The 144,179-nt window shown below is 40.2% G+C and overlaps 1 protein-coding gene across 1 annotated transcript; it reads right to left on the bottom strand.

The window, feature by feature from the left end:
• Positions 1 to 41,050: 41,050 nt before the first annotated feature.
• tmod2 (tropomodulin 2) lies at positions 41,051 to 101,519 on the bottom strand. The gene is made up of 10 exons (XM_059952783.1): positions 101,363 to 101,519; positions 70,688 to 70,842; positions 67,004 to 67,160; positions 55,273 to 55,395; positions 53,645 to 53,716; positions 51,754 to 51,884; positions 48,305 to 48,412; positions 46,777 to 46,920; positions 46,127 to 46,271; positions 41,051 to 42,770 (listed from the first exon to the last, which is right to left on the bottom strand). The coding sequence occupies exons 2-10, from the start codon at positions 70,811 to 70,813 to the stop codon at positions 42,736 to 42,738; spliced, it is 1,041 nt and encodes a 346-aa protein (XP_059808766.1). The 5' UTR covers positions 70,814 to 70,842; positions 101,363 to 101,519; the 3' UTR covers positions 41,051 to 42,735.
• Positions 101,520 to 144,179: the final 42,660 nt, after the last annotated feature.

Below are 144,179 nucleotides of genomic sequence, written 5' to 3'. Positions count from 1 at the left end.
CCATCCTCACCTGGCGATATACTGGTGTTCCTTCACTCACTACCCAACAACAATGTGAGGGTATCTTCATCGAAAGGACTGCAGCACTTCAGGAATGTGCCCATCACCTTCTGAAGGGCAGTGTTGAACAAACAGCAGACGCTGCCCTTGCTAACAGAACCCACTTCAAAAATAATGAATCACAAAAGCTGACATATATTGAGTAATGCACACAAAATGCTGGAGAAACTCAGGAGGTGAACAAACAGTTAACATTTCAAGCCAAGGCCCTTCATCAAGACAAATTCTTAAATGTTTGATAAAATCTACTGTCATTTAAGAATTTGGACAGAAGGGTAAAATAATGTTGAATGTGTATATCCATTTGTTCATCTATTATGTGTTACTGAGATTATCACTTCTTCCAGTAGTTTTGGACAGAATATTTATATACAATAAAAGTGTTAGCTTAATCACCCACAGGGCTTTGATGGCAGACTAAAAAATTTTATGGATTTTGTTTTCTATTAATATTCCATATACTTTTATTTGACTATTGTTATACAGTAGGATATTAAAGAAGGCACTGTAGAGAATGCCCTGGTAACATTTCAGGGAGTTTAGGCAAAAATTACTCAATTGTTTCTCCTGCAGCAACTGAAATCCAGATGTTAAGTGTAATCAGTCTGCAAGTTGCAGGTAACATAAATATTTGCTGAACAATTGCTTTTGGAATAGTTGTCACACACAGCTGGATGAACAGTCAAACTCCTAAGAGAAAAATAATAATAGCATGTTGCAGGCAATCTATTGGACTTACTGGCATAAAGAGGGTACAGCATGCTATTAACCATAAATAATGCACCTCCTCCTCCATTCAGTACTTATGAGAAGCACAGTCCAGTAGTGGTAAAGTCAGATATTATTTAACATAAATTTAATTCGAGAAGCTAAGTTTCAAGCAGTTTGCCATTACTAATCACAGTGACTAGGTAATACTTGCCATCTTCTATCAGGATTCCTAATGAAGATGATGAACCTCTTTATTGTAGACCCACAGGAATCTGGTACAATTGCGTACCATTCCTTGTACACTGATAGCACCAGTGACCATGATCAAACGTGTTAAATAGTGACATATGGGTGTTTTTTTAAACCTCTTATTTGAAATGTGACATTTTATTCCATTTAAGTATCCCACGTATTACCCACTGTTGTGCAAATTGCACTGAAGAAGGAAAATGTGATCAGACATGGAAGTGCTTAAAGGGAAAGTGATTATTAGCAAAACTAGAGTGGATAATTTTCTGGTACATAACACATGCACATTTATTACATCGTTTTATCTGAGTTGTAACCTTAAGAACTGTACGTGGCTCTAAATATATGCACTACTGTGCAAAAGTCTTCCGCACGAATAGGCACCTAAAACTTTTGCACTGTACTGTATTTGTCAACGTGGCGTGGAGAGTGAATTGCTAATCCTGGCTAGAGCAAAGGATGTTGGGAATGGCAAGGGTAGCGTGCTGCAGGAGGGGTGGAGAACAGATGGCAGAGAAGGAGTGCCCGGGTCAGGGGGTGGCACAGGTGCAGACACACCCAGCACTGAGATACCAGGCAAGGTCATTTGATTCCAAACCATTGGTTTATTGATCATTACAGAATGCCTCTCTGGTGCTTCCTATTCCCTTCCTCTTCCCCTTTTCCCAACCATGATTCCTCTCTCTGCCCCCTTCCCAGTCTCAGTCCACAATAGAGACCCATATCAGAATCAAGTTTATCATCACTCACATACATCATGTAATCTGTTTTTTTTTGCACCAGTACAGTACAATATGTAAAATTACTACAGTACTATGCAAAAGTCTTACGCACCCTAGCTACATACATATATGTGCCTAAAACTTTTGCACAACGCTATAAATGGGACAGAAAGTCAGAATTTTTTTCCCTAGCGCAGGGGAGGAGTCTGGAACTAGGCACAGGTTGAAGATGAATAGAGAGAAATTTAAATATCTGAGGGGTTGGTTTTCCGCAAAGAGGATGGTTCTCATCAGGAAAAGACTGCCAGAGGTGGTTGTGGAGGGTGATACAGTTACAATGTTTAAAAGGCATATAGACAGGAAAGGCATCGAGGGAATGGACATACAGCAGGCAAACAGAATTAGCATAGATAGTCAGCAAAGTCAGCATGGACAAGATCGGCCAAAATGATTCATTTCTGGCTGTACTATTCAATGGTAAATTGATAAATATTGCAATCACTCATTGTTACTCAATATTCCATGGCACTATACTTCATACTAATCTGTAAGAGAAGTAAAATAACCATTTAAAGGATCACTTGCTTATAGTATAAAGGTTTGGAGGATTAAAGATCAACAGTCCATGAGCTATGTTTTAAATTTAATCCTCTGTCTTCATTTAGAACATTATCAGAAACTCATGGGCTGCTGAAGGAGTTCACTGTCACCTGTTTGGTACTGTAAAAAACAAGAGACTCTGTAGATGCTGGAAATCCACAGTAACACACACAAAAATGCTAGAGGAACCCAGCAGGTCTGGCTGCATTTGCGGAAATGAATGAACAGTCGACGTTTCAGGCCGAGGCCCTTCATCAGGACTGGAAAGGAGGGTGAAGAAGTCAGAATAAGAAGGTGAGGGAAAGGGAAGGAGTACAAACTGAAAGGTGATGTGAAGTCAGGTGGGTGGGGAGGTGGGGGAGGAAGTAAGAAGCCGGGAGGTGATAGGTGGAAAAGGTAAAGGGCTGGAAAACAATGAATCTGATAGGAGAGGAGAGTGGACCATGGGAGAAAGGGAAGGAGGAGGGGCACCAGGGGATGTGATAGGCAGGTGTGGAGAAGAAAAGAGGTAAGGGGGAGCCAGAGTGGGGAATGGAAGAAGAGGGGAAAGGGGACAAGGAAAAATTACTGAAATTACCGAACATTAGATCAATCGATGTTTATGCCATGAGGTTGGAGATTACCCAGGCGGAATATGAGGTGTTCCTCGTTCAGCCTGAGACTAGCTTTATTGTGGCAGAAGAGGAGACCATGGACTGATGTGTCGGGATGGGAATGGGGATTGGAACTAAATTGGTTGGCAACCTGGAAATTCTGATGTTTGCAGATGGAGCAAAGGTGCTGGACAAAGTGGTCACCCAATCTATGTCAGGTCTCAGGAACGCAGAGGAGGCTGCATCAGAAACGCCAGGTACAACGGATTCAGAGGTGGAGCGTTGCCTCTCAAGGAAGGACTGTTTGTGGCCCTAAATGGTGAGAGGGAGGTGGTAAATGGGAAGGCGTAGCACCTCTAACACTTGCAGGGAAAAGTGCCAGGAGTAGATTAGTGGGGAGGAACGAACGGACAATGGAATTATGGAGACAGCGATCTCTGTGGAAGGTGGAGAGTGGTTAGAAGTAAGGATTTGTTTGGTGGTAGGACCCTGTTGAAGATGGTGGAGGTTGCGGAGGATGATGAGCTGGACGTGAAGGCTCATAGGGTGGTAGATAAGGACAAAAGGAACACTATCCCTGTTAAGGTGATGAGAGGTTTGGGTTGGGGGGTTGTCCAGGAAATGGAGCAAGCTCCCTAGCTTCACTTATCATCTTTTAGCTTGCACCTTTTCCCCTCCTCCCACCTTCTTATTCTGCACTCTTCCTTTCCAGTCCTGATGAAATGTTGACTGTTTGTTCATTTCCACGGAAGCTGTCTAACCTGCTGAGTTGTACGTGTTGTTAAAAAAAATTCTATTTTCTGAAAAACAATCCTTTATCAGAGTTGGGAGTTAACATCCAAGGATACATATTATAGTTAAAAGACAGGCAGGTAGGCCAAGGGGGTAGGATGGCTCTGTTGCCAAAAAAATGAAAACAAATCCTTAGAAAGATCAGAAGCGTAGAATCCATACGTGTAGTGTTAAGAAACTGCAACAGTATAAAGACCCTGTCGGGTATTCTACACAGGCCTCTGAAAACTAGTCAGAATGTGGGCTTTGAATTACAATGGGAGACAGAAAATACATGTCAAAACTGCAATCCTACGATAGTCATGGGGGATATCAATACGTAGGTTGATTGGGAAAATGAGGTTTGTGGGGTATCCCAATAGAGGGAATTTGTAGAATGCCTATGAGATAGGTCTTTAGAGCAGTTTGTGGTTGAGCCCACTAGGGGGAAACCAATTCTAGATTAGGTGTTGTGTGATGAACCAGATTTGATTAGGAGCTTAAGGTAAAGGAACCCTTAGGAAGCAGTGATAAGAATATGATAGAATTCACTTCGCAGTTTGAGACGGAGTGGCTAAAGTCAGACATATCAATATTGCAGTGGAGTACAGGGAATTACAGAGGATTGAGAGAGGAGCTGGCTGAAGTTGTTTGGAAGGGATCTCTAGAAGGGATGATGGCAGAACATCAATGGGTGGAGTTTGTGGGCAATTTGCAAGGCACAGGATAGATACGTCCCAAAGAAGAAGAATTATTCTAAAGAGAGAATTAGGCAACTGTGGCTGACAGGGGAAGTCAAACTAACAAAAAAGGAACAGAGAGGGTATATAATAAAGCACAAAAAAAAAACAGTGGGAAGTTAGAGGATTGGGAATCTTTTAAAAAGGCAAATGAAAAAGCAATGAGGGAAAAGATTAAATATGAAGGAAAGCTAGCCAATAAAATAAAAGAGGATACCAAGGCTTATTTCAGATAAATAAAGCATATAAGAGAAGTGAGAGGGGATATCAGTCCACTGGAAGATGATGCTGGAGATATAGTAATTGGGGTCAAAGCAATGGTAAACAAATTTAATATCTATTTTGTGGAAGACACTACATATAGCAGAAATTCAAGAGTGTCAGGGAGCAGAAGTGAGTGTGTTTGTTAGTACTATGAAGATTCTTGGGAAGCTGAAAAGTCAGAAGGTAGATAAGTCAACTGGACCAGATGGCGTACACCCCAGGATTCTGAAAGAGTTAGCTGAAGAGATTGTAGAAGCATTAGTAATGATCTTTCAAGAATCACTAGATTTTGGAATGGTTCCAGAGACATGGAAAATTGCAAATGTTACTCCACTTTAAGAAGGGATGAAGACAGACAGACAGACATACTTTATTGATCCCGAGGGAAATTGGGTTTTATTACAGCCACACCAACCAAGATTAGTGAAGAAATATAGCAATATAAACCCATAAATAATTAAATAATAATAAGTTAATCATGCCAAGTGGAAATAAGTCCAGGACCAGCCTATTGGCTCAGGGTGTCTAACACTCCGAGGGAGGAGTTGTAAAGTTTGATGGCCACAGGTAGGAATGACTTCCTATGATGCTCAGTGTTACATCTCGGTGGAATGAGTCTCTGGCTGAATGTACTCCTGTGCCTAACCAGTACATTATGGAATGGATGGGAGTCATTGTCCAAGATGGCATGCAACTTGGACAGCATCCTCTTTTCAGACACCACCGTCAGAGAGTCCAGTTCCACCCCCACAATATCACTGGCCTTACGAATGAGTTTGTTGATTCTGTTGGTGTCTGCTACCCTCAGCCTGCTGCCCCGGCACACAACATAGCACACAGCACACAAAGGTGTTGTGTATTTAATATTTCACAAACATTTGAGTAATATTGTAAATATATTATTTGAATAAGCATTCTTTGTATTTTACATAATTGATTATGGGCCATATGTAAACGTATGTGAATGGCATACGACATCATGCCACCACATGATAAGTGCATGTCCCACTAAAGTAAAACTGAAGCCTGAGGAAGAAAGCAGTGTCCATTGTCAGGGACCTCCACCACCCAGGCCATGCATTCTTCTTCCAGCTGTCATCAGAAAGAAGGTACAGGAGCCTCAGGACCCACACCACTTGGCTAGGAACAGTTATTACCCCTCAACTGTCAGGCTGCTGAACTAGAAGGGATAACTTCACTCAACTTCCCTTGCCACATCATTTAAATGTTCCCACAACCTATTCACTTTCAAGGACTCTACATCTCACAGTCTTGATATTTATTTCTTATTTATTTGTTATTATTATTTCTTTCTTTTTGTACTTCCACAGTTTGTTGTGTTTTGTACACCCAAGTTGGTGCGGTCTTTCATTGATTCTGTTATGCCCAGTAGAAAATGAATCTCAAGGTTGGACATGGTAACAAATATGTACATTGTTAATAAATTCACCTTGAGCTTTGAACTTTCAATGTAGAAAAATGTCAATGTGTCAAATTTTGTGGTTCCTTATAGAACATCCTCTGAGATAAAGGGCAAGAGGCAATTCCAGCATAAATACATCAGGATTTTGAAACTGAAAAGCTGATAGATTTCAATGCCATCTGCTTTCAGAGACTATTTCTCATTTTTCCTGTGAAGATTGAACCATCGACAGGAATGGAACAATATAATCTATGAAGACTGGAAAGTGATATTATGAATCAATTATTTCCATTGTAGATTTGTAGAGCTGGTGGTTGAATGCATGCTTAACAATTTTCATCTCGTTATTACTATTTTCTGAGTATTCCACAACCCCCCACCCCCCGCACCCTTTTATAACAGTTTGCATTTAAGTGTTCAGTAGATAAGTAGAAAGTTTTTTTATGGTTAAGGACGTCAAAGAATTTGTGGCAGTCTAATTGATAAACAGTTTGGTGAATGAAGGAGGTACATAGCTGGAAGGTATTTGAAGAGCATACAGAATATAAGGGAACACTTAACAAGGAAATCAGGAGGGTGTAAAGAAAGCATGAGGTTGCTCTAAGCAGACTACGTGAAGGAGAATCCCAAGGGTTTCTATAGAAATATTAAGAACAAACAGATAGCAAGGACAAAATTGGTCTTGAAGATCAGAGTGCCATCTATGCATGGACCTAAAAAGATGGGGGAGATCTTAACAGGTTTTTTTTGCATCTGTATTTACTCAAGAGATGGACACAGAGTCTGTAGAAGTGAGGCAAAGCAGCAGTGAGTTCATGGATTGTATAGACTTCAGATGAGGTGTTGTTCGCCATCTTAATGAAAATTAGGGTGGATATATCTCCAGGGTCTCACAAGGTGTTCCCTTGGACCTTGTGTGAAACTAGTGCAGAAACTGAGGGTCCTGGTAAAGATATTTAAAACATTTTGAGCCACAGGTGAGATGCCAGTGGATTGGATAGCTAATATTCAGTTGTTTAAGAAAGGCTTTAAGAATAAGCCAGTTTATATAGGCTGTTGAGACTGACTGGTCAAGTTATTGTAAGATATTCTAAGGGATTAGGTATACAAGTATTTGGAAGACAGCGACTGATTAGGGATAGTCAACTAGCTTTGTGCATGGTAGGTTGGTCTAACCAATCGTATAGTGACTTTTGAGGAAGTTACTGGGAAAGTTGATGAAGGCAAGGCAGTGGATGGATTGTCTTCATGGACTTTATCAAGGCTTGGAAAGTTGCTCAAGAAAGTTCAGTCACTTGGCATTCAAGGTGAGATAGTAAATTGGATCAGACATTGGCTTTGCAGGAGAGGCCAGAGAATGGAAGTAGGTGGTTGCCTCTCTGTCTAGAGGCCTGTGACTAGTGATGTGTCTCAGGGATTGGTGGTGGGTCAGCTGTTGTTTGTCATCTATATCAACGATCTGGATGATAATGTGGTAAACTGCATTAGCAAATTTGCGGATGGCAATAAGATTGCGGGCATAGTGGATGGGATAGGGACCAGCTGGAAAAAATGGGCTAAAAGTTGGTTGATGGCATTTAATCCAGACAAGTGTGTGGTGTGGCGCTTTGGGATGACAAACCAGGATAAGACTTCCACGGTGAGCAACATAGCCCTGAGAAACACAGATGAACTAGGAATTCCTTGAAATTAGGGTTATTTTTGGCACATTATAAATCACAAATCAATGTACTGAGTACAGTAGTTGGGATGTTATGATGAAGTTGTATCAGACATTAGTGAGGCCAAATTGTGTGTAGTTCTGATCACTTACTGTACCTATAGGAAAGATATCAATAAGATTGAAAGAATACAGAGAAAATTTACAAGGATGTTGCCAGCACCTGAAGACCTGAGATACAGGGAAAGGTTGAATGTATTCCCTAAAGGAGGGGTTCCTTAGAGCAGGCCTCTGGAAGTGACTGTTGGGAACACCTGCCCTAGAGCATAGGAGAATGAGAGAAGATTTTTTTTTAGAGATATACAGAATTATGAGGCGTATAATGTAGATAGGGTATTTCCAAGCAGGCTTTTTCCTCTAATGTTAGGTAAGACTAGAAGTAGAGGCTAAGAGTTAAAGGTAAAATGTTTAAGGGGAACATGAGGGGAAAATTCTTCACTCAGACGGTGGTGAAGGTGTGAATGAGCTGCCAGCAAAAGTAGTTGATGCAAGTTCGATTTCAACATTTAAGAGAAATTTGGATATGTACATGGAATGGAGGTGATAGTCCAGGAGTAGGTCAATGGGTCTCGGTTGATTAATAGCTCAGCATGTACTAGATGGACTGAAGGGTCTGTTTCTGTGTGGTTGTGTTTTATGACTGTATGACTTCGAAGATTGGTCATTTTTGTGACCTCCTAAACCCATGACCTTTACCACCAGAAGAACAAGATTATTGGTATTGGAATTGGTTTACTATTGTCATGTACCACGATACAGTATAAAGCTTACCTTGCATCCCATTTACACGGATCAAATCGCTACACAGTGTATTGAACTAAAACTAATGTAAAGAATAACAATAAAAATGTAAAAGCTACTGAAAACGTGCAGGGCAGGTAAACGATAAAGTGTAAGATGGTAATAACTATTCTGCTCAACATTTTCAGCTTCTACAAGTGATCCCACTTACTTCTTTGACGAAGAGCACATGAACCAGGTTGGGCCTGTTGAACTGAATGCAGCGGAGTGCTGTCCTACACCCGGGGACAACCTGAAAGACTGGCCCAGAACAGAGGTCTCTGGCGAGCTTCTGTTGGCGGCCTGTGGCCCAGGAGGGAAGATGGGCTTAAGTCAGTAAGTTTCAGGCTGGGAAGGTTAAGTTTCAGTCAACAACATTAACTGTGTATTTCCCTCCACGGATACTGCCTGGCTTGCTGAGCTCCTCCAGCTTTTTGTGCGACATGATGGTATACTGATGTTTACTCCTTTCCCTGACACTCGACTTGCCCCTCAGACTGACAACTGACAATATGAAACAATGCAATTTCATTCCTGAATTGTTACTACATTTTCACTCTGCATTTTGAGGAGATTAATTGCTTTGCCAGAGATGGAGCCGCATTAAATTTTATATTGCTTTTCTAAATGGTTCTTTAATAAATTTAGCTGCTCTAAAACTCTGTATTGCTTCTCGCCTTTAACCTGCTTTCGCTTTACTGCATTTACACTGAGAAAGATTGCTTTTGCTCCAGGACAGTGCAATATGCACGCTCCAAGTAACCCTTTAACTTTTCTGCCCGCAAATTGGCTGCACACCAACGCAAGTTAGTGAGATGCGATTGCAGCTAATGGCTAAACCTGCTGAACGGGCACTCTATATTTAGAATGCTGGTGAAAAAGAAATCACTTTGATCAAATGGAACTCTTATAGATCACAGTGTGTGCATCTTTAGAGTTATTGTTTACTTATTGATTTGCTTAGTTACATTCAAAGGTGCAACAAATGCAACCATATTTCTCAAATATTAAAGAGCCTTGTAGATAACTAGCTTCATGGTTACCATTACCGAGGATAGCTTTTTATTCCAATTTTATTTAATCATTTGAATTTCCATTCTCTGGCAATTATGAGAGATTCAAGATTGTGTACCTTGATCAATAATCCAGGTCTCTTGGTCGAGGGTCAGTAACTTAACGCTCGCAACACTTTGAACCTTCCTCAAAGTATCCAGGCACTATATCCATTACACAGATACACCTAGAGCAGGACTTCCCAACCATTCTTATGCCATGGACCTCGACCATTAACCGAGGGGTTCGTGGACCACAGGTTGCGAGCCTCTGAGCTAGAGGAAACCTGTTGAAGTGGGAGCTGCGTTACATGAGAACGATCTCCGCTGTGCCACAGAGACCAAGCGGCAGCTGTGAAAGGAGAGAGTGAACAACCAAAAAGGCCCAACCACTGACCACAGCCACATTGCACCAGGATAATTGGATCCTGGATCAGCCTCCACGGCCCTTGTGGCTAAAGAGATCAGGGGGTATGGAGAGAAAGCAGGTACAGGGTTCTGAGTTGGATGATCAGCCATGATCATACTGAATGGCGGTGCAGGTTCGAAGGGCCAAATGGCCTACACCTGCACCTATTTTCTATGTTTCTATGTGTGTGGGGGGAGGGGGCACGTTGGGGTTCTGACGTTTCTACCATTCATTCTTGTCTTGTGGGTGTCTGCAAAGAGTAAGAATTTCAGGCTGTATACTGTATACATTCTCCGATATTATATTGAACCTTTGAGTTATTGAACTTTATACTTGACTCGAGTGATCCCATTACTATCAATCACAGCACAAATGAGCCAATTGATTATCATTTGGAAATGAATCATTATATTGGTATTAGAAGAATAATCTTTGCTGAACTCCATAATTTATAGGCAACATTAGCATTAAGACCAAGATGGAATTGCATTATATTCTTTATCAGTGTTGTGAAACAAGAAAGATAATTCCGCATTTATGGCTGGACACACAGGCATAGTTATATCTGAAGGGCACATAGTCCATTATGCATTTGATGGATATGAAAAACGTATTCATTTTTAAAGACTGAAGCTAATCCCCTTTTGCAAAGGGTGAAATAAATCACAGGGAACCATGCAAACTACTGTTTGTAATGCAAGAAGAAAAACTTAAGGACAAATCCCCAGAGCTGATAATGACAGTAAATTCAATTGATATCAACCAGACACCTAATCAATGTGAAACAGAAGAAAATGTTTTGAAATTGAACTCTTGTATGGTGTACACAAACTATTGGACTAACTTGAGACTGACAAAACCCAAGTCACCATGGACCTTATGGTCAGATAATTGGAAAAAAAAGTTATGATGAGGAGGAATTTCTTTAGCCAAAAGGTGGTAAATCTGTGGAATTCTTTGCCACAGGCAGCTGTGGAGGCCAAGTCTGTATGTATATTAAAGGCAGAGGTTGATAGTGATTCATGATTTGTTAGGGCATGAAGGAATATGGGAAGAAAGCAGGAGAGGGAAAATGGTTCAGTCTTGATAAAAAGGCCAAGCAAACTCAATGGGCTAAATGGCCTAAGTCTGCTCCTATGCCTTATGGTCTTATAATACAATTTGCTTTCCATGTGCGGTATCCATGTTTGGTGATTTTATTTTAGATGACAATATCATATTGAAGTAGCTTTAATCATTAAAGGAGATATAAACTATATCATGCTTGTCATTGTCTGTTCATCTGGGCTCTGCCTTATTTAATGCTCCTGCTTCAGTTGATTTCATTGCAAATATTGTTTAAGCTGCTGTAACTTTGAACGAACAACATGGATAACAACACAAGCACACAGGCCGAGGGGGTGGGGGGAGGGGTCCAAGTGGGAGAATCTCAAGAGAATTTCCCTAAACACAAAGTACATTGAACTCTTATATCCCTATGTTAATTTTGGGCGCCATATCGAAGAAATGATGTGCTGGCATTTGAGGGGATCCGGAAGAGTTTTATGAGAATGATCCTGGGAATGAAAGGGTTAATGTATGAGGACCATTTGATGGCTTCAGACCTGTACTCACTGGAGTTTAGAGTTTAAGTGGGGATCTCATTGAAAGCCACTGAAAATTGAAAGGCCTAGAAGGAGAAAGTGTTACGTATAGTGGGAGAGTGTAGGACCAGGGGGCACGGACTGAGAACAGAAGGATGTCCCTTTAGAACGGAGAAAAGCGAAGAATTCTTTAGCCAGACGATGAGGAAACTGGGATTCATTATCACAGATGGTGGTGAAAGTATATTTATAGTGGAGGTTAACAGTTTCTTGATTAGTAAGGACGTCAAAAGTTAAGGGGAGAATGGGGTTGAGAGGGAAAAGAAATCATCTACAGTCAAATTGTGGAGGAAATTTGATGGCGCTGAATGGCCTAATTTGGCTCCTATGTCTTATGGTCTCATAGTCTTAAGTACTAAGATAACATTAGGTAATTACATACCTACAAGTGGTGACAGGACCAACACCAATTATCAATGTTTGATTTGGTAAGTGGGAAAATAACCAGTCTAGATCCTTTCTTGATCTCTTTTACAGTAGAGCAAAATATTTTAGCTCAATATGCCTGATGTTTAATTTGACATAGGCCAATTAACACAGCTCCATTATCTGCATGTTTGGCCAATGCTTATTGCCAAACTCTCAAACTCATGCTTCCAAACTACATTTGTTAAGTTGTTTTCAGTAATCAGCCTGCTCCTATCACAGAGAGTGCTGTTTATTCACATTCATTTTTGCCATTTCAAAATCAGCTAAAATTCACACATTACATCTGAAAACAGTTTGAAAGCCAATACTTATTTGTATTCATGGCTACTACCCGATAACCCTGATTACATCTGCTCCTCTCTAATAAGTCTATCACTCAGTTTGAATAAATTTGGACTTTGAATTTTCAAAGAACCATGAATTACCACATAAGGTGAAAAAAAAATCAAAAGTGACATCACCTACCAGGTAGTCTGATTTACTGCCAGTTTAAGACTGTAATTTAACAAGATCTAAGGAAAAATATTGAATAAACACAACTTCCACCAGGTACCTCAGATGCCATGTAGGCTAAACATTGGCAGAGATCCCTGAGAAACAACGTAAACAGCTATGATAGAGAGAGTCCCCCTATGGGCCTGCTGTCCAAATGTTTTAAGAATGTGCATTATACTTTAGAGAACTGCTTAGGTTTTTTAAAATGCTTATTTTATTATAGTTTTCCAGATAATACATTTTGGTTTTTGCAGTTCCACTTCAGACCTAATTAGTCACGTTTATCCATGGTGCTGAAATCACCTTAAAATTCCAAATAAAGAAGAAATATTATGGTTGGACTCTATTATGCTTACACTTCGGAAAGACCTAAATGGAAACAATTTCATGTCCAATGAACATTCCATTTTTGAACTCTAACTCTTCACTATAACAAACAGGAATTCCTTGGTGTCTCAACAATTTCTCACAACACAGCTCTGATTAGATGATCTCAACCACACTTGGCTTCAGTATTCAGTAATCCACATGATATTAAAGTGTGGCTGATTGCAGTGAGGTGAGGATTTACCCTCTGGTCTGAAGAAGCTGCAAATCCAAATTTACAGACTCATTATTTTTGTGAGAATAAACAGAAACTATTTTGAGCAAAGCACCAAATGTTTACTGATTACTGAAGTATTAAGTGGAACTATAGAGTTGGAGCTTTTGTTGTCATGGTAACACAACCCACTCTCCTGAGTCATCCTCTATTCCCGTTTTCTATGATGAAATCCAGTTTTCTAATGACATCTTGGCAGCCAAGCACGATGATTAATCTGTTGGCTTTGCATCTGGTTGCTTTGTGTATTAGAAATGGAACATATGAGCACAGGATAGTATTCTTGGCAAATTGTGGAATCTTCCATAATCTTGGCAGAGATATTAAAGATTTATTTATCACACGTACATTGAAACATATTGTGCCAGTTGCATCAAATCCAATCAGAGAGGATTGTACCGGGCAGCCTGCAAGCGGCACCATACACACCCAGAGCTCACTGAACCTAACCCATATGTCTTTGGAATGTGAGAGGAACCTGGAGCACGTGTAGGAACCCCAAGGGGTCATGGGGAGAATGTACAAACTTCTCACAGCAGTGGTGAAATGAACTCCGATCTTACATCTGATGTTATAAAGCAGGGATTCCCAACTTGGGGCCCATGGCATAAGAAAGGTTGGGAACTCCGGCTGTAAAGCTTTGCACTAACTGCGAATCTACCATACCGCCAGTACAGCTTTACTCTCCTGTCACCTGATCACAAAGAATATTGTTTATCAACTGATTTATTTAATCTAATTTAGCATTATTTTTAAGACATTAAGGAAAGAGACTGTATTTCCCTTACAGCTACTGAGCACTTCAACCACTAACTCTGAAAGCACCCAAGTGCTTTGTATTCGAGGCAAACAGAAGGACACAATTAAGGTTCCAGTGCAGATCTAGTGACACACATGACCATGCAGTGTACAGCTTGGGCTCAAACCATCTGTCGGAGTCATAAACACTTTGTTCCACTTGGAGACAGTCACAGGTGCTTCACTAGGCTCCTGGAGTCCAGGGCTCTCTACAAAGGTCACTATGCTGTCTCAGGCGGTGTTGGTGCTGCCTTCGTTCCTTGATCAAAACCCTCAGAGTAGGCATTTGCTTGCAGTTGTTGAGCTTCTTCACTCCCTACCACCAAGCAGGTAAGCAGAAATTCTGCAGATGCTGAAAATCCAGTGGAACACACACAAAATGTTGGAGGAACTCAGCATGTCAGGCATCATGTATGAAAATGAATAAACAGGCACTGTTTTGGGCTCAGACCTTTCTTCGGGACTGGGAAGGAAGGAGGAAGAAAGTAGAATTAAAAGGTGGAGTGACGGGAAGGATAGCTGGAAGGTAATAGGTGAAGCCAGGTGGGTGGAAAAGGTGAAGACCTGGAAGGGAAGGAATCTGATAGGAGAAAAAGGAGGAGGACGGGTATCAGGGGTAAGTGATAGGCAGGTGAGAAGAGGTAAGTGTCTAGAGTGGGGAATAGAAGGTGGTGGGGGGAGGGAAGGTGGAAACATTTTTTTTTACCAGAAGGAGAAATCGATGTTCACGCCATCAGGTTGGAGGCTACCCAGACGGAATATAAGGTGTTGCTCCTCCAACCCTGAGAGTGCCCTCATCATGGCACAAGAGGAGGCCATGGACCAACATGTCTGAACTGGAATGGGAATCAGAATTAAAGTGTTGATCCACTGGGAAGTTCTGCTTTTGGTAGATGGAGTGGAGGTACCTGACGAAGCGACCCTCCCCACGCCCCCATTTATGACAGGTCTCACTGCTATAGAGGAGACTGCTTTGGGAGCACCGGATACCACAGATGGCCAAAGCAGGCTTGAGGATAAAGTGTTGCCTCACCTGGAAGGACTGTTTCGGGCCCTAAGTGGAGGTGATCGAGGAGGTAAATGGGCAGGTGTAACACATTAGGGGATAAGTGCAAGGGAGGGGCAAATGGACAAGGGAATCACAGAGGGAGCGATCCCTGTAGAAAGCGGAGAATGGTGGGGATGAGTTTAGTGGTAGGATTCCTCTGGAGATGGTGGAAGTTACAGAGAATGGCAAGTTGGATCCAGAGGTTCATGGGATGGTGGGTAAGGACACGAGGAACTCTATCACTGTTATGGTGGCCGGAAGATGGGGTGAGCGCAGATGTCTGGGAAATGGAGGAGACAAGGGTGAGGGTAGCATCAATGGTGTAGGAAGGGAAACTCTGTTCTTTGAAGATAGAGGATATCTCTGATGTCCTGGAAGGAGAAGTCTCATCCTGAAAACAGATGCGGTGGAAACAAAGGACAGGAAAAAACAGAATAGCATTTTAGAGAAGACAGGGCAGGACGAGCTTTAGTCAAAATAGCCATAGGAATTGGTAGGCTTATAAAAGATGTCAGTCGAAACTTTATCTCCAAAGATGGAGACCAGAAAAATCAAGAAAGGGGGAGGTGGTGTCAGAACTGGACGGTGAATGGACAAACCCAACATGAAGCAGCGCCAATGCACAGTCGGCATAGTGGAGGAAGAGTTGGGGATCATTACCAGGGAAGGCTTGGAATATGGACAAAAAGGCAAGCTACATAGAATAGCCAGGACTTCCCTGGCTTTCTGATTGAGGTTAGCCTTATCCCTTCTCTGACCTTCCAGAACCATTCCTTGGTTTAACCCATTTGGTGGCAGGGCCACTGCTGGTGTCTTCAAAGGATAATGGGAATGGGGGAGGGGCAGTGGTGGTGAAGCTTTGAATGCAACCCTCTAAATAAGGCAGGCGTAGGGAACCAAGATTCCATTCAGCCTGCCATTCTTCCTTCTCTTTCCCAGGACCAACACTTCCGTTAAATATTCAGTCGTTAATCAGTGGACCAGCATGTGTTCAGTAGCACCTACTCTTGCTTTGTTATCAGTAATCTGTGAACTCAGACTGAGTCTGGTCCATCCTCTTGTGTATCTAGATCTTCCACTAGTCAAAGGACAGCTTGGCCAACCTTCCCATGATTCCCAACTCTTTGCTGCTCAGCCACAGTTACAATTTCCTTCCATAGCATGTACTAAATTGGCAGCAACATCAGATGTTGCACTTCATATAAAATTGCCAAACTGTCGTCAGATAGACACTTACAAAAGCTTCTCTTCATTGCCCCACATCATTATCTCATAAGCCCTGATCCACGGTCCTCACTTACAACCTAGATATTGTTTTAGTATACCATTCGCAAAAGTAGCATCTCTTTGCACAAGTGCACCACCTGTATCTCACCATCTCTTTCTCTTACCACCAGAAACATTAGAAATAGAAGCACAAGCAGGCCATTTGGCCCCTCAAACCCTGCTCCATCATTGATCAAGTTCATCAGGAAGTGGATGGCACTTTAGTGTGGCTGTTAGTGTACTATTATTACATTGTCAGTGACCCCGGTTCAATTCTGCTGCTGTCAGTGACCGTGTTGGGTTCATTTCCCTCCCACGTTCCAAAGACAAATGAGTTATTAGGTTAATTGATCACATGGGTGTAATTGAACAGTGCATGTTCATGGAATGGAAAACTGTGTTACCGTGCTGGATCGCCAAATAAATTATAAAAATAACCGAAAGATCAAGGCCGATCTCCTAGCTGAAACCCATCTTCCTGCCCCATCTCCACGTCCCACAATTTATCCAATATTCATGAATCCAGCAATCTCATTTCGAATGAAATCAATGGCTGAGCCTCTACATGGACTCTCTTCTCCAGAGAAAATTCAGCCTTTGAAGTAATTGCTCCTCATTTCAGACCTGTATGGCTTACATTTAATTTGACAGTGTGATCGCAGTTCATTCATCCCTGTTCTTTGACTTCTTGTAACAAACTTTCACTCCAGTCTGGCATATTATCCCCAATACCAGCAGCAACCATATATGAGATATTATTAATAGTTTCATAATATATAAATGCGTCATGTACTCAGTGGTTGACTTCCATGTTTTAGTCTGCTCAGTCATATTATTCAGTGCCTGGATGACATATCCTTTATTACAGATGCCAATATTTACATAATCTGCTGTTAGGATAGCAGATCAGATAATTCTGTTCCACAAATCTCTCTAGCGCCATTCTATCCATCCTTCATTCTGTAGGAACCAGTCCAGAACACAGAGCTTTGAAAGATGAAACCAGGGCTTCTAATATAGCCATAACTTCCTTTTTTTCAAAACTCCCCGATCATCATGTTCTTGGAAATCACTTTTCATCATCATTAACTTCCCTAAAGGTTAATGCTAACTTCATTCACTTCTTGTATGGACTAAATCCATAAATGTTCACCAATCCTCCATTTCCCATGAAGGAGTATTTGTTTAATTCCTCAGCTGACTCCTTATTCTCCATCATTAAACTGTCAGACTTCTCGACATTGGGAAGACCAAAGCCATTGTCTTTGTTCCCTAATAATAAGAACAGACACTGACCACCAACATTATTCCTCTCTGGTTCAATGTCAGACTGGTGCCAATGTCCACAGCCTTGCTGTTCACTGGGCCCCACTTAAGAGTTTCTGATAATATATTTGCATCTTCATGACTATCTATTTCCTTATTGTTAACTTCCCTAACTCTGACCATGGGCAGATTGTTACTCATCACTTTGTCTCCCCCCACCCCCCCATCTTAACTATTCCATCACCAATCTATCCTGACACCTCCCTAAAACTCGGATCTTGACACCAGCAGTGTAATATCCCTCCTCCAATTCTAACTCAAAATCACCTACAAATGTAAGTACTTCACTGCTAGATGTCAAATATTGGAATTCCCTTCTCAAACCTCTTTGCATTGTAACCTTTCCACTTCTTAGAAGCTCTTTGCCCAAGGTTTTCTATAATCTCCAGTCTCTCCTGATGTGGCTCCATGTGAAGTTTGATTGTGAAACATCCTGTGCAGCATTCTGCCATGTTAAAAGCTTCTGAGTTTTTTACAATTTTTTTTTAAACTTTTGCTTCACATTAAAATTGTTTTAAAAAAGCTGAATTATACTGTTGTGCTATTAAAATACTGAAATGGTGTCCATTATGCTAATTATCCACTTTGCTTGGTTCTTTCTAAGTTACTGGTAATTAAAATATGCTGCAGAAGGTATCTTTCTTCATTTGGCATGTCAGGATGTCAGTGAGTGGACTGACAGACTCACATGTCTCAGTGTGAGGCTTTTCAGATCATAGACACCAACTATGGGTAAGAGCAGATCTGCATAGCAAGATGAAAAAGTATGGAGAGGTATAACCACGCTGATTGTAGAATACGAGTCCTCAGCTATTTGGCCACTAAAAAGTGCAATCAAATCAGTAAGCCGTAATCCAGGGGCAGTCTGCGGAGATGTGTTACCTTTTAGTAGACTAAATTAGCTTAATTAAGCCTATACAGTACGTATGAAAGCCAGAACTTGATAAAATCTGATTTCTTTGATAATTTATGAGAATAATTAATTTGATAATATGCATTTTAACCACACTATGACTGAATTATATTTAGAACAAAATGAATTAATTTGCACTGTATAATACTGTCATCTTCTGCACCAGGTTGCCCCCTAGTGCAAAATACTGAAAGTAATACTATTTTTTCACATGCTGAATATTATGCCAATAATATAATTCTTCACTTTCACTACATTTGGCTGCACTCAATAACTTATGCATTGCCTAATGCAGAAGTTTTTTTACTTCAAAGAAAGGACTAAGTATTTGTAGCAAACTGTAGAAACAGATCACGCCAGCCACGACGTTAGGGTGTCTAAGGTTACTGGGAGAAGACAGGAGAACTGGGTTGAAGGGATATCAAATAAGCCACGATGGAATGGCAGAGCAGACTCGATGGGCCAAATGACCTAATTCTGCTCCTTTGTTTTACGGTCTTACTCTCCTGCCTTCTCCCTGCAATCTTTGACATCTTTACTAATTAAGAACCTAACAACCTCTCTTTCAAATACCCCCTGTGCCAATTCCACAGGTTCATCACCCTGTGTCTAAAGAAACTTTTCTGCATCTGTTCCAAACGGATGTCCCCCTTTTCAGAGGAACCGTCCTCTGGTCCTAGACTCCCCCTCTGAAGAAAACATCCTTTTCCACATCCCCTCTAACTAGGCCATACCATATTCAATATTTTAAATGAGATTCACCCTCATTTTTCTAAACTCCATTAAGGATATACCCAGAGCTATCAAGCGCTCCATATGCATTAACCCTTTCACTCCCAGAGTCATTCTAGTGAACCTTCTCTGGACCTATCACAGTCAGCATGGAGAAGTTAGGCTGAAGGAATTGTTTCTGTGCCGTAGACCTGACTCTGTTTGGCTTGCTGATTAAATTTCACCAATATATAATGATTAACTGTGCATTATGATTTTTTTTTACCACGGGCTTTCTCCATCATGACCTCCATGACTAAATTTGTCTCCTGTCGAAAGCTGTTAGGCTGTTCTGGGAGAAGGATCAGCCATGATGAAATGGCAGAGCAGACCTGATGAGGCTAAACCTTCTAATCCTTCTTCTATATCTTATGGACTTATGACCCAGAGAGCTATGGTGGCTGTAGTCAGGGCTTTATGCTTCGGCTCTTGGTAGAGTCACCCAGGCCAAACAGGTCAAAGGGTAGATGCCACCAGTCCTCCAGGTTTAGGGAGATCAGCTCAGGGCTAACAACTCTGATTGGTAAAACAGAATTGTTGCAGAAGTACTCTTCTACATCTGAGTGCGATGATATTCCTGCATCTACACCTAGGACTTGCATGACTGACTGTAGCGAAAACCAAGAAGCATGCTGAAGGATGTCCTGAACACAACTAGAGATGTAGGACCTTCATTGCCGCCCAATACACCGATGGCATAATGGGCGGTAACTGATAAAAAGTCAGGTGTCCTTGTAGGCGCTTTGAAATGCAATAATGCTGGTGTTAACAATCCAGCAGGGGTCCCCAGCCTGGGGTCATGGACCCCTTGCTTAGTGGAAAGGTATTGGTCCATGGTGTAAAAAAAGGTTAGGAATCCCTGATAATTCAGTATTGATAAAAAAGCATAGAAACATAGAAAACTTACAGCACAATACAGGCCCTTCAGTACGCAATGCTCTGCCAAACATGTCCTTACCTTAGAACTAACTAGGCCCATAGCCCTTATTTTTCTAAGCTCCATGTGCCTATCCAGGAGTTTCTTAAAAGACCCTATCATTTCCACCTCCACCACCACCACCACTGGCAACCCATTCCACGCACTCACCACTCTCTGCGTAAAAAACTTACCCCTGACATCTCCTCTGTACCTATTTCCAAGCACCTTAAAACTATGCCCTCTGGTGCTGGCCATTTCAGGCCTGGGAAAAAGCCTCTGACTATCCACATGTCAATGCCTCTCATTATCTTATACACCTCTATCAGGTCACCTCTCTTGCTCCATCGCTCCAAGGAGAAAAGGCCAAGTTCACTCAACCTATTCTCATAAGGCATGCTCCCCCATCCAGGCAACATCCTTGTAAATCTCCTCTTCACCCTTTCTATGGTTTCCACATCCTTCCTGTAGTGAGGCAACCAGAACTGAGCACAGTTCTCCAAGTGGGGTCTGACCAGGGTCCTATATAGTGTAACATTACCTCTTGGTTCTTAAACTCAATCGTACGGTTGATGAAGTCAAATGCACTGTATGCCCTCTTAACCACAGAGTCAACCTGTGTAGCAGCTTTGAGTGTCCTATGGACTCAGACTCCAAGATCCCTCTGATCCTCCACACTGCCAAGAGTCTTACCATTAATGCTATATTCTGCCATCATATTTGACCTAAAGTGTCAATATATAAAAAATAGCTTCCACCTTCATGTCTACCCAAAGTGTTTTTGAGGCAAAATACATATGCGAAGTATATTCACTTTTGTAGGTTAACCATTTCAACAGTGAGCTATGATGTTTGAGTTATATTGTTTATCTTTTGTTAACTGGAAAACAAGTACAATAGCATTCTTTTATCACATGTTGTCATTGTTCTCTGATGACGACTTTGGAAATTGCTTTTTCAAATTTGATTTCCTTTCTTTGTGATATGTCAAAGGATTTATAGCATGTTGTTCTCTCCCCCCTCCCCCAGTGTGTATTTGTTATGGCATCCAGTTATTTCTGGCCACCCAGGCATCTGGAATTCATGCAAAATCATTTTCTAAGAGATTTTTAAAGTCAGCAGAGCAAGCTCCTTTACAGGTGGAACTTCTATTTCCCTTTACAAAATTAGACATTCTTTCCTAGATAATTTTGGTGAATGCTGATCACCAAGTTTGTCCCAATGCTAATGGCTAATCTGCTCCAAAAATTGCTGGCCAACTTTTATCGAAGTGCAATAGAGAGTATACTGACATATGGAGTGACAGTGTGGTACACTAGCAGCAGTAAGTCAGGTCACAAATCACTCCGACGAGTGATTAGGATTGCTCAGCACTTCACTGAGACTCAGCTACCAGACCTGGAGGCAATCTAAAACTCTCGATGCCTATGGCATGCTTGTAGCATCATTAAAGACCCATTCCATCCCAGACACTGTCTGTTCAATGTCCTCGCATCTGGTAGGAGATACAGAAACCTCTTTTTCAAGACAGGAAGACTGAAAAACAGATTCTTTCAAAGGGCTGTTGTGCACCCGAATGAGGCTACACCCTGGCTTGCCAATGGTCTTCGGAGTGTTACAGGCTACCGAAGTCTCTTATTGCATATAAATATGGGATTCTTTTAAATTAAGCCATATAGCATGGTCTGTAAATATCTGTTTTGCATGGACTGGAGTAGCACTGCAATCTTGTTGTCTTGAACAATGAAAATAAAGTTCTATTCTATTCTATCATAGTCAAAACTTCAGAATTTATGAGTACGTGCAGATGATTTGCCTACCTTTAACCAAGAAAAACCTGCTGGCTATCAGGGAAATGGTGAACTGCAAGCAGTTTAATAATTAAGGCACTGACTTACACCAAATGGGAAATGAAACAAAAATATTTCAGCTGCCAGACCATATCTGGTCTTTCAGATCCTATCAGAAAATCAACATTCGCAAATTAGATTAGCAATTTGTACGACGGACCTACCTGACCTAGACACTGATACCATTACCTGTTATAGAAAATCAACACAATTCAAATATCTTGTCATCTTCAAGCCCACATGATCTTAAAATTATGAATTTAGATGATTGGTTTAGTACTTTTTACCAATTTAGGTTTGTGAAGAATATTGTTGAGATTTTCTTCCAATTATTTTAGTTACATTTACTTTAAGTGAAGATGCTCAGAATTACACATCCCATGGGATCCCATATTTGTATTGTGACTCTCTAAGCTACACACTTGAGAAACAGATCCACCATCTCACCTTTGAATTGGATGGCATCCACTTGTTTAGGAACTGCAGGAGTCAGTCACAGTGGACTAATGCCCAAGTCAGCAAAATTCAGAAGCCAGCTTGAATTCTTAAAAGCATTTTGAAGGACGTGCAGAGAAGGACAACAATGGATTTCCGAGCTGATTTCTGTCGAGGTCAGAATTAGCACTAAGAATTCCTGGCATGGCTGCCCAGCAGCGAAGGAAGCTGGTTGCAGTTTGAATGCCACCTACTGTGGTCGAGCAGACAAAAAAGAACCTGTTTTCAGGTGTGTAGCCCAGGGGCTTATGAAGGAGCCATTGTCAAAATGTTTGGCAATGTATTTGTAACATGGAATGAGGACAGATGAGTTACGTTTTTCTGCTGCTCCTTAAGTGTCTGTAAAATAGGCATGGCACAGTTAATTTTCTCTATAGTTACCAGCATTAATTGCATTCATAAATTAGAGACTGTATGTTGTGACACAGACAAGGTGCTAAAGGATCTCTAGATCAGTGGAGAGGAACAAACAGATCTGATGAAGGGTCTCTGCTTGAAAGGTTGACTGTTTATTCCTCTCCATACATGTTGCCTGACCCGTTGAGTTCCTCCAGCATTCTGAGCATGTTACTCTGGATTTCCAGCATCTGCAAGTCTCTTGTGTTTATGACTGTATGTTGTTTTCTGCTACCAAAGTTTGATTGCATTGAAGTTAATTTGAAGGTTTTCAAGAAGAAATCTCCTTCTCTTTCTTCATTCCTCATCTGTTAGCGCACAGTGAAAGTGGCTCCAAGGTGGTGTTTTGTTCTGTGAGAGAGATATGGGAGTTCTGGGAGACCTCCTGCCTTCTGGATAATCACACTTGCATCGGGGCACTGAGCTGCAGCTCCTCAGATAATGTGTTAAGGAACTGGAGCTGTAGCTCAATTACCTCTGTCTCGTACCAGAGACTGCGGAAGTAATGAGTGGGATCTACAGGGAGGTAGTCACCCCTAGGCTGCAGGAGGCAGGTAAATGGGTGACTGTCAGGAGAAGGAAGGGAAATGGGCAGTGGGTGCAGGGTACCTCGTGGCCATTGCTCTCAATAATAAATATATGGCTTTGGATACCGTTGAGGGGGATGACCCACTGGGTTGGTGGCAAATTGACCAGGTCTCTGCCACTGAGTCTGGTGCTGTGGCTCAGAAGAGAAGAGAGGTGAAGAGGGCTGCTGTAGTGATAGCAGATTCCATAGCCAGAGGAAAGCTGCCTCTCAGGTGCCAGGGTCAGGGATGTCCCGGACCTGATCCATGGCACTCCAAAGGAGAAGGGTAAGCAGCCAGATGTCTTGGTACATATTGGCACAAACAACATAGGTAGGAGAGGTGAGGAGGTCCTGTAGAGAGATTGCAGGGAGCTAGGTAGAACACTGAAGAGCAGTAGCAATCTCGTTTGCTGCCTGTGCCACACACCACTGAGGGCAGAAGTAGGATGAATTGGCAGATGAATGGGTGGCTGAGGAACTGGCGCAGTGTAACGGGCTCAGGTTTCTGGATTAATAGCATCTCTGCTGGGGAAGGTACAACCTGTACAATAGAGACAGCTTACATCTGAGCCAGAAGAGGGCCAATAATCGTGTGGGCAGGTTTGCTGGAGCTGTTTGGGAGGGTTTAAACTAGTCTGGCAGCAGGGTGGGAAGCCAGTGGTAGGGCTGACGATGGGGTAGCTGGTTTACAAACAGAGACTGCTAGCAGGGAGAGGCTGATGATTGGGCAAAATTGCAGTGAATGGGATGAGTTGCAACATAAAAAGGGGACAAAATTGAAAAGGAGGATGAATACAGCGTTGAAGGTGTTATATTTGAATGCACTCAGCGTAGGGAATAAGGTAGATAAACTTGTAGCAGAGTTACTGATTGCCATGTATGACGTTGTGGTATCACTGAATCGTATCTGAAAGAAGATTATAGCCGGGAGCTTAACATCCAAGGATACACATTGTATCAAAAAGACATGCAGATAGGCAGAGGGGTAGGGTATCTCTGTTGGTAAAAAGACAAAAATTAAATCATTAGAAAGAAGTGACATTGGGTCGTGATGCACCATCAATAACTCTAGGAGACTGGAAGTGAATGATAGGCTTTTATTAACAGCAAAAAAGGGAACTCGACCATTTTGAAGACTGAGGGAGGAGCAGTGCCCCCAATCGCCTTTATACAGGGATCTGTGGAAGGAGCCACAGGAGCAGTCAGCGGGGGGGGGGGGGGGGGGGGGGTGTCCAGACAGGTATATGTAGTTGACCACAGGTCAGAAGTGTAGCATCGTTGTGGGTAGAGCTAAGAAACTGTGAGGGTAAAGAGACCCTGATGGGAGTTATATACCAACCACTAAACAGCAGCAAAGGTATGGTCTACAAATTACAACAGGAAATAAATAGGAGACATACAATACAGCAAAAATTAGTGGAAGTTAGAGGATTGAGAAGCTTTTAAAAACCAACAGAAGGCAACTAAATAAGAGGGAAAAGACGGTAAGCAAGCTAATAATATTAAAGACAATACCAAAAGTTTCTTTGGATATTAAAGTGTAAAGGAAAGGCAAGAGTAGATATTGGACACTAGAAAATGATGCTGGAGAGGTAGTAATGAGGGACAAGGAAATGGAGGACAAACAATATGTATTTTTGCATCAGTATTTACTGTCCAAGACATTAGCAGTATGCTGGAAGTTCAAGAGCATCAGAGGACAGAAGTGAGTGAAGCTGTCATCACTAGCAAGAAGGTGTTTGGGAAACTGAAAGGTCTGAAGATACCTGGACCAGATGGTGTAAACCCCAGTGTTCTAAAAGAGATGGATGAAGAGACTGGGGAGGCATTATTAATGATCTTTCACGAATCAAAGGGTTGTGGCATTGTTCTGGAGGACTAGAAGATTGCAAATGTCCTCTACTCTTCAAAAAGTGAGAGAGAAGGAAGGAAATTATAGGCTAGTTATTCTGATCTCAGTTGTTGGGAAGATGTTGGATTCGATTATTAAGGATGTGGTTTGGGGTACTTAGGCTGGCATTAGCATTTTTCCTTAAGGGAAAATCTTGCCTGACAAATTTGTTGGAGTTCTTTGAAGAAATAACAAGCAGGATAGACAAAGGAGAATCAGTGAATGTTGTGGACGGATTTTCAGAAGGCCTTTGACAAAGTGCCACACATGAGGCTGCTTAACAAATTAGGAGCCCATGGTATTCCAGAAAAGATACTAGCATGGGCAGAGCATTGGCTGATTGGTAGGAGGAAAAAAGTGAGAATAAAGGGAGCCTTTTCTGGTTGGCTGCCAGTGTCTAGTGGTGTTCCACAGGGGTCTGGATTAGGACTGTTCTTTTTGTTATACGTCAACGACTTGGAATACATATTGATGGCTATGTTGCAAAGTTTGTGGACTATGCAAAGATAGGTAGAACAGCAGGTAGGGTTGAGGAAGCAGGGTGGCTGCAGAAGGACTTGGGTTAGGAGAATGAGCAAAGAAGGGGCAGAAGTGTATGGTCACACACTTTGGTAGAAAGAAATAACAGTGTGGAGTATATTCTAAATGGAGAGAAAATTTAATAAATCTGAGATGCAAAGGGTCTTGGAAGTCCTCATGCAGGATTCCATAATTTGTAGTTTGAGCCCACTGTGAAGGTGGCACATGCAATGTTAACATTCATTTTGAGAGGACTAGAATATAAATGTAAGGATATAATATTATGGCTTTATAAGATATTGGTGAGCCTCATTTGGAATATAGTGAGCGTGTTGGGCCCCTTACCTAAGGAATGATGTGCTGATATTGAAGGGTTCAATGGAAGTACACAAATTGATTCCAGGATTGAAACACTTATCATATGCAGAGAATTTGATGGCTCTGGCCCTGCACTCACTAGAATTCAGAAGAATAGGGGGCGGGGTGCAGAGGTGAATCTCACTGAAACCTATCAAATGCTGGAAGACCTCAATAGAGTGGATGTGGAGAGCATCTTTCCTATGGAAGGGAAGTCTAAGACCAGAGGGCACAGCGTCGGAATAGAGGGACGTCCTTTTAAAATGTAGATGAGGAGGAATTTCTTTAGCTAAGGAGTAGTGAACCTGGAAATCATTGCCAAAGGTAGCTGTGGAGGCCAAGTGTATCTGCATATATTTAAGGCATAAGTTGATAGACTCTTGATTAGTCAGGGCATGAAGGCATACGGAGAGAAGGCAGGAGATTAGGGCTGAGGGGGAAAATGGATCAGCCATGATGTAATGTTGGAGCAGACTCGATGGGCTGAATGGCCTGCTTCAGCTGTGCTATCTTATGAACAGATGGGCAAGTTGCAGTACATATTTTTGCAAGACTTTATGTTTGCTTGTTCTCTTGTGCAATGCATGTTTTGCATCTTGGCCCCAGAGGAACATTTCTTTGTTCAGCTGTATTCATGCATGGGTGAATGATAACAATTTGACAAGGTCAGGTGGATATAATAAGCACCTGAAGGTGGTGCTGTGGTACTCCAAGGAAGACACCTAAACTGAAGCAGATTTTCCATCCGTTATTGTGAATAATTTCACTTTCAAGGACTAAACTCATGTTTAGAATTATTTATATTTTATTTGTACCACTTGTCTTCTTTTGCGCATTGGTTGTTTGCCTATAGTTTCTATTGTTCTTTATTTTCCTGTAAATGCAAGGACGTGAATCTCAGGTAGTATATGCTGACAGATAAATAGTTTTCAAAATAAATTGACTTTGACTTGGCTGTTCCAGCCAAACCTGTTTCGTGTTTAGACATTAACTCCCTCGCTGGACACGTCATTACTCTCTAGCTCTAGCTCAGTCATCAGTGCATACATCACCAATGCTAAAACCACACATGGCCAGTAAGGACTCTGACTCTGAAAAATCCTAGTCCTCATCCCAGAGGGAGAGACACTGATCTTAAGCAACATCAATGCCGGCATAAGAGGAAACCCTCAGGCAAGGAAGTTTTGGCAGAGGGGGTGAAGGGAAAGCTAACTCTTTACAGGGCCCTTTTCCTGATAATGCTCAGAAACAAGAAAAAAATCTGCAGATGCTGGAAACCCAAGTAACACACACAAAATACTGGAGAAACTCAGCAGGCCAGACACTGTCACCATCTCTGGCCAAGAGCCTTCATCAAGTCTCTAGCACAAGATCTCATGGCAATAGCAATAACGCTGACCCAGACACCAGAACAGCTTAAATTGAATTGCCCTTGCAAGAGACTGCAGTGGGAAAGCAGCCACCCATCAATACGAAATCAGTCTTGAATGCCCTGAACTCCACCACAACTAGTGACTGAGAAGCGACTTCTGATTCTTTACCAGAAAGCAAGTGGGCTAGATTGACCTGGAGACTAAGAAGCTGATGAACTGCAAGCACAATATGCTTCTGGATGAATGCTTTACTATGCTCACAGGACATCTGAAGTCTGAGATCCAACATAAAGCTTTAGGTCTAAGAGATGAATGGTGGAAAGGGTGCAGGAGATAAAGGCACTCACTGATGACCACTGCTTTCTGTACATTAAGGAATTAGGAGTTATCTTAATTATGCATTCTCCAGTTATGCTGGGGAATGGCTCTGGTCAGCTATGATCTAGATTATCATTGGCTTATTATTGTCACATTACCAAGAAAAGCTTGCCTTAATAACAATCCAGATCAGGGGTTCCCAACCTGGGGTCCACAGACCCTTTACTTAATGGTATTGGTCTATGGCATTTAAAAAAAAGTTGGAAACCCTTGATCTAGATGAATGCTAAATCTGGTTTGTAGGGCTGGAAGACACACATCAAAACTGTTTTTATTATTCATTTGTTCTAAAAGATCTTTGATAAAGAGTTTTGACCAGCTGCTAATCCGGACAACAGAAGTTTTGAGAGGAGGGGACTTCAATCAGGTCCACTGCCCAAGTACAAAGACAGCAACGGGTCACTACAGCGAAACAGAGTTTTGACCAGTAACCTATCGGAGTTTGGGATTGATTGGCATGAGCAAATTAAAGGCAGGCAGGGGCATGGGCAGCAGGCAGAGCGGAGAGAGTCAGAGTGGTGATCTTGAAGCTCCACAGGGGTCTGTGTTGGGACCAATTCTTTTTACATTAAAGGTCAATGATTTGAATGATGGAATTGGTGGCTTTGTTGCAAAGTGTGCAGGTGATATGAAGATAGGTAGAGGGACAGGTAGTTTTGAAGGAGTAGAGAGGCTACAGGAGTTAGATCAGGAGAATGGGCAAAGAAATAGCAGATGGAATACAGTGTTGGGAAGTGTACAGTCATGCACTTTGGTAGAAGAAATAAAAGGGTTTACTATTTTCTACATAGAGAGAAAATACAAAAAACTGAGGTGCAAAGCAACTTCAGAGTCCTTGTACAGGATTTTCTAAAGGTTAATTTGCAGATTGAGTCTGGGTTAAGAAAGGCAAATGCAATGTTTGCATTCATTTCAAGAGGATAGAATATAAAAGCAAGGATGTAACTTTGAGACTTTATAAAGCACTGGTGAGGCTTCACTTGGACTATTGTGAGCAGTTTTGGGCCCCTTATCTTAAAAAGGATGTGCTGAAACTGGAGAGGATTCAAAGGAGGCTCACAAAAATGATTCCAGGATTGAATGTCTTGTCATATAAAGAGTGTTTGATGGCTGTGGTCCCACATTTACTATAGGTCAGAAGAATGACAGGAAAACTCATTGAAACCTATTGAATGGTGAAAGGCCTTGATAGAGTGAATGAGTGAATGTGGAGACGATGTTTCCAATGGTGGGATTGTCTAGGATCAGAGGACACAGCCTCAGAATAGAGGGGCATCCCTTTAGAATAGAGACGAGAAAGACTTTTTTTAAACCAAAGAGTGGTGAAACTGTGGAATTCTTTGCTATAGGTGGCTGTGGAGGCCATATTTTTATGTATATTTAAGGCAGATGTTAATAGATTCTTGATTGGACAGGGCAAGAAGGGATACGGGGAGAAGGCAGGACATTGGGCTGAGAGGAAATTGGATCGGCCATGATGGAATGGCAGGGCAGATTTGATGGGCTAAATGACCTAATGTCTTATCTATAACTAAACACCCAAGACCCCATCTTGTTTATAAACCTTTCTAGATTCATGCTCACTGTTATATTGTTAGACATGTGGGCACACTCCATTCCACAGCAAACTATCCAATTAGATTCCTGATTCATTATTTTGCATTCCTCTGTCAAATCCCTCATCAGCCTCTTCTGCTTAAAACAAATCAGCTTCTTATAACTAAGATGCTTCATTCCAAGCAATATCCTAGCAAATGTCTTCTCTACCACTTCCGGGGAAATCATGTCCTTTCCAGATTGTGCTAAGCAGAAATACTCACAGTACCCCAGCTGTTTCCAAACTAAATACTTTGTACAGTTGTACCATGATTTCCTTCATCTCATATTCCCAAGTACCTTGTATTCTTCATTCATCGTATTTGAGTTTCCTCCTTCAGGTATCCTTGGACTTGCATGAAGTCTGTATGATCCTTAATTCTCCCTTTTTGCAATACTATTCATCATGTCCTACCCTTATTGACAAGGATAAAAGGCATCATCTCACATATCAGGAGTACATTCGATTAAAGTTTTCTCTATCTTCTATCAATATCATCCAGGAACCTACCACTATTTTGCTCAATGGGAAGAATACACTGATTTTTGAGTTATGTGCAAATTACTAGTGCATTAAAAGGCATTTTATAAATAATCAGATGAAATCGGGGCTAGTTGAACAAGAAAGTTATTGCAACAACAACTGCTGGAAGAACACAGTCAAGTGGTACACACAAAATGCTGGAGGAGCTCAGAACCTCTGGAGGGGAATTAACAATTGGCTTTTTGGGTCGAGCCTGATGAAGGTCTCAGTCTAAAGAGTCAACTGTTAATTCCCTTCCATAGATGCTGCACGACTTACCATATTCCTTCAGCATTGTGTTGCATTTGCAGAATCTCTTGTGTTATTGCGTGAAGCAGCATCTTTTGGGTTGGATTGGAAGCAGTGAAGATATTGTTGACATATTTGGGTCAAGACCCAATCTTGGCAGAGTCAATTGTCATTGGGTGGTCCATCCAACTAGAGTGAGCTACAATACCCCATGATTAAAAATGGCTTTGCTACAACCTTTAACCTTACTCTCAAACTACTTACCCACTCACAGGAATTACACAAAACATCAGTGAGTTCCACATTCCCAGATGTCCCTCAAATTTCAAGAATTGCTAAACCCTCAAGAAAGCTGCATACCGGTCAGAAGATTATTTTTAAAGTTTTGCAAAGTAAATATCAAACTATCTAGTCAGCTAATGTCTGGTTGTTACACCAGTGAATCCAAGCTTACTTGTTTGTTTACGTGTGGATCAAGGTCAAAGATTAATTAGTCTTGTTTGCATGCTACAAACCCATTAACTGAAAGATCCTGGTGGAGATGAGTCAGGGAAATTTACATCATTAACAAAAATAATCAAAATCTCATGCCAACCACAATTATTTTAGGGTGTGTATTCAAGTGCAATGCTCAAAATAAAAACAAACTGCAGCTTTAAAGGAGCTTTTGCATATCAGCCTGGCAAAGTGTTACGGATGGAATGCTTAATACCAAAATTCTGAGACTCTTGAGAACCCAGTTTGAAGCTATATTTGGTGATTGCTTATAATACTTTCATAACTTTGGCTTTTACCTCAAGTAGAACATTTAATTAAAAACAACATAGTGGATAAATGTTTGAGAGCAACCCTCATACCATGTAACATCAGTCAGATATTTCAAAGTTATTTTTAAAATTGATCGATGTATACTTTAAATTAGTCTTAGCAAGATGGATGCATTTTACTTTGGATATCGCAGCTGAAAACTTAATCAGTTTAAAATTCTGAATTTGACAAAGATAAAGTTTACAGTATGCCTGGAGCAGGGGTTCCCAACCTGAGGTCCATAGACTCCTCGGGTAATCATAGGGGTCCATGACATAAAAAAGGTTGGGAGCCCCGGTTGAGAGTTGTGTCACAGAAAGGACTGCAGTAAATCAACACTAAGTTCACATCATCACTGTAGTCTGATTCACATTCAAGCCCATGTACCATTAGTTAACAGATTGCAATTAATAGTAGAGAAGGGGTAGGTGATATTAATAAACAACTGAGTCCATGCTATCTACATCTATTTAAATAACTGGCAATATTATACAACCATAGTGTTAATTTTAGCTGGATGAGATGAAGGAGTGGAGGAGAAACTGAGTGCAGAGTTCTGATAATTTTCCTGCAAAATACAGAGGCCAGTTTTCCAAGCTGCAATGAAAACATCTTCATTGAAAACTTGATGGAAGAGCCCTGAAAAGGCCTCTCTGCTGGCAAAGTTGAGAAGTTAAAAAAGTCTCTGATGAAACCCAAGGGAAAGATGGGAAACAATTTTTCCTAATGAAACAATGTGATGTTAATTTCTGGGATTTTCCTGGTGTTGAATATAAATTGACGTCCAAATTTTAGCTGCTCACATACAATTCTTAGTCCTTGAAAACAACCCTATATCATCAGCTCAATACATACAATATTTATCATTAACAGAATAAGTTACTGGAGCTTCCAGTCTTTGGTTTCATCATCATGTAATCAAACAGGTACCTTTCAACCCCAGAAATTCCTCTTGCAGAAGTGAGACCGTTCAGTCCATCAAGGATGATAGACTAAATTGGTTCTACCAAAGCTGCAAAATGATATCAGCTCATAAGTTACCAATTCTGATATGTATGATCTTTCATAAAATTAAATTTCCATTGATGACTACTTCTCCATTGATACATTGAAAGAGATTGGAGAAAATGTCATGAACATTATTACAGCTGAAAATTACTTTGTAAAGACAAATAAGGAGAAAATTAGCAAGTTCTGATCCCAATAAGCCAAGGTACATATTGGCACCAAGAACTTTGGTAGCAGAAGTAAAGAGGATGATTTGGCAGATGAATATGTGGCTAAGGAACTGGTGCAGAGGGCAGCTTTTCAGATTTTTGGATCATTGGGATCTCTTCTGGGGAAGGTAGGAACAGTACAAAAGCGACTGATTACTCCTGTACCCAAGAAGGACTAATATCCATGTGGGCAGGTTTGCTAGAAATGTTGGGAAAGGACTGTAAATTAATTTGGCAGGGACTAGGAAACAGTTATAGTACTGATGGAGCAGTTGGTGTACAAGCAGAGGCAGTGTGTAGTAAGACTGCCAGCAAGGACAGGCAGATAAGGCAAAATTCCAGTCAGTGGAATGAGTTGTAATGTAATGGGAACAAAATAGAAGTGTGATGAATACAGGACTGAAGGTGTTTACATTAAAGCATGCAGTATATGAAATAAGGTAGATGATCTTGCATCGCAGTTAGAGATTGCCAGGTATGATGCTGTGGAACTTACTGAGTCATGGCTGAGGGAAGATCATAGTTGGGAGCTCAACATCCAAGGATACACATTGTATTGAAAGGACAGGCAGGTAGGCAGAGGAGGCAGTGTGACTGTTGAAAAAATTGAAATCAAGTCCTTGAAATGACATAGGATCAGAAGATGTAGAATTGTTGTGGGTAGAGTTAAGAAACTGTAAGGGTAAAAATCCCAAGCTGTCCAGGAGCTTTCCAAGCTAAAGGAACCCTTAGGAGGCAGTGATATGATAAAATTCACCCTACAATTTGAGAGGGAGAAGATGAAGTCAGATGCATCAGTATTAGAGTGGACTTACAGAAGCATGAGAAAGGAGATAGCCGAAGTTGATTGGACGGGGACACTAGCAGGGATGGTGGCAGAGCAGCAGCAGCAACAACAACAACAACAACCATCCGGAGTTTCTGGGAGCAATTTGGAAGGTGCAGGATAGATACATCCCAAAGTGATATTGTAAAGACAGGATGACACAACCTTGGCTGACAAGGGAAGACAAATCCAACACAAAATCAAAAGAAAGCATACAATAAAGCAAAAGTTAGTGGGATTGCGAAGCTTCTAAAATCCTACAGAATGCAACTAAAGAAGCCATAAGAAGCGAAAGACAAAATATAAGGTATGCTAACCAATATATCAAAGAGGATGCCGAAAACTTTTCCAGATACATAAAGAGTAAAAGAAGCGAGTGTAGATATTGAACTGTTGGAAACTGATGCTGGGGAGGTAGTAATGGGGGTCAAGAAATGGCATGTTAAGTATTTTGCATCAGTTTTCACTGTGGAAGACACTAGTAGTCTGCCAGATATTTGAGTATGTCAGGACAGAAGTGAGTGCAATTACTATTACAAAGGCAAACATGCATGGGAAGCTTGAAGGTAGATAAGTCACCTGGACTAGCTGGACTATACCCAGGGTTCTGAATGAGGCAGCTGAAGAGATTATGGAGGTATTAGTAAAGATCTCTCAAGAATCACTATATTTTGGCATGGTCCAGGACTGGAAAATTGCAAATGTAACTCCACTCTTCAAGAAGGGAGGAAGGCAGAAGAAATTATAAGCCAATTAGCCTGACCTCAGTTGTTGGGAAGCTGTTGGAGTTGATTAAGGATGAGGTTCCAGGGTATTTGGAGGCACATGATAAAAAGGGCCAAAGTCAGCATGGTTTCCTAATGGGAGAATCTTGCCTGACAAGGAATAGATAAAGGAGAATCAGTGGATGTTGTGTACTTGGAGTTCAAAAGGTCATACACGAGGCTGCATAGCAAGCTCAGAGCCCATGGCATTACAGGAGGATACTAGCATCGAAAGAACATTGGCTGATTGGCAGGAGGTAAAGAGTGGGAATAAAGGAAGCCTCTTCTGATTGGCTGCCGGTGACTAATGATTTAATTCTGCTGGGGTTGGTATTGGGACCGCTTCTTTTTATGTTGCGTGTCAATGATTTAGATGATGGAATTGAAAGCTTTGTGGTCAAGTTTGCAGACGATATGAAGTAGAGAAACAGATAGTGTTGAGGATGCAGATTCGGAGAATGGGCAAAGAAGTGGCAGATTAAATAAAGTGTTGGGAAGTGGACTGTCATGAGCTTGGTAGAAGGAATAATAGTGTAGATCATTTTCTAAATGGGCAAAATTTCAAAAAAAGTGCAAAGGGAGTTGGGAGTCATGCTGAGGCTTTATAAAGGCATTGGTGAGGCATCACTGAGAATTATAAGCAGATTCAAGCCCCTTATCTAAGAAAGGATATGCCAACATTGGAGAGTTCAAAAGAGGTTCACAAAAGTGATTTAAGAATTTAAAAGCTCATCATGAGGAGTGTTTGATGGCTCTGGGCCTGTACTTCTGGAACTTAGAAGAATGAGGTGGGTGGGGGGGGGGGGGGGGTATCTCATTGAAACCTATTGAATGTTAAAAGACCCAGCTAGAGTGGATGTGGAGAGGATGTTTCCTTTAGAGGGGGAGTCTAGGAACAGAGAGGTGCCCTGTGATGGGGGGGGGGGGGGTGCCTTATTTCGTTTGTGGAAAGTCATTAAGTCATTTCTGTTGTGGTTAGTTAGTTTTGAATCTGCAGCTGCTTTTCCCATTGGATAGCAGTCTGGTGTTTGTTTCAAGTATCCTAGTGTATAAAATAGCATGTGGAATGGGCTTGCTTTTTTGTTTAAAAAAAGGCACTGTTGCGCATAAAAATTTGGGAGATATACTCTGTGCACATTTTTAACTAAGTATGTTTTTTGAACATATATAGGCTTGTTGAATATTCAGCTTTGTAGTGTTTGTAATTTGGGGAACATGAATGTTTGCTTCAATCTTTACTGTTTGTAAACTAATGATTAATATACCTACTTGAAGTCAGTGCATTTCCTGTCTCACTTGCCAGACCCACAGATCTGATTCTACATTACAAGGGCACAATAACGGAAATGAGGAGGAATTTAAGCCAGAGGTGGCTGTGGAGGGCAGGTTATTGAGTGTATTTAAGGTGGAGCACAACAGATTCTTGAAAGTCAGGGTGTGAAAGGTTACAGGGAGAAGGTAAGAGAATGGGATTGAGAGGGAAATAGGTCGGCTATGATCAAGTGGCAGAGCAGACTCAATGGGCCTAAAGGCCTAATTTTGCTTCAGTGTCTTATTTTAGGATGCAATATAACAAGTGCAAAATAGGGGAATTTTAGCTTGAGTATCATTTTATGTGGGCTGTGACCCCCAGATCCAATTAGATCAAAAGCACGAAGGCAAAATACACCAAATGATGCTCGTGTCACATAATGTGAAGAATAAATAAAGTCTAAAAAGGTTTGAGCCTCATTGATAGTGTTATTCAGTTGCCATTAACTTGGTGATTCTTGTGGTATATTTCTGATAGTTGGTGTTAGAGAAAACATCTGATAGCAAGTGGAAATATTTCTGTGAAACCATGCTTGCTGTTCCAGTATATCCAGAAATTGCTTTGAAGGATAGAAATTATTGTTCTATTTATCTGGAGAAACAGACAGCCTTACTGATGCTGCCCACCTCCCCATCAGTGTTACCAATGTTACATATGTAAAGATTTACTAAACCAAACTATCTGCATCTTTGGATGGACTGATACCTAGTTGACTGAGATTATGCCTGAATGTTGTTTCAACTAAAGGCTTAATTATTAGTTGCTTATGAATGGGTTTGCAACTTCCACACAAATGTTTTCAGAGTGTGTGGGCTTAAGAAGCAAAATTAATATAAACAATCGAGGATAATCTAAAATAAGCATGCGTTAGTAACCAAAGATAAACTTTAATCATATTGAAATGCACTTTCAGAAGGGTAGGCATTGAGATATCAATAAAAATTGTGTTCATAAAATAAAATGCTTTGCTTGTTTTATCTTGCATATATCCAAGTCCAATTCATATCAAAATGTTGATCCTATACAGTCAGCATTTCTTTTTGTACCTTTACTGAAGATAGTGATCTTGCTATTTAAGCAACAATCTATTAATCCCATTAATTTTAACCCTGGTCCTGCAGTTATGCAATATCAAGGGTAACCATACCACGTTTCAGCAGACTAAGCTCATTTATAGCACGGTAGTGATTACATTACTGAACTAGTAATTCATAATTCTAGACCAACAATCTTGCTGTGAAATTTAAATTCAGTGGATTTAACAAATTGCCTATTTAAAAATAGTTCTGACATAAAACTGACTTGTACTGACATAAAACAGAATAATTGTAAAAAAACCAACCTGGTTCATTGATGTCCTTCAATGGAGGAAATCGGCAGACTTTACCCAGTCTTGTCTATGCAACTCTAGACAACATTAACTGCTCTCTGAAATAGCTCAGCAAGTCATGATATATGTTCTCAAGGGCAATTAAGATGGGCATTAAATGTTGGCCTAACTAGTAATGGCCACTGCTTTAAAATCTTCCCAAACCCATTTCAGATTAAAAGGCACCAAGTACAGATGAAAACTACTTACTATAAAAATTGCATAGGTCATTTTATTCCCATCTAGCAGATTAACAATGATCAAATATTGAGTGAGAGATGATTCAAAGTTTGGCTGGTACACTGCCACAAGATCCTCTTCTTCCCCCACATTCATGTGAAGCATCTGATGGGGCCATGGGTTCACATCTCAATACAATGCTGGCATATCCAACAGTGCAGATGCACAAGAGTAGGCTGCATTATCTTGGTTAAATCCTTTACGTTTGCCCATGACATCTATTAAACTTCTCAGAGGATAATTGCTCTAAAGAATGATAACTTTATCTGACTACACAAGTCTCTAATCTGATTAGAGTTGGAATAGTTCACAATTAACCCTTCAACATTCAAGTTGAGAATATATCCTTCAGGGCACTTGTTCTTTTGCATACTTTACCCTTTTCTGGAAAAACTTAATGACACTGAGGCACTTGTTCTTGGAGTACATTCAGCCTGCATAACTGGGAGTAGGCAGAGTTACCGGAGCTAGGAAATAATGATCAATGAAGCAGAAAAGAAAAATACCATACTTGGAGAAGTACAAACTTGAAATTATGCATGTGAGTACACAAATCATATTAGACACTCCAGTTCATACTGTGCAAGTGTAACATATCAAGTAATGACATGCCCAGTTTTAAGACATTATCCCTGCAGTTACCTCATTCCCAGAGAATCTCAGTTGAAACAGAAACCAGTGAGGTCATCAAATTATTTGACAAACCATACATGGAACTAATAAGTGTGCAGTTTGATCTCTGTATTGGGGCAAAATAAATTTATATAGGCAAAGTGATTATTTTCACTAACACAAGCTGTAAAAATTATGACAAGTTACTTTATGATAACGCAGCATTAAAATGTAAAACTTCAACCCTTGTGTGTTCCTCAACAAGGATGAAAGCATCATTTAGATTCACAGTCAAGACATCTGACTGGTATTTGATTCAGATTGATACAAGTATTTCTTTTATCTGTATGATAAACAGAAATACCTATCATACATCACCCAAAAGATGGATTACTGCAACAGATTAGCACTTAATGCTTACAAATGTATGACCTGATTATTCTTATAAATTAAGAGACATGGGAAACCTCATTTATATTATGTAACTTCCTGCATTCAAAGGTAATAAGCTTACATTTTTATTAGGTTTGCCCATAAAATTTTACGGTTCAAATGAATCATATTAACATGTTGCATTTTATAATTGCCTAATGACAGCAATGGTCGCACTTGATTAAACAGTGGAATGAATTTGCCAAGAATGCAAAATGTAATAACAACCTGCTTATAATAAGTCAGCTGGAGTGGTTCAGTATGAGGCTAGACAATAGGAAATCATGAATAATTGAACCTTGCATGTAACCTTTATTTTGAGCCTGGATAGCTGAAGGCAAGGCTTCTTTAATCTAGTGCAGTAATTAAAGTTTTATAATGGCAAATAGCCAAGTTTGAAAGAATAAAGATCAAGGATTATAAAGCCTGAAATTAGTTGGAAACTGCCAAACCTCCCAGGGGATTTGAGAACCTATATAATTTAAAAGATTGCACTCTCCATACCAGAAGCCAAGATCTGGTGTAACAAGGGTGCAGGATGAAGACTATGGCAATATCAGACATGGTTATATATTACTGAATATATTGTGTATGGTGCATTGTGGGCAGTTTTGGGCCCCACATCTAAGAAAGGATGTGCTGGCATTGGTGAGGGTTCAGAGGAGGCTTACAAGAATTATCCTGGCTGGGAATGAAAGGAATAACATACAACTGTTGGATGGCTCTGGGCCCGTACTTGGAACTTAGAAGAATGAGGGGGATCATATTAAAATCTACCAAATATTGAAAGGTCTAGATGGAGTGGATGTGGAGATGTTTCTAACTGTGGAAAACTCTAGGACCAGAGTGCACAGCCTCAGTAGAAGGATGGCTATTTAGAACAGATGAGGAGGAATTCTTTAACCAGAGGAAGGTGAATCGGTGGAAATCACTGACACACATGGCTGTGGAGGCCAAGCCATTGGGTATATTTAAAGCAGAGGCTTATAGGTCCTTGATTAATGAGTGTCTTAGGTTATGGGAAGGTGGCAGGAAATGGGTTTGAAAGGGATAATAAAGTCAGCCATGATTGAATGGCCTAATTCTGCTACTGTGTCTCATGGTCTTATAGTCTTATTTCCATTTCTTTTGAGTATGTTGCAGTCAAGAGTTCATTAAAGGAATTCTAAGTTGTACACTTTATCACATACACCTGTCACAAGCTTTGAGGCAAAGTCACCTTCCATTTGGAAGACATAGAAAACAATGATTTGAGCCAATACCACACAACATAAATATAACCATTCTCTAAAAGGACTGCAATTTTGGACCATAAACTATTTCCTCCTTACTTGTATCTTTTTTTCCTTAACACATGCAAAGCACATTTTGTTTCTTTACGAGCCTTCCATTGTACCTTAGCCCTTCAGAACTTGCACCTCGTCTTATGATTTAAATTGCCATTTTCTATCAGTTAATTGGTTGCCTCGATTCGTTCATTTCTCACCCCCCACCCCCAAAAGGTACTGCTTGACCTGCTGAGTTCCTACAGCATTGAGTTTTACTTCAATCATGAGGGTTCCCAAAACCAAGGTTTTGCTGGGCTCCAAGTAACTCACCAAGATGGCAGACCTCCAATTACCTAGACTTGCCAAGTTAGAACCTGGAAATTATTACAATATAGGATGCATTCTATTACCACACAGAAATGCAGCTTAAGAGGCTGATGCTAGACCACTTAATATTCAGTTACATACACACTAATGTAAAGATTTATGACTGGAATAATTAGAAACAAATAGCGTACTCACTGCCTAAAACTTAATCTTCAGCAATTAACTTAACATAAACTATAACTATTTCAAAAATATGAAAATCCAGACAAAAATTGAATAGAAGATACAGAATTTAAATAAAGATCTGTGGTGTACAATTTCCAGGGTATGAACAGCAAGTGACTTTCAACAAGATGTAAATTTTTTTCTCTATTTTATCTGTATAACAAGTGGTGAAATCATGTCATAATTACTCAGCATTTTACTGATGACATGAGAACTAGTCCACTTCCATGGCGGACAAATCCAAATTGTCACTAACATCAATTATCCCTTGAAAGGAGGCCCCTTGACGTCAAGTGCAGATGTTAAAAGTAAAATTTCTGCTTAGAAAGAAAGTTCAATGTAAAAGACGTGGAACCAAAAATGCCCACCTTTTACAGTTCAGTCATATTAGCACTGTTGCCAGAAGTATAGTTTAGTTCATTTAATAAATGTCATATTTCCCCAAACCAAGAGCTCTCAAATAAAAGTACATTTAGTTATGACTCTTAATATCAAAATTTATCTTAACTTCTAAAATTAGAATTGATCCATATGTAAACTGAGAATTGAGAAGTTTGAATAAGAGTAACAGGAGCAGTCAGGGCCTTCTGAGGTCTACACATTATTTCACGTAGCCACAAGAAGTGTTACACAGGTTTACTAAGATTTCCCTGGGTTTTTAAATCTTCCTTTCTGTTAAAGCCAATATTCCTTGCTGTTTGCTGAACCTGCCTGCTAGTTTTGCTTCATTTATCGGGGCACTTTGATTTGCTTGGCAAGTTAACATTCTGCAGCCTCCCTCCAATTAAACAACATTGTGCATTTTCTATTCTTCCCAACATGCACCCACAAACTCCATTTTTCATTTCTTTCCATCCACCAAACCTATCAATATTCCTGTATGTATTTTTCACCTTGCTTTCCTATTTCTGTGTTGCGACGTGAAGGAAAAGGAACGTGCTAACAATGTAGATTGTAAACAGTTAAGCACCTAGTATTGATCCACTTGTAATAACTTGCTCATCTGAAGACATGACTCACTTAACACCCAACTCAGTCTGCAAGTAGCTAGCTAATCCTTTTTCCTACTAATTTTGTCATCCAATATATGTAGTGCAGTATTATGGTACTTATCAAATACCTCCATATTTAACATAATTGAATGAAAAGCAAACAATAGAGTTTAAGTATCAACTTTATTACCATTCAGGTTTCATTGTAGAATGCTGTACATTTTAAATACACACAGCACTGTATTTTACATAAGCTTCCCTCCTTTAACAGATTAGCTCTGATATGCATTTTACTTAAGATTGTAACCAATTATTATTCAAGAAAACAGAACAAACCTACACCTTCTGCAAGGGCATTTTGCCAGTTCAGAAATAAGGACATGTGATAAAATTACGTCAAATAGTTCATTTTTAGTTTGTGAACAATTACTACAAGTCAGATTCTCAATCATGATCAATCTGTTTTATATGATTAAGCTTAAATTTCAAACAGTTCAGTTAACAAATTTCTTTATAAAGTCCCATTAAATGAATGTTTGAAAGAACCACCATGTCAATGCAATGCATCAGCTAACAGAAAACATTATGCATAGACTTACAAACATGACATAGCTTTTTAATTGTCATAACATAGCTTAACCACAAACACTTAAGGCCTAGGACGATCAGACAGCATTCACAACTTGGTCCTTTAAGCAACCTACCACAAAATGCAGTCATGTGCATAGATTTTCTAGCATTCAAAATATTTCCTGTAATATTAGTCATGCTGCCACAGGTTTTATTTTAAATATATACACACACACATTAGACAAACCTTAAAATAATCAGCATATAAAAATTTAAGGGGGTATAAGGTAATTTTTTTCTGCACAGAGCTTTCAGTGCAGGTTGGCATGGATCTTGGCGTTTTCTTTAAACAAATCAAACACCTGATATGGGCATTTTGCAGATGTTTTCCCAATACTATTAGCTTTTGTACTCCATAGAATCTCACTTGTCCACTGAAACTGTATGCAGGCTTCAATACTTAATACATTGGTTGAATAAAACTGTCAGTCAGATTTAGTTCTTTGGTTAAAATTATGACTAATGCCAACTAATTTAGTCCGTTCAGATTATCAACAAACATTTCATTACTTTCTTCTAACATTTTCCAAAGCAAATCATATTGGTAATAAAATTAATTTGCAGCAGAGGAATATCAATGATCTTAAGATTTGCAAGCAGCATTTTTGGCAGAAGTCCGAAGAACTGTATGTTAAGACTTGATTTGAACTGTTCTTCCCACATTAATGTGAAAATTCAGATACCTTTAGTGGTCATGGTTTAACTGTGCACAGTATGGCCAAATCAAAGTCCCAAGACATAATTCATTATAGCTTTTAATTAATACAAAATTAAAAAAAAGTATTTTGTCTAAGTTACATTGGAAACAAGTGCAGTACAAAAATTACATTTAACTGCACAAGAAACTACAAATTGAGCACAACTTTAATTTGTTTAAAAAAAGATTAAAAATACTTGATGTTGGGCACAGTGCAAACTTCAAGTTAAACGTATTTCCTGTCCTGGAGATTTCAGTTTAACGTTTTTGCATAACAAGATAGTTTGGTGCAATTCACAAGACCTCAGGGGAAAAAATGTTAAAATGATGTTTGTGGGTAAAAGTTATGTCAAACTACATTTATTACTAACAGTTTAGGAGTTAAATTCCAGTCTTTTCCCTTCTACCCAGACAGTAAATGTATGAATGCCTTGACCTCGGCTTGGCAACTTGCCCAATACACTGTAGTGGATCTTCCATAGGATGAAATACAGCACCAGGCAGACAGGCTCCAGATTACTGTTAATATGCATCTCTTTCAACTCGCTTCTTGCGAACTATATTAAAAGCAGAAACAAAAACATCTGTAGAGGCTTAAAATAGTCAAACCTTTAAACAGACACTACAAGTGTTTGGAAACTTATAATTTCTCTGGTCCACTAAGTTTTAGAACATGCATTCAAACATCATCCAGTCTCAGAAATTTTAAATGATAAGAAATAGGTAAACCAGTGAAGTTAAGACGACGTAAAAAAGACACAACTACTATCAGTTAGCACAATGCCAGAAAACTTGTGATTAGTTCAGCAATTCCAGTTTCTCCATGCTCACACTTAATACCATTTGAAACTTCATGGCCGAACAGCTGGAAAGTTGCCTGAAGTATAATTAACTCATATCCCAGAGAGGAGAATCAAGATGACAGCAACTATCAGGAACAAAAATAATTTAGCATGTAAGCGTGAATTTTAAAAGTGTGATTTCAAGGGGAAATCTCAGTTACATATACACCATTAGTTTATATGAAATGTTTTCAGGAATATTACATTGTAGAAAATAGAAATGTAAAAGGATAATTTCATAGGTACATTATAATAGCAAAGATTCCTCCCAATGAAAGAAACAGAACTAATGCAACTCTAAAGGATCTTTAATTTTATATTTAAGGGCAAATGAACTTAACTCAACTTGGTATGTCAAGAAAGCTTCCACGATGAATTGTGCTAGAAGTTTACATTGTCACTATGCAGGAAGTAACTGCACCATGCTATTTTAGTTGTGTATTTGGCTTCTTTTATTTTGGCTGTTTGGGTTAGCTGTGATTGTATAAAACACAGTCCTAACTGTTACTAACGAGATAAGCTTGAGACCCAAATTTCTGTCATGGGATCTCTGTTCAATTCATTCCCACATATGGATATACCAGGAAATACCAACATGCCCTATGTCAACTGATAGTGACATATTCTTATATTTCACTAAAATTACATATTGGCCTACTATAGTAATGTACTTTAGTCAATGGACTGACCTAGTGATATGACAGAACATGACCAAAATGCAAAAAAAAAATTGACACAAATAATCACAGGGATGGATAAAACAGAAATGCTGGGTGTCTACTTCAAATGAAAGATGCACAATATTTTAAAGAGTGCAGGTAAGTCCAAAATCTGACAGCCCATCCCATTCCTTCATATTCTGAAGCTACTAATTTCGGTTAGAACTACACCAATTCTGAATATCCATGTCAGTAATAGCAAACACAAGTCTGTACACAGCTGTGAAGTCAGTACCCAATCTTATCATCTGACATAACACAGCAAGGATGACTGAATGGAAATTCAACTTTTATTTCCTCTGCTCTATTTGAGATTAGTTGATGCCAGCCAACCTACTGGATGTAGCTGAGTTTTAGGAGAACCTTGTCATCTGAATTCCATTCTGACATTGTTGAAACAATACTTACTGACGACCATCAAGTCTGTCTTATACTTTTATATACTTAGGTCAAAAAGTTAGACAAATCAGTCAAACTTTGAATTGGTCTGATTTCTCCTGCAGTCATACACTTTAAAGAGAAGAATGACTGAACCCAAATCCTATTCTTCTCCTCCTGGTACACAACCTTCAACATACACCAAAGTTTAAAAAAACAAATACTCAGCTGGCATGGGAGGAAAAATAACATTCATATTTCATATTGATGAATTGATAAAAAAAGTCATCTCAGATTTTGTAAGAGCCACAGATTATTTCCAGTATTTTGCTTTCATTTCATATTGCCAGCATTTGCAGCACTTAGCTTTTATCACTTGAGATGAATGATCATTTCGGCCAGAATCCAGAGGATTCCCAGCTCTGGATTTGAAATATTAACTGTTTCTTTCCACATATACAACCTGACCTGCTGAGTTTCCAGCATTCTGCTGGAAATTAGAAGATGACAGCAGACCCTAGAATTGTATTCCAACATGTGCCATAAAGGTCATTGGCTGCAGTCTACCATCCATGCAGGACTTGCACTGTATGAGTACAGGACAAGGAAGTGGAAAGGAAATATTGTTGACACTACAGAACCAGCAAACTACCTTTTCCAGAAGCTCCCTTCTGGAAAGCACTATTGGGTTACTAAAGCAAAAACCTCAAAGTTCAAAGTATGGACACTCTATACAACCTTGAGATTTGTTTCCTTGCAGGCAGCCACAAAGAAACACAGAAAAACAGAAGAGCTGTCAAACATGCAATGCGTGAAAAAAAAACAAACTCTGGGAAACAGAAAACAAATAACACAAAACATTAACCGTAGAGTCCCCAAAAGTGAGCCCACAGCCATCGAGATGAGCGAAGGTGGTGCAGGAACCCAGTGGTTGCAGGCCATAGCCACAGAGCCATTTCAGCACTGAGGTGAATGACAATAGTTGCAGGCCACAGCTACAGTCAGTTCAGCGCTGATGTAAACCTTTGGGAGTAAAGAACTGAACACTGCCCTCAGCCTTGAACAAGTTATGTAAATAATCAAAGTAAACAAAAACACATGGAACATGAATTAGAGTCCACAGCTGCGGAGCCCGTTCAGTGCTGAGGCGAGTGAAGCCCATCCAATAGCTACAGGGCAAAAGCTGCCCCTAAACCTGGGGGCATGGGACCCAAGACCCCTATACCTTCCACCCGATAGCAGTAGCGAGCCGAAAGGAGGACCAATCAAACACAGGCAGACTATACTTAACATCAGTTTACTGCTCTTATTCTTGATAATTTAAATTTTGCTCAATGTTTTAAATGGGACAGAATAATGGAGACAGCTACGGGTTTGTCTTCCACCATGGTATCCGCCCCAGCCGTACCTGCACTCTTGGGAGTTTAGTCTGGCTGAATCTGCCAGGAGACTGCAAAAGCGCTAGATTACTTAGACATTTCAAAAGAACATGCTTAAAAGGGAAATTACAGACTGCAGTGATCACAGTTCAGAAATATATCTACTAGATTATCTAGTAGTTTCATAGGCTGTTTTCAAAACATCACTGTTGGTCGCTGGTTCCATCTTAAAAGTTTCTTCCCTTCAGACTGTTTGTGATCAACATTCTAGTCATCCCATCCCCACCCCTCTACCCAGTCACTGCAATGTAAACACACTAAACTACTTTTTGATAATGCTGTTTACACTGAATACATGCTGGTATGAATGCACATTTTATTCCACATCCTACATAACTTTACATTTATTTTATTGTTTGACTGTTGAAATCTTTTTATTGCATGTAACACCAATGCAATGCAAATTAAATGTATATGTCAAATAAAGTTGATCCAAAATTATTAAACACTGGCAGCTTGGAGTAGAGAAATAGAAAATTCCTTCAGGAATCAGTCTACTATGATATAACCAAAGGTGACTGTCGTGCTTACTTACCGAAATCATTGTTTTTAGTTATGGCTGCCGCTGCTCTTGACCGTGGTCCTTGTTGCATAAACTGATACCCAAATTTCAAGATTGAGGTGTTTGTTTCCAACATTTCTGCTATTTCCATTTCAACCGTTGCACCTAGTTGCTGGCGCTGTGAGTAGAAAGACATCTGATGAAAGGTGTTCACTATGCCACTCCTCTACTACTGTAATCTGATAATTTTAGGGTTCAAGTAGTCTAACAGGAAGATTTAAGAGAGGTAACTGAACACTTGGAAATACATTTAAAGTACTTCAGGCATGGTATTGTACATTAATACAAAAGTTAGCAATAGGTTTTCATATAGCAACCATAGGATATTTTTGATACATAAAACATTCAAACTCAATTTCTATCTTAAAACTACAAAAATATGACAATGTACTGCATATCTTTGCAATTCCTCATACAACAATAAAATCATGAAAGGTCTCAATGAAGAAGAAGGTGATGCAATGTTTATTTCTTGGCAGAAAGCATAATTAAAACCAAGACAAAGTATGAAATGTAACCAACGAAGGGTATATTAGATATTCTGGACTACTTCAGTTACAATCCAAGAGAAATCATGCAACACTGTTTTTACTTCAGTGCTCTAAAGATGTGAAGCAGCTCACCTGATTATCAATCTTGATCTCCACTAAGGTTTCATTTTCTTTCAGTGCATCTATGATTGCCTGTATACCAGCACCAGTGATGAAGTTTGACTCAATATTTAAACTTTGTAGTGTTGTATTTACTCGGAGCATATCTGTTAAGGCCTTTCCAAAACAAAATATTTAATTAAGTGCCATAAAACAAAGACTCAAAAATAAAGATTTCAGTTCTACTGCAAAGGAAATACAGATCCCTTTGATTTAGGGATCAAGCATCAACCCAGGGTTTAGCATGCTCTTACTTGGGTAACGTACTTTATTTTCCAAGTAAAACGAGAAATTTCACTTTCCCAAATAATACTCCATTTGCCAACCATTTGCCAAATTCAATCTGTATCTCTTCATAACATTCTTCATACATGTATCATTAGCAAATTAAGCATCTATACAGTCGATATATTTATGTACATTGGAAAAATATTAGGCCCCAACAGATTCCTTGGGCACCCCTATTGTGTCTCACCGATGAGAAAAGGCCCTCTATTCTGACAGTTTCCCATCAGCCAACCAAACTTATCCAAGTTATGCTAAAATGGTGCTTTCTGTATTGTGAATATTTATGCTGCATTATGACCTTTGACACCGTATTTTCCAGAAAGCCAAGTACTTCCATATTGACCAAGTCAATCTATACACAGCAGGCACTACTTGCTTAAAATGCCAAACTCCAGGCAAGCACATTTCTCATTTTACAAACATCACATTGACTTTGCTTGATTGCCTTGAATGTTTAAGTGTTCTGCTATGTCTCGGATGGCTTCTGACATTTTCCCTGCAACACACGTAAAGCTCTTTCTTAATTCAATGCCCATCACTAGGGCAAACCTTCCCTAAACTGGCTCCTTTAACATGAATTACAAACTGTATGCATTAATTCAGATGCAGCCCAGCAGCAGCCTGCAAAGTTGCATCAAAAACTACCTACTCTTGTAATCCACACACCTTGCAACACAGAAAAAAAAACGGTCTAATAGTTTTCTTAATTCCTTTTTACATCTGTGTACTAATCGTTAGTTTTTTTTGGGACCATGACTGTCAATTCCCTTTTCATTGCTACATTCATAAGGCTGACTCAAATGAGATCATTTGTACTATCCTTCCATTGGGCTCTTATTCCAACACCCAGATTCTTATTTGTATTCAACACTCAGTCTCAATAATTCAGACCAAGAGAATACTGCAGTTTTCTTAAAAGAACCCACTATCTCTGGAGTGTCTAAGAAAAATTGTTAAAAACAGATTAACTGCTGATATTTTAGCGTAAAATATTCAACTAAAATTATTATTTTTTTTAAATGTAGTACAGTTGCCTTAGTTTTGACCAGCTGTGGCTGTTAGCAGGCCAAGTTGATAATACAGTACTGCTGAGTGTAGGCAACAATACCCTGCCAAGATTTCATATTGTCATCTAGATTTTCCAAATTAAAATAAATACTCATTAAAATAAATACTTCTTGTGAATATGCAATTACACAAAAATAAAACTTACAAAAGCAATGGGATCATTACTCCGAGTAGCTGCCAAGCTAAACTTCTTCAGATGAGAATTTTTTTTCAAAGCTTCCGCAAAATCCTTTAATGTTGGAATTGGAATATTCTAGAGGACAAATTCAAATAGAGTATTTACCTTGTTTCTCTGACCCCACTGGTTATTGCCAACAAGTCAGATTGATGGCCAACTTGCCCAGTTTCAAATACCTTAACAATATTTACCAGATGTGACCATGTTGAAAATCTGCTGAAAGCCCTAGCAATTTACTAAGCCATGATGCAATCTGTTAGAATGCTCTTCACTAAGTATCTAAATATCTTTGTCAAAATTTTTGATGAAATGCCAAATCTACACAAACTTCTAAGTGGAGATGCTGTTGTGCTTTCTTTATGATGACATTGATGCGCTGTCCCCAGCGCAGATCCCGATATATAAATGTCAAGGAATTTAAAACTGCTGACTCCCTCCATCTCTGTCACAAGCATTGGCTCATGAACTTACGGTTTCTTCCTCCTGTAGTCAATAATCAGCTTTGCTTTTGCTGACATTGAGTGCTGCGGCACCACAATCACATTTTCAGCATCTTTCCTAAATGCCAATATGTCATCACCTTTGAGTTAGCCAACGGTAATCTTATCAGCAAACTTAAATATGACATTGGAATGATATTTAGCTATGTAATCACAGGTATCGAGTAGAGCAGGGAGCTAAACTTACAGCCCAGTGCTGATGGTGAGTGTGGAGATGTTATCAATTGTATTGACTTGGTTGGACAGCAAGGAAATTGAAGATCCAATTGCACAAGGTGGTACCAAGGCCAAAGTCTAGTGATGAATTGAGGGGATGATTGTGTTAAATACTGCATATGGAATTCTTCATCACTTTTACAGGCCTGACTTAGCTGATGTCATGCTCTGGTTGGTGAAAAAGAATTGCCAGCTCTCTTTCCTTTCACCAGTGAACAACCTAGAAACTTTGACTGGCCAAACCACAAATACAATTGCTGAAAGAACTGGCATTTGAAAAATTTTTTCCTCTTAGATAGCGAAGGTAAAAATTAAGTTTTTTTTGTTCACTGAATGAATTCAATAATATATGTAGTACTGTAGTTTCAAGGCATCATGAGCTGCACCTGACATTGATCTGAACATTGTACCTCTTGCGCAGGCAGGTAGCTGGGATAACTACTTGAAACATTGAGAGCTCCTTCTGCTGTTTGAACATTGCCTTAGTCCAATAGCAGTTTGTGGTGCCAAATGTGTTCTGGTACTTTTTGTTTTAAAATATATTGCCCTGTTGATTGAAGGGATGGGTTTATGGGTTTGACAGGCTAGCCCAACATTTAATGGCCTATCCCTTGTGAAGATGATGTCTTTTTGAGCTGCTGCAGATCTGAGGTCTCAATATACCCATAATGCTGTGGGGGGGCAGGAGTTCCAGGGATCTTCCTGACAGTGGCATTCTTACCTTTTGCTGCTCGTCCTTCCAGCTGGTAGAGGCTGTGGGGTTGGAATGCAACGTCTGAGGAGTCTTGGTGGGTTGTTGCAATGTGCCCTGAAGCTGGTACAAATTGCTGCTGTTCACTGGTGCTGGAGTGAATGATTGTGGATGGGTGCAAATATACCTCAAGCAGGCTGCTACATCCTGCATAGTGTCAAGCTCCTTGAGTTTTGAAAATGTACTCAACCAAAGGGGGAGGGGTATTATGGGGAAGTACTTCATCACACTCCTGGCTTGAGCTTTGCAGATGGTGGAGAGGCTTTGGGGGAGTTAGGAGGCACTGATTCTCTATTCTTGGAGTCACATTGTGTATATGACTACTCCAATTCAGTAACTAATTAATGTTAACCTCCTAGACAGACAGTGGGTGATTCAGTGATGGTAATGCCATGGAATGTCAGGGAGTGACAGATTTTCTCTTGTTCAACATAGTCAGTGGCTAAAGGGCTGCCAGTAATATAGCAGTTAGCATAACACTTCACATCACCAGTAACCCACATTCATTTCCCACTGCTGTCTGTAAGGAGTTTGCATATTCTCCATGTGACTACATGGGTTTCCTCTGGATGCTTCAGCTTCCCCCCACATTCCAAAGGCGTACGAGTTAGGGTTAGTAAGTTGTTGGCGTGCTATGTTGGTGTCAGAATCATGGCGACACTTATGGGCTGCCCTTGATGCAAGCATCACAGTTCAGTACATGTTTCAATCTACGGTACATGACAAATAAAGTTAATTTGGACCTAAATCTATATCTAGTACCTGTGCAGCATGTATATTACCTGCAATCTATCAGGCCAGGCCTGGATATTACCCAGGTCATGCTGCAGCTGTTTAAATAGTTGAGACATTCAGCACCATTCATGACTGTGTAATGAGATATTTCTGATCTTGCAAATAAAGGTCATTAATGACATTCATGAAGATGGTTGGGTCTAGAATACTACCATCAGGAAATCCTACAGAAGTGTCCTTCTACATTGAGTAATCATGAACCAGGTAGGTCAACAAGGATATTACTTCCCACTAAGGAGATAAAGCTGATTTGAAATGCTTTGTTCTTCTGGAAATGACTTTTCATGCTGGAGCTCGGTGCAAGGCTTATTTCTAGAGTCTGGGATCAAACATACAGATGATGTTGCCCACCCAATGGAACTTCTTGAAAGCCATCACAGTCTTGACGTTTGGAATATTGGTTTAGGAAAAAGCAGTGGCATTGACATGGTAGGTATATTATTGCATTTGGAGGATTTTGCAAGAGTGTTGGACAGTTTTTCAAGTGTCTCGGGGTACCTATTGTAGTTTCATTTGTATTCAAGACATGTGGGTAGAGAACAGTGCCACCTTTAGATCATGAGCTTATTGCAGAATTGAAGGTTCTGAAGAGACACTTGGCTTCTCTACCATGAATACAAACTAGTTCATGAGATGCCTGAGAGATACAGCAATAAACAAAATTAAATTTTAAAAAACCTGTAATCACAAAACATAGGTCCAAAAAGTGCAGATAATTTGTGCATGGATTCTTTAGGTGGTCTTAGCAACACTACAAAAGGTACAAAGGACTGACATCCATTAATATTAACACTCAATGAGTGTCACTTAAGAGCTTAAATAGCAAAAGGTTTGCATTAATCCATGGAAGGAACAGTTGGCTGACTTGATGCCAAACTGGTCCATTTGATACAATCCCAGAGCTAACCCCTTGAAGCTGAAAAGATCATCATTTAGCTAGAAAGAACAAGAGTCTTGGCTGGAGACAATAAAAAAAAATGGCAGAGGAGTACTCTGTTAGGTTTCTAAAAGTACAGATGACAATTTAAATTAAATGGAATTATTTTGCCAGCCCATAGCTTAGAATAGCTTTTAAATGTTATTGTAAATAGAGGATTTAAATACAAATGTATTTTTCAAATAAAAATACAATATTCAACACCACCGACCCCTACCTTAATATTATTCAGATTAACCTCCACAAGTCCAGGATCATTTGCTCTTATTCGCTGTAAACTTTCTTCTACATTTGTTGGGTTGGGAGGTTCGTCCATAACAGGTTTGACCTTCTCACCTTTGACAACATCTGGAAGGTACCAATCAAAGGAAGTCAAATGCATTTGCCACCAATTATCCTGAGCTCTTTAAAATATTCAAAGGAATGCTTTATACAAGGAAAATTACTCTTCCATAATGCACTTTAAGCGTAATCTGAATGAAGTATTGCTTCAGATAGCAATATACAGGTATCAAGTCAATGCAAGATTGCAACTGAAGCTTGGTTTATGACTTACTTCAATGAAGTCAGTGCTATTTTCCCTTTGTGTGCAAGGTTCAAAACATCTTAAGTGAACTACTAAGCAAAAGTTATTCTATTAAATCAGACTATTCTCATGTGCAATAATAAAAAGTAAACAAAAATTGCAGATGCTGGAAGTCATTCCAACAAAAAGTCATTGCCAGTCAGATCACACAAAAAAAAAATCTGCAGTTGCTGGAAATCAAAGTAATACACACAAAATGCTGGAGGAACTCAGCCAGACCAAGCAGCATCTTTGGAAAAAAAATCCTGAGGAAGAGTCTTTGCCTGACTGTTTACTCTTTTCCATAGATGCTGCCTGGCCTGCTGAGTTTCTCCAGCATTTTTTATGTATTGCCAGTCAGATAACTATTGGACTCTGTATGGAAACCAGCTGAACTGCTCAATGCCTACAGTATTAAACTAAGTCCACAACAATAAACACCTCCATTTTGGTTCAACTTTAGGTTAAGTGAAGTATGAAAATAACAGAGCAATATGGGACAGTTACCAGAACTTGTTGAAAATCTAGGTGGCACACAGGAAAATTTTCAATGTGCAGAATACCTGGTATAGGTGTTAGTGACCAAACAGGTCATCCTGTAATAACAAGTGCTGCACAAAGTCAGTGAATTACTGATGGTTAAAAGATTAACAGCGATAGAATTTGCTGTGAATTAAGAAATGTCAATCTATATTAACTATATACCAATGACTTCAAAGGAGTCACCAAATATTATATAGCAGAATTTGCTAACAAAAAGATAGATGGGAAAGCAAACTACAAAAATAATGGAAGTTCAAATGTAGACAGATTATTAAACTCTGGCAGACGAGTTAAATCCACTCTGGCAGGAAGAACTTAGACTGGAAGTCTGTAAAATCTGGATCTGACATTTTAGAGGTACAGCAAGTAATTCAGAAGATAAATACAATCTTCACTGTAAGGAAGACTAAGTACAATAATAGAAAGGCTTGAAAGTGATCAGGTCTTTGGCAAGACTACATTTGACATCCTTAATTGTAGATATATATTATCATTCAAAGCAGATCAAAGACTCCTAGCATGCAGGTGAAGAACTGAACTGTCTATGCCTATACATTGGAAGTTTTGAAGAATGAAATTCAGTTTTGGGGCTGACAAAGGTAGATGTGGAGAGAATTTCCCTCGTGGAAAAACGCAGAACCAAGAGGGCATAGCTTCAGAACAAGACTGAAATTAGTAATTTTCCTCCGAGGACTGTATTACTTAATATATATTGAAATCTGAGTTTGGTCTAATAGCAGTCATCAGTTATGAGGGAACTAGGTAAGGAAGTGGAGTAAGGCGAAGATCAGATCTGCCATGGCTGGACTGAATGGTAGAATAGGTTCCAAAGGCTTTATGTCCCAATGCTGAAGAAATGTGTTATATAAGAGAACAAATTTCTTGAATACATGATGAAATCAGCATGCTGCTTCAACATGAAGTTCATAGTTTCTTAAAGAAATATGGGACAAATCAATTGAGAAACAATTTTAGATATTATTGATGTTCTCCAACTTACTGTTCAAACCCTTGTTTCCACCAACTGAATCACAGTAATGTGTGTTGCTCAAATTGTGCATTCCTAGAATAGCTGGAATTGAGAAACACTGCATTAATAAAATTTTTGACAGGTTTGATAATCTTTCAAACATTTGCCTCAAATCAGTTTTAAAATAAGTGATAGAAGCTTAAAAAAGGCACACTGAAACCAAATTAATTACTGTCAGTAACAAGTATAATACCAAGATTGGAACAGATGGTTTACCTCAGTTTTAATATAATTCATCATAATTTTGTATAACCAAGGTGCACAAAATATGGATTTCAAAGTATAATTTGAAACAATTTGCAATTTGAAAGTGTAATTGGCTATCATTACTTTAAAGTGGCAGATTTCTAGAATTCACTCTTTGCTAGGAAGACATTGGTAACGTGAAGTCACTGCCATGCAACAATGAAGTATTACATGATTATAGTTTCAGTAATCAAGTTTCCAAAATGTGCATGGGGGAAAGAAATCAAAGATAATACATGGACACCCTAAAATTTGATACAATTATAAACAGTTTAAAAAGTTTGAATACAGATTATATTCTGAGACTTCAAATTATCTGTGGATGCAATTCCTATTCTACTTCTGAGATATTACACAGTATTATAGATTTTTGATTGAGCTGTTACTGCAGGTCATTGATTTATCCTATTTGCTCTACCACTTGGAACATAACTCATTTCTAAGAGAAGCTTAGATGTTTCCTTGAAATCTCCAGTTAGGATCATTTTGTCTTTTCCTATTCCTGTCTTAATTCACCTCCCCAACTCTTGCCCACTAGAAATGCTTGTAACTGTAGGATGGCTAGTAAAAATCTGGCAGGAATAAACATTCAAGTACTGTGGCACTGGATGGTGAGCACTTAATATGTATAAACAACTTTTCACTGAAGTTCATCGGAAAGACTACATGATGACCACTTGTGACACAATGCACTTAGTAATAGTGCACTGCATGTTGCTCAGTAATTAGTAGACATCCAAGATTTAATGGAATACTGATTACCATTGAATTGAATGGCTTTTTCAGGCATTTCAGAAAGCATGAGTCAACCATATTGATGGGCCATGAAACCGATAGGCCACAGTGAATAAAGTTAGCACATTTCTAGTACTTCTATGGGCATTACTCATGAAGGGCTTTTTAAGTGATTAGCCAAATTTAACAATTTAATTTCTGCAGCAGCCATGGCAGGATTTGAACACAAATCTCTTGATTGCTAGTTTAGGCCTTATTATATTAACTTAGTCAGCAAATGAATGATGCTATTTATAAAATGCATTGTATCTCTGATAATCCTGCACCTGAATGATTGGTTTACCAGATGTGGTTATTCATACATACTCCCTTCAAACTCACTGGATTTTGTTTTCCAATGCATGCTTTAAACTCATCTGGCTCACTGAAAAATCTATAATACTGTAAAATAGCTCAGAACTTGGATAGGAATTACATCCATTGGTAATTTACAATTAGAACCAAGCTTGAGATTGTGGGTAAACAGAATTTTTGTCTTACACAATTCCCCCTCCATTGCTGACCAAGGACAAAAACAAAACTTAGCAATGTACTAAAGTTCACTCAAGATATGTTACCTGCAAGGTCACAGAGTTCAGTATCTGATGCACTGGTCAAAGCTTCTTCCAGTTCTGGATCCAAAATTACTTTCTCTTCTACATGCTGCTCCACAGGTTTCTGCTTGGGCTTCCATAATTTCCCTGTAACAAATTATTTGTAAGTTATATTCCAACATTCCACCCATTTCATATTACCTTTTAGATGCGTACAAGTGTTTTGAAATTCAACCAAACACCAAGGTACAATTGCAATTCCAAATGTAGCAGAAATTCTGCACCAAGCCACTGAAAACATTCTGAAATGGCAACTGTAGAGCTGTATTTAGTTTGGAGATCACTCATGCTTACAATATTCTATTACATTATCTTTAAAGAGATGAAACTGAGCACAATGCATTTCATGATACTCAAAAGTGCAGGTTTAGGAGACACCTTGGCTTGACTAAATACCAGCAATTCCACTTAGTTTAAAAACTCAGAACCAGGCTATTAATTGAAAGCATTCTTCAGTAATGAATCAAAATTGGCTATTTAAACAATTAGCAAACAAAATGAAGAATATTGCTAGGAAATAATAAATCTAACAAGCTGCAAAATATAACAAAAGGGGATTAGCAATATGTCAATTTGAGGACGATCCCCATTGTGGTTCACTGACAGATCATGAGGTTTCATTATTTACAGATGTAAGTCCAACATTATTCATCCTTATTTGCTCTCAAGTTGGTGCTGGTGAACCTCTATCCTGAACTCTTACAGTGCTTGATACAGTACTTCCAATGTTGTTGGATAGAGGAAAAACAAGGACCCAAAAATGACAGTAGTAAAGACCAACTTTCTCTGTCTTATTATTGGAGAACCTGACAGTGGAGTATTCCAGTATTCCTTTGCCCTTCGTGGAACAGGTATTAGAGATGCTTTAAATTATTCTCATACCATAGAATGAAACATTTGCTGCACTACATTCTATAAGAGAAAAATAGAAAATTCAAGGAATTAAACATTTTCATACAGCAGATGGCTTGTCACATGGGCAGACTGGAGAAGGATTGCTTCATGATTTGCACTTTATAAGTTTATTTACTTCTGGTTACAAGTTTCATGGTATGTTACTTATAAGTGCAAAATCATTTACGCGTACTTCAAACAAATTTAACAAGCTCTCTAAGTCTCTGTTTATTCTGACAGCCATGATTGGTATGTTTGCGCTCTCTTCAAAACTACGTTCTTAATAAGCAATGCTCTGGCACTGTAACTACACAGCCAGCTAACTGTATAAACAAATAAGTATCTCTTCATTTTTTTAACTGAACAATTTCTGCAACACATTAAATTACATTTGGTTGCAAGAGTAAAAATGTAAAATCATTCAGTAAAGATTGGCATAATTTACCTTCTGTAGCTTGATATTTAACAACTATCCCTTGATGCAGAAACTATAAAAATTGACATTAAGTTCTAGATTATAGACTTTAATACTAATCAATATACTCATGTTATCAAAAGAATAAATGTCTAATCAATCTAGATTTAAAAATTCTACATCACATTCAAGAATTAGTACAAACAGTAATGTGTCAACTACAGATTTAGAGGTGGCATCATTTACAACTTTCTAATGTAATACATGCACAGAAGCAATAAACTTGCCATTCTTCCCTCAACACCCATTTTAACATTTAAAAGATACATTGAAGAAAACCAAATAGTTTTTCTCCCCGTAGCTAACACTCAATAAAAGTAGCTTTATCAATCTCTAAAGCATTTTAAATAAATGGTTATCTAGGTAAAAGTGACGCATTAGTATTATTGGAAAGGTCAGAGTATACACCAGACCACTTCTCCCACCCCACCCCATGGTGAATGAGTATATTTAAAACCATTTACTACTGTCAAAAAGTTCAAATAACCGATTTTGCAATTGCAAAACATGGTACAAATTGAACAGGTTCAAGGAGCTCAAGTTTAAAAAAGTAAAATCCATTAGCAGTTTTGGAGAACAAAATGCAGAGCAAAATCTGATTAAAATATACTGTAGTTGTCTATTCAGTAACCTGATTAAAAAGAACTACTTTTGAACCTGTGCTACTTCATAATTGGTAAAGTTACACAATATACTAAGGCAGTAGAGTTTGATTACTGTGAAGTTTGCATCATTTGGATACAGAAAACAGAATTGTATTAGTTGCGAGTTTTAGTAAAAAAAAACACAAGCCAAATACTGGAGTCAATAAACAACTTCAGCAGAAGGGTCAACTAGTTACCTGCCTGGCCTGCTTGCAAATGCTTGCGTGGATAATTCCAAACAGTTTTTCAGATGCCCAGCACATTGAGCAAACTTTTAAGATCATGAACAGAATTTTTTACGTTCATTAGCAACTCAAAATAACCTGGATAAGTAACCATTCAATCAATCCAACATTCATAATACAGGCTCAAGCTGCTTCCGCACTGCTAAAAATCTCTTCAAAATCTTAGTTTCCTCCAATTCTGAATGTTGTTTTGGAAAAAATGCTTTGGCAGTTCACACTCTGAAAATTAACTGAATTAACATCCAAATTTTAACCTTATAAAGCCTACACGTCAACCATTAAGAATTTATTCATCTGACAAAAACTATCATAGACCAATTACTGTACAGCACAAAGACTTCAATGGTTGCATTGGAATCCTTAACTCAAGTGTGTAAAAAAATATATCGATGCCTCAATTTGTTCACAATGTGGCAAGAACCATTGACACCAATTTACAAACAATGGCATTGCCATTAATTGAAATCAAATTTAAAGTCAGGTACAAGAAAGAAACTAGTTCTTGAGGGGTGAATTACTGCTTTTGCCAGCAATGCAGAATAGCTATTATAATCAGACCTTATATTTATGTCAAATCCAATGCTAGTTTAGGTTTCATAATTATTGCTAGAAGCATTTATCCTACAACCCAAAGCTAATATACTTGCAACCTAAAATGAAAGGATAGTTTCAATTCAATACTATATTATATTGAAAAGACATTTTATGGCAACCCGTCCACGCTAACAAGACATCTGGAACTTAATTTTGCAATTACAGTTTTGCTTTACACTATGGCATGAAAGGTTATGGGCTAAGAAAATAAAAGCAGAGGAAAATCAACTTAGGAAACTTTACACATACCAACAACAATCGGGGAGGACACAGAACAGGCTCAAAACAAACAGAATATTCTGCATTAACTGAAGATAATTCAGTCTGGTAACTGTAAATACCAATTAATCCAAAGTGCAAAACTATCAGCTACTTCAAATGATAATCACAGGCAAACAAGGTGCTTAATTTTTTTAAAAATCAGTAAACTCTTGCATGACTATTTTGCTTTTATCAAGTCGTTAAAATCTGGAGCACAAATGAGGTGGAAATCAAAATGGAATGCATAACACAAACCAACTTTTTGCTGTTACACACATTGATGTGTGCTAATGTATATGACTTCAAAAGAAAACTGAATGGCAACAAAAAGTTTCTACTGAGGGATCTCTCACCTGAAGTAGTGGCAGCTGCTGCTGCTCCTGTGGTTGGCATTAGGATGAGCAGCAGAGAGCACTGGTTAGCAAATTAGAAAAGCCAGCAAAAAAAAACAGTCAATAGTAAACACTGCGGTTTTTGAAATAGGAACTACTTTTGATGGAAATATTACGTTTAAAATACAAGGGTGACATTGGACAGGCTGTGCAACAATAACTAAAAAATATGCTCTAATATAAAGTATATCTGGCCAAGGTAAACAGCAACAATTCCAACAGATAGCTCATGCATCATGCAGAATGCAACTATTACATAATGTTTCCATATACATATAACGTAAATCTATTTTTCCATTATATTCTAATGGAGAAAACCATACAGTACTAAAAAATGTTTCGAGTAAGCTACAGTAGGTCAAACAATAACTAAAATATGCATTAATATAAAGTATATCTGGTCAAGGTAAACAGCAACAATTCCAACAGATAGTTCATGCATCATGCAGAATGCAACTATTCCATCATTTTCCCATATACACATTCATTAGGTAAATCTATTTTCTCCTTCTATTCCAATGGAGATACCCATACTGTACAAAAAATGTTTTCAATAAGCTACAGTAGGTCAAACTTGGAAGCTCTTAATCTTTCGTTTAATTAACTAAGTAAACTAATATGTGTATTATTTAAACCTAGATTTCAAACATTTATCCATTTGTTAAAAATTGTTTTGCAATTTTTATATTGAATACATGGCCCTAAAAAGTTAGTTAATGGAGAAATTGAGATTATAAAATGACATTAAGAGTATTTCACACTATGAAATGATAGGAAATTTCAGAAAGCAGGAGAAAATTAAGGAATTAATACTGAAGTTGTCCTTTGCAGAGTGCAAATAACAAACATTTAAGACTACAACTAAAAGATTGTATTTGCACTCCTGGATAGTCAGGGCTATTAATAAACTAGGTTTTAATCTAGCCCAGTGGTTTTCAAGGCGCCTTTCATTACACAGCATTTCTTGATGAAAGGAAATCATTCTTCAGCCAGAGTTAGATCCGTAATTAGAAAAATAGTCTAAAAACATTAAAGCAAATGAGTAATGCTATCACTAAAGCTGCAGAGGTAAATATTGAAGCCAATTTATACCCTGCAATATTTCAGTGTAAAAAGAGTTGGTCAACACTTTACTGGTCAAGTCCATACTGGCCAACTTAATAGCAATCACCTTCAAAACTCCTGTTCATTAAATGGAGCCTTTTAGATCCACTTGATCAGGCACATTTAATGGCAAGAGATCTTCAAAGGAGTACTTAAAACAATGCAGCATTCCCTCAGTATGGTATTAGTTTATCTGCTTATGTACTCAAATCCCACAAGTAGATGATTTAAATTACTGCATATTGCAATTAAACCAAACAGCCAACAAAACTTTTGATACAACTAAGTGATTCAGAGAGCACAGGAATAGAGAAAAATCAAGAGGGATAGGAAAGAGTACATCAACACCCTTGTATCCCAAGTAGAAGAAGCCTCAGCAAACGGGAATATGAAACTATACGACACTATCAAGAAACTAGTTGGCAAATTCAACCAGATCAACACCCAAGTGAAGGATAACGATAGAAATGTTATAACTAAAGATGAATAGTTCCAACGTTAGGCACAGTACTTCAATGAGCTTCTGAAAAGACCACCTCCTCCAGAATCTCATTTAATTCCAGAAGCACCAGACTTGGCTGTCAACTGTGCCAAGCTATAAAAGGAGGAAATCATACAGGGAAACAGGAGGCTAAAGTCAGGAAAAGCAACTGGCCCAGATAGTGTACCGTCAGAGGCATTGAAGGCAGATACCCTATATACTTTGTTCTGCAACATCTGGGACAAAGATGCCACAAGAGTGAAAGCAATCTCACATAATCAAGTTTCCAAATAAAGGTGACCTGCAAAGCTAAAACCGAGAGAGGAACATCCTTAATGTCGATGGCTGGAAAGATGCTAACCTTCAATAAGCTTTGACAAAACATTAAGGGAGCTGTAAGCAGGCTTGAGGGAAAATTGCTGCTGCAGAGATCAGACAGCTACCTTAATAATCATAGAACAGTCAATTGAATGGAATAATTCCCTCTATGTCAACTTCAACTGTGAGAAAGCCTTGACAACTTAGACAGAAACACACTATGGAAACATATGAAATATGGAATACCACAAAAATATATCAATACATCAGGAGCTCCTACATGTCATGCAAAGTCATACATGTGGGAAAACTGTCAAAAAGCTTCACTGGGGTGAAGCAGGATGTTTTATTGCTCCTTTCCTGTTGGCAATACATTAGATTATGAAACAGACAATAAGTGAAAAATGAAATGGATTCCAGTGGACTATGTGGCAGCAACTTGATGACCTAGAGTTTGCAGGTGACATGGGACCTACCGACTAGCTCTGACCAACGGATGCAAGAGAAATCAACCCCCTTGACTGGTAACCCCACAACGCTGAATCTAAGACCCAATATAGATAAAACAAAAGTGATGAAGATAAACTGCACCAGCAATAGACCCATAGTGATGAGATACACAACCCTGGAAGTGATCTTCATCTTGTAAGCATTGTGAGTATACACAGTGGAATGGATGAGGATGTCAAGGCCAGAGTAGTCTTCAACATCTTGAAGTATGAACATCCAGTCATATAAAGGAAAACCAAAATCAGAATCTACAACTCAATTGTTCAAACAGTGCTCCAATAAGGCTCTGAAACCTGGAGAACAAAGACACTATAAAGAAATTGCAAGCTTTCATCAACCAGTGCCTGAGAAGGATCCTAAAAATCACATGCACTGACAAAGTAACCAACCAGACACTGTGGGAAAACACCAATCAGAAATCCATAAAGATATAAATACACAAGTGGAGGTGGAGGTGAATTGGTCATATCTGAAGGAAGTCAATCAACATCAACAGAAAGGCATTAAAGCGGAGTTCCCAAGGAAAATGGAAAAAAGGATGTCCAAAGAACATATGGAGGAGAGACATCATGGCCAAAATTAAACAATGGGGACACTCCTGGTCCACCCTTGAAAAACTGGCTCAGAGGACGATGGACATGGGAGGTCATCTATCGCTTACACTCCACTGAGACCCCCCCCAAGAAGAATTAACTCATAAAATGGAAGAATCCAACCACCAGGGAGATTTGAATGGGAGTACACAAACGCTGTAGCTCGTCATTGTGCGAGGCCTCTGAGAAGGTTCCGGGATAAAAGGGAGACACTGCCTAGTGGAACAGTTGTCAGAGTAGCGTGAGATAGTAATAGGGCTTTGGCTCACTGGGGCTTCAGTGAGGTAAGTTGCTTTCATAGCTCTTTTTTCTCTAACTTAAGAATAGTGTGTTTAACTGCAAGGCCAGTTTTCTGCTCTGGGTGTCAGATGTGGGATATCCAAAAGACTTCTAGCCTCCCTGATGGCCACATCTGCGCCAGGTGTATCATGCTGCAGCTCGATGACCTTCGGCTTGTTAAGGAAAGTGAGATGATTGACGGGAGTTACAGGAAACATAAGTGGATGACTGTCAGGAGAGGGAAGGAAGAGCATCAGGTAGTGGAGAGCACCCCTGTAGCCGTCGTCCTTAGCACTAATTACTCTATTTTGAATACTGCTGGGGGTGGGGGGGGGGGGTGGAGATACAACCTACCTGGGGGAAGCAACAGTGGCTGTGCCTCTGGCACTGGACCTAGCCCTGTGGCTCATAAGGATAGGGAATGGAAGAGGATGGCAGCAGTATAAGGGAACTCTATAGTTAGGCAGACAGATAGGCGATTCTGTGGACATGAAAAAGAAACAAAGGTAGTATACCTCCCAGGTGCCAAGGTTAGTGATGTTTCTGAACGCATCCACAATATCCTGAAATGGGAGGGTGAGCAGCCAGAGGTCATGGTACATATTAGTACCAACAACAAAGGAAGAAAGAGGGAGGAGGTTCTGAAAGAAGAATACAAGGAGGTGGGAAGGAAGCTGAGAAGCAGGACCTCAAGGGTAGCAATACTGGGATTGCTGCCTGTGCCACACAACAGTGAGTATAGGAATAGAATGAGGGATTGGATCAGGGGGCAGGGATTCGGATTTCTGGATCATTGGGATCTCTTCTGGGGCAGGTGTGACCTGCACAAAATGTACGGGAGGCACCTGAATCCGAGGGGGACCAATATCCTGGTGGGGAGGTTTGCTAATGCTATTGGGGAGGCTGTAAACTAGATTTGCAGGGGGGTGGGAATCAAAATGAAGAGGCAGAGGATGGGGCAGTTGGCGCACAATTAGAGGTAGCTTGTAGGAGGTTTGTGAGGAAGTATAGGCAGATTGCATAGGTTTGAGAGTATTATAAACAAATATGGATGCGTGCATCAATATGTGGAACAATGACGTTGTGGCCATTACAGAGACTTGGGTGCCTCAGGGGCAGGAATGGCTGCTGAGTATGCCAGACTTCAGATGTTTCATAAAGGACAGGGAGGGAGGCAAAAGAGGTGTGGGTGTGGCATTGCTCATCAGGGATAGTGTCACAGCTGCAGAAAAGGTGGAAATGGAGGGATTATATACTGAGTCAGTGTGGGTGGAAGTCAAAAACAAGAGGGCAATAACTCTACTGAGTGCTTCTTTTATAGGCCCCCAATAGTACAGGGACATCAAAGAACAGATAGGGAGGTGTATTCTGGAACAGTGTTGCTGCAATAATAGGGTTGTTGTGATGGGAGATTTTAAACTTTCCTACTACTGACTGACATCTCCTTAGAGCAAGGCGTTTACATGGGGTGGGGTTTGTTATATGTGTTCAGGAAGGCTTCTTGATGCAATATGTAGATAAGCCAACTAGAGGAGAGGCTGTACTTGATCTGGTATTGGGAAATGAACCCGGTCAGGTGTCAGATCGCTTGGTGGGAGAGCATTTTGGAGGTAGTGATCACAACACTTATCTCCTTTACCGTAACACTGGTGAGGTACGGAAGCAGACAATTTGGGAAACATTTAGTTGGGGGGGGGGGGGGGAATATGAGACTATTAGGAAGGAACTTGGGAGCAGATGTTTTCAGGGAAATGCAGAGCAGAAATGTGGCAAATGTTCACAGAATACTTGCATGGCATTCTGCATAGGCAAGTTCCATGAGGCAGGGAACAGATGGTAGGGTAAAAAAAACATGTACAAAAAGACGTGTAAAATCTAGTTCAGAGAAGAAAAGCTTAAGAAAGGTTCAGGAAACTAGGTACTGATAGAGTTCTAGAAAATTACAAGGTTGCCAGGAATGAGCTCAAGAATGAAATTAGGAGAAATTAGGGGCCATAGAAGGCCTTGGCGAGCAAGATTAAAGAAAATCCCAAGGCATTCTACACGTAAAGAGCAAGAGGATGAGCAGAGAGAGAATATGGACAATCAGATGTAATCGCACAACCTCTACCCATACAAAATATGCTCCATGTTAGAGCTTCAGAATTTTTGGACTTTGATCATGCGAAGTTAAGAATTCTAAAATCATACCATCTCTTTCACTAGTCTCCATTTGTGCAGTTAGGCATCAAGTCTCTGACTTATATAGAGCTAGACTGGTTACCCAAGAATTTTTACAAGCTGCAAAAAAGAATTATATGCCATGCATTGACCTTGTAAGGGCAGGTATGTTTGACATACCACCCAACTATTAATATTCAGTCTAATTCATTTTGGTACAAGAGTACTAATTAAATGGTTAGAAAAATATAGAAGTTCTTTCAGGTTGCAAAAACTCAAGTAAAAATCACAAGGGTACAATACTAAAGTACATGGTTGCTTCTGGTTTGTTTTCGATATTAAAATGTTTAAGGAAATCCTGGAATTTTAATTAGTTTAGCGCAAAAACAGCATAAATTATGATTTTGCGAGCTGCAGGACACTATTCCAGCAGTTCTACCCAGGTAGGTGGCTTTGGATTATTCAGGGAATTTAAAGCTTAGTAAAGAGCTACTTACAGGTAATAAAATCTAAATTGTTTTGGATTTCTTTCAATCCCTGGCTTCAGATTTAAAGATTTATTCTTGTAGTAATTAGAAGTTTAAGTAAGCTCAAAAAAAAAATTCTAACATTAAATACTGCTAATCTGTTGACTGCAAATTACAGGATTTCAAAGTAGTGAAGTTCTTAATAGGTCATCACACTGATTACTATGACTTGGTAATGAATGGTAAAAATAGAGCAGTGCAGGAATCAGCAGTGTGCTTTATATTTTAAAATTTGTGTTCTTGCATGTTAGCCATTGAACTGTTTGTAAAATTAATTTATATTCCACAATTAGGAAAGCACTAGGAACTAAAATAATATTTAAGTGGTCTCAAAGCATTTTAACTAACTTGTACTTTAACATTCATTTACATTAAAAATACAGCTAAAATTAATGTTTAGATGCACTTTTTCACTTCAGGAATATAAAATTATACAGAAGGATTTGCTATTAAAGACATTTTCTTCATTCTCAACATTCTAACCTAATAACAGACAATTTAAAAAGCTTGAAAAAAAACACAACCAAATGCCTGATCCATAAGATACAAGAGCTGAGTTAGGCCATTCAGCCCAGATTCTGCTCTGCCATTCCGTTATGGCTGACCCTGGATCCCACTCAACCCCATACACCTGCCTACTCACCATAACCTTTGATGCCCTGACTGATCAGGAAACCATCAACTTCCAACTTAAATATACCCATGGACTTTGCCTCCATTGCAGTCTGTGGCAGAGCATTCCACAAATTTGCTATACTCTAGCTAAGAAAATTCCTCTTTGCCTCTGTTCTAAAATGTCACCCCTCAATTTTGAGGATGTGCCCTCCAGTTCTAGATACACCCACCAGAGAAAACATCCTCTCCACAGCCAAACTATCTAGTCCTTTCAACATTCTGTAAGTTTCAATGAAATTCTCCTGCATTCTTCTCATTTCCATTGAGTACAGACTCAAAGCTGCCAATGTTAACCCCTTCATTCCTGGAATCATCCCCGTGAACCTCCTCTAGACCCTCTCCAATGAGAGCACATCTTTTGAGATATGGGGCTCAAAACTGTTGGCAATACTCCAAATGCAGCCTGACTAGTGTCTTAAAGCCTGAATCATTCTGGAAAGATTCTATTGAAGAGAATTATGAAAAGTGTTTAGGAAGGTTAGTTATTACTAGCATTAAAATACACATGAGAAAACTTCTTTAACTTATGTAGAAATTAAGTTGGTACTTAAGAACCAAAGCTTAGCATGGCCTGCATTTGTAAATACTCATGGTTTTCATCCTGTTTAGATTTTTTTTTAAAGATAGTACATGATAAATATTTGGTTTTCATTAAGGCATTTATTTCAAAGAGACCCCTGAAATAGACTGCTTGCAGTATACTTGTATACAAGAACAGCCTACTGTCATGGGAAGGTTACTCTTAACAGCAGGCATATCTGGCAACGCTACTGGTTGGAAATGCCAGTGCTATTCTATAGTCAATTACTTGGAAGAGCATGAAATATGCATTTAAATTAAGTATGTAGTTCTCTGGCATTCCCCAATTGCTCAATATTAGATCTACTTCTGCACAAACTCATCCAAAAGCTAAAAAGAACCCAAACTGCTGCCAACAGAAAAAAAAATCCTAAATAAGGATTAACCACCTCAAGTCCCATTATCCTTTTAAAAACATTTTCCTCAATTACAACACATCTATACACTGTAATTAGCATGCCTGATGCATAACAGGAATGTATCAAAACCCACTCATTTGGATATTATGTACCCAAGTATGTTTTTGTTAATCAATAATTATGTTTGATTTGCAGCAGGAACTACGCAGTTTCCATCACAAAATATCATGCTCCTTTTCAGGGGTTCTTTGTCTTAATAAAATACAAATGCCTACAGTTCACCATTTAAAATAAACAGCAAATCTTAAGGATTGAATTCTTTAAGATGTTAATTCTAACAATAATGTAAAGCAAAAATTCACAGAACATGACTTTCAGTTTCTAATTATGCTGAAATTTGACATTCAAATTTTTTAAGTTCACAAGGGAGGATTTGAATATTTTGATAAGATTAAATAAAATTCTTGAGCTTGCTCTAGTATCTATGCTTAATTTACAGACACAAGATTGAAAAAGTTAAAAACTTTCAAATCCTTTCATTAAATCCCTCAAAGATGCAAACATGCAAAAAATGTGAAAATCTGAACTCAAGTTGAGCACTGTACCTTTTTTCTCTCCAGTAAAAGGCACAAAATCTTCTCTATCTTTGTATTCCAAGGCCTCTTTCTCCAAGAATAAGAGAAGCTGTTCTCTATTAAAGGGGCCTGTTGGGGATTTAACAGTCTGGTCCTTCTGACGATAGCCTGCTGGCAGGAGTGCATGCTAAAGTGGCAGAGAAAATAATATTTTACAAGTCTAAACAAAATACATGTATATAGCCAAAAACATTCAGAGAAGATCAGAAACTTCAGCTTTTAAATTTTGGCGAGTGTTAGGTTATGAACCATTCCATCCACTCTTTGCTCAACTCCTTTGGCATCCTCCCAATCCTATCTCTAACTTGCAGAGTAAGAAACATCAGGATATCTGCTCTCCTATAATTTAATGTTCTCACACCAACCTTACTTTAATGCAATGTGATGCTGAGAATAGGAAAAATGCCACCTGTAAAATTAGGAAGGAGTCTGAAAAGCAGGAATAATGGCGGGAATCTCCAGATTACTCTTGGTGTTATGTGCTAATGAGAACAGGAATAGAAAGATACCACAAATCAATACATGGCTACGAAACATGAGGCTGGGGTAACTTCAACAAGGGCAACAAGTGCAACGAATATTCTAGCACTGAGGCACACCAGCACTGCTCAGCAGCATTTAAATTAACTGCTGAGGAGGAGAATGGGAACCAGAACATTAGAAACTGAAAAAATTGAGGGAAAGGTAGATATCATGACCAGCAAGTCTAAAGGCAGGCAATATACATACTAGACATAAAGGTTAAGTGTACTTATTTTAAGTATTATTTATGAGCTAATAACAGCATGGGTCTATGGAAGGAACCAGAGACTTCGTTGAGCAGGGGCAGAAATACCTGCTTAACCGTTTCAAGGTTTGGATGTTTTAGATGTGATAGATGTAAACGGGAGGATTTGCACTACTAATCAGGAACAATATCACAGCTGCGTTAGATAGCAAGGTAAGGGAGCCTTTGATGAGAGAGGGAGAATGTAGTCAAGTAAAAGGAAGCAAAATTAAATTTAAGAAAATATATTCAAACAAATCCCAAGGAATATAATGCCAGGAAAGGATTCGGGGAGAGATCATGAGAGCCAAGTACGGCCATGAAAAATCCTTGGAAAATAGGATTCTAGAATCCCAAGGGGGTTTTGTGTGTCTGTGTGTGTCTCTCTCTCTCTCCCCCTCTATACGCACACACACACCCACCAAGAGCAAGAGAATAACTAACTAAGCAGAGAGTAGGACAAATCAAGGACAAAGGAGGAAGGTGCTTTGAGGCGATGTAGATAAGGTCTTGAGTATTTTTAGGTTGGCATTCACCAAGGACGTGGAGGTCAGTGACAGGAGGTCTCACTAGTGATATCACACAGGTATTCATACTGGGACTTATGCTGTTTCTAATATAACCTGGATAAAACATGGATGTTGGTAGCTGGTTTTGTGAATAGAGTAGAAAACTGCCAAAGGATATGGATCTGTTGCAGATATTGATCTGGTCAAGTGAGACGTATTGCACATTGGTAAAGCTAATGTAAAGTGAAAGTACAGTTAATGTCAGGATCCTAAATAGCATTTACACAGACGTCCTGGGGTCCAAGTCCATAACTCCCTCAGGTGGCCGAACAAGTTAACAGGCTGGTAAAGGAGGGGTACAGCTTGCTTGCCATTATTAGTCAAGCCACTGAGTTCAACTGTCAAGAAATTATACTGCAGTTTTATAAAACTGGTATGCCGCATTTGGATAACTGGATTTTATTCTGGTTACCCCACTATAAGGATGTACAGGCATTGGAAAAGATGCAGAGGGGTTTTACCAGGATACTGCCAAGATTAGAGAGCAGGTGCTACAAGGAGAGGTTGGATAAACTGGAGTTGTTTTCTCTGAGGTGCTAGGGGCCAAGAGGAGAAATGCAGAAATGATATAAAATTAGAGCGTAAATAGAGAGCCAGTACCTCTTCCCCTCCTTGTCAAAGTGTGGCATCATTTAAGACTAGGAAAAAGTTGGAGATATTTGGGACAAGTTTTTTTTTAAACTCGGGGTTGGATGCTTGAAATATGCTTTCCAGACCTTCTTTCTGCTTATTCATGTTCAGGTATGGAGTTCTGGAGTTTTTTGACACTATCATATACTTGTAAGCTATTATTATTGCCCATGTTAGTTTAGTTTAGTGTTTTATTTTTCTTGATATATATTTTTTTCACATATTTTCAAACTTTTTCTTCTTTTAACGGTTATTTTTGTTTTTTTTTCATATATAATCATATGGACTTGATTAAGGTATTTTTTTCTGTTGATGTTTAATAGGATATTGTTATCTTATTATTAACGCGACTTCAAGTCTATTGTATTCATAATTTACTCATTATTATGTTATGTTTTTTTTATATGTATATATGAAACTCAATAAAAAGATTGAAAAAGAAAGAAAAGAAATATGCTACCAGTAGTGATGGATGGAGACAAGTACAACAGCTAGATAAGCCAGTGAATATATAGAGAATGCACGGATACAGAAAATGTGCAGGCAAAGATTAATTTGGAATCATTAGCTTAATTAGTCCAACACATCACAGGCCAAAGAGACTTCCTGTGCTGTTGTAGGTTCTAAAAAAATGTCAGTCTTCATAAATAAGACTTGAAAAGCTAGATTTCCAACTGCAATCAGAACACATGCACACACATACATATTGCACATATATTTTGGATAAAAATGTTTGATTTGAAGTTGATAAGGAGAAAAGCTAACAATTGACTATACTACACAAGTTCATTTGGTCTACCATCAATTTGTAACTTTATCCAATAGAGCTATCCATTGTTTACCCATCACCTTTACACTGACAAAGTGCTTGCGGATTAAGCATCTTAAGGACCATGTGCACTGTACCTTAAGACACTTCTACATAAGCATATCATTGGCAGGTGAAGTTTTCCTCATTGCAGCTCCCCGCAACAATTTCAAAATTAAAATTTCAGACATTATATTGCTATTTGTAGTTCCCTCATGAACAAAGGAAACATTTTACACTGTAGAGAACCTTGAGTTTACTTCCCCAAACTTCTCAACTTATTTATGGCTCATTAAACACTTTACAGTGAGTTACACTATATTCTTCCTCCACCAAACTAATTTAAGTTCATTACAAAACCCTTGACACTGATGAAAAGGACCAAAAGCTACAACTAAGAGTGGACATTTGCTGGAAGGAGCAGATAGTGCATTTTGGAAGGTGATTAAGGTAAATGTATAAACAGACTAAAAAAGCTACTTGGTACTCATCTGTAACCTATATGAAGTTGTGCATATAATGCTCTGAATTTTTTTTTTAAAAAATCACAAATACAATGTGTGGAAACACATTTGGAAAGATGTTGAAACCAGGTGGCTTCCGTAGGTCAGTGACAGAATGGGAACAAATGCAATGCAAAGTAATTTTAAAAAACTCCTCTCCAGTATTAAGTTTGTGCATCACAATGCACAACCTGCAGCCCTTCAGTACCCAATTGTAAAATTTCATTCAACAGTTTAAAACGTGGCTTGAACTGTTGTTCAAAAGATATTTCTGATAACGAAAGATCACAAATTTCTTTCCAAAACCATTTAGCTTTATTTGTGAAGAGCCACATGGCCCAAACATGCAATGGAAAGTGTCAAAAATTCCAAACCCACCTCTGGATCCAGTTCCTCAAGGGTATTTTCCAACTGTTTCAATTCCTCTTCACTCAGTTTGCCAAGAAGTTCATCCTCATCAATATCCTTATACTTCTCCAGATCCTTTTTGAATGGCACAGCCATCTTTTCAGTAGCAATTATATCACTTTATTCTGAAACAATATAACAATTCAATCTTTAACCAACTGCAATTTCTACCAAGTAAACAGATTTTAAACAGAGTAAAGATTTTAAACCAATACAAAGCTTCCCAGAAATGAAAATTTTAAAAATCCAAGTACAAGTGAGAGCAAATGGCACACCTTGAGCTCACTCGTGAATGAACATCCATGGTTTTATCAGATAGAATTCCAAAAATTCACAAGCCATGAGATAAAAATCCCATCCAGATACCTGAACAATCTTAAAGTTACAACCCCCAGTTCCAAATGTCCCTGCCAGAGAAAAGGCAAGCTCATTGGCAATGCTGTTAGGGCCTCTTAAAGATACACAGTGCCTATAAAAAGTATTCACCCTTTGAAAGCTTTCATGTTTTATTGTTTTAAAACATTGAATCAGTGGACTTAATTTGGCTTTTTTGACACTGATCAACAGAAAAGACTCTTAAGTGTCAATGTGAAAACAAATTTCTACAAGTTGGTCTAAATTATAATTGTTAAACAAAGTAATTGATAGCATAATTAATCACCTCCTTTAAGTCAGTATTTAGTAGATGTACCTTTGGCAGTGTGAGTTTGTGGGGATAGGTCTCTATCAGCTTTGTACATCTGGACACGACATTTTTCTCCCATTCTTCTTTGCAAAACTGCTCAAGCTCTGTCAGATTGCAAGTACAGCCCTTTTCAAGTCCAGCCACAAATTCTCAATTGGATTGAGGTCTGACTTGGCTACTCCAGGACATTAACTTTATTGTTTTAAAGCCATTCTTGTATAGCTTTGGCTTGAAGCTTGCGGTCATTGTCTTGCTGGAAGATAGATCCCAAGTCGCAGGTCTCTTGCAGACTGCATCAGGTTTTCCCTCTAGGATTTCCCTGTAACTTGCTGCATTCATCTTACCCTCTACCTTCACAAGCCTTCCAGGGCCTGCTGCAGTGAAACATCCCCACAGCACGATGCAGCCACCACCATTCTTCACAGTAGGGATGGTGTGTTTTTGATGATGTGCAGTGTTAGTTTCATGGCCAAAAAGCTCAATTTTGGTTTCAGAGCATAGAACTTTCCAACTAATTTCAGCCTTCCACATGCCTTCTGGCAAACTCCAGCCAAGAACTCTGTGAGTCCCCTCCCACCCGCCCCCCACACAGTGGCTTTCTCTTTGTCAGTCTCCCATAAAGCTGTAATTGGTGAAGCACCTAGGGAACAGTTATTACATGTACAGTCTCTCCCATCTCAGCTACTGAAGCTTGTAATTCCTCCAGAGTTATAGGTCTCTTGGTGGCCTCCCTCATTAGTCCTCTTCTTGCACACTCAATTTTTTTTAAGACACCTTGGTCTAGGCAGATTTATAGCTGTGCCATATTCTTTCCATTTCTTGACTACTTGATTATACTCCAAAGGATATCCAGTGACTTGGATACAAAAAAGTTTCCATCTCCTGACTTTGTTTTTCAATAATCTTTTCTCGGAGTTACTTGGCGTGTTCTTTTATCTCCATGGTGCAGTTTATGCCAGAATACTGACTCACCAACAATTGGACCTTCTAGATACAGGTGTATTTTTTACTATAAACAATTGAAACACCTTGATTGCACACAGGTCTCAAAAAACAGATCTCTATTTAACTAAGCTATGCGACTCCTGAAAGCATTTGGCTGCAACAGTGATGATTTGGTGTGTCACATTAAAGGGGGGGGGTGAATACTTATGCAATCAATAATTATATTTTATATTCATAATTTAGATTACTTTGTAGAGATCTGTATTCACTCTGACACGGAAGTCTTTCTGTTGATCAGTGTCAAAAATAGCCAAATTAAATCCACTGGGAGTCAATGGTGTAAAACATGAAACTCCTGGGAGGGGAGCTGGGAAGGAATATTTTTATATAGGCAGCGTACATTTCATTGCGATCAACTCTTCTCTAGAGAACGTGGACCTATGAAAAGCCTCTGCATCCAAAAGAATCTAAACCATAGACACAAATCATCAATTAAAAGACAAAAACTACCAAAGTACTCTAGGCCCTTTATAACTGCTGCAAGACTTTTCCTTGTATAGAATGGTGGTGCCTTTCTAACTGCTTGCTGTACCTGCATATCTTTTGAACCTGCAAGACCGCAATGCTTCAGAAAGAACACCAAATAATCAAGAATGTTCACATTCTACCAGCCAATAATCCCACACTTCTCCACAGTATACTCCATTCACCATTATCTGTCTCATTTATCACTTGATAACTTCAATGACATCCTTACAACCATGTTTTGTATTGTCGACAAAGTTAACTATTATGTTCTTTTGCAATACAAGGTAATTAATGATTCACCTAATCACTGAGCCTTGCCACACTCCACTGCATCTATTTGCCATTTTGAAAGTTATTTATACTCATTTGCATGATTTAGCCAATTATCCTAATTTTATAACCTATTGAGTAAACTGTCAATCTGTACCATTTAAAGGAAAATGTCAGTTAACTTCCCAAATGAGACCAATACCATAACTACTTAGCAGTAAACAAAATTGCACAATTTAAATTAATATCATGAAGACACTGACCTTGCCCTACTTGCCTACCCTCAACACAATTTCTTTATGATCTCCACAGCAGTGGAAGATTACAGAGAACGGCTCTATTTTACCATACACCTTACACATTATCATTAGACTTGCAGGCATTTTCCCTGATGGCCTTCAGCTGGCTAATTCAAGAATTGCCACAGGCCAAAGCTGTGATAGAGTTGTGAGATTCAGTACTACTTAGAGGGGGATCTTTGAATGGCATCATGGACTTTTACTATCCCCTATCTAGTTAAGACCACTTTTATTGAATCTTACTCTACATAATATGGTTTCTCCTATTTCTGTACATTGTAATTAAAATACATCAAAATGTGTATACTATATACAACCTTGAGAATTATTTCCTTACAGGCAGCCATCAAACTCAACAGAACCCATTAAAAAAAGTCCATCAAATACCCAATGTGCGGGGGGTGGAGTGGGGGAGAAACAAATAGTGCAAACAATAAAAGTAAAAAACATTCAGAACTGAAGTTCACAAAAGTAAGCTCACAGACACAAAGCCAGCTATCACTGTAGCCGATCTAGGAGCTCGATAGTTGTGGGCCACTGCCTCAGATCAGCACAATGATGAATAAACCTTACGGAGCAGCGAGCTGAACACTGGCCTGTCCCTTGCCCCTGGCCCCAACAACTTGACCTTTGTGATCTGGCCCAGCAAAACAGGCAAACTTTGGTTTTAAAACACTGGAGCAACCAAATATGAAAGGATCCAACTTGAAACAACAAAATTGTCCTTTTGAGGCTTCTAAAACAGCATAAGAACTAAATGTTCAGTTTCCAATGCGCTGCTTTATTGAAAATATCATTTAACAATAATTACTTCTAATACACTTATAAACAGCTGAACTAATTTTCAAGCAAAAAATAAAAAATCATGTGCTCCTACATTGACAAAAGGAATCATAACAACTCTGCTGCTTTAAATATTGATGACTGCCAACTTAACCTTAAATTTTAAGTTAGAAATTCAACAACTGTCAGTACTTTAATACTGAACAAAACAATAAACAGGGTATAAGCCTGCAAATGATTAAATCTTTGTATTACTCAATCCCAACATCTGGCATCATATCACAGTCAATTCTCACATCCCTTCCTAAAGTATGTCAAACAAATAATTTAAAATTACAATGGATAGAAGTCCATTATTCCAAGTACACATTGGTCTCCCAGCAGGTCATGTTATACCAGAAGTTGTTCTTAGGTATTCAGAAAAGTTAAGCTTTAAATAAGACCAAATTTGTAGAACACCAACAGACGATCAAGCCACTGAGAAGCAGCTTTAAGGAGAGGCTTGACTGAGACTTCAAATCTGAGTTCCCACCTTTGAACACATCTAAGAAGTGCTACCGCAAGAAAGCAGTTTCCATCACGGATACCCACCCATCCAGGCCATGCTATCTTCCCGCTGTTGCATTCAGGAATGAAGTACAGAAGCCTAAGGTCCCGCACCACCAGATTCAGGAACAATTATTACCCTTCTACCATCAGGCTCCTGAACCAGCATGAATAACTTCACTGACCTCAACAGTGAACTGATTCCACAACCCATGGACTCACTTTCAAGGACTCTACAACTCTTGTTCAGTATTACTGTATTTTTTTATTTGCCGTTTGTCTTTTGCACATCAGTTGTTTGTCTGAGTGCGTATGTAGTTCCTTCACCGATTCTGTTGTATTTCTTCATTCCACTGTGAATGCTAGCTGGAAAATGAATCTCCAGGGTGGTATATGGTGACATAGATTCTTTGATAATTTTTTCTGAACTTTGCCTCTTACAGCAAAGTCAGAGATTGTAACAAAAAGAATGTCAAATTGAACCAAATGCAGGACACTGCTTACTACTGTTGAAGAATATGAAAAATAATCAAACCCAATCAAGACCAACATCCAACAAGAAATAGTTTCACACAGTACAGAGCACCAAATTCAGCTTCATAGCTCCGATGCTTATGCAAACTTAGATTTGCACAGTTTCATTCATGTTCAACGTCATTTTAATTAGCAGTCAAATGTTAATTCCAAGCAATTCCATTTCCCAAAACATTAAGAACCCGAATATTCATTACAAAGCCTGTCAATCGCAAAACATAATATTTACAATTTACTACTCTTGTAACCACTTGTCATTGTGCCAAATCATCTTATTACATTGCAGCTTAGCCCATCAACTAGCGGGAGTATTCAGGACATTTTCAACCTCTCATTGCTACAGGCAGAAGTTCCCAATTGCTTCAAAAAAAAAAGGTAACAATCATACTAGTGCTCTACTGTGGGCTGCCTTAATGACTATCGACCGGTAGTACTCACATTCACACTGATGAAATGCTTTGAGAGGTTGATTATGACTAACAAGGACCTGGACTCATTGTAATTTGCCTTTCACCACAATAGGTCAACAAGCAGATGCAATCTCAATGGCTCTCCACATGGCTTTAGACCACCTAGACAACACAAGCACCTACGTCAGGATGCTGTTCATCAAATATAACTCAGTATTTAATACCATCATTCCCATAACCCTGACTGAGAAGTTGCAGAACCTGGGCCTCTATACCTCTCTCCGCAATTGGATCCTCAACTTCATAACCAGACCATAGACTGTGCAGATCGGTGATAATGTATTCTCCTTGCTGACAATCAACACTGGCGCACCTCAGGGTACGTGCTTAGCCCACTGCTCTACTCTCTGTATACACACGACTGTGTGGCTAAGCATAGCTCAAATACCATCTACAAATTTGCTGATGATACAACCATTGTTGGTAGAATCTCAGGTGGTGACGAAAGGGCATACAGGAGTGAGATATGCCAAATAGTGAGATGGTGCCGCAGCAACAACCTGGCACTCAACGTCAGTAAGACAAAAGAGCTGATTGTGGATTTCAGAAAGGGTGACAAAAGAGCACATACTAATCCTAAGAGGGATCAGAAGTGAAGAAAGTGAGCAGTTTCAAGTTCCTCAGTGTCAAGATCTCTGAGGATCTAACCTGGTCCCAACATATCGATATAGTTATAAAGGAGGCAAGACAGCAGCTATATTTTATTAGGAGTTCGAAGAGATCTGGCATGTCAACAAATACACTCAAAAACTTCTCCATGGTACAACTATAGAGCATTCTGACAGGCTGCATCACTGTCTGGTACGGAGGGGCTACTGCACAGGACCGAAAGAAGCTGCAGGAGGTTTTAAGTCTAGTCAGTTCCATCTTGGGCACTAGCCAACAAAGTACCCAGGACATCTTTAGGGAATGGTGTCTCAGAAAGGCAGCATCCATTATTAAGGACTTCAGGCACCCAGGGCATGCTCTTTTCTCACTGTTACCATCAGGTAAGAGGTACAGAAGCCTAAAGGCACACACTTTGTGATTCAGGAACAGCTTCTTTTCCTCTGCCATCCACTTCCTAAATGAACATTGAAGCTGTGGACACTACCTTACTTTTTAAAAAAATATACATTTCTGTTTTTGCACATTATTAAAAATCTATTCAATATGTATATAATTGATTTACTTGTTTATTTATTATATTTTTTTCTCTTTGCTAGATTATACATTGCATTGAACTGCTGCTGCCAAGTTAACAAATTTCACAGCACATGTCGGTGATAATAAACCTGATACTGATTACAAGACTTTCATATTCACATCAGGCTTGAAGCTGTTTATCATCTTCCTTCATGTTTTGACGATTTTCCCACTTCAATACATATTTGCACGCTTTGGATTAGACTTAACTTTAAAAAACATTTACTAAATCTTAGGGCTCTCAAATTCACATATTCTACTTGTACAATGCCAACATTTCTGACAGGCATAATATTTAATGCATAATTCCTTATTAGATTGGATAATATTCCATCCAATATATAATCAGCACTGAGATATACTTTTACTTGAACCATGCTCAGATGCTTTGCTACACATTTACTATGCTCGAGTTTCTCAAATCAATTCAACTATTTGCAAACTGGCAGATAACCAATGTGTTAAATGCCACAATCTAAAAAGCACATCAGTATTTAGTTCTGAGGATTTTAGTTGAGATTTAGTATTAAAAGATTAAAGCAGCATTTTTTGAAACCACATGTGCTCGCAACTGCAGATGAAATATGCTGGTGATGAAATGCACATTGATAGAACTCATGTTACATCTATTTATTTTGAAGAATGGAACATTGAAAGGTTGTCATGAGCAGAAATCAGCAAACTTAATGCTAGCATTTTTCAAAATTAGATAGCAAAATATACTTTATGACAATGACAGATGGAAAAAGCTTGCTGCAGATTGAACAGGTGGAATAAGAGAATGCACAATAAAACGTAAACATAATTTTACTTAAAAGTCATCTACTTATCCAACTGCTAACTGCTAATTTTCACATTCTTAATGTTTCTGGGAAGTATAGGGATGGAAGAGAAAGAGGGGATGGAAAGAAAATTGAAAGTTGGAAGGAAAATGTATTTGTTGGAGGATCAATTTCTTTTGTAGAAAAGCAATCTCACTGTTTTAATATTTCTGGTGGTGACTCTCCTTTAAAACATCATCCACAGAAACTATCTACAACTGAGCATCATTTTGGAATTATAAAGCAGCCCACAAATTTTGATTTAAGAATTTCAAAATGTTAGGCACCCTCAAATTTTATCCTACATTTCAAACCTCCGGTCATGATTTGCAAACTCTACAAAAAATAAATTTTCATAACACAAGGGTCCATTTACCTATTTACAACTTTAAAGAGAAATAGGTCAGCTGCCAAGAATGAGTAAAACTACAGATTAGGTTTCTTTGAGGTTGGCATCAAGTCAATTAGAAACCCAATGACCACTAACCAGGCATGAAACAGATGTGCAGATGAATAAAGCAACTACTGGAAAGGATTGTGCAAAGTCCTAGCCCCTGATGAACCTCTAACTTTAGTTTCTGAGCCTGATGAGAGAGCAACCTTCAGGAGGGCAAACCCATGAAAAACATCTAGCCCAATGGGGTACCTGGCCGAGTACCAACACGATCAACTGGCTGGAGTACTCACTGAGATATTTTACCTCTTGCTTTGGCAGTCTGAGGTACCCACCTGCTTCAAGCTGGCCTTAATTATTCAAAGCCCAAGAAGAATGTGGTAATCTGCCTCAGTAACTATCATCCAGTAGCACTTCACTGCAGAGTGATCCTTTCAAAGACCTATCAGCTCTTGCTTGAGAAGCAACTTGGATCTGCTCCAATCTGCCTACCCAAGCATTAGTTCCGCAACAGATACCATTTCACAGGCTGTTCACTCAACCCTGGAACACTGGGACAGCAGAGATGTTCTTTATCGACATCTCAGCATTCAATACCACTATCCCCTCAAAACTAATTAAAAAGCTTCAAGACCTTTGCCTCAATATCTCCTTGTGCAATTGGATCCTTAATTTCCTCACTTGCAGACACCAGTCAGTTCAGATTGGCAACATCTCCTCCACAATCTCCACCAGCATAGGCTCACTTTACACTTATGACTATGGCCAAGCACAGCTCCAATCCCATATTAAAGTTTGCCGACTTCACCACTGTTGTAGGCAGAATCAAACATGGTGATGAATCAGCATGTAGGAGGTAGGCTGAAAATTTGGCCAAGTAGTACTACAAAAGCAACCTTTTGTTCACTATCAGCAAGACCAAAGAGCTGATCGACTTCAGGAAGAGGAAACCAGAGGTCCATGTGCCAGTCCTCACTGAGGGATCAGTGGTGAAGAGGGTCAGCAGCTTTAAATTCCTCAGTGTATTCATTTCAGAGGATGTATCCTGGGCTCAGCACGCAAGTGCAATTACAAAGACACAGCTACTACCACAGGAGTTTGCGAAGATTTGGCATATCTATTACGTTTACTAACCTCGATAGATGTGTGGAGGACAGTATATTGATTGGTGCTTCCATACTAGGCTGTGATGCATCTAATACCCTTGAAAGGAAAGTCCTTCAAAAAGATGATGGACTGGGCCATATCCACACAGATAAAACCCTGCCCACCATTGAGTACATTCACATGGAGCATTGCCACAGGAAAGCAACACCCATCACAAGGAACCCCCAATCAGGTCCTGCATGCTTCTGCCACCAGCAAGGTGGTATAGGAGTCTCATGACTCACGCCATTGGTTTCAGAAGCAGTTATTACCCTTAACCATCAGATTCTTGAACCACAGGGATAACTTCACTCACTCCGTAACTGAACCGCTCCCAAAACCTATAGATTCACTTTCAAAGACTATGTTCTTAATATTTATTGCTTATCTACAAAGAACAATTTAGTGCTGATCAACAAACTAAATATTACGTGTTACGAACATGGAACGACAAATTAAAAGACCATTCTCAAAAGCCAACAGAAACTATAGGGGGTGGGGGGTAATGCACAAATCACTGAAAGCATCAAGGCAAGAGAAGATTCTGGGAGGAAGATCACGTGCATGAACCTTGTGGTGAGCAGGCTGCAGGATGGAGCACGAGCCGATGTTAGGTTCCACTTCATCAATTAAAGTGACAAGGGAGATTGAAACATTGAGGAGAATGCAGAAGGTGAGCACCAGCTGCCTGGCTTTTGATCGCTAGTGGGATTGCTCTGCTGCCAGAGAAGGAAGCTGTCACTGCACCCGGAAAACGTTACTCAAGTTTTCTGCATTTTGGATATGGACTTGGACTATGGACATACTTTTTAAATATTCTGTGATTTTCACCCCATCATTCACGTTTTATAATTCAGGAAAGGAGGATTTGGGTGTTGTTGAATATGCTGCCGTTCTTCTTTCTTGGTTTCATGGCTCCCTGGAGAAGAACAACTTCAGAGTTATATATTTTGATAATAAATTAAACTTTGAAAGTAGTTAAAACAAAGCATCCTTTAACAGGGAAGAGTTCAGGATGATTTTCAATAGTCACAATCAGGATGATGTGTCTTGTCCTGAACATCGTATTCCACCGTGAAGGCCTTACAGTAGATGAGGTGGGTTACTGGAGTGATTCCAGGGACAGGGAGTTCGGATTGAACAAGAGGCTGTGAGAAGATCAGAGAGATTTAAAATCTTGTGTGGTCTAGGCAGATAGGGAGAAAATTGCCACTGGTGAAAAGATCTAGTACATGGTGAATGACAAATCTAAAAAAAGGCTTCTGTTGTATTTAGGTTAAAAAAAAATGGATAGGGTTGGAATGCATTGAAAGTAGTGGAGGCAGATTCATTGGTGATAGTCACAAGTACTTGAGAGAAAAAAAAACTTGTAGATGTATGAGAGATGGTTAGAAGAACCCGCCAAAAGCGAGTTAATGGGCAGAAATGGCTCCTTCCCTGCTGTAACATTTCAATAATATCTTAGCAGATAGCTCAGATTTTAGCTGAGACTGTTTGGCTGAACAGATGTCATAGCTAAAGAAATCAGATGAAACAAAGGAACTACATGCATCAGGTCCCAAGAGGAGTTTGCTCTCAACTAGAAACCTTATCTAATATCCCACCCAACATCTTCAGAAAAGAATGTTTGCCTCAAATAAAACAATGATCACCCACTTAGTATAAGTGACGATTCCAAACACATCTGTTTAAATAATCAACTGATGAAACAACTGCCCTTCCAAAGCGTGTTTTCTAGTATCCAAGTTTTCCTATACAACAGCCCAATTATGAAAGGAATTCTGTGAAGAGGGAATATATAATAGATGCCACATTTGGCAAAGTTTTGAACTCATTATAGACTGACATGTCATTGCTTTTACAGCTCAGATTTGGACAATTTCAGATGTAAATTTGCAATGTTCAATTCAGTATCATAATGAATTACACATTGTGAAATCATGAAAATTTCCCATAGCAAAGGCTCACAAATTTAAGGTATTTGAATTGAAATTTTTCTTCTAATAGTGGTGAAAGAATTGATGGTGGTGCAAGCGGGCTACAAATTAAAGTGTGATGTGCTTTGTGTCATGACAGGAAAGCTATGGACCAAGAGCTATCTGCCCCAATATATTTGGCTTGGCTAGCATATAGCAGGGATGGAATAGCACTGTGCTGCATTTTTTTGTGTAGTTTCATTTTGCTTGTATTGTAGTGTCTGATATTAGTATTCCACCATCTTCAAATTTTTTCTTCTTGTTGAAACGAGATTCAGCAGGTTTTGTCAATGATCCAGCTGGTGGCTGCTCTTCCTGTGACTGCTTGCTTTCCCATTGCAGCTGCTTGTAATCTTCTCCCACACACTTTTGTTCCTTTCTGACTTAACAGTTGGTGTTATGATCAATTCTCAGAATGGAATCCTGTCATTACCCAGGACCTGCCTGCAGACCATCTATAATTTTAACATTTGATTTAAAAGCAACTTAATTGTCAATATCTTGTCTTGAAAAGCAGCACACAAATACCTTTGGGCAAACAAGTATCTCAGTACAAACATAAATGGAATGATTAGGTCACTTCAGACATCCAATTTACTCCAAGTTCTATAGTCTACAACAACTATCAAAATACACAAGAATTGGAGGAAGTTGTCTAGTTTATTCAATAAGGCAACCAGGTTTAATGCCCAACCCTTGTCATAATTTCAACTGTAAAATTATATACACCATGTGAAATGAATAGAAGTGATAGTTAGACAATCAACACCTCAGGATACTCCAGAGAGAACTCACATTGTTGCTTTTACACTAGTTGATAAAGTATGCATTACAAAGATCAAACCACATGACTTTCACCTTTCAGTAAAAGTATAGTGTAGCACAATGAATGCAAATTACAGTACCTTTCAAAATGTACATTGAATATTTAATGAGCAGGTTCCATCCTGATGACACTGCATACACTTCAAATGTGCTCCAATTAGTTTTAATGTACATCTGAAAAACTTGATATTCTATTTGAAAAGAAATTGGATAAACTTCCTTATTTTCTAGTAAAGAAATTTCTGAGATATATTCCGGGTACGTTCAATTGCTTCAATCTGATTTCAGAATTAGCTACTATACTGAGTTCAATAAGCTTGATTGGGAAATCAAAGCTCTGACAAGGTAGGCTCAGTCATTACATCTGGTACTTCCTGTGCAACTTATAGGCGTTTCCTGTAATAGAATAAGTACTATGTTTTTTCCTTCTCATGACAAATTTATGCAGACTGGTACGTAAATTGGCTTATTTAATTACCTCTAAGGTGGCAGTAGAAAGAATGGTTCTAAAGAAATAGGTGGGGAATAGAATTTGAGGCTGCTCTGAGAGGCGAAAGAGACATATTGAGCTAAATAGTTATGCAAAATGACCAAACTTTACAGAAAATCACAGATAACTCAACATAATTAATCCAAACAATCCTATTTTGAACCTGACTAGTATTACATTTATGGAAATTAACTGACATCTAAATTGCCAAAGGAAAAAAAGCACCTACAGACTGCCAGACCATCTACAGCTAACTAACTGGTGGTTAAATAGAAAATACTGACCGTCCCAGTAAGTCAAGAATTAAATGTTAGAACCTAAAACACTCCTTTGCAATAATGTACAGTTAATGTAAATGAATACATATTTAGAATGTAGACTGATTTCCCCCTCAGTAACCTATATATGATCAATTTTTTTAAGAAGTTGTAACCAACTCTTTAAAATCGTATCCATTTTAAAAGTTGAAATATTTCAGTCTGTTCATTTCAAAACATTATGCAGCATATCCCAAGACAACAATCTGGACCTTAAGCAAATGTTTTTCACATATGTCATGACACTAGGTAAGGACAAGACTTCGCCAAATTTTCAATAGTCCCGTGAACTCAATCTGATGCACCACTTCCCATTAAATAAAGAAAATGCAAACAAATATATAGATGATTAGGAATAGAAAGTTTTAAAATCTTCCAAGTACAGGGACTTTAAATTGATTATTTTGCTATGATATTGAGTGTCTCTTTTATTGAATTCAGTGCACACATCTTCAGCCACTCCCTGCACTACTGTAAATTTAAAAATGATATCACATTAGTGCAATGCAATTTTTTTTTACCCAAAAAATCGGATTAATTTGCAAATTCATCTAATGGTTAAAAATGATGCAAATTGTTAGGAATGAAGTATACTTCATCCAAACTGGTCATTGTTGTTTAAACAGATTTAGTAATGAAAGTCCCAAGTCCAACTGGTCAGAATCAGACAATACTGGAATTTTGTGCTGATATGTAGCTCCAGAAGCATTTGATGACATAGCTTACCAAATTGGATTCTTCCCAGAGTTCCTTTTCAAATTTATGACCAATGAAAACTGCAGTTTAAAATAAGTTGAATCCTAAAATAACACATGGTAGTCAAAAGCAGAATCGAGATGGCAGGCTTCAACTTGTGCACAACTACTTTGATGGCTCAGTTCAAGAACTAGGTGATCAGAGCTCAGGAAAGTTTGCTGCTGCTGCTCATAGCATAATTAAAGAAATACGGTGTGAACAAGTCAGCAGAAGGCTTATGCCAAGTGGCACTGCTGAAATAACTGCAGTTTAAAGTGAAGTGCTAATATTTGTTTGAGCTTTCCTTGATGCTAAAGAAAGTCTCCTTTATCTGGAAGTGGGACACGCTTAGAATATTACCATGCTGGTCTATTGTTCATCATCTATCTAGACATTCATTGTACAAAGTATTTAGAAATTTTACAGGTAACCTATTGTTATCAACTAGACTACACCAGCAACTAATAGGCTAGAGCATCACAGAAGCGATAAAAGGTACTTACTAACATTTCTAATTAGCAGACTTGTCAATACCAATTGGAACAAAAGCTGGAGTCATATGACCTACAAACAATGAATAACAAAGCTGTATCGGCCCCAATTTCCTGAACCTTTCAATTATAATCTGCCTCCTTGAACCCATGTGTGACAGCACCTAATAATGTGTACATCTTTACAAAACAAATGGGTTCTGGCTGGTGGATAGGACCAAGATGGCATGATTCACCTCGCTCAGTACCTTACCCTAGTTAGGGTAATTTGCTTGAGCATCATTGTACATCCTCAATTTACTTTTCTTGCTTCTGCAATTTTTTTTCCATATCTTTACAAAATTTAAATACTCAAGCTCAGGTTATGCGCAGATTCATTGGGACCAGGGCAGGTTTTAATGAAATTTCTTTTCTGTAGTGTGCAAAATTGCTGTCAAGGAACAATCCTATTGAACAGTTGTAAATGATGTATTTCATGAAAACCATATTTATTATTGTTGATATCATTTGTACTTTCACCAATGCCAAAAAAGGCCCTCAGCCATTAAGCCAAGATCAGATAAGATTAGCTTTATTGGTCACGTATACATAGAAACATACTGCAAAATGTGTTGTTTGCATCAAGTCAATTCAACAAGGATCATACTAGGCAAATGCAAGTGTTGCCATGCATCTGATGTCAACAAGCGTGCCCACAATTCACTAACTCGTACACCTCTGGAACGTGGGAGGAAGCCCAGTGCACCAAAAAGAAACCCAGATGTCACAGGGAACGTAGATTGTGGGAGGAATTGAAAGCCAATCTTACAGCTGGCACTGTAAAAGCGATAAGTTAACCAGTACACTGTGCCGCCCTACGAGAATCAAAGGATCATGATTCAGTGCTGAGAAGTGCCACAGCAGTAAGGATCAGCCACCCTTAAATTTCTTACCCAAATGGATATTCTGACATGTAAACATGGAAAGTGATTATCAATAAGATACCTGTTTGAAGGTGGAAAGAAAAATGAAGACCAAGATCTGCGTTTGTTGTAAAGAATAACAAACAGGGAAAACATGACCTTCTGTCTCTTTCCCCAATCAACTTCCTGGTTATTAATTTCTTCCCTCTCCCTCCAGGTTTCATCCATCACCTGGTGGTCTCTCTCACCCCCTTCCCTGCACCTTTTAACACCTACTCCTCAGCTTTTTCCCCCCTCCAGTCCTGCCAAAGGATTTCGGCCCGAAACATCAACTCTACTTTTTGTCCACAGATGCTGTCCAGCCTGCTGAGTTCCTTTGGGGGGGGGGGGGTGCATGTGTGTGCGTTGCTTGGATTTCCATCATCGGCAGGTTATCTCTCACTGGGGAAACAGGACTGGTTTCTTATCACTCAAAAGTTACTTCAATAGATTAATGATCAAACATTTACAATGAGCTAGCTACAAAAACTGAAGTACCCATCATGGCAACTACAGCCGAGCACTTGCTACATCCAAGCCAAAAGGTGAGCTTGTCCCATTCAAAAGCCTGACTGCCTCCACAACAGGGGCTCCCCAACTAGGGTCCATGGACCTTTCGATTTATGGTGGGGGCCAACAGCATAAAAAGGGTTGGAAAAGCACAATTGCTGATGGAGGAACCCTTTTTCAGATGAGATATTAAACTTTGACTCACTCAGATGCAAGTTTAAGATAAAAAACACTAAATCGTGTCAAAGACTAGTTCTCTGAACTTCAATAAATATTTATAGCTCAGAAAAATGCAAGAGTGCTTGTAACACTTGCTAATGAGATAACACTGTACATAGTCCATTTGTTGTGCAGCATTTCTTTAGACCTCTGCGGAAGGTGCCATATACGTCATTAGTATATTTGAGGAATTAGGCCATTCACTCCATCAAGCCTGCTCCACCAGTCCATTATGGCTGATTTATTATCCCTCTCAACTCCATTCTCCTGCCTTCTCCCCTCTGGTGTCCTTAATAAAGTCCTGTGGCGACCCATTTCCTAGCGTATCCGAACCGACTCACAATTAGATAGCCTACGGGGGTTTGCCAGCACAGAGCTTTGGAGCCTCTGCGCCGTGGGGGGCCGGTTGACAGAGGCTTAAAAGTGAGGCTGAAGTTTTCGAATAAAGTTTTTTCCTTCGACTGCAGTTACCGACTCCGTGTCGTAATTTTAGCGCTGCGTGTAGCATACCGCTACAGTCCCTCTTAACCTCTTTAAATACTCCTAGTACCACAGGACTCTGGCCTTAAATTTCAATCATTCCTTACCCACTCACCAACCCCAAAAGACACTGCTCAACCCACCAAGTTCCTCCAGCCAATTATACATTGCTTTGGAAAAGATGTAGGTTTCATCTTTAAGCACCCCCAGAGATCCAGCCTCCATTCGTGGGTAGAGATTTCTAAATATCAAGCACACTCCTTACAAGACTGCCTACTCACCTCACTTCCAAGACCCCTCATTCAAGATTCTTCCACTGGTGAAAACAGTCAGAGCACCACGGCAAAGCATTCCCCTTAGCTCATCTAGTCTATGCCAAGATGTCATTCTGTCTTCTGCTATTGACCCACACCTGGGCCATAGCACTTCATACCCCTCCCATCCATGTACTTATCCAAACATCTCAATATCTACTTTCAAACCACTCAAGATCTCATAAAACTCATTCTAAATCTCAAAGAAAAGAAGTTTGATGGCCAATGGTGTTCCGCAAAGATCTGCTCTGGGATCTCTGTCTGTGCCTCTTTCAATATTACAGCTACACAGAATTGTTTTAACTGGCCATTTAGCCAATTAAGAGTGATTCCAAGATTCATTCAAAAGGTCTCAGTATAATGAATCAAGTATTTGGAAATACATTAAAATGCTGTGCTAAAATATAATCCTTGAAACGAACTAGCAATAAATAATTCAACAACATAAGCAGGAACACACCCTTCTAGTTTATAATATTGCAAACTGGCCACAAATCTTGCTCCAGAAACATGCTTAACATTGCCAAATATACTTAAGTGGGAGATGGCCAATTTTAGAACAGATTTATTAGTTTTACCAAAATCTAGTTTTTGCTGCCTTACCACAGTGATCAAATACTTTATCCAACACTTTAAATTGATTTTACTTGCACAAAATTTGTACCTAAAATGATAACATGGTCTATATTGCTCAAACAAAACTATGTCACATAGTTTTACACACTATGCTAAAATTACCCAAGTTGTTTTGTTATATTACACCAAGAACAAAAATGTTTTTACTTATAGAAAAGTTACTCCAGGATTAATAATTAGACAAAGTTTGTCAATATAGACATTACTTGAAATGAAAATTTTGGCATCTTATTAAAAACACTGAATACTATCCAAACTATCAATCACTGCTCTGCAAACAATTAAAGCCAGATCAATAACAACATGACATGGTGCACCCTGGATTATGGCAGTTTGGTAATGGAAACATCCTTACAGAATTCACTAATCACTACTACAAGAAATAGATTTTTTTAAATAAATACACACACACAATAGAAATACACTAAGATACAAAAGGGGGAAAATGCAAAAAAGAGATCTGAATTTTTGCCAAGATCTCATATTACAAATTTTTTTTTTAAATGCAAAATGGGCAGTTTTCTAGGAAAGCAATCTTTTATTTGTAAGAGGGCTGCACTGAATTTCAAACCATTTACAGACCAGACTTCAATAAGAAAATTAAAATTCATGCAAACATTTTTCAAAAATCCATGAGCTGTATGATTCTCTTTCAATGCCCAAAGAAAACAGTTACAGCACTGCTAGAAAGTCTGAAACCTGTAGAAATTACTCTATTTTTGCATGTGACCTGCACCAAGCAAGTCCTAAAACTAGATAAAGAGAACCCAATTAAGTAACACAAAAACATACTTATTCATTTATATACTGAGAAAAATGATCTAGTATTATATGTATTTTCTGGAAAAAGAACCTTTGCTTTCAGTAACTCGTGTGGCCCCCTGGTATAGTAATAGCTTCAACCAAACATTTCCAGTAACTGTTGATCGGTCCTTGGAGGAATTTTAGGCCATTCATCTTTTTCAACAAAGACATGTAATTTTTTTTGAGAAACATTTTCTAAAGTATAATTAGTGTCACTTATTTAATTAGGCTCTTTATATAGTTTTAGGATTTGCGTGAAGATCTGATTACATTTTTGGTCATATTTATGCAAAAAAATAGAAAATTCTACAGGGTTCACAAGCTTTCTAGCACCACTGTATTTATATTTGCGACCATTAAAATAACCAGATGTTCAATCTGTAATTCAAAGTCTTCAGCAATAAATAACATTACTAATTCTTCTCCAAGACCCATCCAGATTATATCAATTTTACACACAAGGTCTTCAAGATGAAGAGGCCACCAAGCATGCTGAAAATGAAGCTTTGTAACACGAACCTCCAAACCAAGCCTGTATTATTTACCATTAAAGGAAGCTGGAGATACTCTGTGGGCAGTATCCATTAATAGATAAACAGAGTTATTGTTTCAAATTGAAGAAACTTCACATGAAGAGCTGGTTACAATCTCCAGAGAAGGCAAGGCAGGATGGAAAAGACAAAGAGGGACATCTGTGATTAGTTAAGGTTTGGCATGCTTTGCTGAGGGTGGTTGGAGGAAAATACAAGTTGACAGGAATGTGAGGAGAAGTTACAGGGAAACCCATGAGAAAATCAGAATGATCAAAATTCAGTGAGCCAAATGGTCTCCACCTTAGTAATAAGGGAATGTGGAATAATGGTTTGCCTCAACTTAGAATGCAGATCCATTTCTGATGGCTCCAGAGGTCGCAAACAGTCATGCATAGTTATTGTTGCTCTTCCATGTATTCAATGTAGTAAAAAAAATCCTTGGTTATCACATATTATGTCAATTAGTCTCTGGCATGTCACTTTCTCATATGAACAAGATAATCAAAGCTTTAGAGTTTCAGAAGGAATACCATCGGCTCTAGAGGCCCTTGTTCTCACCTTGCCTTTTCAATTTTAAGTCATTTCACAACACACTGGTAACCTCAGGATAATGTTGAGAATGCACACATGCTGTGAAATATGACTTCAAGACACATGGCAAAGTCTTAGGTAAGGACAGCCTTTGAAAAATTCCACACAATGGATGCAGAGTCTTTTCTGCACTCAAGAAACTCCCTAGTTCTGCTCTCAGCAGGGAAAGTCTTCAATATTTTAGATCCTTCATAGTCTTAATACTGCTGTATTTGCAAATTAGCTCCTGGATCTCCTGCACTCTTTCCACCCACCATCTGTTCCTTAGGTCATAAGCTTGTAATCTTGGACCACTGCCTTCAGGCTCCCCATGAGACGTGCAGGTTTCAAGAATGACTTCTGTTTTGCTCAATTAGCTCACTGATGTCCTGGTCCTTCTCAAACTAATACATGTTATCTGCCAGAGGGCAAGAATCTTTTCATTGTTGCTAATTATGGCGGAATTTAGAGCAGTTCAGGTATTGAGTTGACAAATTGTCTACCCGGTGTTAACTGAGAAGAGCTTTCTTTGCAGGGTCCTTGAGATCATTGATTTCCTTCCATTTTTCATGCAATGTTTTTGGTGCTGCTGGTGTTAGCCTAAGTAACATAACAGTTTAGGCTGAGTTCTGCAAATTAGAAGATTGAGGAACCAATTGCACAAGGAGGTATTGAGGCCAAGGTCTTGAAGCTTATTGATTAGTTTTGAGCAGGATGATGGCTTTGAATACAAAGTTGCAGTTGATAAGAACATCCCAATGTATGCACCTTTGCTGTCCAGATGGTCCAGGATTGAATAAAGAGCCAATGACGTAGCATCTACTATAGACCTGTTGCTCCAGCGGTCAAATTGGAGCAGATCCAAGCTGCTTCTCAGGCAGGAGTTGATATGTTTCATCACTAACCTCTCAAAACACTATCATGTAGATATACATGCTACTAGACGATGGTCAATGAAATAGGTTATCACGTTTTTCCTAGGCACGTGTAAGTGAAGTCTGTTTGAAGCAGGTGGGTACCTCAGGTCGCTGAAGCAAGAGGTAAGTGAAGACTCTAGCTAGTTGATCATGAGCACAGGTCTTTAGTACTTGGCCAGGTACCATCTGCTTTTCGTGGGTTCACCCTCCTGAAGGATGCTCTCATAGTGGCCCCAGACTGATATCACAGGATTATCATGGCTGTGGGAGTTTGTGATGCTTCCGCCATGTTTTGACAGTTATAGCATGCATAAAGGGCATTGGGCTCATCCGAACTCGAAGCCCTGTAACCTAAGTCACTTGATTTTACTTTAAGAGGTGCTAGCATTTATGTCTTGCCACAACTGTCAAGCATCTTTCATTAATTCAAGTTTACCCAGAATTGCCACTTTACCTGCGAGATGGCTTTCCAGAGATCACATCTGGACCACCTGTAACTTTCTTGGTCATTGGACTTGAATGCCTCTGGCCTGCCCCTCAGCAGATTGTGGATCTCAAATTTCATCCAGGGCTTATGGTTTGGAAAGACGATGACTTTGTAGGGACACACTCGCCTACGTAATAAAGACTGTAACAACCATAACATTTTCATTCAGATCCACAGATGAATTGAACATGGCCCAGTCCACCAACTTCAAGCAATCCCATAGTCACTCCTCTGCCTTGCTGACCACTTCTATGTTGTCCTAATCTCTAGAGAGTTGCTCTTTAGCTTCTGCCTGCATGCAGCAGGGTGAAGGCCAGCCAAGCAATCCAATTCACCAAAATGCTGTCTGAGCATGGAACAGTAGGCATTCCTTATCTCAGTAAAAGAGTGGTCTAGTGTGTTGGGACAGCCGGCGCTACAGGTTATATGCCCATGGTAATTGAATTGAATGATCTTTATTATCATTATACATAGGTACAACAAAAATCTGTTTGGTTTCTTCTGAACCAAACAAAGTGGTAGATAAAAACAAGACAGTAATAGAAAAACAGTATTAAATAGATAAGTCAAAAATAAGTTGCAGCAGCACCAGAATATCACAGTACTGCACAAAGTGCCATTAGTACAAGTATTTGAGTCCTTGTGTATGCATGTGTATGCTCAGTTTCAGTAATTGTTCTGTGGGAGTAGTGTGATGGAGGCCACAGCTCTGGGGTAGAAGCTGCTCCTCAGTCTACTTGTTCTGGCTTTTACAGTCCTGAATCTTTTGCTGAATGGCAGCAGGTCAAACAGTGTGTGATGTCTCTGGTTAAGCTAACTGCTTTCCTCCTGAGTCTGCTGGAATAGATGGCATCTAGTCCTGGGAGCTCCATCCTGCCAATTTGCTGGGCCGCCTTCACCACGCGATGCAGGTCTTGTCGCTCAGCGGCTGTGCATCTGGCATACCACACTGTGGTGCTGTTGGTCAGGATGGTTTCAGCTGTGCTTCTGTAGAAGTTAAGCAACAGTTTTTGTGGGAGTTCGGCCTGTTTCAGGTTTGAGGAAGAGGAGTCTTTGTTGTGCCTTCTTCACAAGCAGCGAGGTGCTGGTGGTCCACGTCAGCGAGGTGCTGGTGGTCAACGTCAGCTGTTTTGACAACATAACTCCAAGGAACTTCAGGTTTTCCACACCTTCCACTACCTCTCCATGTATATGGAGGGGGATGTGCACACTGTCCTTTTTTTCTCCTGAAATCAATGATCATCTCTTTTGTTTTAGAAGTGTTAAGACCAGGTCGCTGTCTTTACACCACTCCATCAGATGATCCACCTCGAGCCTGTAGGCCGTTTCATCCTCATCCAAGATCAGGCCAACCACTGTGGTATCGTCTACAAATTTAATTATGGAGTTGGAGGTGTAGATGGGGGTGCAGTCATTTGTGAAAAGTGTGTAGAGCATAGGGCTCAGCACACAGCCCTGTTTTTAAGATGAAGGTGGTGCAAATGTGCTTACCAACTCTGTCTTGCTATGGCTGGTCTGTGAGAAAGTCCATGACCCTTGAGCACAGGGAGGAACCAAGGCCAAGAGTGTTCTGTTTGCTGACCAGTTTATGGGGGATGACTGTGTTAAATGCAGAACTGAAGTCCACAAATAACATCCCCACATAAGTGTTTGGTTCCTCTAAGTGAGTCAGAGCAATATGGAGGTCTGTTGTGATTGCATCCTCTGTGGAGCGGTTTGCCTGGTAGGCAAACTAGTGTTTGTCCAGATCAGGTGGGATTATAGCCTTAATGTGTGAGCACAAGTCTCTCAAAGCACTTCATGGCTATGGGTGTCAGTGCTACAAGGCAATAGTCATTCAGGCTCTTCACAGCCGATTTTTTTGGGCAATGGGATGATGTTGGAGGTTTTTTAGGCATGTTGGAACAGCAGCTTGTTGCAGTGAAATGTTAAATATACTTAAACACCTCAGCAAGCTGGTCAGCACATGCTTTCAGTACCCGGCCGGGCACTCCGTCTGGGCCGGCTGCCTTACTCGCATTCACTTTCCTCAGGGTGGATCTCACCTGATGTTGCTTAAGGACCAGTGTGGACTCATCATCAGGTGGGTTGATGAGTGGAGCAGTCTTCTCCCTCTGAGCAGGGTTTTCTTCAAACCAGCCTGGTTGAAGTCCCCAACTATGACCTGAAATGCATCGGGATGGACTGTTTGGCGATAGTATCATGCAGTATATTCTGGAGGACTGGAAAATTGCAAATGTCACTCCACTCTAAGAAAGGAGGGAGGCCGCAGAAAGGAAATTATAAACCAGTTAGCCTGACCTCAGTGGTTGGGAAGATGTTGGAGTCAATTGTTAAGTCAAGGTGAGGGAGTACTTTGTGACACAAGACAGGACAAAGTCAGCATGGTTTCCTCAAGAGAAAAATCTTGCCTGACAAACTTGCTTGAATTCTTTGAGATTAAAAATAGGATAGATAAAGGGGATGCGCTGAATATTGAATATTTGGATTTTCAACAGGACTTTGACAAGGTACCACACACAAGGCTGCTTACCAAGTTAGGAGCATTGGCTGATTGGTATAAGGCAGTGAGTGAGAATAAAAGGATCCTCTTCTGGTTGGCTGCCAGTGACTAGTGGTGTTCCACAGGGGTCAGTGTGGGATCACTTTTTAATCTGTGTGTATCAATGTCTTAGATGAAACAGATGGCTTTGTGCCAAGTTTGCAGATGATATGAAGATTGGTAGAGGGGCAGGTAGTTTTGAGGAAACAGGAAGGCTGCAGAATGACTTGGATTAGGAGAATGGGCAAGAAAGTGGCAGATGAAATACAATGTTGGAAAATGCATGGCCATGCACTTTGGTAGTAGAAATAAATGTGCAGAATTTTTTTTTTAAAAAGCAGGGAGAAAATCCAAAAATCCGAAATACAAAGGGACTTGGATGTGCTTGCGCAAACCACCTTAAAGGTCAACTTGCAGGTTAAGTCAGAGATGAGAAAGGCAAATGCAATGTTGGCATTCATTTCAACAGGTGGAAAATACAAGAGCAGGGATTTGATGCTGAGGCTTTAAGGCATTGGTGAGGGTTCAGAGGAGGTTCACAAGGATGATTCCGGGAATGGAAAGGTTATCATACGTGGAACGTTTGATGGCTCAGGGTTGGTCTGTACTCTCTGGAATTTAGAAGGATGGGGGGGGGGGTGGAATTCCCATTGAAACTTTTTGTATGTTGAAAGGCCTAAAAAATGTGTGAAAAGGATGTTTCCGATGGTGAGGCAGTCTAGAACAAGAGGGCAGAGCCTCAGGATAGAGGGTTGTCCATTTAAAACAGATGCAGAGGAACTTCTTTAGTCAGAGGGTAGTGAATTTGTGAAATTTGTTACCACAGGCAGCTGTGGAGACTAGGTCGTTGGGTGTATTTAAGACAGATAAATAGTTTCTTGATTGCCCACTGTATCAAAGGTTACAGGTAGGAGGCCAGGGAGTGGGGATGAGGAAGGGTAAAAGGCCATAATTGAACGGTGGAGCATACTCGATGGGCCAAATGGTCTAATTCTGCACCTATGTCTTACAGTCTTATCTCAAGCACTTGATTATAATCAGCCGCTGGTGATATGTAAACGACGGGTAGGATTATGGAGTACTTTCTAGGTAAATAGAATGAATGCCATTTGATCGTTAGGGGTTCAAATAAGGGCAACACTAGCGCGACAAAACTGCCACATCAAAGCACTGAGAGTTTATCATGAACAACACCTTCACCTTCTGCCTTTTCAAATCAGCAGTACAGATGATCCTGTGAATAAAAAGCCTTCAGGTCTGATTGCCATATCTGGCACACTGCAAGTGAGCCATGTCTCAATTACATACAGAATACAACAATCTCTCATTTTCCTCTGATATAGCAATCCTGCCCTCAGGACCTCAAGTTTGTTCCTCAGTGAAGGTTTCATTCCTCAGTTTCATCCTGGCTTGGAGTCTTACCTTCCCCCCACCCCCACACTTCCAGCCATGGCAATGAACCTTCATCCACTTAAAGGTACTATGCCTTCTTGCTTGAGTCCAAGTCCTTCAGAAGATCATGAAATCTGCAGTTCATTATTGGTTTAAAAGTACATTGCTTTTAGGGGAATTACATGTGCAGATTCAAGTGACTAATTCAAAAGAGATACTGTATACTTTAGCAAAACATAGAATGTTACCAGTCTAGTTCATATTTGACAGGAAAACCCAGAGTTAACCTAGCTGAAATACCACTTCCTTGTCTTTGATACGTCTGTCTTCCGCCAGTAATTTCTCACTCAGGGCAGCAATATTAATATCAAAGCAACCAAGTTCCCAAGTTCTGAGACCAATCTGATATCCAAGTCTGTCTCTGTTGTGATTTTCCAACAGACTCTTAAGACATCAAGAGGAGTGGGTCAAATGCACTTATTCACAAGTCATTTTAATGCAAGGTGCCTGTGCACACCAATTAGCTCAATCTTAAGAGTGAGATCTCAGTCTAATAACCACATAACATATAACCATATAACAATCACAGCACGGAAACAGGCCATCTTGGCCCTCCTAGTCCGTGCCGAACCCTTAATCTCACCTAGTCCCACCTACCCGCACTCAGCCCATAACCCTCCACTCCTTTCCTGTCCATATACCTATCCAATTTTACCTTAAATGACACAACTGAACTGGCCTCTACTACTTCTACAGGAAGCTCATTCCACACAGCTATCACTCTCTGAGTAAAGAAATACCCCCTCGTGTTTCCCTTAAACTTCTGCCCCCTAACTCTCAAATCATGTCCTCTAGTTTGAATCTCCCCTACTCTCAATGGAAACCGCCTGTTCACGTCAACTCTATCTATCCCTCTCAAAATTTTAAATACCTCGATCAAATCCCCCCTCAACCTTCTACGCTCCAATGAATAGAGACCTAACTTGTTCAACCTTTCTCTGTAACTTAATTGCTGAAACCCAGGTAACATCCTAGTAAATCGTCTCTGCACTCTCTCTAATTTATTGATATCTTTCCTATAATTCGGTGACCAGAACTGCACACAATATTCCAAATTTGGCCTTACCAATGCCTTGTACAACTTTAGCATTACATCCCAACTTCTGTACTCAATGCTTTGATTTATAAAGGCCAGCGTTCCAAAAGCTCTCTTCACCACCCTATCTACATGAGACTCCACTTTCAGGGAACTATGCACAGTTATTCCTAGATCTCTCTGTCCCTCTGCATTCCTCAACGCCCTACCATTTACTCTGTATGTTCTATTTGGATTATTCCTGCCAAAATGTAGAACCACACACTTCTCAGCATTAAACTCCATCTGCCAACGTTCAGCCCGTTCTTCTAACCGGCATAAATCTCCCTGCAAGCTTTGAAAACCCACCTCATTATCCACAACACCTCCTACCTTAGTATCATCAGCATACTTACTAATCCAATTTACCACCCCATCATCCAGATACTTACTAATCCAATTTACCACCCCATCATCCAGATACTTACTAATCCAATTTACCACCCCATCATCCAGATAGCATGGGAGTCCATGGTGACTGGACACTGAACCACTGAATCCTTATCAAATGCACATGTGGAGATGGGCCTAGAAACCCACACACTTTTCCTCAGCTATCCACCAGTATCTCCACCTCTTCAACTTTATTCACCCAGTCGAAAACCCTTTCCTCTAGTCCCCCCCAAGAGCAGCAGCAAGGAAAGTCTCCCTCCCACCCATCTCTCAACCATCCTGCTGATACTGAGTATAGAGTCCCAAGTATTTTCAGCCAAGAAACCCAGATGCTTTATCAATTCAGGGAGTTGGATTCATCCTAACAAGGGAGGAGTTTAACTTCTGCATAGAATGCAAGGGTTACCCCTCATCCGATACAGCCTGGAGGGATAACCTTAGTTTCTACCTGCCACCTTAATTCTCCATCTCGTGACCCCTTCTGAACCTCACTGCCTGAATTAGACACATTAGTCTTACAGGTTCAATGAATTCAACAATTTCAAATGATCAGCCAGCCCAATCTTGTGTGTCAATTCCCAATTCCATTTCTCGCTCCATCACCTTTCTTGGTAATTGCGCATCGTCTTCCCCCTTTCACTCCTTACCCACTAAATTTTTTTCCCTTTAGCTTTTACATTCTCTTTTAGCCAGTTTCACTACCACCTTTACCGTTCCAACAACGTTGTCCATACAGCACAGCATATATCCCGTGTTTTTGCCACCATTCCCATTTGTGACTTTAAACATTTTTGATTTCCAACTTTTTCTAATTCTGAAACATCAATGCAAAATATTATTTTGTTTTCACCACAGTTGCGCTTGATTTGCTAAACGCATTTGGCCAAATTACTGGGAAAATGAACAGAGCTTGCAACCTCAATGAGAATTCAGTGCTTCACAGATCTGCTAGCTACAAATCACAAACTTAAATATTTTCCAGCAAAGACCGGATTGTCACAGACTGCAAGTGCAAGGAAACAGTCCCATCAAATACACTAAACACAACATAGGATCCACTATGCACAACTGCCAGAGCTCTTTTTTTCCCAGATCAAGCCATCAATGGACCTAACCCTATGTAATACTCTTCACACTTTCTCCAGGAGCATTTGATGACATACCTTACAAAAAAAGGACTTCTCAGATAGGTCCTTTTCAAATTTAGGACCAATGAAACACTACAGCTTAAAACATGTTGGGTCCTGACAACACATGGTAGTCAAAAGCAGAAACAAGATGGTAGGCATCAATTTGAGTGCAATTGTTTTAATTGCTCAATTCAAGAACTAGGTGATCAGAGCACGGGAAAGTTTACTGATGCTGGCTGCATAATACAAGAAATATGGTATGAAAATATCAGGGGAAGTCTTATGCCAAACTGCACTACGGAAGTAACTGCAGTTTAAAATGAAGTGCTAAAATATATTTGAATCTTCCTGGACACTAGAGAAGAAAGTCTCTTTAACTTAAATCAGTTTCACAGTGTTGAGTGAGTGAATATTGAGTTATGAATGGGCAGTTTTAGCCAATAAAGCAACTGAAAGAAACTATCGTATTCCTGTAGGAGGAATCTTCCTCAATCTGCCACAACCCACCAGCAGAACACTAGGAGACCACCATCAGGTTGTATGAATCAGGTTTTGTTTTTTCTTAGGGTCTGTATCTGACACCACCCTTAAGCACTGACTACTTGTATTTATAGATGCATCATGAAAATAATGCAATGGGATGATGCGACTAAAGTTCTGTATGCAGAAAGTATTTGACACTCCAAAAACACTAACTACTGATAGACATTATATCCTTCCTGTTATTAAACTGTTTTTTTTTTTTGCAATTGAACAAGTAGAAAATTTAAAAATTAGAAAATTAAAACAGGATTAAACTCTTAAGCTGAGTTCAGATCAGGCTGGCTAAAGGAGAGATGTGTTCTGATGCATGATTATTTTTTTTTAAATGCACAATAATTGTCAGGATAAAAACTGAATGAGTTCACAATGATGCTATAGGCAAAAGCATGCAGGAAATATTTTTAGACCCAATGTTTTCTGAAGTCCAAAAATACATAATTTCATTAACATCCATTGGAATACAAAAATAGGCCTGGTGAATTGTGAGCATCAGAAACAGTAAAACTATAAATACTTATTCTACTTGTTTGTTGACATTTATTCATATGTTTACAAAGATCTAATGAAAAAAGATGCAACACCAGTACACAAGGTAAACAAGCACATGAACTGTTTTTAAAATATTCTATAGTCTTTCAGGTCACTACAACTGTTTGTTAATGGAAAATTTAGCAAGTTCTAAGTTGAACACAAAGCTAGTTTCCCTATAAACCACCAAAACTCGATCCACAATGCAAAGCATCCTCTGAAGCAGCATGCAACCTCACAGGCCTGCATATTGCACCACAAAAGAAAAACTCACTGTTATGGATCTACTTTAGCCAGACGCAACCATTTCAACAGAAAAACAACTAATCAAATTTTAACTAAAATGCAAGATATAACCAGAGAGCAATTTTAAAATAGCTCTTTTAGCCCCTGCAGTTAGTAGAAGGGAAACCATGTGGATTTTAATGACACATAACATGGCACAACACGTATCTAATTATCCTTCATGCAACCCAGATATTCACCTTTGCTGGATCTCAGGTGCCATACTGAATCGCTTCCTCAAACAACAAGTTGCCACCAATTGTTTCCCCACCCAGATTTTTCTGCTTCATTGGAGAGGCTAAATTCTTCAATTCTACTGGTGTTGCTGCAGCATTTTCTAGCTGCTAGCTCTTGGAAAGCAAAAAAAACCAATTAATTTAGCTCAATAGTGGCAAACCACTGTTCTTTCCCGATTGCTCTTTCATTAGAATCTTTCTGACCTCAGGCAGAAATGTCCGAATGAATTCCAAGTTTGAGTTTTCAGCCAGCATTTGCCTTTCTTTCCCAAAGCACAACTTTTCACCTAAGCACAACAACTTCAATCTTGTCACCTCTAAAAACAAATCGACTTGTTCAGAAAAGGTTCAACAGCAGACTCATCAAGAGGCCCCACTGCTACTGCTCAATCTTTGCCAATGTACAGCACCTCTAACAAGGCAAGTTAAGCTTGAGGGATACATATTGGAAGTGCCAAGACAATAAAAATAAGCAATGCAAATGAAAACTTAAGGTCTGTAATTAAACTTGGAATGGTGAAAGGCTTCAGCTTGTACAAAGTACCCAGCAGTTCATTCCAAGATTTACAGTATTCTTACTTTCTCTTCATGCCACTTCCCAACTTTTTAAACCAATCTCCACTAACAACTTTTGTCAGCTAGTTTAGTGGATACACTTTCAACTGAGTCAGATGGTCCAATCAAACAAAAAGCAATACTCAATGGTACATCAAAACTACCATATTCCAATCAAAACAAGCCACATTACAATATTCCAAAGAAAAACAAATTTATTATCGCAGTATAATCTAAGGGATGACACAGTAGTGTGCTAACGTACTGGTTAGCACAACGCTTTACAGTACTAACAGCCTGGGTTCATTTCCCACCACTATCCGTGAGGAACTTGTACATTCTCCCCATGACCATGTGGGTTTCCTCCATGTGCTTCGGTTTCCTCCCACAGTCCAAAGACATAATGGTTGGTAAACTAATTAGTCATTGTAAATTTTTCTGTGATTAGGGTAGGATTATATTGAGGGATTGCTGGGCAGCATGACTCAAAATGGCTGGAAGGGCCTATATCAATATAATTCCTTGGCCTTTTACCAAACAGCAGGTGAAAATAAATTTCTTCACAGTGGTTAGCTCAGATCTTGTCCAACCTTGCTTTTCAAAAGCACCTTAAAAGTTTCATTTCTCCTACCCCAACTTTAAATTTCCTGTTTTGCAAAATGCAACAAAGCACCTTCAAAATTCAGATTTTATTTATCACTTGAAAGCACAGGTTGCTCCTTCCTTTCTTCCTAAAGAAATTAGTTACCAGGTAGCAGTGTATCTAAAAAGCAAATCTGAAACATCTAACTGTACATATGGGGACAAGAGACCTTGCAGATGCTAGTGCATCACACACAATATGCAGGAAAGTGAACATGGGCCACAGACCCTTTATCAAGACTGGAATGAAAGAGGGCAGAAGCCAGAATTTAAAAAGTTATGGGGGGAGGGGAAGAGAAGGAGCATGAGCTAGCAAGTAATAAGTGTACTTCAGTGAATGGGGATGGTAAGAAAGTGGGGGAGGGATGGAAAAGGGAATATTTGAGAAACTGGGAGATAATAAGTGTAAGAAGAAAGAGCTTAACAAGAAATCCAATAGGACAGTAGACCATGAAATAAAAGGAAAGGGGTGAGGAAACGGAGGAAGGTGGTAGAGTTTGTCAGGTTTTATGAGGGCAGTGAAGGAGTTAGAGGTACAAAGGTGCCAGAGGGATAAGGAAAAATGGGAGGGGAGGTTTTACCAGAAGTTAGAGAAACCAACGCTGATGTCTCTAGATAATTATGTTTCTAGATTTTCAACGTGACAAATTATACACCGAAAAGTTCAATATAAATGTTTGTAAAATTCCAAACAATAGCCAAGAATATGAACTACAACCTTGAAGTTTATAACCTGAAATTGAATAAATGCCTAAACATTAATAAATTGATTTAATTCCTGGAGGAGGTCAATTAGCGATAACTGTATAGCCTCAGTTTGCTTTCCAAAAACCCGCCCCAGTGTTTGTTAATTTACGCCACAAGGGACGATATTAATTACCGCTTCCCCAACTTTCTTTTCGCTTTTGCCTCAATATCAGCCACAAATCAAGTCCACTGCAGCACCCGTCAGCATTTGGAACATATTTAATTCCCTGTGCCGGCCCTGTTGAAGCACAACTCACTACGAGGGTCAAGAATAATTTTAAAAAACGTGTTTAAATGTCACAATTCACACCCCCGCAGTGCGATGTACAATTAAACCTCAGCTGGTGGCGATGAAAGATTGTATTGATGGGCGTAAACAGTACATGTCTATGACCCGGTGGGAACCAACGCCAATGACCCTACCTATAGTCCAGGAGGCAACAGGGCAAGATGGAACAGAGGGCGGGCCACATTGTGCAATTAGGACCGGTGGGAGGGGGGGCCTAAGCGGGCGGACCCCACTCATTCAGCGACCCCACCGACGCGCCCTGACAGCCGACCCGAGGGGGGACATTCTAACCCGGACCCGACCCCCTCCCGCCGTAACCGCCACCTCAAGTCCGACTGAGGCGACTGCCCTGGGTGGAGCAGCCCCGCGTCATTTACCGGCACGGCTGAGTCGAGCGGCGTCACCTCAGCAGCTCGCCGCACGTCGGTAGAACTCCTTCCTCCTCTCTCCCCGCCGCCCTCCAGCAGCCTCGATCTCGCCCGCCCGCCTCCCCCGGCTTTCTCGCCAGCGTCGACGTCACTCCATTGGCACCCGCCTGCGCCAATCGCTCCCTTCCGCCGTTGGTTCTCAAGGCTCGCGTCCGCCCCGCTCCCTTCTCTCCGCAGACCGGATGGAAACCAACCAATGGGAGGGCAGGTTGTGCGGGAGAGGCGGGTTTAGTACGGGGTAGAAGGCGCATGCTCAGTACTACAGATTTTTTTTGCGCAAGAGGTTGAATCTTGCAGAGGGAGGGTCCCTGGACTCTGGAGCGCCCTCTGTAGGTTGTATAGACAAGAAGTGTGAGTTTATCCAGGCTCCCGGAGACAGATGGACTTCAGTCCCATTCTGCGCTCTCTACCCCTACAAAATATCCCTTCCCAATGTATGCAATTCTCCTCAGACAAAAAATATTGAATCTGCTTCTCTTGTGGAAATCCATGTCATGAAAAGTCTATGAAAATGGTTCGTGAATTGATTCTGAAATTGTACAGAAGGCGTGCACTTAATGATTCAGGACTTCTCGGTGAATTGTCACCTTGTCGTGGTGGAGAAGCTTGCGTGGTCCTGAGATCCCGTCTGGAACCATGCTCCTGTTAGGGTCACCCATGGCAGTAAGGTCAAGGGTGAGGTCCCTGACAAAGAGCAATCCAACCAAGACCTCAACGGTGAAAATGGTGGACAAAGTTACTTCGGACTCAACGGCTGTGAAGGCTGCAACAAATCCATCAGCTTCAATTGTCGTGGTTTCCATGCCATTGGAATCAGTTGGTTGATTTGTGAAGTATCGTGTGCTTCTTGGAGTGCAACATCAAGTACACGTTAAACAAATACACACACAGGCATCTTCGCTCTGTGCGGAACGAAGACCATCATCCTCGGCCTCGAGGGATAGACACGACACAGCTTCAGAAACAGCTTCTTTCCCTCTGGCATCAGACTTCTGCACAGTCCATGACCCATAAGCACTATCTCATCAATCCTTTTTATTTGCTCAATTTAGTTCAAAGTACATTATCAAAGTATGCATACAGTATACAACCCAGTGTCTTCCCACTGACAGCCACGAAACAAAAATATCAAAAACTCCCCCAAGCACAAGAAAAATCACACAAACAGCTAAAAAGAGCCAAAGCCACAAAGTATTAAACACAAAATTGAAAGAATCCAAGCATATTCAGTTCAGTTTGTTATCTGCAGGCTGCCCTGATCAAAATCACCCAAACGAGCAACAAAAACGGAGTGACCAGAAACACATTATACTGTGAACCACAGAGTCCAGTCCACAAATGACATCAATTAAACCTTGCCCAAGAGCCAGAATTCCAGCACCACCCTCCAACAGCAGCGGGAGAGAGAGAGAGAGAAACCATTCAAACTTAACTTCGGGAGAGTGGATGAGAGGGAGAGAGGCAGACACCCTCCTCCAGCAACAGCGAGAAGGAGTCCGGTAGATGGCACTGAACACCCACTCACCTTCCATTCTCGCCTCAATGATTTCAATCTTCCTCAGTGCTTTAGTCGGCAAGAAGTGAAATTAGTCATGGTCTCGTGCCCCACCTCCATGCAGCTTGGCCTCAAGGCCATACACTTCACTCGAAGACTCACGGAACCCTCTCAGAGACAGTAGAGCACCAGGATGCTCAATCAGCCCAAAAACACACCACCAAAATGTAGGCTATAAGCTCCAACAATTGCAGAACCACATTTGAAAGAAAACAAAGAAATGAAAGAGGTAGTTTCGTGAACCATCCGGGAGATGTTGCCCTTGGACGCACTGTTCGCTGGTGCCATCTTCTTTCTCATTTATAGTAATTATGTGTCTTTTCACTGTTCCTTTGCTGCAAAGCAACAAACTTCAGGTCAGTGATGATAAATCTGATTTTGATCTCTCTTGGACTGCTTTGAGTTTTACTGAATAATCAATCACAAAAGTATGAATCTCTCTCTTTTTCTCTTCTTTAATTCTATCCTTACAGGAGTATAGGGATATAAGCCTCCCGAAATGTAGTCATCATGAAGCGCAACTGAAGGGTCGTGACCAAAGGTCTTCTCCCAAAACTTTTATATCCATTTCTTTCCACAGATGCTGTCTGACCTTTTGAGTGCCTCCAGCATTTTACTTGTTACTCCAGATTCTAGCAGCTGAAGTCACTTGTGTTCCACTCACAAATTAATCATCTTTATAATTTACACTGGTGAGCACGTCTGGGATATGCAGACATGGTTTCAAAAAAATCTCACATGGCTGTGAACTTTTGGAATTCAACGCCTCGGAGAGTTATTGAGGTGCATTCAATGAATAAAGTCAAAGATCGACAGACATTTGAATTAAAGAAAGGTTTGAGGACAGTGTGTGAAAATTGTGAAGAGGCCAAAATTGGATCAGCCAGGATGTTATTGGATGTTTCAGCGATTAAGATCTAACTTTCCATGATAACTTTTCACATATGTTTATGATAACTGCTGCATTGACGTCTCCCCATTTTTCATAATGAAAGCAACATTTTAATTAATTTGTTCATTCATTTATTGAGGAGCAGCACAGCCCACCTCCAGCAACCTCTGATTTAACTATAGTCTAATCACAGGACAATTTACCAGTACGTCTTTGGACTGTGGGAAAAAACCAGAGCACCTGGAGGAAAGCAACACAGTTACGAGAACATACAATCTCCTTACAGACAGTGGCAGGAACTGAACCCGTGTTGCTGTTACTGGAAAGCATTGTGCTAATCATTATGCTAACATGGCGCCCAAGAACCCTATTCACATCCTGCGCTTATCCTTTTGGTCCCAGTTAGACGTTCCTCTTTCCTCAGCCACTTGCTCTTTAATACTGATAAAACATATCTTGATTTTTATTATGAACAGGAAATGCTGAAAGCATTTGGCAGGTCAGGCAATGTCTATGGAAACAGAATTGGCGTTTCATGTCCATGACCCTCCATCAAAACAAAAAAAGAAAAAAAAAACATTTTTTTTATCAACACACAAACAATGCTGGAGGAACTCAACAAGTCAGGCAGCATCAATGGAGGGAAATAAGCAGTCGACATTTTGGGCAGTGACCCTTCATCGGGACTGGAAAGGAAGGAGACAGAGCCAGAATAAGAAAGCAGGGGTGGGGAAGGTGATAGGTGAGACCAGCTGAGGGGGAAGAGGTAAGAAGGAGGGAGGTGATAGGTGGAAGAGGTAAAGGGCTGAAGAAGAATGAATCTAATAGGAGAGGTCAGTAGATCATGGAAAGAAGAGGAGAAAGAGTGGGAGATAATGGGCAGGTGAAGATGAGAGAAGGGGTGAGAGGAGAACCACAATCGAAAAAGGGAGAAGGAGGAGGGGGGAGAAGTTACCAAAAGTTGGAGAAATTGATGTTCATGCCATCAGATTGGAGGCTACCAAGACAGAATATAAGGCGTTGTTTTTCCACCCTGAATCTGGCCTCGTCTTGGCAGTAGACATGTCAGAACGGGACTGGGAAGTTGAATTGAAATAGGTGTCCACCAGGAACTCCTGCCTTTTTCCAGCAGACGGAGGAGTCCCTCGAGCACCATCATTTGGGGCCCCAAATACTCCTACTAGGTGAGGCAACACTTCACCTGCGAGTCTGTCAGGATCATCTATTGTATCTGGTGCTCGTGGCGTGGCCTCCTCTACATTGATGAGGCCTGACGAGGAAGGAGAACTACTTCATAAAGAACCAAAGGTGGGATTTCTCATTGGCCAGCCATTTCAAGGTCTGGAATCACAAACAGGAAAAAGCAAAAGGCAAAAAGTAAATAGATCTGTGGCAACAATCTGCTAGTTTCATGCTCAACATTACCAAAACCAATATCCTTTAAAAGCCAAGATTTATCTCATTAGCTGGCACAATAGGTTATGAGCCCACGTTTTCAGATCTTGTAACTTCACACTTCCTTATACAAAATAAATATCCTTGTAAAGTTCAAAACTTTCTTTTTAATTGTTTACCATCCCACAGATCTGCAAAATCTGAAATTGTGACCTGTTAATAAATATTATATACAGCATTTTTGCATACATATTGTAAATTTTGTAACTTCAAAACATTAAATTAATTCAAAGGGAAACATGAGAGTCGGGGAAAACGAGTCTAGTTCGTTCTTTACTTTAAGTGAGGCATGTGATGATGTACGCAACATATTTTTACATATAACTCGTAATTAATTATTTAAACAAACAAGAGTGCTTAATCAAAAGAAATATATACATACAAGATTACTCAAATGTTATTGAAATATTAAATACACAATACATATACACTCAGTGGCCACTTTAAGGCTGATTTATACTTGTGCATCTGGGCTATGCCGTAGCCTACACTGTAGGCCTGACTTATACTTCTGTGTAGGCTCTATACTGTAACGAGCATGTGTTGGTGTGTGCCAGAACGCCAGTTGGTGGTGGGGCTTCTATGCCACTGTGTTGAGTTTCTTTGTGAGAGACATGGACAAGGAAATACATTTCAAACATTTTTGCATGTCGGCAGGTAGATTTGATGATTTGGTTCATCTATTTCACATCAGTGTACAGACATGGCGGAGAAGAAGCAACCAGAAATGCGTAGGAAGAAATGCGATGCTACCACGCAGACCAATCACAGTTGTTGCGGTCTGCGCCATCGCAATGCGTGAGTTACTTTTTTGGGGATGTGCGTGTTATCCTACGGCATAGGTACAGGGAAGGGTATGTGGTACCTATGGTGTAGATTCGACGCAGAAGTACAAATTGGCCTTTATCAAGTACAATAGTGGGTCTTCTGTTGTTATAGCCCATCCACTGCAAAGTTCAATGTGTGCATTCAGAGATGCCCTTCTGCACACCACTGTTTTAACAGAAGGTTTTTTGTGTTACTGTCACCCTCCTGACAGCTTGAACCAGTCTGGTCTTTCTCCTCTAACCTTGCTCATTAATAAAATATTTTTCTCCAGAGACTGGATGCTCATTGGATGTCTGTGTTACTTTTCACACTGCTCTCTGTAAGCTCTAGAGAGTGCTGTGCAGGAGATCAGCAGTTTCAAACCACCTTGTCGGGCACTAACAATCATTCCACGGTCAAAGTCACTTGGATTGTATTTCTTCCCTATTCCAATGTTTGGTCTCAACAACATCTGAACCTTTTGACCATGTCTGCATAGTTCTATGCATTGAGTTGCTGCTACATGATTGGCTGATTAGATATTTGTATTGAAAAGCAGGAGTACAGATGTAGCTAATAAAGTGGCCACTGAGTGTATATTGTACATATATATATGAAAATAATATTATATATATATAATATATAATATAATATATATATTTAAGTATTATATATGTTATAATATATAAAACACCTTTTACAATATCTGGGCGCACCAAGTGTATCTTTGAATGTATCCACTATTGTAATGCCATAAAATTTATGACAATATCCCTGGGCAGACAACGTTTTGTTTTAAGGTCATGTTGGCTAAGGGAAAAGTGTAGGTCCGAGCTGTAAGAACTCTCCTACTCCTCTTCAAAGTTGAGCTTCTGAATCTTTCACAACATGTAAGGGTAAATAAGGCTAATACAGTATATTTCATCCAAATGTAAGCAGCTACCAACAGTACAGTTTATTGTTTCATTAAAGCTGCAGTGCTGGCAGCCACTGCTCTCAAGTAATGTGGATACAAACTTCAGGCTCCAATGTGGGTAAGAGGTAAGTGAAAGTCGTGATCTAGCCATTGATAAAATTAATGTCCTAAAGACAAAAAGAACTAACACAGGCACCTCTCAGAAACTGCCCAGCCTGCTGAATATTTCCAGCATTCTATGTTTCCACTTCTACTAAGCTTTTTTTTTGGAAGGGGTCCTCTGGAAACATTGCAGGCGACCCATTGGCATACAACAATTTATCCTGACATTCCACAGAACTAACAACAAAGATAGAGAGGGCAATTTGGAGGATCTCCCTGAAAATTCTATCCCATACTGTTAGTTTCTGAAAGGAAAACACTGCTAGCCCTAAGGACAACATTAATAACTGCTCGCAGGGATTGTGATAATTGCTTAGAAAATGAATATATATTGAATAGATCATGATTTGATGCCCTTGAGGCAGTGGGAGTGAGAGATACTGCAGATTAAGGTTCGGGAACTTTAATCTGGTGACCTCTAAACTGAAGCAATTTACAATCAACTACTCAGAAATGAATAACTCAAGCCCTGATGCAAGCATCCCTTCCTCTGGATTGCATGCTTCCTGATACCTTTACGCAAAAGTAAAAAATGATCTTTTCTACTTCATACGTTCGATAGAAAGGTTATGTCATCAGTTCTGTATATCTTGTTCAACGGGCACCAATGTGGGTGGTGCTCAGTGCATCATCATCTCTCATCATCTTCAGCCTCAATCAGTTTTCTTCAGTGACAGTTTCAAAAGCAGTTCTGCAGCTGGATTACAGTTCTGGGGGCATGAGTTATAAACATTAGATTTTAGGTCAGGTTTCCGGCAAGAATTTAGTTGAAGGATAAACATGTACATTTGAATTTAAAGTAACACACATAAAATGCTGGAGGATCTCAGCAGGTCAGGCAGTATCTATAGAAAGCAAAAAAAATCTGACTCCTTTGCCCTCCCTTTCCAGTCCTGAAGAAGGGTCTCGGCCTGAAAAGTCGGCTGTTTATTCCTCTGCATCAACACTGCCTGATCTGCTGAGTTTCTCTAGCATTTTGTGCGTCTTACTCTGGGTTTTGAGCATCTGCAGAATATCTTGTGCTAATCAATTGAATTTAAATGAGTGCTTCATTGTCTTATGTTTTTGCATATACTGTATAATTTCTCTCTGGTGCTTCCTGCTCGCTCCCCTCTCCCCTCTCCCCCTTGTCAGTAGTTGTCACTTCGACATTTGAATTCAGTGAATGAAAGAGTTACGTTTAACAAAGTAAAAATGATTGATGACACTAGGAAGGCAACTATGGATATTTGCTGCAGAACAAAACCATTTCCGTTTAATCTCTCTGCCTTTAATTAGCAGCTTCCGTCTTGCTTGTGAGTCATTGAAATGAGTCATTCTGTACTCTTTTTTTTGAGAAAGAAACAACGTATTTACACGGTCCTGTACCATGTGTCTCATGAACCTTCCAAAGACCTTCACCGATGTTTTTTGATATTACATGATATGAAGAAATGCTGAAACACAATGGCGAGATGAATGAACAGTTCACCCGTTTCTTAACGGTGTTGATTTAGAAAAGGAGGTTGCTTTAGGATGAGAAAATTATTTACTCTTTTCTGTATTCTGCTTTAAGAGCTTTAATGTTCACTTGATCTAGCAAATAGAACTTGATCATTAAGACTCATTAGAATGCATTATTGAGTTAAAGGGGCTGTAGAAATCCAGAGGCAAGAGTCTACAAATGCTGGAATCTGGAGCATCTGCATCTGCTGGAAGAAATTGTCCTGATGCAGGGTTTAAACCCGAATAGCTGATATTTCTTTTTCCTTGCACAAATGCTGCTGAGTTCTTCCAGCAGATCAACTGTCCCTGTAGAAATCCAGGTTGCTTTTGCTAATCCAATCTCTAAAATGCTGTACACTTTCAGTACAATATTGTTATAGCTCTAGGGTTATGTGAATCCTTGAATAAGTTTTCAATTCCAAAACTTTGGACTCAAACCAGTGAGCTACTAGCTGAAATGGCATATCTCTGGATTCCAACTTGATAGGTCAAATATCTTTTGCTCAGCATCACACTGAAGCTGATTTTTGATTGCATTATTTCCCCTGTCCCTAATCTGAATTTTGGGTACTTCTAAAAGTCTTCAAAAAATTGGTGTGCTTTGCTTTATACCTACACTTGTGTTAATTTCTAATACAGGTTGTGTACCCCTTATACAAAATGTTTAAGGTTTCAGATTTCAGACTTTGAAATATATAATGAGATATCTTCAGATCACCATCATTTCTGACTCTGAATTTCTGTGCTACTGGTAGGCAGTCTTTGTCTTACACTTGTTCATCACACATATGTCAGATTTTCATCAGAAACATCCTTGGCAAACTCATCAATAAGTTTCTCTACTGCTTCATGTCAGCAGATGCTTTAACACCACAAATCTATAAACATATAATTCCGTGCCTTTTCATAAATTTCTGTAACCAGCCTGCTGAAAATTCAAAATTACCTTCAACTTCCAATCCTTTGCTTGTTTCATGATCAGCACACCATTAAGTGGTGTATGTTCACTCTGACACTGATGAATTCACCCTTTCAATACACAATAGAGATCTTCCTTTTTCTGCTTTATCCAGTATTTTTCTAGTTTTTACTAAATTCTCTTCATTGCGTATGTGAGGTCACTTGTCAGAGTGGTCTGTAGTGTGCAGAGACCTGCCCGTCGCCTAGGAACCTCCCCAATGCCTTGTAGAATTTCCTATTTGTGATGTCACGTCAGATTTCGGAGGTTTGCAGATACTGGAATTTCGGATAAGGGGTACACAAACTCTATAATGAAACATTTGTCAATAATTGGCATTTGGGTATTAAACACAGGTATTTTCACTAAGGCAACATCATGGGGCATAGATTTGCCCCAGCAGTTTTACGGTATGGTGGAGTATTTGTTGTCTGTTGTATTCCCCTCATGGCACAAAACAATTAGGCCAAAAAGTCAAAACAGGAGTGAAATGATTAACGAGTACTAAAGCACTCACTAGCATCAGCAACAGTTCTCAAATTACTGTCTTGTTGCTGCTCCAAGTCTTTTCTGTCCTATCTTTGGCTACATCCATACTAGACCAGATAATTTTGAAAACACCGGTTTCGCGTAAAAATGATAGGCGTCCACACTAGGCGTTTTTGAAAATATCTCTATCCACATTGAAACGGAGATTTTGGCGAATCTCCTCCTACTGCGTATGCACAGGACACATCTGCCGAAAAACAAGCAACATGTTTGGTGTCGAATCTTGCTGTGAAAGACTTGCTGCGCATTTGTTCAGTTACAGACTAGAAAAACTTAAACGACAGGCAGCTGTTGGCTCTCGTGCAGGAGGACTTATAAGTTAAAAAAAAAACAAATACTGAAGCGTATGGAGGAAACTGGCAGGGAGTTCACAGGCAATATGACCCGGCTGATGACGAACTTTGAAAAACTGACTAATTCTGTTGCATGAATAAAGCACCTTGTTAAATGTGTAAAACATGCCTGCATCAGTGTTATCTTGTATTTCCATACAATGTTACATTAGGCTGTTACACATCTATTGTCAGAGAAGTACTTGCATAAATAGGTAAACCACCTTCATACAAGCAAGGACAGAAAACAGGGCAAAGTGAGTATACTTATTTATTCAGTAAGTTATGGGTCAAAGTATTTGGTGAGTGCATTTCTAACTCTTCTGGCTTTTTCTTAGCTTCTTTATTTAAGATGCTACATAAAGAAACCAACAATCAATACATTAGCAGAGACAATTAAACCTGATGACAGTGATAAACTGAAAATGCAGAAATACTTGGAGGATGTTTGGAGAGCTGCAGAAGGGCTGGATTGCATGTTATCAACATGTACCTGAGGAAGGTTCTTTAAGAGGAAATGAATTGTCGATGAGTCATCATACCCTAAGTACTAATCAAAACCTGGACCTCTGTATCTCCCTCTGCAACCGGATTCTTGACTTCTTCACCGGGTGACCGCAGTCTGTGCAGATTAGAAATAACATCTCCTCCTCACTGCCGGTCAACACAGGCACATCTCAGTGATGCATGCTGAGCCCACTGCCCAACTCTCTCTACACTGTGTGGGTAGGCACAGCTCAAACACCATCTATAAATTCACTGATAACGTAACTGCTGTTGCCAGAATCTCAGATGGTGGTGGCGAGATGTACAGAGTGAAATAGATCAGTTGGTTCAGAGATGTCACTGTAACCACCTTGTACTGGATGTCAGTACAACCAAGGAAATGATTGTGGACTTCAGGAAGGGGAAACCAGAAAAAATACACCAGTCCTCACCGAGGGTCCCCAGCGGAAAGGGTGAGCAGCTTCAAGTCATGGCTAAGAAGGCGGATGCAAAGTACATGAGGTGAAAGAACATTATGCAGGTTATGAGTAGAGGAGGGATTCTCTGCACGAAGGTTTAAAAGGAATAGATAGGATTGATGAGAGGATGCTAAAAGACAAATGGAGCTACATATATTATTGGAGGTGGATGATAAAGGCAGATGAGCCAGTTTAAGGAACTAGTGATTGTGGGGTATTATCTTTGCTTACCACGATGATCCTGGTCTAATAAGCTCCATTGGCCAATGAGAACAAGGGTCAAAAAAAGCCTTGGTGTGCTGCTACCAAGTAGGTAGTTAAATCATTTGAGCATGTTTGAGATAAGCACAAATCAAAATGCTTGGACTAAAGGGACCAGAACAGTGACAACAACCTGTCTGGGTACGAGTAAGGGCAATACCTGGTAAAAATAGTCATGGTGGCAATGTATGAACAGATCATCACTACAGAAACTCTGTGTTGAATGAGGGTTAGTTAAAGATATTTCATTAGTTTAATTTTTATTTAGAGATGCAGTATGGAACAGGCCCTTATGGCCCAATGAGCCACACTGCCCAGCAACCGATCAATTTAACCCTAGCCTAATCACAGAAAATTTTATAATTAACCTACTAACTGGCATGGCTTTGAAATGTAGGATGGAACTGTGGAGCACGTGGAGGAAACCCACGTGCTCACGGGAAGGATGTACGAACTTCTTACAGAGACGGAATTGAACTCTGAACTCTGAGCTGTAATGATGTCGCTCCAACTGCTAAGCTGCCATGGCATCCTCGCAGTATAAGGTAACATCTGAAAGTGAAGCAATGAATGATTTCAAAAGGAGTGCTGTGAAGGCAGAACAAAATGGCGCTTGATGGTGTTAAGCAATGCCACTAATGGGAGCTATGAGAAAGCAGCTGAAGTGACCAAATCTTTTGTTGGAACTCCTGCCAGTGAGGATGCTTCACTAGTGGAAATCAGGTGGCACTACTTGTGAGCCAAGTTCCTGTTGAGGGGAAGTTGAGAGTGCAATAATCATCAACTGATTCTTGAACGGCAAGCGCTTCATTCACTGATCGACATATCCTGGAAAGTGATAGAGATGAATCCCCTGGTAGTTTGAGTGGAGAAAATGATACAAAGAAATAGCTGGCAATCTTAGCCCCAAAGAGTGCATACAACATGCAAGTCAGAAGGAAAGGAAAATAAGATAGTTACAACTGCTGCACATGAGGATATTCCAGCAAGTTCTTCGATGAATCCTGTGAAGAATCACAGGAAATATCTTTGGGCTTATCCAAGGAAATAATGATAGCTGAAATGGAGACAGCAGTGTAATAACAATAATTTGGGATTGAGTGTAGTAAAGAATATTGAGCAGAGAAAAAAAAAGTGAGGTGACATGATTGGACGTGAATGGGAAGTAATTGGAAAAGGAGGCAAGAGGAAAGCACACCTACAATTTACTATTAGACAGTTATAGTGATTTTCATTTTAAACTTCAACCAAGATCATGAACACGTGACCTCATAGGTCACTCTCTGACTTTGGCGAGGAGATCCTTGGTGGTCAAATCTCCCTTATTTTCTTTGGACTGCGTTCTCATGACTTTTGCAGCTGTCTGTTGAAGTTAGGATTGTAGTCAGACAAATTCAACTTTAAACCGTAGGCCTGTTTCAAGGGCTGGGTGGGGTTTTTTCAACAATAACACTATATTGCTATTCTCAAGAGTAAATTGGTTAGTAAGATAAATGATGCTGAAGGAGAAAATAATCTGAAAAACCATAATTCAGCATTCATTACTATCCTTTTCCCGCGTGTCTTAATTTTGAATTGTTTTACCCTGCTGAAAACTTGCCAACTCTGGAGTGCCCTTTCTTTGACCTTTATGGTTTGTTGTAAGTACATATTTCTTAGCCTGGATATGACTATCTAGCAGTAAGCCAATATTTTTTGCAATTTCCTGTAGCTTTAGAGGCACTATCCCATTAGATCTTTATAATGAGACTCAGTGATGTCATGAGCGAAAGCTGAACCATTTTTACTGCCCTCTGTTCCTTCAAACAGTCTTCCCAAAGAGAACTGTTTAAAACTGACGGAAACATAGATGTTGACTCGACATTCTTCATCTTGGATTAAGGATTATTGGCTTTAGACAGGCAAAGTAATGTAAGAGGCTCAGGTATTATGGAATTATGTGAATAGAGCAGGTGTTAATTCAAACTAGAAAAGAAGAAGGAAAATTCTGATCTCGAACCTCAGCTGCCTTGCAACTATTCTCACTCATGGGGAAGGCTTCGGGAGTAAACCCGGAGGGAAAAATCTGAGGTTGGATTCCTTAAGGCAGTCCTACACTGACTGGCAACTCCTGCGATGCTGCTGGTACCAAACTATATCAGTTCCTGCCCTTCCTTTGGGTTCATCAGATGCATGGAGAAGGGGAGCTTGCTATATGGGCACCAGCTTGTTCTCCATATCGTACCGCCCAGGCTTGTGTATCTAGACAGCTAGGGTGCAACATCCACAGTGGACCCTGACCGATGGAGGCCTTACTCAATTCAAATCAGAACTGGTTTTCAGTTCATATTGTAAATTGCAAGCACTGTGGTAAACTGTCCTTTAAAGAACAGCACCATTAATACGGTTTGTAAACTGACACGACCCGTTGAGATGTCTTTGGATGCAGCAGGCTAACATAAAGACAATGGGTTACGTCAAACCAGGCATCAGAACTTACAGCTAAGTTATTTTGCATCAGTTTGATGCAAAAAAAGTTTCCAGACCATACTTACTTTGTCGTTTGGCTCATCAACCTTGGTCATAGGCACACTTGCCCTGTCAAGAACCAGGATATTTGTGTCCCCAGGCAGTCAGCCTTCACAATGTTAGTTCTAAGTATTTGGGTTCTCTGTCCTCAGAAGCTTTTAGACCATCTGTGCGAATTACTCTGTCCCAGCAAAGGTGTTTGAAGTTCCAGAGGTGTCTTATCAGGTACAGTTGTGTTTCCATTGTTTGTCTGACTCAGAATATTGAGCTAAACAATGTCACTGTAGCTCCTGACTTTGTATTAAATCACCTTTGTGCTTGAAGTATAAAAGCCTTGATGTACCTTGAGCTTGGAAGGATACTGAGAAGGTCTCCAAGAGAATACCTTCTTTTTGTTATGAATAAAGACCTTCATATCTGCCTGATTCGGAAATTGCAACATCTCGGATCGCAAGACCCTGCAGCTGATAGTGAGGTCAGCTGAGAAAATCATCGGGGTTTCTCTTCCCACCATTACGGACATTTACACTACACGCTGCATCTGCAAAGCAAACAGCATTATGAAGGACCCCATGCACCCCTCATACAAACTCTTCTCCCTCGTGCCGTCTGGGAAAAGGCAACTGAAGTATTCAGGCTCTCACAACCAGACTATGTACAGTTTCTTCCCCCAAGCTATCAGACTCGTCAATACCCAGAGCCTGGACTGACACCTTACTGCCCTATTGTCTTGTTTACAGATAGACAGACAGACATACTTTATTGATCCCGAGGGAAATTGGGTTTCATTACAGCTGCACCAACCAAGAATAGTGAAGAAATATAGCAATATAAAACCATAAATAATTAAATAATAATAAGTTAATCATGCCAAGTGGAAATAAGTCCAGGACCAGCCTATTGGCTCAGGGTGTCTGACACTCCGAGGGAGGAGTTGTAAAGTTTGATGGCCACAGGCAGGAATGACTTCCTATGCCGCTCAGTGTCGCATCTCGGTGGAATGAGTCTCTGGCTGAATGAGTCTCTGTGCCTAACCAGTACATTATGGAGTGGATGGGAGTCATTGTCCAAGATGGCATGCAACTTGGACAGCATCCTCTTTTCCACCACCAGCATCAGAGAGTCCAGTTCCACCCCCACAACATCACTGGCCTTACGAATGAGTTTGTTGATTCTGTTGGTGTCTGCTACCCTCAGCCTGCTGCCCCAGCACACAACAGCAAACGTGATAGCACTGGCCACCACAGCCTCATAGAACATCCTCAGCATCGTCCGGCAGATGTTAAAGGACCTCAGTCTCCTCAGGAAATAGAGACCGCTCTGACCCTTCTTGTAGACAGCCTCAGTGTTCTTTGACCAGTCCAGTTTATTGTCAATTCGTATCTCCAGGTATTTGTAATCCTCCACCATATCCACACTGACCCCTTGGATGGAATTTATTGTAATGCCTGCACTGTTTTGTGCACTTTATACAGTCCTGGGTAGGTCTGTAGTCGAGTGTAGTTTTTTCCTGTGTTGTTTTTTACATAGTTCAGTCTAGTTTTTGTAGTGTGTCATGTAACACCATGGTCCTTGAAAAGCATTGTCTCAGTTTTACTATGTACTGTACCAGCAGTTATGGTTGAAACGACAATTAAAAAGTGACTTGACTTGACTTTTCCAATGATTTTGTCCAAGTCACAACAAATAACTGGAACCCTTAGGGAACTATTGAAATCACGAGATTATGGTGAGGGCTAGAGACTTGTACTTTGGGGAATTGTCCTAAAACAAAAGAAATTCATTTTACTATCATGTTTCTAACAGGAAACATTATGAATCTATGCTCTGCTGCGTGACTTATTCTGTTGCAGCCTACATGGCTGTTTGGAGAAAATGTGAGGCATAAAAAAAATCAGGATTTTGGTGAACATGATCTGCTGTTACACCCTTCATGTAATGCAACTATTCTGCAAGATATATCCCAGGAGAACACACAGATCTGCCTCTATCCACCTGGTTAAGCAGACACTGCAAAGCTTTCTATATGAATTTCCAAGTAAACCCACTAAACAAGATACAAATCTTCAGCCCCTGGTGTCCACTCCTGTCCCTTGTGAAAGCAATGCAGGAATAATTATCCTGTGGGCAACATAGACAAAATGCTGGAGGAACTCACCAAATCAGACAGCACCTATGGAGGGGAATAAAGAGTTTTGAGCTGAATGACTTCGTCAGGAATCCTGGTGAAGGGTCTCAGCCTGAAATGCTGATTGTTTACTCCCCTGACTATGTGCTTCTTGACTTGCTGAGCCCTTCCAGCATTTTGTGTGTGTTGCTCAAGTTTACCAGTATCTGCAGAATCACTTGTGTCAATAATTACTCTTTGCCACTCTCTCCCAATGGATCATCCTCTGCTTCACATTTTCTTTAAAAAAATACAATGGCCTCTGCTTCAATCAATCACTGTGGAAAACAGTTCTATTGTTCAAGTTGTGTGGTCTGCTGTTTATGGGGAGACTGCTAGTGAAGACTTGAATGTGCATTGTATTCCTTCTTTTACCTACTTCTCGTTTCCCTGAATATCATAGGAAAATATGGTGTACCCAATAGAATCCCCATCTGCAGGATTTTGATTACTGCAACTATGTGCTGTATTTGCTAAAACCAGAAGAAATGTGAGCCTTCAAAAGGAAACAAGCTGCCAAAATTTATCAAGTAAAATCAGCTGTGAAAAGCATTCATGTAATAGTATAGCTGGTCTTCTTCTAAATGCTTGCTCCTCTGTCAGTTGATGTTCCTTTTCTCTTGGCTAAGCTGAGTGCAATTCTTAAGAGAGAACTAGGCAATTGCACAACCATACCCAAATGAGTCTTTCAGCCAAAAGAATAGCTAAAAGATGAATCACAAGAGGTGGAGATGTCAGTGTCATACAGATGGGAAACAGGCCCTTCAGCCCACCGAGTGTCTGCTGACTAACAACAATCCATTCCATTTTATTCTCCCTATGTTCTCAACAATTAGCCCCTCTCCACCACCTCCCACCCCGATTCTACTGCTCACCATAATACATTAAAATATAGAAGCAGAATTCGGCCAATTAGCCCATCGAGTCTTCTCCACCATTTCAACGCAGCTGATCTATTTTCCCTCTCAGCCCCAGTCTCCTGCCTTCTCCCCGTATCACTTCAGGTCCTGACTAATTAAGAATCTATCAACCTCCACCTTAAATATATCCAATGACTTGGCTTCCACAGCTGCCTGAGGCAACAAATTCCACAGATTCACCACTCTCTGGTTAAAGAAATTCCTCCTCATTTCCGTTCTAAAAGATATCCCTTTACTCTGAGGCTGTGTCCTCTGGCCTTAGACTCACCGATCAGTAGGAAATGTCCTCTCCACATCCACTTTATCAAGGCCTTTCAACATTTGATAACTTTTCAAGATGGTTTCAAGTTTCTACTTTTGTCTATTGCTACTTCCTTTTGCCCTTAGCTTAGCTGTCAGTCAGTTTTTATTCTTTTCATTTTGCATGACTCTCTTTCCTACAGCACGAAATTCTGGAAGAACTCAGCAGGTCAGGCAGCATCCATGGATGGGAATAAGCAGTCACCATTCTGGCTGAGACCCTTCATCAGGACTGGAAAGGAAAAAGGAAGAAACAAGAATAAGAAGGTGGGGGCAAGGGAAGGAGTCACCAAGTGAGGGGAAAGACGAGTGGATGGGGGAGAGGGATTGAAGTAAGAAATGGGAGATGATGGGTGGAAGAGGTAAAGGGCTGAAGGAGGAATATGATAGTAGAACACAGTGGGAAGGGAAGGAGGAGGGTCACCAGCAGGAGGTGATGGGCTAGTGAGGAGAAGGGGAGAAAATGGGAACCAGAATGGAGAATGGACCCCCACCTGGTTTCACCTATCTCCTGCCAGCTTGTACTCCTGCCCCTCCCAACCCACTTGGTTTCACCTATCTCCTGCCAGGTTGTACTCCCACCCCTCCCACCCCACCGTCTTATTCTGTCTTCTGCCCCTTTCCTTTCCAGACCCGATGAAGGGTCTCAATCAGAAACAGTCAACTGCTTATTTCCCTCCATACCTGATTTGCTGAGTTCCGCCAGCAGTTCATTGGTGTAGCTCAAGCATCTGCAGAATCTCTTGTATCTATCTCTTTTTAACACTCCTTTAGTGTGCCTCATTATGAAACAGCTCATTCTTTCCACTGTCAACTATTTGCACAGTTTATCATTGATGAGTAAGGGTTCCCACGAAATCAGCAGGATCTACCTTTCAGGGAACAGACTTTGATTATATATTTGTTCTTGATTTAATAATTCAATACTTGTGTTCCTTCTATTAACCTTCTCCCACACCCCCTATTGAGTAAAGTTGTTAGAGTCGTTGTTATATTTGGACAGCATTTCATAATCTCTTGTGTAGAGCTTTGTGGTCTATTGGCTCACACTACATTTCCTGAGCGTCACTCCAATGCCTTTCTTTTAAAATCCTAATCTTGGCAGCATTTCATGTCAAGTGTTCATGCTATAAATGCCACTCCTGTTTGCAGGATGTTGATCTCCCAGTATAACTCGTCAACAGCTTAGAAAGAAACTTTTTGGCAACTGTAATGCATATAATCAAAAGTGAACAACAACGACGATGCTGTCAGTCTGTTGGCAATTTCTAAGAACTGGTGAATAATACTGAATTCTATTTTTAACACCAATGCTTGGGCAGTACAAGATAACAGAAATTCATTGTCAGCTATTTGTATTAAATATGTGCATATTGTACAATTTACATTTCTTCTGAAAATCAGTCAATTAACTTCAATGCAATTGAACTTTGGTAACTGAGAACAGCATAAATATATGAGATTTGCAGATGCTGGAAATCCAAAGTAATACAGTCAAAATACAGGAGGAACTCAGCAGGTCACCCATGGAAAGGAATAAACAGTTGATGTTTCGGGCAGAGATCCTTCATCAGAACTGTTTATTCATCTCCATTGATGTTCCCTGATCTGCTGAGTTCCTGTAGCGTTTTGTGCTGCGAGCCCTGCGGGCCTCTGAGGCTTGTCATAGAGTGTTGGACTTCAAGGTTTCTCGAGCAGCTCTATTTACTAATCGTTGTATGAAGCCCTTGTGTTTTATCAAGTTAATTGTGACTGAGAACTGATGAATAATACTGACGTGGGGTTTCCGCATTCAATGATTATTTAAAGCGGACTCCCATTTAGCGTTTTGCAGAGTCCTTGCGTCTTTTGAATGAGTTGTCTCACAGTGTTGCTCGGTTGTGTTCAGCAAAGATCATGGCACAAAATGCTATAGGAACTCAGCAGATCGGGCAACAACTCAGTTGGTATTCCTATTCATAACCTCTTGTTTCCATATCTACATGGGAGTATGGCATTCCTTTGCTCCTGGGTTCAGTCATTGCCAATGCTCACCATGAAAGAGTCTGCCGTTCATTCGCACCTGGATTCAGTCGTTGCAGTATGCACTGTGGCATCTTGTCTGTGTCACAACATACAGTCTCTAATTTAAGAGTGCAATTAATGCTAGAGAGAATTAATGTAGAGAAAATTAAATGTGCTATGCCTATTTTAGATATTTAAGGAACAGCAGATAAAGGTAACTCATCTGTCCTCATTCCATGTTACAAATACATTGCCAAACATTTTAACAATGGCTCCTTCATAAGCCCCTGGGCTACACACCTGAAAACAGGTTCTTTTTTGTCTGCTCGACCACAGTAGGTGGCATTCAAACTGCAACCAGCTTCCTTCGCTGCTGGGCAGCCATGCCAGGAATTCTTATTGCTAATTCTGACCTCGACAGAAATCAGCTCGGAAATCCATTGTTGTCCTTCTCTGCACGTCCTTCAAAATTCTTTTAAGAATTCAAGCTGGCTTCTGAATTTTGCTGACTTATAATACAATACAGAGTCATAATACAAATATGGGATCCCATGAGATGTGTAATTCTGAGCATCTTCACTTAAAATAAATGTAACTAAAATAATTGGAAGAAAATCTCAACAATATTCTTCACAAACCTAAATTGGTAAAAAGTACTAAACCTATCATCTAAATTCATAATTTAAGATCATGTGGACTTCAAGATGACAAAACATTTGAACAGTGTTGATTTTCTATAACAGGTAATGGTATCAGTGTCTAGGTCAGGTAGGTCCGTAATACAAATTGCTAATCTAATTTGCGAATGTTGATTTACTGATAGGATCTGAAAGACCAGATGTGGTCTGGCAGCCGAAATGTTTTTGTTCAATTTCCCCTATGGTGTAAGCCAGCACCTTAATTAATAAGCTGCATGCAATTCACCATATCCCTGATAGTCAGCAGGTTTTTCTTGGTTAAAAGTAGACAAATCATCTGCATGTACTCATAAATCCCAAAGCTTTGACGATGGTAGAATAGAATAGAACCTAATTTTCATTGTACAAGACAACAAGATTGCAGTGCTACTCCAGTCCGTGCAAAACAGATATTTACAGACCATGCTATATGGCTTAATTTTAAAAATTCCCATATTTACAAACAAGCGACTTTGGTAGTCGATAACATTCAAAGACCATTGGCGTGGCGGGGTGTAGTGTTATTCAACTGCACTGCAGCCCTCAGGAACAAGCTGTGTTTTTTTACTCTTACTGTCTTGGCTAAGGTGTTTCTGTATCTCCACCAAAAATTAGGACATTGAACAGATAGCGTCTGGGATGGGATGGGTCTTCAATTATGTTATGAGTGCGCCATAGGCATTGAGAGTTGTATTTTGTCTCCAACTCCAATAGTTGAGTCTCGGTGATGTGCTGAGCTATCCTAATCACCTGTTGGTGTGACTTGTGATCTGACTTACTGCTGCTAGAGTACCACACTGTCATTCCATATGTCAGTATACTCTCTATCGCACATCGACAAAAGCTGACCAGCAAATTCTGGGGCAGATTAACGATCAACATTGGGGCAGATTTGGTGAACAGCATTCACCATAATTATCTAGGAAAGTTTGTCCAATTTTTGTAAAGGGAAATAGAAATTCCACCTCTAAGGGGCCCAGCACTTCTCACTTAGTTTGTTTATAAATATCTTAAAAAGTAGTTTTGCATGAATTTCAGATGCCTAAATGGCCAAAAATACCTGAATGCTATTGCAAATACAACTTGCTATAAATCCTTTAACACATCACAAAGAAAGAAAATCAAATTTGAAAATGCAATTTCCAACGTTATCTTCAGTGAATAATGACAACGTGCAAAAAAAGAGAGAATATGCTTTTGTTCCTCTTTCTGGCTAACAAAAGATAACAATGCTGCTGGTAGCAAACATTATAACTCACTGTTGAAATGGTTAACTTACAAAAGTGATTATACTTCACACATGCTTTTCATCTTGCATTGACAAGAAGTTGGAAGCTATTTTTTATATATTGACACTATATCAATTCCCAAACATTTTTTGGACCAATACTATTAAGCAAGGGGTCAGTGGACCCCAAGTTGGGAACCCCCACTGGAGTGTTAACACCAGCATTATGAGAACACCTGATTTTTCATCACCTACTCTGAAACTCGTTTAACAAACTAATCAGAATGCGAAATCTTGTTTTCGCTTTGTGCAGGAGAAGCTGCTAAAAATATTAATAATTTGAAGTTCGAAGTAAAATTTATTACCAGAGTACATACATGTCACCACATACAACCTTGGTCATACTGAGCAAATATATAGAACTGTAAACAGGATCACTGAACAACAAATGCTGCAGATGCAAATATAAATAAATAGTAATAAATCACAAAAGTGTTAGAGCGATTTTGGGTTTAGCATATTGCATTTGACTTTGGCCACCAGTCTTTGAGTTTGAGTATAAATTGTGGATTTAATTTGGAGTGGAGCTCTGAACAATGGTTTCCTAAAAGCCACGAATCTGAGACCAGACAATGCCGATTAAAATTCATTTAGATGTCTGTGGTGTGGGTACAAATCGGGAGGTGTGATGTTTGGGTGTAGTTTGAAAGAAATCATTGTCGATACATTGTAAGTATGGAATTGTCCCTTGATATTTAGCACCTAAAATATTGAGTCCCACGTTGGGCCAGCCACCGCTTTTGACTGAAAGTGTCTCCATATGATGCCTGCTGTACCTTAATTTGTCGAATAAAGAAGTTGTTCGTATCTATCAATACTTTGGGACATTAAAGAGACTTTTAGACAGGCACGCATATGAAAGAAAAATGGAGGGCTCCGTGGGAAGAAAGGGTTAAATTGAACTCAGATTAGGCTAAAGTGGTGGCACAACATCTTGGGCCACAGGCCTGTGCTGGGCTGTAATGTTCTATGTTCTAGCACTCCAGCAAGATATTTGGCGAGGCTCTTATTATGCAAATAGTGGTATATAATTATATTAACTCAGAGTCCTGGTTCCGGTCCTCACCACCATTCAGGGCCCCAGACAGTCCTTCCAGGTGAGGCGACACTTCACCTGTGAGTCGGCTGGTGTGGTATACTGCGTCCGGTGCTCCTGATGTGGCCTTTTATATATTGGTGAGACCCGACGCAGACTGGGAGACCGTTTCGCTGAACACCTACGCTCTGTCCACCAGAGAAAGCAGGATCTCCCAGTGGCCACACATTTTAATTCCACGTCCCATTCCCATTCTGATATGTCTATCCATGGCCTCCTCTATTGTCAAAATGAATTCAAACTCAGGTTGGAGGAACAACACCTTATATACCGGCTGAGTAGCCTCCAACCTGATGGCATGAACATTGACTTCTCTAACTTCCATTAATGCCCCTTCTCCCCTTCTTACCCCATCCCTGACATATTCAGTTGTTTGTCTGTTCTCCATCTCCCTCTGGCGCTCCCCCCCCCTTTCTTTCTCCTGAGGCCTCCCGTCCCAAGACCCTTTCCCTTCTCCAGCTCTGTATCACTTTCGCCAATCACCTTTCCAGCTCTTAGCTTCATCCCACCCCCTCCAGTCTTCTCCTATCATTTCGCATTTCCCCCTCCCCCCATTACTTTCAAATCTCTTACTATCTTTCCTTTCGGTTAGTCCTGACGAAGGGTCTCAGCCCAAAACGTCGACAGTGCTTCTCCCTATAGATGCTGCCTGGCCTGCTGTGTTCCACCAGCGTTTTGTGTGTGTTGTTGTCTAGTCATTTATTGTGGGTTTGTTGGGCGGCACAGCACGTTACAATACCAACGACCCAGGTACAATTCCCACTGCTACCTGTAAGGAGGTCTGTATATTCTCCCTGTGACTGAGTGGGTTTCCTCAGATTGCACCAGTTTCCTCCCACGGTACAAAGACCTACCGGTTAGTAGGTTAATCGGTCATTATAAATTGTCCTGTTATTAGTATAGGGTTATTTCAGGGGATTGCTTGGCTACACAGCTGGAAGGCCTATTCTGTGCTGTATCTCAATAAATCAATAAAACATAGATTATTCAAAATGGAAACCATCTTTACTTAAGATCACTTGTACCTTATCCTGAAGGAATAAGAGTAAGGCGCAAGTGATTTTATATAAAAATGTATCCTTATCCTTTGGAAGAAAAAATAGAAGATCAGGTTATTATTTAAATGGTGAAAGTTTGCAGCCTGCTGTGTGCAGAGGGACTTGGGAGTGTTTATACACAAATCACAAAAAGTTGATTTGCAAGTGCAACAAGTTATCCAGAAGCCAAATGAAATGTTTGCCATTGCCAGAGGGATTGAATCTGAGAGGTTGTTTAATTCAAGATCCAAGATTGTTTAATTTCCTGTACACAAGTGTAAAGAAAAATGAAATAATCATTACTCTGGATCTGATGCAGCACAAAAAAGACAAAAGATAAAGAACAAATAATAATAATAAAAACACAATAAATATATATGCATAAGAGAGCTTGTATACATAGATTGATTATAGGTCATTAACATCTTCATTGGAGGATCAGAGGTAGAGAGGGTTAACAACTGTAAATTGTTACCATTTCAGAGGATCTGTCCAGGACCCAGCATGTAAATGTCTTTGTAAACATGACAGCGCCTCTATTTCCTTAAGAATCTGCGGAGATTTGGCTTGTCATCAAAAGCTCTGTGAAACTTCTATACATCTGTAACAGACAGTGTATTGACTGGCTGCATCACGGCCTGGTATGAAAATGCTTTGGTAGAAGCTACAAGAGCCTCAGGACTCGTACTACCAGGTTCAGGAAGAGTCACTACCCTCAACCATCAGACTCTTCAATAAAAGCTGATGACTACACTCACTTGCCCCACAACCAATTATCTCATTTTAAGGACTCTTTATCTTGTTATTTCATGTTCTCATTATTTATTGTGTTATGAACCTGCAGGTGGACTGTCACGTTAAAAGAGCGCTTCAGTGAGGCAGGACTATGATGTTGCTCAGACTGACTCGCAGCTTGTTAACCTTTAAAACAAGGACACAGAACATCACAGTCAGAAGAAGAGAGAGAGAGGAGCGAACCTGGAAAAGGTAGCAGCTCCAGCTCATCGAAGCTGGGGAATTTGAAACTCTACTATTACCCACAAGGATGGGTTGATTATCGATCCAGTGCACATCGAACGTGTGGCTGTCACTTCGTATAATCCATAGGAATGAATTTAGGAATGTCCTGTGGGACCACTTGAAATTAACCCTTGCCTGTATGTGGTAACCCCTTGAAGACGACATCTCTGTGACAGATCACGTTGGTGGTAATTTGTGTGTGGATTTGGAATGGCTCGACGGAGGATCTTCAACAACTGATATTTATTAATGACCACCGTGGAATGTGTGGAATTTGATGTAATTGCCTTCTCTACATTTTACCTTGGATTACAAATATCTCTCTCCCATCATTTATTCCTTGGATTACTGAACTTTCCTACTTTACCATCTCAAGACTCTAAGCCTTGCTCCCCCAGGCTCGATAGTTTGGGAGTTATATTTACACATATAGCACTGTTAACTTTTGTTTATCTTGTTTGAGTTATAATATTATAAGTAGATACCAATAAAGATAGTGGTTTTAACATCAAAACCAGACTCCAGGTGTAATCCAATGCAGTTGGTTTGTTTCCAAAACATTACAGTTCATAACAATTGCTATTTATTTATATTTGCATTCACACAGTTTGTTGCCTTTTGCACTCTGGTTGATCTTTCACTGATCCTGTTATAGTTACTGTACTATTCTATAGATTTACTGAGTATGTCTGCAGAAAATGAATCCCAGTATTGTATATGGTGACATATATGTACTCTGATAATAAAATTTACCTTGTTCTTCGATGCTAGGCACAGGAGTGTCTGTGCATAAAGTGACTGATGGAAGATAATAAAGTCATGGTGGCTGGAGTTGCAGAGGGGTGGGTTGGTGAGTGGAGGTGTCGATCAGCCTTTCTGCTTGGAGAATGCAACTGTTTTTGAGTCTGGTGGTCCTGGCATGCATGCTATGAATCTTCCTCCCTGATGTGAGTGAGACAAACTCCGTGAGCAGGGTGGGTGGAATCCTTCATGATGTTATTAGCTCTTTTCCGGCACACTTCCATTGCGGTTAGGCCGCTGCTGGTGATGCCTTGGATAGTTTTGAATACTCGTTGTGGGGCCTTCCTGTCCGCAGCATCGCAGTGCTGCAGCTTGTCGGGATGCTCTCTGTGGAATGGTGAGTATGGGTGTGCCAAGTCCAGCTCTCGTCAGCCTCCTCAGAAAGTACAGGAGTCTTCCTGACCGTGTAGGATGTCTTCTGGGGCCATCAGAGGTTGCATGATATGTGTACTCCCAGGAGTTTGAAACCCCTGAGCTGCCGGTTTAAAGGGGAGGGGTGCGAGTTTTCCTGAATCTCCTTTGTCCTATTGATATTTGCCTGGCACCAGTTTTCGAGTTCTCCCACCTCCTATCTGTAATGTGCCTCATCATTGCTGGGGATGTGCCCCACCACTGTCGTGTAATTGGCGAACTTGATAATGTGATTACTCAGGTGTTTGGCTGTAAAGTCATATGTGAGCTGAGTGTACAGCAGTGGGCTTAGTGCACAGCCCTGGGGATAGAGCAGAGAGATTAAGATGCAACTATACACGGCACTGGAGGCAGAACCTGGAGTACTGTGTGCAGTTCTGTTCTCCTTAGCTGAGGCTTAGGAAGCCATGCAAAGGTTCACCAGGCTGATTCCAGAGATGTGGGCGTTAGCCTATGAGGAGAGATTGTGTCACCTATGACTATATTCCCTGGAATTCAGAAGAAAGAGAAGGGATCAGAGAAAAACATATAAAATCATGAAAGAGATAAATAATCAAGAGGCAGGGAAGTTGTTTCCATTGGTGAATTAGACCAGAACTAGGGCACATAACCACAAGATTCGGGGGAATAGATTTAGGACGGAGAAGAGAAGAAACTGCTTTTCCCAGAGAGTAGTGAATCTGTGTAATTCTCTGACCAGGAAACAGTTACCTCATTAAATAATTTAAGGCATATTTAGATAGTTTTTTGCATAGCAAGGGAATTAAGAGTTACAGGGAAAAGCCAAGTAGGTGGAGCTGAGTCGAACAGGCTCAACAGGCCAGATCACCTACACCTGCTTCTATTGCATATGCTCTTCAAATTATCTCTGTAAATATAATAATAGCTGTTATGTTTTCTAACTCCAAAACATAAAACTAATTGAAAGAAAAGCACTGGACCTAGGGATAACCAGTGTACGTTTAGTTTGACTTCATGAGGTGTGCACATGAGGTGGTGGACTGATGACATATGCCATACACATACATTACTATTACATGTAACCCATCATGAACTATGTAAACGAGGAATGTTTAATCAAATAATATATTTACAATATTACTGAGATATTAAATGCACAACACTCTGACCATTAGTAGAACAGGCACCTGCAAAGAAAGGATAAGGCACTGGAACACAGGAAAAACCATAACTCAGCAAGTGGTGAGCACTTGTCGTCACAACGTGTTTGAAACTCAGTGTTGTGACTTGTCGTCACAACGTGTCTGAAATCTCATCTGAATGGACATTATTGGGGTTGCATAAATTGCCTAACAGTCTCCCTTGACTTGCAGCACAGAATGAGTTCATACAATTTAACAGTTGGGAAGTCTAGTACACCCTCTCAACTTTCTCTACAGATCAACGGAAAACAGGGTGCGCAATGATACAGGGCTGGCCAGAACCAAACAGTGAAATAGAGCCAATCAGTGAACCTGCCAACTCCAAGGATTCCTCTTGAGGTACTCAAAGCCACCGCGGCTTTGTACGTGCAATCAATAACCATCTTTGGGGATTATGAGACGTCACGTATTATGAGACATCACCAATCGGTCAATCACGCTAACTGGAATACTGTAAAGGTAGCTTGCCGAATACCAGTTCTATACCTGCTAGCATTCAGATTCCATCTGAATTCTTTATCAATGTAATTTTCACTGTTGTGATCATCTTCATCTTCACTTCACCGTTTCTCTGCATGCCACTACCATTGTTCCATTTGTGTCAACTCGCTGCCATTGTCAACATCAGATAGGCATTCCCAGTTCGTGTTAATATTTAATTTTAATTAAGCCCCAATTAATGATAAATAAATATGTACAGCACAATCCTTATGAGTCTGAAGGTGGTGAAGCCTTAAGTTCTAATTTTGCTAAGAAACAGAAACTACAGAAAGTGCATCAATATGATGTTACATACATGGAGTATGGTTTTATTCCATTCCTGTCAGATCAGCGATGCCCCGTGTGTCTTATTTGTAATACTGTACTGTCTAATGAAGCCATTGAACCATAAAGACTGCAGGAACACTTCCGTGAAAGACACCCTGAAAAGGCTACTTATGGTATTACTCAGTTCCAGAAGATGAAAGAAGCATTTGAAAATTGTTGCACTCTCCAGTCATTTGCCAAGAAAGCTAAAAACTGACCTTGATAGTGGTCTCATTGCTTCTTATAACATTTCTAAATCAATAGCAAAGTGTGGAAAATCTCATACAACTGAAATATTAATAATGCCTGCTGTATCAGAAGTGCTCACCACTGTTCTCAAAATGAATACCAGTATTTTAAAATCAATTCCACTGAGTAATAACTCTGTAGCTTGTCGTATTGACAAAATGAGTGAAGACATTGAGTATCAACTATGCACAGAGCTTTAAAAAAACAGAATTTGGGATACAACTGGATGAATCAACTGTGTGAGACAACAAGGCATTGCTAATGGCATATATATGGTTTATCAAAAGTGGAAAAGTTTATGAAGAGATTCTATTTTGTAAAAAGTTAAAAACAAAATATCAATGGAGAATCAATCTATAACTAACTCAGAATGTACTTTGAGGATAAAAGTATTAAGAACATGATCTCTTGTGCAACAGTTGGAGCATCGTATATGACAGATCACCATCCAGGTTTGGTGGCATTTATGAAAAAAGAAATTCCAAGTCTGTTTGCAATCTATTGTGTAATTCATCATCAACTTCTCACAGCCAAAAATCTCAGCCAGTGGCATTTTCAAGCATGAAACTTGTAATAGACAAAATTAAAGCTCTCAAAAAATTAAAGCTCATCCATTAAATAGCAGAATATTTCACCAGTTATGCCAAGATAACGATGAAGAGTTTGAACACTTGCTTCTCCACATTTAAGTGTGTTGGCTGTTAAAAGGCTGATGCTTAAAACATTTCTTTGATCTTTTTGACACTGTGGTTGACATTTTGCTCAAAGTCAACCAAGAGCTTGGGAAACAAGAATGGACTTCTACTTGGAGATGTGGCATACCTAGCCAATCTGTATGACCAAATGAACATTTTAATTATGAACCTGTAGGGTGAGAATTTCAATTTAATCCAGTCAGAAAATGCAGTGTCCAATTTTGTTGGAAAATTGGAAAAATATAAGCAAATCATTGGGAGAAGAATGTTCTCATAGTTTCCCTGCATGGGAAGTATTGCACAGATAGTGATTTGCAAGAGTACTGCTTACACCTGCAGTCACTGAAGAAGGATTTTCAGAATTGATTCAAGAATTTGAACAACCTGGAAATTCCGGACTAGTAATTAACCTATTTCTTTGCAAGGTGGAAGAACAGGAAGAAAGCTTGCAAATGTTATGTCCGTAGCCCCCTCCTTTGTGAGAATCGCAAGATCACTGTTGGGTTGGGTCAAGGGCCCAGGAAATGGGAAAAGAGACGTGTAGGCTGGCTCGTTTCCCCGGCGATGTAAAGCTACGGGACCCGGCCATTGTCTCTTGGAGACCAATTTGTGGATTGAGCTACTATACTACGTGAACGCCCTCAGGCAAAGTGGGCTGGTTGAGGGAGAGAGTGCACACCCCAACCTGATTGACATCTACGACCCTGCGAGTCAGGATAAAAGAGGGTCTGTAGGAACAGTCCCTCAGATGCACCAGAAGAAACATTAAGCGACCACGTAACAGCAGGAAGTCATCTGAAGGAAGCCACGTGCGTTTGATTCCGTGGCTGGAACCACGGAAAACAGCTTTTAGCTAACAACAGGGAAGCCCGCTCCCCTGATTCAACGGATTGGCATCTTAAAAGACCTGGGGCAAGTTTAAACCGCATCACTTTTAAACCCAACAACTCTGCAGCTTGAACGAACTGAAAGTGACTGTTATCTTTCCATCGGACAATACAGTAACCCCTAGACGACAATAGAGCTATTTCTTATTGGTTATTATTATACCCGCGCTTAGATTTAGTATTGACGACATATATTATCTGCATGTTTGCATTAATCTTATTTTTGTGCCCTTTACCAATAAATATTTTAAAAAATAGTACCATCAGACTTCAACGGACCTCTCTATCTTTGCTGGTAAGTGATCCAGTTACAGGAATTCGTAACAAAGTTGGGGTTCTCGTCTCGGGGTTTGACACCAAATTGGGAGGCCAGTGAGTAGGGATTGTAAGTCCAAAACTTGGATCTGGTTACGCGGGTAGCCAGACGGGAAACCAGCAAAGATGGACGTGGATGAATTTATAGAAAACCCGACTCTGGAGGCCCTGGAGGTGGCCTCCAAATCGGACTTGATAAAATTGGCGAAGGAGTTAAACCTCGCAGGGGTGAGGTTGTCAATGAAAAAGCGGGAGGTGCGAAGGGCAGTAACTCAGTGTTATATTGGGAAGAATGTGTTTACAGATGAGGTATTGAAAAATATCCCTGAAGAGGCACCCGCTAGCGGGATGGCTCAGTTAGAGTTGGAGAAATTAAAGTTGGAACATGCAATTAAGTTAAAGCAGCTGGAGGCAACCGAGAGAGAGAAAGAGAGAGAGCAAGAGAGGGAAAGGGCCGAGAGAGAGCAAGAGAGGGAGAGGGCTGAGAGAGAGAAAGAGAGGGAGAGAGCATGAAATGAGGTTAAAACAGCTGGAAGCAGATGAAAAAGCGAAACTGAGGAAACATGACTTGGAGATGGAGAAGTTACGGCAGGAGCCACGAGTTCCGGGGTCAGACCGAGAGGAGCGGTTCAATGTTAGTCGAGAGTTGAGGCTAGTACCTCCGTTCGAGGAGTCGGATGTGGATAGTTATTTCTTGCTTTTTGAAAAGGTGGCCGTGAATCAGAAGTGGCCCAGAGGTCAGTGGGTGGCGTTGTTACGAAGTGTGTTAAAGGGGAAGGCACAGCGGGCATATACGGCGTTGGCCATGGAGGAGGGAGAGGAAGAGAGTTATGACAAAGTAAAGGCGGCTATTCTCCGGAGTTATGAGCTAGTACCTGAGGCCTATAGACAAAAGTTTAGAAATTTAAGGAAAGTGTGGAATCAGACGTATACCGAGTTTGCCTATGAGAAGGGTGTGCTCTTGGACAGTTGCTGCACAGCAGAGATAGTGGCAGAGGATTATGGGCGTCTCAGGGAGTTAATTCTGATTGAGGAATTTAAAGGTTGTGTTTCGGAGGATATCTGGATGTATTTGAATGAGAAGCCGCATAAGTCCATCTCGGAATTTGCTAGGTTCACAGATGAATATGCCCTAATCCACAAGACCAAGTTTTCCTCGAATAAAAGCTCCCAGAGAGACCGTGGGAATGATCGAGAAAGTCCGCCGGCTGAGGCAGAGGTCCCGCTGGAAGCTAGTGGTAAGGTTGAGGGGGAAAGGCCAGACTGCCAGAGATTTCCGGGCTTGACCTGTTTTAATTGTGGAAAGGGGGGACATATTGCATCTCGGTGTTTTGCTCCGAGGAAAGAGACAGGAAAAGGGAAAGCAGCAGTCCCTATCGGATGTGCTGTGGTAATCAGTAAATCAACATGAGAGCCTCGGGTAGACAGAGTACGAGAAGGGTCTGAGACTTGTCTGTCACACGGAACTGTGTCTGTGAGGGAGGGGGACACACCAGTTCCCGTACGGATCTGGAGAGACACGAGGGCTGAGCTGTCGTTGATCAGCAGTAAGGTGCTAGATTTTGGTCCCCAGGTGGGAGACGTAGCCCTGAGAGGCATAGGCAAATGGACCGAAGTGGAGCCCTTGCATAGGGCTTGCATAGAATTGTGAGCTGGTGTCTGGACCAGTGGAATTGGGGGTACTGCCGGAGTTGCCGGGGGAAGGCGTGCACGTCCTTCTGGGTAACGACTTAGCGGGTGGAAAGATGGGTGCAGCCGTGAAGTTGACAACCAAGCCTGTGAGGGTTGAGGCCCCGCCCCTAGATTCCAAGATCTATCCCGCATGCGCGGTCACTCGCAGCCTGCCGAGAGAGGCAGCTGAGAATGAGAGCAGTTTAAATCCGACCAGTTTCGATTTGGCCGAGACGCTTCTACCAACCCTGTACCACGAGGGTTTAGAGGGTGGTAAAACAAAGAGTAGTAAGGTGAAAGAGGGTAAGGAAGCGGAGGTATACCTGCCCTTAGCGAGGAGAAAGGCCCTAGAGGCAGGAAATAAAAAAGAGGAACCGATAGGGTGGTTAGGAGGTCCAGAGTTGGACAGGGATAATCTGTCTGGTTTGGCAGAACTGTTTGAAGAAGTTGAAAATTCTGAAGGTGTCCCCGATAATGAAATGAGGGCAGTCCTAGATGAAAAGGGTGCCCTTGCCTTGAAGAAGTCTGCTGGGTTGGCAGATGAGGATGTTTCAGCCCGTGGGGTTGAGTTTACTCCGGAAGGGAGTTGCCCAGAGAGTAGCTGGGAGGATCAGGAGAACCTAGAATTTGAAAAGGGTACAGGTATTGAAAGCCTGGAAGAGGCCAATGTCCCGTTTGAGTGTGTCCAAGATGGGGATGCATGTGGTACGGAACCTAGCAACGGAGCTCAGAAAAAGTCTGAGGTATTTGATTCAGTGGAACAAGACGGCCGTCCTTGTGGGTCAGATAGACTTGGTTCAGTGAAGAAAGGGTTAACCTTGGTAATAGTGGGAAGTGAGAGTTCCCAGATGTTTGCGCTCGAAGGTGTGTTCAAAGTTAATGCGGAGTTCAAAAATGGGGAGATAAATATTATCATTGAAGGAAACGGGAAATCTGTGGTTCCCAAATCGAATGAAGAAATTTTAAACCCTGCAGATCGATTACAGATTGAAGTGGAAGAAAAAGGGGCCCCATACGCTATTGTTATTCCAGAGTGTGGTGTGAAACCGCAGAATTCGAAATGCTGTTTGAACAAAGAGGGATCGCTGGTATCGAGACCCAATAGCCTCAGGGGTCCTGAAGAGAAAACTAGCAACTTGAGTAAAATTAAGGAATTGGGTGGAAATTCGGGAAATGGGCTAAGTCTGGAACACATTGTTGATAAAATAACTCCTCTGGAAGGAGCAGATGAAAGCCGATTTCGCCAGGGTGCGCCAACTCCCCACGTGGGAAGTACCCGGAAAAGAGGCGATGGTTAATGGGGCCGCCATTTTTAAATAGCAAAGCCGGTTGTACGGGATTTCAACACAGCCTGTGAATAATAAAGACAACCCCCTTGAAGCCTGCCTGTTCAGTTTGAAAACGACAGAAAGATTAGTAGTTCCATAAACTTTTGTAGATGCACGGAAGCTAAGATCACACCTCTTTAGAGTTGTTGCTGAAGGAAAGAAATAAAAATAGGTGGTTATTAAATTGAAGTCTGATGCTACAAGACTTTAGTATGGTACACGATGTTAAGATATTGAAGAAAGTGACACTGTAATCATTAACTGTTTAGATACTGAATTGAATGTATCACTGTATTACTCTGCAGAAAAAAAACTTTGGTGTTGTGTTAGACTCTAACACCCTGTAAGACTCTGTATTAATTCGTTTTTTTCCGATGGTAAAAAACGCGCTGAAGAAAGGGGGTGTTACATCCGTAGCCCCCTCCTTTGTGAGAATCACAAGATCACTGTTGGGTTGGGTCAAGGGCCCAGGAAATGAGAGAGAGACACGTACGGAATGTCTCGTTTCCCCGGCGATGTAAAGCTACGGGACATGGCCATTGTCTCTTGGAGACCAGTTTGTGGATTGAGCTACTATACTACGTGAATGCCCTCAGGCAAAGTGGGCTGGTTGAGGGAGAGAGTGCACACCCCCAACCTGATTGACATCTACGACCCTGCGAGTCAGGATAAAAGAGGGTCTGTAGGAACAGTCCCTCAGACGCACCAGAAGAAACGTTAAGCGACCACGTAACAGCAGGAAGTCATCTGAAGGAAGCCACGTGCGTTCGATTCCGTGGCTGGAATTGGTGGCTGGAACCACGGGAAACAGCTTTTAGCTACCAACGGGGAAGCCCGCTCCCCCGACTCAACGAATTGGCATCATAAAAGACCTGGGGCAAGTTTAAACCGCATCACTTTTAAACCCAACAACTCTGCAGCTTGAACGAACTGAAAGTGACTGTTATCTTTCCATCGGACAATACAGTAACCCCTAGACAACAATAGAGCTATTTCTTATTGGTTATTATTATACCTGCGCTTAGATTTAGTATTGATGACGTATATTATCTGTATGTTTGCATTAATCTTATTTTTGTGCCCTTTATCAATAAATACTTTTAAAAATAGTACCATCAGACTTCAACGGACCTCTCTATCTTTGCTGGTAAGTGATCCAGTTACGGGAATTCGTAACACAAGAAAAAAATATCGGAATTCAGATTGATGAAGAAGCAAAAATGCTTTTCAAAAATGTCGGCTATTGAGGTATGTGGCTACACTGTCATACAAAGTTTCCTGGTCTTTGGAGAAGAGCAAAACTGTTCTTCATTGCATTTCCATCCTCCCACCTGTTGAAAGAGGCAACAGTACAGTGAATCACATACTCACAGAAAACAGAAACCGCTTGAACATCGTTACATGTGGGAACTTAGAGCTTTTGTTGTTACAATTAGAACCAGATATTTCAACTCTTGCTAAAAACCCATCAAGCTCAAAGATCACATTGATATCAAAGCTGCTGTACAGTGCAGAGGTATTGTGTAAGCTAGGTTTAAAAATACAAAAATTTAAAGCAGAATCCTTTTTCGCATGTTAGCATATGATAACCACACCTTTACACTTCGGGATATATTGTGTCATGTCTGCTGAACATGCTCCTTCTGTGTGTCCCACTTTGTTGTATTTTCTGTAAGTTTTGCCTTTAAATCTGCATTGGGCTGGTGTCTGTTGGAAAATATGAAAGTGCTTTAGGGGGCCACTGACAAGTATGAAGGTGCTTTAGGGGGCCATTGGCAAGTATGAAGATGCTTTAGGGGAGCATGGGGCTAAAAAAGGTTGGGTTACTGTGTTATAGTAATTGACAAATCATAAAAAGGTCTGCAACAGTGACACATCCTTTGGCCTTGGGGCATCCACCATTGCTTGAATTTTCTCAGCACATCCTTGTGCGTCAATGATGAGGTTACAGTAAGTGACACTTGGTTTAAAGAATTCACACTTGTTGTGTTGTGCTCTGACCCCATGATATTCTAACTTTTTAACACTGTATTGAGATTTTGAAGCTATTCCTTGTCATCCTTACCATTAACAATGACATCATCTAGGTCAAGGGTCACTGCAGACCAGTTTAATATTGACGATATTCTTGCAGACTGGCCGACGGGGGGTGGGGGGGGGGGGTTGTTAATCAGAACTGGAATACAGGTGACCTAGATTCTAGGTAACATTGAGTACCTGGACAGCCTTGCAGCTACTGGTCCATTGCTTTCTGCCAAAGCGCATGTGCAGATGCTACTCCAAAAATATGCTTATTATATCAAGAAAGCTCTTTGTGGGTGTTTATGGTGAGAAACACTGAACTCTTTCATCATCCACCTTTAGTCTGGCCTCAGCTATGCCCAATTTGCTGAACTGTTTCCTCCCAGAAAAGTTTGTAAGGATATCCTCCATCCTGGGCAGAGAATATTGATTTTCAGTTGTGCTTCAGTTAGGAACTGCTTTTGAATGCTTTGTTGTAAGATTCTACAATCTCTCAGTGCATCAATAAGCCCAATACCGAACTGACAATGCTCAGACAAACTCTTCAATTCAGCCACATAAACTGGAATGGATTGCTTTTGATTCAGCTTATGAAACGTAAAATATTCTGTGATCAACAAAGGCTTGGGTTCTAAATGTTCCTGCATCACTTTCACGATCTCAGCAAAGCTCATTTCATTTGGTTTTGTTGGAGCAGTTGAACTTCAAAGCAAACTTTAAACCCAATGCACTCAGCAAAATTGGCACTTGTTCCTCATTGGCTATTTCATTTGCTTCAAAATACTGCTCAATTTGTTCAGTATGTAAAATCCAGCTATATGTTGGGCAATCAAACATATCTATCTTTCTGACCTAGCCAGCCACTTCTGCTATTTTTGTAATGATTATTATTACCCAGTACTCAATCTTTATAAACCCGTGAAATGTTCTTTTGTCTGACTTTAAAAAAAGCTCAATCATGTCTTTCCTTCTGAAGAACATGCACTGCTCTGCTTTTTGTTTTAACAGGACTGTCTCTGCACGTGCTGGGCTGTTTTTTTCTTTTAATTCAACTGTATTTTGTTTTGGTTTTGCTATCTTTCAACAAGTTGATAGCCATCTCGGGTTTGTGGTTGGTTGAAATAACTACAACTTCATTGGAGATCTATCCACCATTTTCATGCTACATTCTCTGCAATTAAACCATATGAAAACAAATTAAGAAAAGTACTGGATGAGGCCATAACTGTCTCCATGTTGTACATCATGAACCGTTACCCACAGAAGACAAACAGGTGTTGATGCCAACCTCTATGTGTCTCTGATTGGAGAGCATATTGGACCAAGGAAGGGCCATGCTGCTCAGAAGAAGAATGAAGGTGACAAAAGCAGTGGTCTGACTACAACAGTTTTTGTTGGCAACGTATCTGAAAAAGCTTCTGATATGTTAAACTGGCAATTACTTGTGGAATGTAGCTTGGTTTTAAGCTGGAAGAGAGTTCAAAGAACTTCAGGGAAGATGCAGGCTTTTGTGAGTATTGTTACAAACCCCGTAACTGGGTCACTTACCAGCAAAGATGGAGACGTCCATTGAAGTCTGATGATACTATTTTTAACAGTATTTATTAGTAAAAATACACGAAAATAATATTAATGCAAATATACAGATAATATATGTCGTCAATACTAAATCTAGAAGTGCGGGTATAATAATAATCAATAAGAAATAAGTTCTATCGTTGTCTAGGGAATAATGTATTGTCCGATGGAAATATAAAGTTCACTCATTTCATGCAGGCTGCAGCCATTGGGAACCGCTATGTTGCAATGGTTGGAGAGAGAGAGAGATTTAGAGAAAAACTTGCCAGCTTTCCTTTTATGATTTCGATCCGTCATAAGTCCCGTTGGTGTGGCTGTTCACTTGTGGCCTCTCCTTTAGCTAAACCGTTCTTCCGTGGTGAGCCCGCCACCCTGGCAAGGGAGGACGCACAAGAGCCCCCACCGGCTTTTGCTATAAATGCTGTCACTGGATTTCTAGCGTTTCTGCTGGTGCGTCTGAAGGGGTTGTTCCCCATACCCCTCTTTTATCCTTACTCACGGGGTCTCAGATGTCAGTCAGGTTGGGATGATGCAATCCCTCAACCAGACCACTCTGGTTGTCCCCTGAGGGGTTTCAATGAATAGTACAGTACTCAATACACAATTCTGTCTCCAAGAGACAATAGCCGTTATCAGTGGTTCTGTTTCGCTGAGGCCAGGACACATTCCAAACCTTGTGGATTCTGCATGTCTCTCTCTCATTTCCTGGGTCCCAGACCCGAATTAATAGCGATCTTGCGATTCTCAAAAAGGAGGGGGCGACTTTGTACCCTTCGGCCCCTCAGAGTTGTGTCACATTCATAACAGTATAAAGAACCAGAATCTGCTCTGCGTGCATTTAGGTTATCGCATGTTCTTCAAATGCAAGACAAAAAGCTGCTTGTAAAAGTAGATGCAAAGACTAAGGCCAAATCTCCAGGCTATACAGTTCTGTGTCACTCTCAACATTATCAGATTTTTCATCATCAGCATGCAGACTAGTGCTCTTTTTGAAACTGCGACATGACTTTTTATCTTTTTCTCTTCTCTGTAAAGTCCATTCATTTTTGTCTGCCCTGCATACTTTTTCTATGTGTCCTACTTTATTGCATTTTCTGCATGTTTTGCCTTTAAATCTGTGTTGGTCTGGTGTATGTGAGCTCCTGCCACTCTGGTAACACAATTTGTTCAGCCAGGCTGGTTTCTGTTTAGATTATGCAATTTTGTTAACACTCACTTTCATTCCTGACTGCAACTCAATTGCATTTCTGGATTTTAGCTGCTCTTTTAAATGTCAGTTGTGCTTCAGTTAGGAGTCTATTTTGAATATTCTCTTGTAAGATTCCACAAGCTATATAGTCTCTAAGTGCACCATTAAGCTATTCATTGAACAGACAATGCTTGGACAATTTCTTCAATTTAGCTACATATGCTGAAATGAGCTGCTCTTCCTTTCGATTCCACTTGTGAATCCTAAAAGCGTTCTGCAAATAACGATGGTCTTGTTTCTAAATGTTCCTAAATTCCTTTCACAATATCAGCTAAGTTCATTTTGGCTGGTTTGGTTGGAGCCTTTCTGCCTCTCTTTCTGTCTCTTTCCCCTTGCAAAGAAAAAAAAATGGGCTGTGGTTTTATTAAACTCAAATGTCTCCCTCTTTCCCTTCTCCAAAGAGTAATTTGCTACTTTTGTTTATATCTCAACTGTCATGCATGTGCACCTCACTGAAGTACAATTAAACAGGTTGGTAGTTCCAAAACATAAAACTAATTGAAAAAAAAGAGAAAACTCATGTACATTTAATTTTACTTCAGAGAGGCAAGTTCATATGACGTGTTGATGTCATGAAGAATGCCGTTCATGTACTTTTGCATTAAAACCTGTAATGAATTATGTAAACAAACAAAGAATCAGGTTGATCCTCAGAGATCTTGACACTTGAAACTGCTCACACTCTCCACTTCTGATCCCTCGATGAGGATTAGTATGTGTTCCTTTGTCTTACCCTTCCTGAAGCCCACAATCAACTCTTTCGTCATACTGACGCTGAGTGTCCAGTTGTTGCTGCATCACCATTCCACTAGTTGGCAGATCTCGTTCCTGTACACCCTCTCATCACCACCTGAGATTCTACCAACAACGGTTGTATCATCAGCATACTTATAGATGGTACTTGAGCTCTGCCTAGCCACATAGTCATGCGAGGTGTGCCAGTGTTGATTGTCAGCAAGGAGGATACGTTATCACCAGAACAACTTAATCTAACAAGATATTCACAATATTACTCAAATAATACTGAAACATTAAATACATAACATTAGTTAAATCTGGTAATTCAGTCAGAACCATTCCATATGCTTCCTAGCTTAAAACCAATGCACTGTAAAATGTGAGTTAATACAGAAGTGCAAAGGAGGATTATGAACACTATTATTTCCTTACTGATCGGAATGAGAGTCTGTTTGAGAAATAGTACAATGAAGGTTCACAAGATGACTTCTTGCATAAGCTGGCTGTGCAATGAGGACAGATTGAGCAGACTCCCGCTGTTTAGAAAACTGAGCGGCGATTTCATGAAAACCTACAAAAAAGATTCTCAGAGTTCTGACAGAAGAAATGTAAGATACTGATTATTTTAAATATCTGAATACAAAGATGATTTTCCTGGTTGTAACACTATCAGCACTTTGCCTTAAAATTGACATATTTTTTGTTCTTTCTTGTAAAAAGTGCAGAATTTATGACTTTCTTGTAAATGTAGTGTATCTGATGCTATATGCCTTTGACGCTGTTGCATGCAAGTCTCTCATTGCATCTGTGCATATGACAATAAACCTGACTTGACTTTGACTCTGATAACTCTTCTATAGTTACTTCACATCATTTCCCACTTACACGTGTCCTCACTTACACTGAGACTATTAATTTTCCTCAGAGCTCAACAGATGCAAGTTCTCACTCAAGGGGTATACGGATTGATTCAGTGCATCAATGAAGAACAACATTGATTTTCCAATTTTTGTAGCATAACGAATGGCAAATTGGGAGTTCAATAGGCAGACCTCCCATCCAATTCTCAAATCTGTACTAATACATTTTACATCTCACAGAGTGTACTAGCAGAGAACAAAGGACCATATAACATCCTTCTGGGATGTAACTTATTGCATAGTATTTTTGTCAGAACCTGTCGTAGTTGTTTGATCCTGATGGTATAACATCTTTTCTGACACCTAGTCTTTGGTATGTTGAAATATATTACTGATCAGTCATAAGCTAGTTATACTCAGTTACATATTGTTAGTTGGAGCAGGTTGGCTGACAACAGATACGCTTTATAATTAATGCATGGTTAAATTTGTTTAATTTGGTTAAAGCCTCATAAAACTTTGGAGTAGCAGTATTGTTAAAGTGTGGTATCAAATTTGTTCTTTCTGGTGGATATTTACATGATGCAAAATTAATGTCACTGATTGTGCACCATTTGCATAGCTCACAGTCTGTACATTCCTCTTTTGCAAATGACTATACATCAAATTATAAGATTGGTTTGATCACCTTTTTGTCATGCAAGTTGCCTTCTAAAAATATACTGCAGATACAAGCAGTCTCAGAGCATTCAGATTCATTTAAATATCAGATGTACTTTAGGCTGTCGAGTTTGCTCATCTCTATCTCTTTAGTGGCAGTAATTTTCTTTGGCATATTAGACGATTCCTCCATCGTGAAGACCGACACAAAGTAGTCGTTCAATGCCTCAGCCATTTCCTTATCACCCAATATCAATTTCCCCTTCTGGTCTTCCAAGGGACCTACATTGACTTTAGCCACCCTCTTCTGCTTTATATATTTAGAAAAACTTTGTTGTGCTGCTGTCCAAGTAATTCATTTCATAGTTTATCACCCGCCATTAGTTGTTCTGTTAAGGTAGTGGTGAACCTTCTCCAGGTCTGCATGGTGACAATAGTCAAAGTAAACAAAGTTCAGCTTCTAAATGTTGTAAAATGTATATTTCTCCCATCAGGATGTAATACAGCTTGAACTTGTTCTTAGTGGTGTGACAGGGAATCAAGTTGTTTCTTAAATAACAGTTTATCCATGTAATGGCAGTGAATATTCACTTGTTTACCAGCTGTCTCTAATCCACCGGTTTCCTCAAGCACCTTTACATCAGCCCCCTTCCTTCCCACACCCCCCACTGTATCCATATGCTTGAAATGAGTATCTCCTATCTTGTATCGTAACAGCAGCCTCCCTTGTCCATGCTCTTTGTCCATTGCTTGGAGGAGTTCCTCTATAGTTGGGAGGTGCCTGCAGTGCCCTTTCCATCCATCCCTGGGCACCATGCCAACTCTGGCCATGCTCGTGTACTGCCTGTAACTCTCCCTCTATCCTAGTCCATGTGCTGCCTGTAACTAACTTCCCATCTCTGTCTGAGTGCTGGCTGTAACTCTCCCTCTATCCTTGTCCATGTGCTGCCTGTTACTCTCCCTCTTGTCCTTGTCTAAGTGCTGCCTGTAACCAATTCTCCTTCTGTCTCTGTCGGAGTGTTTGTAACTCTGTCTGGGTCAAAGCTATTCAAAGATTCAAAGTACACTTATTATCAAAGAATGTATGTATTACTCAACCTTGAGATTTGTTTGCTTACAGGCAGCCGCAAAGCAAGAAACTCGAAAGAGCCCAATTTAAAAAAAAGACCAACCCCCAATGTGTACAGAAAAAGAGAAACAGAGCATGTGAGACAGAACATGTGTTGGAAAAGTTACATGTACAGAGGGTTGGTCAGAAGGAGCATGGGGTTAAATGTGTAGAAGGTTTGGGTGATCTTGAGAAGGTCATCAAAATTCAAGGTGCAATTAGCCCGATGGAAGTTCAAGGAGCTGGGTTAGGTACAATAGACAGTATTTTAAGCAAAGAGAGGAGGAATGGGCTAAGAATTCTATACTTGAATGCGCGTAGTGTCAGAAATAAGACAGATGAGCTTGAAGCTCAGATGAAAATGGGGAACTACGATATTGTTGGGATAACGGAGACATGGCTGCAAGGGGATCAGGCCTGGGAATTGAGTGTACCAGCGTATACGTGCTATCGTAGAGACAGAAATATGGGAAGAGGGGGTGGGGTGGCCCTGTTGGTGAGGAATGAGATTCAGTCCTTAGCAAGAGGTGACTTGGGAACAGGGGAAGTAGAGTCTGTGTGGATTGAACTGAGGAACAGTAAGGGTAAAAAGACCCTAATGGGTGTTGTGTACAGGCCCCCAAACAGTAGCGTGGATATTGGGTACAAGTTGATTAGGCAGTTAACATTGGCATGTGCTAAAGGTAATGCAGTCGTTATGGGAGATTTCAACATGCAGGTGAACTGGGAGAATCAGGTAGGTGCTGGAACCCAGGATAGGGAGTTTGTGGAGTGTCTAAGGGATGTATTTTTGGAACAGCTTGTGCTTGAGCCAACCAGGAACGAGGCTGTTTTGGACTTGGTGATATGTAATGAACAGGAATTGATAAGTGATCTTGAAGTAAAGGAGCCATTAGGAAGTAGTGATCATAACATGATAAGTTTTTATCTACAATTTGAGAGGGATAAGGGCAGATCAGAGGTGTCAGTGTTGCAATTAAATAAAGGAGACTACGGAGCCATGAGGGAAGAGCTGGCCAAAGTTAAATGGGCGGATGCCCTGGCAGGAAAGACAGTGGATCAGCAGTGGCAAATATTCTTGGGCATAATACAAAAGATGCAAAAGCAGTTCATTCCAATGAGAAGGAAGGATTCAAAGAGGGGGAAGGGGCCACAGTGGTTGACAAAGGAAGTCAGAGATTGTATAGCATTAAAGAAAAAGAAGTATGACAGGGCTAAGATGAGTGGGAATACAGATGATTGGGAAAGTTTTAAGGAACAGCAGATCTTAACTAAAAAAGCAATATGGAGAGAAAAAAAATCAGCTATGAGCTCAGTCTAGCCGGGAATATAAAAGGGGATAGCAAAAGCTTTTTTAGCTATGTAAAGAGAAAGAAGATAGTTAAGAACAATGTTGGCCCCTTGGAGAATGAATTGGGAGAAATTGTTATGGGAAACAGGGAAATGGCAACAGAATTTAATGCGTACTTTAGATCTGTCTTCACCAGGGAGGACACAAGCAATCTCCCAGATGTATGGATGGGCCAGGGTCATAAGATATCAGAGGAATTGAGACAGATTGACATTAGGAAAGAAACTGTGATGAGTAGACTGGTAGGACTGAAGGCTAATAAATCCCCGGGTCCAGATGGTCTGCATCCGAGGGTTCTAAAAGAGGTGGCTCAGGAAATTGTGGATGCATTGGTAATCATTTTCCAATGTTCCTTAGATTCAGGATCAGTTCCTGAAGATTGGAGTGTGGCTAATGTTATCCCACTTTTCAAGAAGGGAGGGAAGGAGAAAACGGAGAACTATCGCCTTGTTAGCCTAACGTCAGTCGTGGGGAAGATGCTTGAGTCCATTATTAAGGACGAAATAGTGGCATATCTTGATGGCAGTAATAGGATTAGGCTGAGCCAGCATGGATTTACCAAGGGCAAATCATGCTTGACTAATCTGTTGGAGTTTTTTGAGGGTGTAACAAGGATGTTAGACGAGGGTAAGCCAGTGGATGTTGTGTATCTAGATTTTCAGAAGGCATTCAATAGGGTGCCACATAGGAGATTGGTGAGTAAAATCAGAGCTCATGGCATTGGGGGCAGGGTTTCAACATGGATAGAAAACTAGTTGGCAGATAGAAAGCAAAGGGTAGCAGCGAATGGGTGTTTCTCGGACTGGCTGGAGGTGACTAGTGGGGTACCACAGGGCTCTGTATTGGGACCACAGCTCTTTACGATTTATGTCAACGATTTAGATGAGGGCATTGAAAACTATATCAGCAAGTTTGCTGACGATACTAAACTGGGTGGCAGTGTGACATGCGAAGAGGACGTTAGGAGAATACAGGGAGACTTGGATAGGCTGGGTGAGTGGGCAGATACTTGGCAGATGTCATTCAATGTGAATAAATGTGAAGTTATCCACTTTGGAAGCAGGAACAAGAGGGCAGAGTATTCTCTGAACGGTGTAGAGTTAGGTAAGGGAGAAATGCAAAGAGACCTAGGAGTCCTAGTTCACCAGTCAATGAAGGTGAATGAGCAAGTGCAACAGGCAGTGAAGAGGGCAAATGGAATGTTGGCCTTTATTACAAAGGGAATTGAGTACAAGAGCAAGGATGTCCTTTTGCATTTGTACAGGGCCCTGGTAAGAGCACACCTGGAATATTGTGTACAGTTTTGGTCTCCAGGTTTAAGGAAGGACATTCTGGCAATTGAGGAAGTGCAGCATAGATTCACTAGGTTGATTCCTGGGATGGCAGGGCTGCCTTACGCAGAGAGATTGGAGAGATTGGGCTTGTACACACTGGAATTGAGGAGATTGAGAGGGGATCTGATTGAAACGTTTAAGATAATTAAAGGATTTGATAGGATTGAGGCAGGAAATATGTTCCA

Source organism: Hypanus sabinus, chromosome 28, assembly GCF_030144855.1.
Source record: "Hypanus sabinus isolate sHypSab1 chromosome 28, sHypSab1.hap1, whole genome shotgun sequence".
Classification (NCBI taxonomy): Eukaryota; Metazoa; Chordata; class Chondrichthyes; order Myliobatiformes; family Dasyatidae; genus Hypanus; species Hypanus sabinus.
Note: the sequence above shows the minus strand (reverse complement) of the source record. Positions and strands in the feature narration are given on the sequence as shown.

Bases quoted from the DNA above. Each gene is read 5' to 3' on its own strand.
- tmod2 (XM_059952783.1), bottom strand. From the start codon at position 70,813: ATGGCTGTGCCATTCAAAAAGGATCTGGAGAAGTATAAGGATATTGAT. The intron at 55,396-67,003 runs GTACAGTGCTCA...AATTTGTTACAG, and splicing joins TTTTACTGGAGAGAAAAAAG to GGAAATTATGGAAGCCCAAG. The intron at 42,771-46,126 runs GTAAGTAAGCAC...CTTTTAATATAG, and splicing joins AACTAAAAACAATGATTTCG to TTCGCAAGAAGCGAGTTGAA.